Source organism: Prionailurus viverrinus, chromosome B1 (assembly GCF_022837055.1).
Source record: "Prionailurus viverrinus isolate Anna chromosome B1, UM_Priviv_1.0, whole genome shotgun sequence".
NCBI classification, from domain to species: domain Eukaryota; kingdom Metazoa; phylum Chordata; class Mammalia; order Carnivora; family Felidae; genus Prionailurus; species Prionailurus viverrinus.
Genome location: NC_062564.1, coordinates 103,498,406 through 103,642,584, shown reverse-complemented (window position 1 = coordinate 103,642,584; position 144,179 = coordinate 103,498,406). Strand labels below are relative to the sequence as shown.

The 144,179-nt window shown below is 37.5% G+C and overlaps 1 protein-coding gene across 3 annotated transcripts; it reads right to left on the bottom strand.

The window, feature by feature from the left end:
* Window positions 1–33,758: 33,758 nt before the first annotated feature.
* Window positions 33,759–126,413, bottom strand: TNIP3 (TNFAIP3 interacting protein 3). Of its 3 annotated transcripts, XM_047857124.1 has the most exons (13): window positions 126,357–126,391; window positions 89,228–89,348; window positions 70,618–70,704; window positions 66,806–66,886; window positions 64,814–64,879; window positions 63,241–63,372; window positions 59,917–60,045; window positions 55,118–55,237; window positions 52,117–52,242; window positions 47,809–47,859; window positions 46,796–46,936; window positions 43,596–43,656; window positions 33,759–33,941 (listed from the first exon to the last, which is right to left on the bottom strand). In XM_047857124.1, the coding sequence occupies exons 1-13, from the start codon at window positions 126,386–126,388 to the stop codon at window positions 33,910–33,912; spliced, it is 1,179 nt and encodes a 392-aa protein (XP_047713080.1). In that variant the 5' UTR covers window positions 126,389–126,391; the 3' UTR covers window positions 33,759–33,909. The 3 variants fall into 3 exon arrangements, with proteins under 3 accessions (XP_047713080.1, XP_047713079.1, XP_047713081.1); XM_047857123.1 differs by lacking the exon at window positions 126,357–126,391 and having other exon boundaries at window positions 46,796–46,894; XM_047857125.1 differs by lacking the exons at window positions 63,241–63,372; window positions 64,814–64,879 and having other exon boundaries at window positions 126,357–126,413.
* Between the last annotated feature and the right edge of the window lie 17,766 nt (window positions 126,414–144,179).

Sequence of the window (144,179 nt, the reverse complement as noted above, 5' to 3'; positions counted from 1 at the left end):
CTGAGAAAATGCCATAAGGGTTTAAGGGAAGAAACAATATCCCTTTAGATGAGCTGGACCTGGCTTCAAAAGAGAGCTAGGAGGGGCACCTGGGTGGCTGAGTCGGTTAAGCTTCTGACTTCTGCTCAGGTCATGATCTCATGGTTCATGAGTTTGAGCCTTGCATCGGGCTCTGTGCTGACAGCTCATAGCCTGGAGCCTGCTTCAGATTCTGTGTCTCCCTCTCTCTCTGCCCCTCCCGTGCTCACTCTCTCTCTCTCAATAATAAATAAATATTAAAAAAAATTAAAAGAAAGAGAGAGCTAGGATGTGAAATAAACATTGAATAACTACTGAGAAATTGAAATATGGAGTAGACCTGGAGTCATGAATAGGAGGAAAGTGACACATTGCAGATGAAATGTGTGGATGCTTTTATGGCTGGCCAGTGCCTGAAACATAAAGTATGCTAATAAAAATAAAATTTTGCCTGTTGGCCCCCACGGTCAGGCCTCTAAGCTGTGGGAGTAAGAGCTGAGATGCTGGTGAACAAAGACCCAAATAGTACAAAAATCAATCAATAAATAATAAAAAAGATGTTGAATGAATGCATGTAAGGTGACAAAGAAGGAAGAAAACATGAAAGCCCCTCTCCCCCAATTTTTTATCATTTTGTCTTAGATGAACTCTGAGTTACATTAGGATCTTATTGTGGTAATTATTTAGTGCTTGATTATGATAAAAACAAAACAAAACAAACCTTAACACGATGAAGGCACATGAGCGTGCCAAAGTCATGCTTTGTTATGTTGGCCAGCTCTCTTCAAGCTCAAGGAGAATGGCAGAATCCAGAACTCCTGTTGCCAAAGTTCCACTTCCCTCAGGCTAGAGTAGTATTCCAGCTCTGCTCTCTAGATATATGGGAACTTTGAAAAGACTTTGGGGATTCCACAATGAAGAGTTAAATTGCCTGGAAAACTCATCCATTGGTTGTATCTGTTTTTTGTTTGCATATTTGTTTTGTTTTGTTTTGCTTACCGTGGTTCCCGATAAGATTTTATTCTTTTTTTTTTTTGAGACAGAGAGACAGACAGACAAAATGAGGGTGGGGGAGGGGCAGAGAGAGAGGCAGACAAAGAATCTGAAGCAGGATCCAGGTTCTGAGCTGTCAGCACAGAGCCCTTTGCGGGGCTTGAACTCACGAACCGTGAGATCATGACATGAGCTGAAGTCAGATGCTCAATCGACTGAGCCACCCAGGAACCCCAAGGTCTTATTCTTAGTAGTAGTGGTATTTCTTTACAAACCTAGCTAGACAAAATATGTCTGTCATTGAAATATATTCTCAATGTTGCAAGACTTAGAAATTCTGAGCCAGGTGGAGGGCATTCACACAAGGTGCAAATGATGGGAAATGAGGGTGGTAAACCACAACACAATGTAATGAAAAGCGTCCTGGGTAGGAAGGTATGGCAGTGGTTTCCACTATGATCCCACTAACGAGATGGGAGATTTGCTTCTATGTGGTAGGGTGACCTGAACAATGAAATCTGACCTCTTGGGACTCCTTTTTCCTCATCTGTACAATGAAAACTCGAGAAAGTTGACCCTCTTTTGTCCAGCTATTGGCAATTAGGTACTGAACACTTTCTAGGATTAAAGCACACTGCTACTAATTTATTTCTTTTATGCAGTTAGCTATTTTAGGCACTTAAAAATGTTACATTTGATGTGAAGCTATAAACTGAGTTGAAGAACTCACTTTAATTTGTGAATGAGTAGAATTGTACACAACAAAGTAAAGTGATTTCTCTAGTAATTCAGTATAACTTATGATAAATTGCTTCTTCAATATAAATGTTACAATGTGTAAACACATACACAGTCTGGGTTTAAATTTATTGCACATACAGACTGTCCCCCAGCCAGTTCATTTATTCTGATCCTCTTAAAGGTGTGTTGACTACCGTAGGCTGACCCAAATGTTATGATGTGGCAACCTGTGCAGACTTGCCCATCTGTGTATTTGTGAAAATATAGTTTGATAGAATTGCCCTACTATTCCATGATATGGCTTATGTGTATGACCATGTAATTGACTTCTTAGATGAAATCACTTCTATTGTCTTCTAGTCACATTGCAAAACAAAACAAAACAAAAAACCATGAACCAACCACAGATGGCCTTTTTCTCCAGTGTGGTAGGTTTTATTACTTTTAAAAATTCACCATATATTACATATATATATATATATATATATATGTACACACACACACACACACAAACACACACATATGTATATAATCTCTGCAATACATATTGTTCACTGCTATGTGCCAGGCACTGAATTTGGTACTGTGGTTATGGCTGTGCAAAAAATAGACACAGTCCCTGTATACCAATTCCTGGGCCTACTGGTGTTTGTAAATAGGCAAGAACAATTCAGTATAATCTATAAAGTGTAAGATGCCATTGGAGATATGTGGGGGGATAATCGGATCTGTATTTGTCAAGTTTACTCAACCTTCAGTGTGGAAAATGCATTGCCAGAAACCAAGACTAGAGGTGGAGTATCTGGAAGTGGAGTTAGAAGACATGGTAGAAATATAGGTGAGAAATTATGGTGGTCCTACCCAAGATAATGGGAAAGAGATTAGAAAAAAAGGGGGCATATTCAAAAGCTTTGTAGTTGGTAGAATTGAATTTTGGAATTAAAGAGAAGAACAATCCAGGGAAAATACTCTGGTTTCTGGCTTGGGAAGCTTGATGACTGCTACTGCCTTTCAGTGTGATGAGGAACTAAAAAATAAGCAACAGGAGGGTGAAAATGAGTTTGTCTTGGAACATGTTGCACTTTGGGTTCTGGTGGGCCATTCAAGCAGAAAAGTCTAGTAAGCTTTATGTGGGTATAAAGCACAGAAGAAAAGTCTAGGATGGAGATCAGACAAAGATATACAAGTCCCCAATCTAGTAACATCTGCAGTTGTAGATAAGACGACCATTCAGGGAAAGTGTGTAGGCTTAGAACAGAAGGCCAATACCAGAACACTGATTGAAGTCCACGTTTTAACAGACAGGTTAAGACACAAGAGGAAATCCAGAAACATAAAAATGTCACAGAATTTCAAGGTAAGATGGCACTTGAAAGAGGAAAAAATGGCCAAGTGTCAGTTGGTATAGAGAGGCCAAATAAGGAAAGGTTTAAGAAGTACCCACTGGATTCAGCAACCAGAAAGTCATTGGTGTCTTCTGTGGGAACAGTTTCACTTGAGTGATGAGGATAGAAGCCAGATCCCATAGGCTTCAGAACTATGTGAAGGCTGTAGACATAGTGACAACATGTGTAGAAAACCCTCTCGAGAAGTTCAATTGCTAAAGAAAGAAAAGAGATAGAGTGCTAAAGTGTGTATCAGATTGAAAAGAAGGCCTTAGGAGAGACTTAAGCATCATTATATGCCCATTTGAAGAAGCCAATAAGGAAGGAGAAGAAAACAGCCAGTGGCAGGGGATCCCTAAGTTGATCGAGGGTATGAGATATTGGTAGAAGCATTAGCCTTTACCAGGAAGCGACAATCCCTCCAAGTAACAGGAGGAAGGAGTGATGAAGGTTCAGATGGTTGGGTAACAGGAGTTAGTGTGATAAGAGCTTTCAAGACACAAAGATGAATATGCCAGGATTCTAGTCTTCTCTTGGTTTGGAGGAGGGAGATAAAATATATGCATATAAATCTGTTATTAAGTAGAAAGTGAGACATGACACAAATGACTTAGAAATAAAAGGCAATGCATGTCAGCCTAGAGAATGAAAAGGTTGTTTCTGAATTGGGATGGAGTGGAATCTCATAGAGGAGGTAAAATCTAAGACGTCTTGAAGTACGCAAGAAATTCAGAAGTGTAGACAATTATATAGCAAGAGAACAGTTTAAGCAAAGGGAAAATATCAATAAAATGAAGGTGGTGTTTAGAGAACAGTGAGTATATAATATTTGAGTGAAATATAAGATACATGGAATAGGTGATAAGTCTCAAAATGTAAGTGGGAGTTATGTTGAAGAACCCCCTCACGTCAGACCAAAGAGTTTGGAGTTGGACTTGTTTTCAGTGACAGGTGGGAAGCTGTAGAAGAATTTTTTTTAATGTTTAGAAAGTTAAATATTTGGGAATCATATTAGACAGGTATGACAGCATATTAAAAACAAAGACATGGAAAACATGGAATACAAAAATAGGTATATTAGGAATTTGATAAATATTGATTGATGAGTGAAGGGGTAATTGGATGGATAAAAAAATAAAGAGACACACAATTATTTTAACACTGGAATCAAGGGCTTGTGCTGTTTTGCATTTACTACTAGAATCATGTGAGGGGGCTGACTTCTGTTCTACATCTACCATATACACCAACACCAACAGTGTGCGGTCATTTCTGTAACCAACTGTAACAACTGGCCCACAATCCCCTTGTAGGCTAATTTAGTTGTCTACCCTTAGGAAAATAAGCTTCTAGATGTTTCAGAGTAAAGTTTACAAAGTATGAACTGCTTTTGTATTTGTACATATAATATAGTAAGTCAAAAACTAATATTTCAAACTTCATTTTGACAAATGATTTAAATGAAGAGTATAAAAATACTATGTTAGTTTTTGAAGACCTTAATATATTTGCTAAATTTTACTGTTAGGTAAATTATGCAAGGAAGAATATTTACTCTTAAAATTTTTTAAATATTTTTCAGTGGTGAAGGTTTTGAAAAACACTTTAAGAAAGCATTATAACTATTTCAACTTAATTAAAAAAAATTTCTCTCAGCTTCTATAAAGAAAAAAAAAACACAGTATTTTTAATGACATCATGGTGACTCAGATTGCTTTATGAAATATCTACTCTTTGATATTTCCTATTATAAAGAGTTTGCCAAGGGGCTGATTGATTTCTCTTTATCAATGATCAAAACTATTACACTTGTGGGATGACATGTAGAGGAAGCTTGTCATTAAGTTGGAGGTTTGAGGGCGCCTGGGTAGCTCAGTCGGTTAAGTGTCCGACTCTTGGTTTCGGCTCAGGTCATGATCTTGCGGTTTTGTGAGTTCCAGCCCTGCATCAATCTCTGCATTGACAGTGTGGAACCTGCATAGTATTCTCTCTCTTTCTCTCTCTCTGCTCCTCCCCTATTGATGCTTTCTGTGTATAAAATAAACTTAAAAAAAAAAAAGTTGGAGTTTTGAAGCCTTGAAGTAAAATGCTTTTATACTGCATCATAACTTGGTTTCCTCAGAATTGTACTTCTTAAAAGTAAGTTAGTAATTAATTCTAAAGCTATGTTTAATTATAAAACATAAGATATTAAGTATATGCTTGAAAAATATTAGTCATAAGTATTATAGTATGAAAACAAAAAAAATGCTTTAGAAGCTGCCTTAAGTTTACTAAACTAAGGGCAAACCATGACAAATTTCAGTTAATAAAGAGAATTTTTATATTCATGTCAGCCACTGCAAACAGGAGCAGAATGTGATTTGCAACTCCACTGTGCCATTTGCATTAGCCAGTAGTCAAATAAGCCCTTTAAATACAGTTGTGTTGGGGCACCTGGGTGGCTCAGTGGGTTAAGGATCTGACTTCGGCTCAGGTCAGGATCTCATGGTTTGTGGGTTTGAGCCCCACATTGGGCTCTGTGCTGACAGCCTGGAGCCTGCTTCAGATTCTGTGTCTCCCTCTCTCTTTACCCCCCCACCCCCACCCCAGCTCACATTCTGTCTCTCTCTCTCAAAAGAAAATAAACATTAAAAACATTTTTTAAATAAAAAAACAAAAATAAATAAATACAGTTGAGTTCACTGGATAAGAATATGTGAGTGGACAACAATACTGTGTTTTTGAGGATTTAACAGATATACCTAATAGACACTCATATTTAGTCTCTATGTGTGTATTTCCACACTTGAGAGTTTTTTATTTTTTATTTTATTTTGTTTTTGTTTTTGCTAAGCCTTTCAGCTTTAAGATTTTTATTTAAGCTCTATGAATTATTTTTGACTCATTAAACAAGTTCCTAGGATTCTTATTTTAAAGCAGATTTTATAGGTAAGATATTTTCCTTTGTTTTCATTAAGCCTGTGAAGTATACAGGAAAAAAAAAATTAAAATAAAACTCAGCATGGAGGCATCTTAGCTAAAAAAGTCAGAGATGCAAAAGTTTTCAGAAGGTAAGCTGTCAAATGGCATTCGTTTTTAAGTGTTAATGTCATTTTTATAAAAAAGTTAGTTAAAAAAAAATAAAAGTAAAGAAAAGGTATTATCTGTCAGTTTTTATGGTGTAACTTCCAGTGGGAAAGTTTTAGAAATGAGCTCTTTCCAAGGCATCACTCTCATTCTTTTGAGACAATAGTTCCATCTAGTGGACATTTTACTTAGAAACAAACCTTTGATTTCAATTTTTTCTTTTTCTTTTAACTAAGTCAACATTAGAAGAAACTAACTGGAATAATAGCAGAGATAATTTGTTGAACAAGAAACTAAATGATTAAGTTGGAAAACAAACAAAAATACCTACTTTTACATAAAACCCTTTCCTAAAAAAAATTGGCTAATTTAATCAATGTAGAGAACCAATCTAGATAGTGCTGGGTGACTGAGGTGAGAAATAATTACAACTTGATTAAAAAAAAAAAAAGTTTGGTACAAGTGTTAACAAAAATACAAAGCAATAGAGATCTTTTATTTATTTATTCATTCAGCAATAGCATTTTATTGGATGCCCACTTCAACTACATGCTCGTCGCTTTCTAGCAAGTGGGATACTGACAAACAGTTGCTTTAGTCATATGGCAGGGGAGGGGCCACCTACTAATATCCCTGGCAGTCCAAAGTGAACCACTGGGCATATCAAAACGTGACCTCTCATTAATGGCTTAATTTGCAACACAATAGCAAAATAGCCAACCTATTTAGATGGTTCATTCAAATATTAATCATCTGGACATATTCCAAAATATTACCATGGTTGGATTTTTAAAATTGATTTGGCAAAGTGTTACTTCTAATTACATTATCTTTAAAAGCAGATTGAAGGCCTACAAAGTAAATGTCTGAACACTCGGAATAAAAAGTAAACCTGAAGTCATAGCTCTTGTTATGGTTATCCTCATGAACTTAAATGATTCTTTCTATGAATGGCTCTCTGTTAAGCAGATCTATCACTAATTTCATTTCAAAAGACCCAAATGGTTGATTGAATCTTTATTTACTTTTAATTTGGTTTAAAATTAAAATGATTAAAGTTTGAATAAATCTTTCAAAATACACAGATAGTGTTTTGGGTGCAAGGGTGTTTGGATCTTAAGGCAGGGCATTTCTGGCTTTCTTTTATCCCTTTTATAACTTGACTATGACTGGCTCAACCCAGAGCAGACAAACTGACTACCAGGGGTAGTCTTAGGTTAAGTAGCATTTCTGTACCTCTTTTGCATACATTGGGACCAATTCTAGAGCCTCCCCATGCTGATCTTCCATTTAGATATATCCGATATCCCTCCTGGGATTCTCATATATTTGTATGGTGACAAAAATGCCACTTTGCAATTGCAAGACAGTGGCTCAGTGATAACGGGCCTTAGAAGTCTTCTATCTAGATGCCAGAAGTTAACTATCCTCACCCTTTCACCAGGACAGGAGGAGTCTTACCAACTGTCTTTGATGCCATTTAAGTACTGGAAAGTACATTACCATGTCAAAGTAATTCAGACAGATGTGGATAGGATAGTCTTGAATCTCTAAAAATGTCTTCTCTAGTGATCTTTCTCTGTAGTAGAAGTTATAGCCTAGACCTGAAGGTAAACTTGCTGAATAGAGCTTTTAATAAAGTGTCAAACAGGTTAGAAACTTAAGCAGTGTTATTGTGATCTATGCAAGAGATTAAAATCAAACTCTTATGAGCCACAAGAGGAAACAGTGAGAACAAAGCCCAGACCTGTGACAAGGGGGGGTGAAGAAGGCAGCGTGGTTGAATTAAAAGTGTAGGGGCTGGAGTATGTGGCCATTTGAAGATAATACTAATGGCTGTCAGTCACTAGCATCTTACTTGGCACCAAAGATTTGACTAGGTGCTTTCGGATGTTGTCTTATTCGTTCTCACAAAATTTTGTGCAACGGATATTATTACATTGATCCATTTAACAGAAAAAAAATTTGAGGGCTATAGAAATTAAATTACTTGCACAAATTCACACAGAAAATAGGAGGCAAAAATGACATTTGCTGTCTGACTCCAAATCCTTAGTTTGTTCTGCTCTACCAGTGAAACTATTATTTTCAACCTCAAATGAATATATATATATATATATATATATATATATATATATATAACTAATGGAACTTTATGGAAAGTAGTTGAAACCACTGCAGTGTTCTATACAGAAAAAGCTTTACTACTCACAACAGCATTATTCAATAGCCAAAAGATGGAAACAATCCAAGTGTCCATCAATAGGTGAATGGATATACAAATGTGGTACGTACATACAATGGAATCTGATTCAGCCTTTAAAAGGAATGAGGCTTTTGTTGTTGTTGTTGTTAAGGTGTGAAGTTCTGGCCCATGCTACAACAGGGATGAACCTTGGAAACATGTGAAATAAGCCAGACACAATAGGATAAATACTTTGTGATTCTACTTACGTGAGAATAGGCAAATTCACAAATACTGAAAGTAGAATAGAGGTCAGCAGAGGCTGGGAGATGGGGAGAGATAGGAAGCTATTGTTAATGAGTACAGCATGGGATGATAAACAAAATTCTGGAAATGGATAGTGATGATGATTATGTAACATTGTGAATGTACTTAATGATACTGAACTGAACACTGAAAAATGGTTAAAACGGTACATTTTATGTTGTATGTATTTTACCACAATTAAAAACAAAAAGAAAAAAGAACGCTTTGTTGAGGATGAAAGAGATTTGAGGAATGTTGAAAGATAAAATCAGGAGCAGTGGAGGGGAGTAAACTGCACTTGTATATCCAGAAAAGTCAGAGGATAGAACTTGGAAGTTTCTGGTACAGAGTCAGGATCCACAAATTCAGCCAAGTCTGAGTACAGATAATCAAAGGGAAAAGGATAGACAAACAGGTATCAACCTACCTAAGAAAGTGCATTGATTGGCCTGTTAAGATGCAAATTAATAGCTGAACCTGCTCCCAACTCAGTCCAGGAAGAGGAGACACGTTACTTTGTTTTGCATACATTATGGCCTCAGTTATGTCTCCCCTCCCATTCACATGGGGGGCCCTGACCTCCAGTACCTCAGAATATGACTGTATTTGGAGATCTTTTTTTAAAATTTAAAAAGAATGTTTACTTATTTGTTTTGAGAGAGAGAGAGAGAGAGTGCATGAGGGGGTGGGGAGGAGCAGAGAGAGAGGGAGGGAAAGAGAGAAAGAGAGAGAATCCCAAGCAGGCTCTGTACTTTCAGCACAGAGCCTGACACAGGGCTCAAACTCAATCTGTGAGATCATGACCTGAGCCGAAATCAAGAGTCAGATGCTTTACTAACTAAACCACCCAGGCACCCCTGGAGATAAGATCTTTAAAGACGTGGTTAATTTAAAATGAGGCCCTTATAATGGGCCCTAATCCTATCTGGTATCATTATAAGAAGAGAAAATTTGGAACAAAAGAGACACCAGGGATGCTCACATGCCACAGGAAAGACCATGTGAGGCCACAGGGAGAAGGTGGATTTCTGCAAGTCAAGAAGAAACCAAACCTACTGACACATTGATCTTGGACTTCCAGCCTCCAGAACTATGAGAAAATAGAATTTCTAATGTTTAAGTCAACCAGTCTGTGGTGTTTTGCTGTGATAGCCCCAGCATATTAAAACACTAAAGCAAGTATAAAACCTGTTTCTTGAGGTATTCTTGGTCTATGGTAGAGTAGTTTCATTGATGTAGGAGCTAATCCTTCATAATGCTATGCTGAAGAGAGACTCAGAAGGGAAAGGAAAGGTATAACTCTAATAAAAATGGCCTTTGGGTAACTTAAAAAGCAGTTGTCTAGACAGGAAGGTGCTGGGATCATTTTCTACAGTTGACACACATTCCCTCCCCTGGAGTTTGACCCATATAAGGTGAACTTCCCGGCATCCTTAGACTCTTGCGGCTGACTGGATCAGCATCTCAAGGGTCCAGGCATGTTCATTCCCTTACCCCGTTCCTATGTAGACCTAGAAGTGGAAGCAAATGCCACCCTTGACAAATCACAAGTGGCTTGAATATTTTAATAAACAAATATTTAAACAAATTTGTTTAATAAACAAATAGTTATTATTTAAGTAGGAGTAAGCAAAACAACTGAATGAGAGGAAATGGCACATTACTTCAGGCACAATAAGAAAATATCTTTTTGAACATGAATTTTTGAACTGATTAGAATTTTATACAAAGAAAACTGCTAGCCCAGGACCCTTTGGGGAGGGACCAATTCCTGTCTGGTGACTACCTTATTCTTTGCCTGGTTACTTGCTTGCGTCTTCCTTTGCTTCCTTCCATGAGAACTGAGTTCCTACTGTGGACTAAACACTGTGCTGAGGAGTACAGAAATGAAGTCTGGAAGCACAGTTCCTACCCTCAAGGAATGCCAGTTGAAGTCATGGGAAGAGCCAAGTAAGCCAGTGATTTCTTGCAGGGCATTGCATCCCATCACACAGTGATACAGAGTCTTGTGAGAACACAGAGGGGGCACAGCCAGATAAGATGCAGGCTGGGGGAGGCTATTCTTAAGGCAGGGATGGGGGATGCTTGAGCTTAATTTTCATGGAGAAATTCATTTAGTCATCCAACCCACAAACATTTACCAAATACCTATCATATACCAGGCATCTTCTAGTGTTTCCGAACTTGGGAGAGCATCAGAATCATCTGGAAGGGTTGTGTAAACACAGATCGCTGCTTGCTGAGGCAGAAGGTCTGCAGCCAGGTTTGAGAATTTGAATTTCTAACCCATTTCTAGGTGATAGTGCCACTGGTCCAAATATTAGACTTTGGGAACCACTGCTTTAGACAGAGCAGTAAGTAATGGGGTAAAAGACAAGCAGCACCATGGGTAGGGTTGTGCAGTTTCAAGCAAGAAACAAAGCTTCAGGATGGGCTTTGGTGGCAATGAGCCTTGAAAGCCCCTAATGCACTTGTTAAGTCCTGAAAGCTACCTCAACCTGAGGAAAGAAACACTTGTTCATTTAGTCCATTCAGCAGGGGCCCTTTGCAAAATATCTATCCTGTGTGTGAGTTTTAATCGTTGGTCCGCTAAAGGGACCACTTCTTTTGTAACTGGCACAAAGGCTTGGGGTATGCCAAGGCTGGAAACGATGTGCAAAGCAGGGCATGGGAAATGGAATTAGAGATCCGAGATCCTTCAGAATGTTGAGAGCACATAAACGATGGTGAAGCTAGGGCTCCACACTGGCCAATCTGACTTCCATCTGTTGTCTATTACACTTAGCAACCTGGATCCCCTTCTACACACAGATGTGTTAAAATGTTTCACACACACACGGGAACTGCCTCATCTCATCCTGCTTGGATCCATCCTGTCACTGTGGACAGTTCTTCAGCTTACCTATTTACAGGCCACGTGATGCTGCTAGATATTAAATAGATGTCCGAAAAAGGCAAAGGTATGGGATGCAAAGGACCAATTGAAGGACACTAATAAAATAATGGCTTAGGTGGAAGATAGTCAATAAACAACGAAGACCACACAGGACCAAAATGCCTGAAGAGGACCGCAAGGACATGTGGGCTCAAGGTCTGAACTTGGGAATTTGTGTGAAAAGATTAAGGGGAATGACTGGCATGTCAAATCAATAAACAACAACAGAACAGGTGATTAGAGTGGCTGTATTTAGAGTTGACCTGAGAGGATTAAAGAAACTTTGCTTGAGAAGAAATCCTATTAGGAGAAGACTAGAGTCCTTGGGCAAAAACCATTCTGAATAAGAGATTTAGCTTCAGTAACGAAGAGAGAAAAAATCCTGCACATGGAGATTTGTACGTTTAAAATATTTAAAAGAGGCACACAGCCTGCGGGTCATTTTGTGGGAACCATACTTGCTGTTCATCTCTCTGGTGTTTCCACTGCCTACAATTGTTCACCCCCATATTTTCAACAGGACTTGCAATGTCAAAGAATATGATTGTTAAAATGGATTTGGGTGAGAACAAGAAAATATTGAAATTTCAACATTTCTGTAGTGAAGGCAAAAGGCTCGAAAAAGATCATTTAACGTCTTCTCTGCATTCCTTTATTAAGACTTCCAGCAACACAAGACTGTTTGTGTTAATGTGCAGGTAAAATCTGCTGTCTGCTAAGTATATCACACATGAGAGCTCAGCCTGCATCAGCTCCCTGGGGGATTGTTCAAACAGATCAGTAGACTCCCACTCCTGGAATTTCTGATTCAACTTCTGGGGTGTGACCTGAGAATTTGTGTTTCTAACAAACAAGCTCCCAGCAGATGCTGATGCAGCTGGCTCGGGGACGACACTTTGAGAACCATTGTTTGTAAACATTAATAATGTCATTTCTTACAATGAGAAAATCAGTGTTTAAGTGGCAAAAGTCACAGCTTGTGGACAGTTTGTGAAGCATTGAGGTAAAGCCACTGAGTTCAGACAACGCTTGAGCAAATGTGAGCACCTCTTACCCTGCAGGGAAGAGATCTTGCCAATTTTGCCCAGCCTGCTTACCAAAGATTTCATGCATAAGACGACAGGTGCAATATGGAAGCGTTTCATAAATTGTACCTCAGTGGAAGAGAGTTGATTACAATCTTAGGCAAGGCTGATTGGGTCATGCCAAGTAAATGGAAGACGTGAAAAATATAAGCATTTTTTGTGAATTTTCCATTAAATGGTAAAAAAAAGATTCCTTACAGGTAAATTTGAGAGCATATATTTGCTCCAATCACCAATCAGAGCAAACTTTGTACTACATATATCTTTGAACATGCAACTCTTTGAAGAACGCTGTCCGTTGGAAACAAGCACAAAGAGACTAGCACAGAATAGACTTCCTGGTGATGTCCACAAGCAGGTCTGGGAACCCATACAGATCTTAAATCAAAAGAGCCACCACTGAGATTCAGCAAGCTAGGCCTCACTCGTGCATTACTTAAGCATTCCTAGATTAAGTGGCTTATTTGGCCCCAAAGAAATCACTGAAATAATTGGAAACTGAAATAGCTGTTACACACTGTCCTTCTTTCTCTGACTGCTGAACGCATCTCCTCAGTATCAGGTTTAACCCGATGAAATGATAAGTAGATCAGAACTACTATGGAATAAGCTCAAACCGGTGAAGGGGTTTCCAATAATCATCTGTGAGTGAGTGACCAACCTTTCCTTAGTATATATCAGTTAGATAAACTGGTCTATTAATAGGTCACTTTCAATCTACAAGCTCATTTGGGAAAGCAGTTGGTAATGGAGGCCTCATTCAAATGGGAGAAGCGTAACATAACACTTACTCTGAAAAATAGCACTGTTGGTTCTGAAAAAGAAAATGTGTAGGCACTGAATAAGTATCATAGGAAACATGACACAGTCTTATTAGGAATGCCGTTGGAAGTAGCTGTGGTGGAGGGTGGGGCTCAGTCCCTTTAAGAGGAAGGTTGGGACTATTGAGTTCCAGCGGCTCCTCTCATTAAAAGGGACTTAAGTGAGGACTCCTGACTGCGAAGGGGAGGACAGCCAGGCTGGGTGAAGGAGGAGGCTTCTGCTAACAAGCCTGGTATGGGGCCTTACACAGAAAAACCACACAATTGACTTCCTTTGTTGTTTCTACATGGACTGATGTATGGGAGAGAAGGCCCTGATGGGTTAGTTAGGGATATCCCTTTTGAGGAGCCCTAGAAAAGGGGCCAGATGGTAAAATAAAGCCTAGCCAAGATCAATGTGACACAGCCTCCCCAGCACCCTTTAGTTGTGGCTCTGTCGTTCTGGAAAAAAACGTGTTTGTTCCCCTTCGAGCCACATACTCTGTGTGTGTGGTGTGAGTGTCTTGAATGTGCCCATATAAATGCAAAATGCTAAGACCAATGTAGAGTGCTATTTAACTGTACACACAAAGGCACCTCGATTAGCCCTCTTCCCATGACGTAAGTATTTTCAAGGTTGCCATTCCTCACTCTGCATATGGGCTAGAGCCAGGTAGCCACAAATCTCAGATGGACTGATCAGGAAAGACTCACTCCGAGCCCACTTCAGTCAAGCAGCTTGTGTTCTGTTAAGCACTTACGGTGTGCTCAGCACCCGTATGTTGTCAGCTCGTGTGAGTATTTGGGCTTCTCCACCTTGGAGGATGATCTGGTCCTTACAGTTTAGTCCCTTCTGCTTTGCTTTCAGAAGATGTGCTCATCCTAAGTGAGTCCAAGGAAAAGAACAGACTCAAAGCTGGATAGTCATTATTGCAGTATTATTTTCATCAGGAAAGTCTGAAGATGTCATGCATAAATTTGTTTGTCTCTTTTAGACCGAATAATGTTTTGGAAGGTGTGTGAAATCAATGGGTATAACCTGAAGAAAAAGCGGCCAGATGAGGGTCCTGGAGGCTGGAAATAACACGATGATGGTGATTGTCATTTTTATGGCTTCATTTTCATTGCTTTGAAGGGATTCCCTAAAGAAGTTTGCTTATTTTATCAAAGCAAGACAGCTGACTTTGTTTCAGAGTATCTATTGCCGACACTAACACTAGCTCTCCAATTTGCCAAATAAGAATTCTTGCCATATGTTTGGCATCTTTAAAGTAGCTTTTCTCCTTATCTTCAATCAGTGCCAGAAGTTCAGGGATCTGATACAATTTGCTACAAGGCTCTAGCTGTGGTGGTCTTGATCTTGCTGGATAGTATTGTGTCGGGCCATTCAACATGTTTCCCCTCTGCTTTCACTTCAACTATATTTCAATTAAAAAAAACTTGTTGATGTTGCTTTTTTAAATTGTTAAAAAAAAATCCTTAACTTTTGGGGGTCAGTCAGAAATTTTAATTATGATTCCATTTTGTGAAGAATCACATGCAATCATGGTAGTTATGACATTGTTTATTGCCAGGTAGACTGCTTCTCAAGACTTAGGCATAATTATTAATTTTGTTCATGACAAACCTAACATGAGCATCCACAAAGGAAAACCACCATTATTACCACTACCAACAGCAAAATACTAGCTAGGGGATGGGGAGGTTACCACATAATAAGCTAAAAATAAACAAGGTATTCCAATAAGAAGATTCTGGAATGACTGAAAACAAAATATTGGGGGGGGGGGGCAAACTTGTTCTACGAGACCTTCTGTGACCAAAAGCCCTGCACAGGCATGTGTATGACTTTGTTTTCATACTTGAAAATCTCACTTTAAGCGTGGAGATCTTAACTATTTGTTAAAGCATTTCTAAGGACATCTGAAAAGACTTTTGGAATGAGCTTTAGAAATGGAGCTCACAAAATTCAATATGTCAGGATTGTGTTGTCTTGCCAGCTAGTCCTCAAAATATTTTTTTCAACATGGTTTTGGTCAACTGTCCAATAAGGGTTGGACTAGCCAGTGCCTGAGCTATCACCCTAAGAGTACACTCTGCCCCCAACCTTTGTTCATCACTATCTGATTGACCTTTTCCACTGGCAGGACTTTTGCTGAGGGAAAGTCAATCCCAGGTGGAGGCCTGCTTCAAAACTCTGTTTTCTGTGGAGTTCACTAGGTGTCTCAGTAACATTCCACAGATCGGGTGCCTCATAAACAAGAGAAATTTATTTTTCACAGTTTGGAGCCTGAAATCCAAGATCAGGCTGCCAGCATGGTTGTATTCTGGCAAGACCCTTATTCTGGATTATGGAACTTCTGCCTGCTTCTCTCTGTGTCCTCAAATGGTGGAAGGGCGAGCTAGCTCTCCAGAGCCTCTGTTGTGAGGGCACTAATCCCATTTATGAGGACTGTTCTCTCATCACCTAATTACCTCCCAAAGGCCCTAATACCATCACCTTGGGTATTAGGTTTTCAACATAGGAATTTGGTGGTGGGCAAGGGGCACAAACATTCAGACCATAGCACCAGGGTATTTTTAAGATGGAAAGGGACACTGTTATGGGTTGAATTGTATCTCTTCAAATTTTGTATATAAAAATCCTAGCCCTAGCACCTCACAATATAATTTTATTCAAAAATAGGGTCATTACAGATATGCTTAGTTAAAGTTGGAATGAACACATACTGGAGTTGGATGAGCCACTGATCTAATGTGACTAATGTCCTTAAAAAAAGAGGAATTTGTGGGGCACCTGGGTGGCTCAGTGGGTTAAGTGTCCAAGTCTTGATTTGGGCTCAGGTCATGATCTCACAATTCGTGTGCTGACAGTGTGGAGCCTGCTTGGGATTTCCTCTCTCTCTCTCTCTCTCTCTCTCTCTCTCAAAATAAATAAACTTAAAAAACAAAAAATAGAAATTTGAGCACAGACATGCCCACAGGCAGCATCATGTGCAGATGAAGATAGAGACGGAGTGATGTTTCTAAAAGCCAAAGAATACCAAGAAAATGGCCAATTAACCACCATAAACTAGGGAAGAGGCACAGAACAGATCCTTGCTCATATCCCTCAGAACTAACAACCCTGCTGGCACCTTGATTTCAGATTCCTGGCCTTCAGAACTGTGAGACAATACATTTCTGTTGTTAAAGCCACCCATTCTGTGGTACTTTCTTATGGCACCCCTGGCAACGTAACACAGATGCCATTGTCTTCATTCCTGCTGATGCTATGCACTTCGGATGATCAGCCACTTGTCAGGATTTCTCTGCAGACGGTAGTGGTGCCATATAGCATATTGGGAAAGATCTTTCGTAGCAGTGGGCCGAGTTCTTCCTATTCGTCTTGCTCAGGTCTAAGCCTGCTGAGAGTTTCTGAGATAGTTTTACCTCAGAACTCACCTCAGATGTCACCTCAGATGTCACCTCTGAAGGCCTTTTTGCCTTCTGGTTTCTCTACACCTGAACAAAATTCTGTGAGGAACTCTAGGCTGAAGTTGTTCACCGAGTCGGGGGGTGGGGGTAAAGAAGGGGATATTCTTTTTGTTCCTCTGAGCTCTGACCGCCAATGATGCCAAAAGGCCTATCTTGGAGGATCCTGGAAGCAGCAGCAGAAGTACACGCAGAGAGCTGTGGGAACCCATTGCTTTAAATAGTTTTGCTTCAGACATTTGGAATTAGTCTTTTTTCTTACCCCAAGGTTTGTCACCAGATTAGTTAATCTAAGTACATTTTCAGTTTCCAATGAAAGAACAGTTAAATGGAATTTGATTTGATATGGAAATATATTTACCACTTAAATGTTAGATACATAGTACACTGGAACATATTAAAATTAATATTACAGGTGTTAATAATACTGTTCAACCCCACCATATTTATGCCATGGTGATAATGTAGTTTCTGAGGCTTTGCTGAAACATGACTACTGCTAATTACTACTGCCTTTTGAATGACTACTATGTGTCAGGTGATTTATATGGATTATTAATCTTCCAAAAACTCTGTCAGAGGTGGAAGCCTTGCAATTAAGATATACAAATTCTATGGTTTAAAAAAAAAAAAGTCAAGTAAATTGTTTAAGATTGTTGAAGTAGTCAGTGGAAGAGCTGGGATCAAATGTAAGTCTGTCTGACTCCAAATCCCATGTGTTTTCCACCACGACACTTTGCTGTTATTATTTCTTTACTTCTTTAAGAAGAGAGAATGATTTTCATATATTTGGAAACAATCAGATATTTTCGTTAAAAAAAAAGTTCAAGGTTGAATACAGTATAATCTATCATAATAGAAAGTTTGGTATCCCAAACTCCAGGAAAATAATGGATGCTTTCCAAAAATGCATTCATTATCCTTCATTGATTTCATTAAATTTCACAAAGCCTTTTTTACAGCATTTATCCAGACAACTTAACTTCTAGATTCCTTATGGAAAATGCCCTTATTTTAAATAAAGCTACTTTATGCATCTTCACATTTATGATGCTTTTTTAAAAATGTACTAATTAACTTATGGACATTGAACTAAAGAATTGTCACATTCTAGTAAATTCTATTAAGTGGTGGCACCTATTGACGGTCTATGATATTGCAGTCTAACATCATTAGACACAAATTCTTAAGATTTTAGAAGAGAAAGAAACTATTTTGTCAAGTTTTAAAACTACAGAATGTATATTCCTTGAGAAATATGGTATATCTGGAGTAGAAGTAGAGTGTGGTCACAGAATATGTATGGCACATCTTTCTGACATCTCATTTTTATTCAATATTTATATATGAAAACAAATTATATCATGACTTAGATGGCAACATTGGCCTGAATGTTCTATCTATGATGGAAATCTTTCACAAAGTGTCTATATTGCAAAGGTATTCATTGTTGCTTTACCATTAGAGGTTCTTCAGTGGGAAACTTTTAGAAACATTGGGTCAAGTTCATTTTACTTGTGTGAAAGGTGAGAAAATGATGTTCAGTGCTGGGTGTAGGCTCAGACACAAGTGCGAGGAAGACAGAGTTCCAAAATCTTATTCAACATTCTTTCCTATTGAATTCACCACAGGATCCTCATTTATATAGTATAAACCCAATTAAAAGTAGAAGAAGTGTTAAATTTAGAGAATCACAAACGTGTGGTCAAAAAAATTTGGGAAAATGTGAGAAGTTCCATAACTTTGGAGTTACTGAAAATTGGTAGCAACGCTAGAATAAAATATCCCATCTGAGAAATCTTTACAAGTTCTCAAATGACTGTGAAGGATATTAACAAGCACGTTTTTGAACCTGACAGTTTCTTTTTGCTGGAAATTTTAAAATTCAGTTCTCCTTGGAGGAGTTTTTGGTTGGGAATATGCCTTTAATTTTATCATGCCAAACAACAAATAAATCACCAGCATTAGTTTCATAACACAGTCATCACTCTGAAACACATCTATTCCATATGATGAAAATATTCAGGGGCACCTGGGTGGCCCAGTCGATTAAGCGCCCGACTTTGGCTCAGGTCATGATCTTGCGGTTCATGAGTTTGAGCCCCGGGTCCAGCTCTGTGCTGACAGCTCAGAGCCTGGAGCCTGAATCAGATTCTGTGTTTCCTTCTTTCTCTGCCCCTCCCTCATTCACGCTTTCTCTGTCTCTCTCTCAAAAAATAAATAAACATTAAAAAGTTAAAAAAGAGAATACTCAAATTTAGGCCAAATTTTAAGTTCAAAGAATAGCTTTGAAATAAGATTGTGGGTGAGTCTATTATTTGATTTGTAGCTAGTTAGATCTCCAGGGTTTTTTTCTCATATATGCCTTTTGTATTTTACTTTTTTTTTTTTTTCAAAAAGCAAAGGGACTTAGGTAATAGACCACTTCAAAAATTCCAAGTGATTGCTCAAAATGAAATCAGACCGAGGTTGGCAAAGATAAGAACTAAAAACTTACAAGGATGCATTATTATTGCAAATAGCCAAGCTGTCTCAAAAAAATTGCAAGTTAGCTTGCTACCATATTGCTGAAGAGGCATGCCTTTAGCTTTTACTCAAAGTGGCTAGGTTAACATGGAAACTTTATTGTTGCACTTCACTAGTGTTTCAGATGTAGAGAGACTCCAGGGTTTGTTAATTCAGCAATTTAAGAATGCCATTAAATAAATACTCAGAGTCTTTCCTTTTGTTCTACCAACCTTGGTATCTCTGATAGGCCTCTAATGTTTGCAAAATGATTCTATCTGCAAACCATACATCCTCACAGATCAATGTCCAGGGGCAAAACAAGCACAAGAGCTCTCTCTCTCTCTCTCAGGTCCCTTTTTAAGAGCATAGAATCTTTCCCTACAAGGTACTCCAGCAGATTTCCATTCTTGTCTTAGTACTTAGAATTGGGTCAGGTACCTCCTTCTGACTCAATTTCAAAATGGCAAGGGAAATAGAACTACTGTATTATGTTTGGTTGAAGGTAATCAAGATTTGCCCTCTGGGGCTGAGACTGGACAGGACTAATCTTCCCTGAGACTGAATACCTGTGCCAAATATGGGTTTTACAATAAGTAAAAGGGCTCAGTAAAAAAAGCAAGTGTCTGCCACACAGCACAGCATAGAGCAACAGAAGTCAATCTCCCCCAATGGGGAGAAACTTTTAGCATGGCAGGTACCATGCTAAAATAGAATGTATAAATGAAAGATACACTTAGAGGAACAAAAGAAAAGGGAAAAAAAAATCAATGTTTTCCTCTATCTCTTCTGCTATTTGGGAATTTAATCTCTGACTTTATTTTTTTTTAATGTATTTATTTTTGAGAAAGAGAGAGAGAGACAGAGAGAGAGAAAGGGAACAAGCGGGTGAGGGGCAGAGAGAGAGGAGACAGAGAATCCCAAGCAGAGCCTGATGCGGGGCTCAAAACCCACAAGCCACGACCTGAGCCAAAGTTCAAAGATCCTGAGATCACGACCTGAGCCAAAGTCAAGAGTCGGATGCTTAATCGACTGAGCCACCCAGGTGCCCCTTAATCTCTGACTTCAGGTTGTCAAAAGCAAAAGCAGCCTAAGATCTTATGTCCACTTTCACAGCTAGTGCATACAAAAGTATCAGAAGGATTATGGCTTGCCCTGGAGAATGCTGGGAGAGCAATCGTGTTTGGCTCAGCTGCCTCTTTCCCCTGCACAACTCCATGTGTTCTTTGTGTTTACACATACACAAATTCATGAAGGCTACATTTAGCGTTACTGTGTGCCTGATCCTAGGATTGAGGTACCCTGTGGGAGAAACGGCACAGGTAGATGAGAAGAAAGCCATTTTTTCTCAGGAAGAATCATGAGCTCTTTAGGTTCTATGAATTCAATTTAAAAGTACTGTCAAATGAAGTAGACTATGAAGGTAACACAGTGGAAACTAATGTAGATAATTTTGTTCATATTGCATATTCTTATTATGCTCTACATTACCCTTGAAAACTAGATGATAGGATTTTTTTTTCTCAGACAAGATTAAAAGGGCCAAAGGGATATATTTTAATAAATCACCAAGCCAGAATTACATGATAGTATCACTAGAAGAGTTCTTAATCTTCTCTTTGGAAACTTGAAAAGCATTAAAGAAAAGGAAACCTCAAGAAAATTTTCTACTAGAAACTGGTTATAAACATTTCTTAGCATAAAATAAATAATGTACTTGGATAGCCTATCTAATAGTGAGTAATGTCCTAAAACCATGTTCAGCTAAGCCATATTTATACTAAAGAGAGCTCAGGCTTCCTTCAGATAATGTGATTCTGATAATTATGCGATTCTATGAATTACTGAATGTGTGTTGTTCTCTTTGTTATTGAGTATATCAGAATTATATATATTTGTTAATTCAGCAAATATGCACTGAGTTCCTAATATGTTCCAGGCACTGTTCTGGGTACTTGAGATACGTTTGTGAACAAAATCAACAAAAGATCCAAACCCCGATGAGTTAACATTCTAGCAGGGATGATAAACATAATAACTTAATAAATGTACTATGATAGAAGGCGGTTAAGTGCAATGGGGGAGAGAAAAGACATGATAGAAAATGTAAATTTGTGATAACTCATACACTAAATTGGTTAAATATTTTATCTCTGTGTTTTCCATGAAGGGCTTCTAATGTAAAATAACTCCAAAATAATATTTTTGTAATGTTTTTGCTTTTTCTTGGTTCTAATATCTTGCTTATCTCAGAACATTCAAAACATTAAAGAGAAAGAAAATAAAACCATCCATAATCCTACTGCTTATAGATAACTACTAATATTTTAGAAAAATTCCTTGCTTTCCTATGCCTGTACTCTTTCCTTTTCCCTTCCTCCCTCCCTTCTTTCCTCCTATCTATCCATCTAGATAGAATTAAAAATAAATATACAGATGAATAAATTTTTTTCAATGTTTATTTATTTTTGAGAGACAGAGTGTGAGTAGGGGAGGGGCAGAGAGAGAGGGAGACACAGAACTCAAAGCAGGCTCCAGGCTCTGAGCTGTCAGCACAGAGCCTGACGCGGGGCTCGAACCCACAAACCGTGATATCATGACCTGGGCCGAAGTCAGACGCCCAACCAACTGAGTCACCCAGGCACCCCGGATATGTGTGTGTGTGTGTGTGTGTGTGTGTGTGTGTGTTATATAAAGGCTGTAGCATAGGTCTTCTATCCCTTACCTGAATTTTTGGAGCCAAAGTATGCTTGGGAATTGAGAATTGATTGGCTATAAAAATATAATGAGATATAAACTGTGTACTACATAATAGCCCTAGTGTGGTCTGGGGAAGGACCCTGCAATCAAATACGTTAATACTGAAATTTTGATTTTTACAATAAATAAGATGAATAAAGAGTATAAATAGGTCATATAAATTCAGGTTATATTTTGCTATTAAATGCCTTACAAAATAGTTTTTGCTATTTGGAAATTCTTAGATTTCAGAATTGAAGATGAATTGTGAACCTAAGTAGGTTTTTTTAAGTGGTGATTTTTCTTTACTTACATAGTTAAGTTAAATTAACATTCTACTATGTTAAATTTTTGTAGATGACTTTAATAATGACAAAATGGCTCGTGATGTGTTTCTTAACTTATTTAACAATTCTCATATAGATCTTTGATCATATCACTAACTCTTTAGATTCTTAGAAGAGGACTTTACTGGATCAAAGAGTAAGAGCATTATTAAAACACATGGTACATGGCATCAACTGCTTTCCAGAAGGTAAACTAATTTACATTCTCACTAGTAGTATATGAAGGTTCTAGGCTTATTTTAGATGGAATAGAATATAAGTGCTTAATCAATATTTGTTAAATAAATGTGCTTTTAAAAATTTATTTTTTATTTATTAAAAAATTTTTTTTATGTTTTTATTTATTTTTGAGACAGAGAGAGACAGAGCATGAGCAGTGGAGGGGCAGAGAGAGAAGGAGACACAGAATCTGAAGCAGGCTCCAGGCTCTGAGGTGTCAGCACAGAGCCCGACGCGGGGCTTGAACTCAGGAGCCGTGAGATCACGAAGTCGCTGAGCCGAGGTTGGACGCCCAATCGACTGAGCCACCCAGGCGCCCCTAAAAATTTATTAAAACTATTTATACATTAGGATGTTAGCCAACTGTCCATCATATGAGATGTACATATATATTTCTGGTTTATGTTTACACATTTATGTTGTTTATAAGATATTCACCTATATGTTACATGTAAATACCACATATGGTATTTATGGTGTTTGCCTACACGTTTTCCTAGTTTATAGTTACATATTTATGCTAGCATTTTATAAATCAAATATATTGGTTTCAGTTGTTGTTTCTTCCATTATGCTAAATATTGCTTATAGGGTTTTATGTATATATATATACATTTTTTTACTGTTTAATCCTTCTAGAATGTGTTCTTTAGCTACAATGTATGTTTAAAATATTTTTATTTAGACATTCACATGGGTGATGTGTTTTCTGAGCTCCTGTATATGGGAGCTCGTGGTACAAGATTTTGTCAAGTACATCGGGTCACAGTATTTTCTTTTCGCTATTTTATGAGGATCATCTCTGACTTTTGAGGGCTGGTGTCAGCCATGTAGAAGGCAAGGGAATATAGTCCTGACCCTCTGAAGGAAGGACCACATGGTTTAGCATTGCTGGTGTTGGGTCAATATGAGGAGGTCCTCAATCAAATACCATCTTCAAAAAACCAAAGACAGTAATTGTGAGTAGATGAAAAAGTGAAGGGGGGAAAAAAGCAGCTTTTTTCTTAAGAAAGTTTGTGGAGAATAAAAGAAGAAAACCAAGTGATTTTGGTAAATGCCAGTATAGCAGAGCAAAGACAGCCACTTTCTGTTGTGGGCTCTCAGAGGTGACCTGATGTTAGCAAAGAACAGAGAAACTTCTTAGGCTGTGAACTGTGTGCTCAGGTTCAAAAACTCCAGAAAAGAACATGATGACTTTTGTTTCATAAAGAGCCATACAGATGGCATTTCACAGAAAAGTTTCCTGGTGGCTGGCCTGGTTGATGGTCACAATGTAGCTTGTAGTGGATGCTAGTTTACCAGAGAACCTCAGTGCTTCAAAGACATTGGCACTTAAGTTGACTTCAGGCTGTAACGTTCCCAGGGTTTGCAATTAAGTGAAGCTGTTTTGTTTTGCTCATAGATGCATCAGATGATGGGTGTTCTTTGATGTTACCTTTCCTCCACCTCATCAATCAACCCTTCGTCTCTTTGTCTGCCAACTCCTTACCCCTTACTTTACAAGCCTAGTAAAATCAGAAGGTTGTAAAGGGGGCAGATTAGATGAAAATGGGAGAAGAATTTCCTTTAAGCTTACTACACTCTGAGTTCTGCTTCTGATTCTAGCAATCTTGTGTCCACGAACATGCAAATGCCCCACCAGCATGACTGTTTCTAACTTTTATGAGCTGCATACAACATCCTTAGCAATCAGTTTGGATATCTCTTATAAAGATTCTTAAAGGGGCGCTTGGGTGGCTCAGTCGGTTGAGCATCCGACTCTTGGCTCAGGTCATGATCTCACAGTTCATGAGATTGAGCCCTGCGTGGGGCTCTGTGCTGACAGCATAAAGTCTACTTGGGATTCTTTCTCTCCCTCTCTCTGTTCATCCCCCTCACAAAATAAATAAATAAACTTTTTCAAAATAAGTTCCTTCTCTCAAAATAAATAAATAAACTTTTTTCAAAAATCTGAAATGAAATGCACCAGGTGGCATGTTTATTGGTACAAAAGAACTTTTGGAAAGTTATCAAAAGAAAGAAAAATATTTTTATCAGAAGCTTAGTTCTTCTTTCATTATTACATTTCTGTTAGAATATTTTAATTGTCTATTTTGTGTTACACTTAAGAAATATATGCATTATTTAATATATATAAATTGTATATAAGTTGTTTTGACAGATTCATTATAAAGGAAAAATATTTGGATGTTATGCTTTTTACCACTGATTTCCTCTTACTTAAACAAATAGCTTCAGGTGTATCTTTGGAGTACTTATGCTTCTAATTTTTGAAATAACCTAATTAAGAACTTGGATACATATTCTGTTGAAACTAATCAACGATCTAATTGTCTTTTGGAATTGGAGGTGTCTTGCAGACATTACTATCACGAATGTGCCCGAAGCTGCTTTACCCTGGAATATTGTCAGATCTCCAAAATTCCTCTATGTAAGGTGGCATATGTAAGTTTGGCTTCATTGAGGGTGGCTACAAACTAGAAAATTATATAAAAAGCTGTAGTTCTGCTAGATTGGTAACTCTATATCCACATCTGTGATTTAGTTTCTCCTTCCATGAGATGATTTGTTTTTCTAAGGGATATAAACACGAAAACCTAAAATCTGAGTTTTACTTGAATTTCTTCTGAACTGCAAGATAGAATAAAAAATTATAAAAAAGGATTTTGTGCAATGGCCAAAATGTAAAATGTTGTTAGGTTTCAAAAATAATACATTTCTTAATCAAGTAATCTTTGGCTTCAACTTTGACCTATATATTAGAACAGTAATAAAACCTTCAGATTTTCATAACTAGAACATAAACTCTCAGGGAGGCAGGCTCCTTGCATTGTATCATTGCTACACTCTAACTAACCCTAGATATGATAAAACTTATATGTATTTTTAAAAGTACAAATATATATTACTAAGATATAAGGTATTTATAACTGCCTTATAATAAGTTATTAGGAATTACAGAGTAATTTATATAAAATTTAATATAATTTCAGTGTATTATTTATATACATTCAGTGTGTTATTTACATTGATACCTGAAAGGTGAGTGAAAAAGTAAATGAAAAATAAAAGTATCATGCAAAGAAAAAATGGCAAGTGCTACTCCATTAATGTTTTCCTGTATGTCGTGTTGTCCAGGATTGGTTGGTATCCCTCCATTGTTCCTTTGTAAACCAATTGATTTTTTTAGCTTGAAAACTTGTATCAGAATTATTTTTAAATTCATGATTATTATATTATCTTTGCAATACAGTTTTTTTTTTCAGAATGTGTCCAGATATTCTGCTTCATTTTTTCTGGATCAGGATGAGCCCTTTTGATTTGCATGCTTTGATCTATTTTCAGTCACGTTCAGCTTGAACAAAATTCAAAATTGTTACTCCTTGTTGGAATACATATTCCCTTGTCTCTGTCTCCTTCTATTTGGCATATCACACCCATTCACCCATATATAATATCATAACCCTTCCTGTGTGTGGTCTTATCTTTTAATAAACATAAAATATCTAAATTTAGTAAAGAATTTAGAATTTTATGCCTCTTTCTTGCAGAGATCAATCTTGACTGGCATCTGATTTTTGTGTGAATTCTATGTATGTTCTCCTTACCAACACAACTTAAAATCTTTACATGTTGGGAGAAATTCACAGTGTAAGTTTTGCAATTTGCAATTTCACGTGAAGAGATAATGAGAGGTGTCCTACAGTAAAGGCTGAGTTGGATGAAACACATCTTACACTCATGGGGATGGAATCCTTTCCTGTACAGCTCCTATTTCCCTTCCAACAAGCACATTTTAGGAATGTTATTCGAGAGAGATCTCTTTAACCATCACAATAAGCAGAAGGAAGTTAATGTATACTGAATACCACCCAGGGCCAAACATTATATATTTGATATGAATTAATTTTTATAAAAATCATCTGAGATTGTTTTCTTACTGTCCTTTTTCAGTTACAGAAACTGAGGTTCACTGACTTACACACACTTGTTCGTGTTCACACCTGGTACAACCAGGAGTAGAATCTGTACCTGACTCCAAACCCATGCTCTTTCTACAAAATTTTGCTATACCCATTCATTATACTTTTTTTTGCTAAAAGTGGATCTCCTGAAGGATTTAGAATAAAATCTCTTAAACTACTTTGGCTACTTCTATCAGCAAAAAACAAAAAAACAAATGAAAAAAAAATCACAAAAACTTATCTTTACCTGATTATTTTTTTCATCTTACTGGAAATCAACTTAACACACGCTGTCTCCTCAGTTGGTAGAGGAGTGAAGGAGATAGATCCTAAATTATTTGGTGATGAAGCAAGAAAGAATGTCCAAAGGAAAATTAAAAGTTTGCCAAATAGTATTAGTAATAATTTTCTTTAGGGAAACATGATAAAACTGGAAAAAAAATTAAATTAATTTATGCCAGAACATTGGCTCTCCACCTCATTGAATCTAAAAAAAATCCATTTTAACTTATAAATTTTCTTAATAATCTACATTCTGGGATTGACTTTTAATGTCTTATGAGAAAGGTGGATTTCTGTCATACTGCTAGAGCCGTATCGAACTAATAATACTATAAAAATAAATCAAAGGCTAGTTGTCCTTTTGGAGAAAATTATTCTAGATTTTGCCAATTATTAAAATAATACATTTTTGTAAGAAAATTTAAAAAATTTGCTAGAGCACTTGAATATTATAATATTTTGCTTAATATAAATTGCTAAATTCTGACTATCTTTCTTCTGTGCTTTCTATAAAAGGATGATACTTCCAAAGATGTTGAAAGGCCGAAATATATGTTGAAAATTAAAAGGAGCTTCACTCTCCCTGGCTTCAGTCCGTCCTCCCTACAAGTGCTAGAATAATTTTCCTTAGACAATAGAAAGAATAGAAAGTGCCTCTATTTCTTTTACATCACCCATCACTGCACACACATTTTTATGCAAACAAAACATCTTTTTAGTGAGTGGCATTGACAAATAATAACATTCAAAATAGATATTTGATCAAGATGAGAGTTAGGATATGTGTAGAATTGAATGTACTAACTCAGATGATTTTGAAGCCATCAGCAATTTTACCTTAACTTCTCATTGAGGAATTACCCTGTATCTCAATTAACATTCTGTTACAGAACAATCCGAAGTTTATAATGTTAGAGTTTAACTTTGCTGGGGGAAAACAAAACAAAACATCATCCCACTGAGATGTTAAAGCAGAATTCATTTGGTATAGTTCCCACACAAAGGAATTCTATTTCCTATAATTTATTTATTAATACCTATGAAAATGTAAATTAACAGTTATATGCAAGTTAGTACTTCATAAAAAGAAATAGGAAAGTTAGACACGGGCTTTGGTGGTTTTACTTCATTGGAACTTCTCCCAAGTTTGCCTCATTAAAATATCTTCTTGAAGGGCTTTTCGGATTTAGGAGAAAATTCAAATGAAGAGGTATATTTTATTTTTCATTGTGGTATTTCCACTTTAAAAGATATTAAAATGTATTGCACCATGATCCAAGATAATATTTTGTAAGACTGGCAAGCATGACATTTAAATTAACCCATCTGATTATATTATTACAAGGTTGACTTTCCATTTTTAAAGGTATAAAAAATGTGTGTGCATAACGTATATTTATTTCTCACAATATACTTGACGGTTACTTTCTGACCTTTAACTCTCACACTTGCAATTAATTAAGATTCTTTTCTTTCAAACTCAAGAAACTCTGACTTAACAAATTGATTGGAGAGACACTGGGTTACTCACATCAAAGTGAGTAGAAAGTGATCTACAATGTGTTGTAAAACATGACCAATTCTAAGGTGCCAGGTAATGACCACAGCCGCCCCAGGACTATGCTGGCTTAAAGTTCAAATTCCAGCAATGGAGTGTCCACATAGCCTGGTGTGGATCACATGGTTGCTTCTTACCTAGGAGAGGGCAGGGCACTTTATGTCAAACCGGTTCCGGTGGGGGAAAGATAACTCTCCTAAAGGATACTGAGGTGCTATTCCAACAAACAAACAAACAAACAAAGATGGAGTGGGCATTTGGAAACCAAGAAACAAACAAGTCTCCCAAGTTCATTTTTATTTTACTTCAGCATTGCGAGATCTGCCTGCAAAGTAGTCTCTGAATAGAGGGGGTCTCGTTCTTATTCTTGCCCTCTGTGTGTGTGTCTGTGGTTGACTAATGTGGGTCATCATCCTTTGGCTGTAGACATGAGAGAGGGAAGCCGTGAGGTTCCCCCATGGATGTGCAAATGAAATCACCAGTCCATCTAAGCACACCCCTGCCAGTCAAGAGCAGACTCAGGAAAATCAGTTAATAAGATGGATTCTCCCAGCAAATTAATTCTCAGTAATAAGCACATGAGGAAGCCCTAAGGGTTGGGTTTAGTTTACCAAACAGTATTTCCTGAGTCTCATAAATTGCGCTCTTCCTTCTGATGTTGGAATGGAATAAAGTCAAAGGAGAGTAGAGAGGAATTATTTTAACTTTCCGTGCAGTACACAAATTAGTGAGACTCACATGCTCCCATGAACATTAAAAGTCTCCTCGTATTACTCAGCAGTTACTGGCAAATTATTTGGTTCTAGATCTCAACATTATCACTTCCTGCAGGAGTTTAGGATAGAGTTTGTCAGTATTCTTGGCAATATATTATGCACACAGGGATTTGAGGCAAAATGGAAAAAAAAATTAGCTTTATTATGCAAAATTTCCCATTGAATAAATCTACCCAGACATAAATGGAGAAACTAGAGGCCTAAACTGTTGCTTGCAAGGTAGAGAGGTAGAGGCAGGGTGTGTGTGTGTGTGTGTGTGTGTGTGTGTGTGTGTGTGTATGTGTGTTATATGTGGGTGTGTGCATAGTGCGTGCTGGTAGAAGTTTCCTTTTCTATAGAATCACAAATGCTTGGAGTCCCCCAGAACACCTTTCTTCCTTGGACCAAAGACTGATGAGCATGAAGAGGTAGATAGGTAAAATGGTGATGAAGCAAGAGAAAATATTTCTAAAATTATTAAAAGTAGGGATTATAGAAAATATTTTCCTTTCTTTCAAGCTGTATAATTGGAGATTAAGCAATTTTGAGGCAGGGAAGGAAGACCATAGTGTAGCCGCAACAGCAACGCAAATGATTCTATATCACCTTCGGATCTAATATTATTGGGGTCCCTGGGAAGATGGGTAGAAAAATGGCAAAAAGGAAAAGGGGGCAAAGGGGCTCTCAAATTGAGGAGAATAAAAGCTGCTAAATGACTCTGCCTCTCCCCACCCCTAAATACATATTCAACCAAAAATAGTGCACAGAGGCAAAAGCAGGGTGAGATGTTTTGTGCTGCCTAGACATTTTTGAAAATAAGCCTGTATTCATATAATAATTGTTGTGCTCACTTAGGCAGTATATATAGTAAGATTAGAATGATACAGAGAAGGACAGCCTGGGTGGCTCAGTCAATTGAGCATCTGATTTCAGATCAGGTCATGATTTTGCAGTTCTTGGGTTCCAGCCCTACATAGGGCTCTGTGCTAATAGCTCAGAGCCTGCAGCCTGCTTCAGATTCTGTGTCTCCCTCTCTCTCCCCTTCCCCACTTGCTCTGTCTCTTTCTGTCTCTCAAAAAAAGGAATAAACATTGAAAAAATTAATTAAAAAATACTGTTAAATTGAATTATTGAGTTGGGAGGTCATAGGTCTTTTAGATTTGATTTCACTAGTGACTGAGCTATGTTATGGGGCACATGGATAGCTCAGTTGGTTAAGCGTCTGACTTTTGATTTCAGCTCAGGTCATAATCTCACAGTTTGTGAGACTGAGCCCTGGGTTGGGCTCTGCACTAACAATGTGGAATCTGCCTGGGATTCTCTTTCTCCCTCTTTTGCTGCCCTTCCCTGCTCTCAAAATAAACAAACATTAAAAAATGTATTGATACATGAAAGCAACCATTCAGGCCCATACTTGTACCATGTAATGCACTTTATTTTATTTTAATGTTTATTTATTTTTGACAGAGAGAGACTGGGAGAGACAGAGTGTGATCAGAGGAGGGGTACACAGAGAAAGAGGGAGACACAGAATCTGAAGCAGGCTCCAGACTCTGAGCTGTCAGCACAGAGTCCAGCATGGGGCTCAAACCCATGAACTGTGAGAGCGTGACCTGAGCCGAAGTCAGATACTTACCTTATTGAGCCCCCAGGTGCCCCTCATGTCACTTTAACATTAAGTGTATATTTTTCTTTTCCCATGTAGTTGCCTAAATGAGATACTTCTCGTATTTATTTATTTATTTATTTATTTACTTATTTACTTATTTTTGAGAGAGAGAGTGAGAGCAAGCAGGAGAGGGGCCGAGACAGAGGGAGACAGAATCCCAAGCAGGCTCCACAGTCAGCACATAGCCCGAAAGGGGTTTGAACCCACGAACCATGAGATCATGACCTGAGCCAAAACCAAGAGTTGGATGCTCAACCAACTGAGCCACCCAGGCACCCCAAAATGAGATATTTCTCTTCACTCCAGGGGTAGCTTACTAAATTCTATACAATATACAGTATTTTCCTTATTAAAATACTTTCTCCTAACAAGTATGTTCTTGTAATGCAATTTTGTGAAAACCCGAAAGAACTATAAAAACAAGAACTTGCTGGGGTAACCTAGAAAACAGAATTACAGCGTGCACAGAACTGGGTGGCCCTGGCCCACAATTTTGAATCCTGGCTCGGCCATTTCCTTGCCTTGAGACTTTGCAGAAATGACTGAATCTCTGTGTCCTAGATTAATTATCTGTAACAAGGCAGTAATTATACCTCTCTTGCTGGGTGATGGAGCTCAGTAAATAAACTAAAGAAAATCATGTGGAACTCTGTCCATAATTAATAATATTAGCAAGTTAGTCTGAAATGTCCTTTTTGTTGAAAAGAAAATGAGGTAAAACTCTATGCTAGTAGCAACAGAGGCTGGCCTAACTCCCAGACCTAACCAGACCCCAAGGAAGGTTTTCTTTTGACTTCACATCACAATCAGGACAAAGTGAATGTGATACCTTCAAGATCAAATTCTCCACGATCATCAAAAACTTAAAATGTACCCTAATTGTACATTTCCTAGATAAAAGAGACTGTGTGGTAGGACTTCTTCCCCTCAGCTATTCCTCACACAATTTCCACAAATTGTGTTGTGATAATGAAGCAAATGCCACAGCTGAGGATGACCTTTATTATGGGCTGAGACAGAAGTCCCCAAACAAACGATTTGGGGAGAAGGACCCAGGAGGGACTGGCTGGCTCTCGGGCCATGGCCAAGGCTGTAGACATCTGTCTTCTTGGAAGCGTAGTTGTATTCAGAGCAAGGGGTCCCCTTCTCACATTTGCAGTCACCCACTGGGAATTCAAATTAAATTAGGTCTCACTTAAATTGGAGTTTTTCCCATTACATTAGCATTGGTGCCATCTTGCCAATGTTTGCCAATTTGCTAATTAATAATAGGAAGACTTCAGTAATAGTAATGGGATGGTAAAGTCTTGTTTTATTGCTGTTGGATTGACTTAGAATGAGTCCATCAAAGGGTACTTCTTGTATGTGTGTTCTGTTCTTATTCTGACAGGCACATCTCAGTTGGTAAACTTAATCCACCACTCAAAGTTGTTACTGCAATGACTTTTCCACTAATTCGAGGAAACAGAAATTTAAAAAAAAAATGTGTTTCCATGAAACTGACTTATAAACTCCATTGTTTTCCTGATTCACTTATGCTGAAGTATTGCTCAAGAATGGTTTGTCTCTTTAATAAGGAGCAGCGAAAACAAAAACAAAGCTTCAGAGAATTAACGTAAGAGGATAGTTCTTTCTCAGGAATTGTGGTTTGAGTAGCTGGACTCAGGCTGAAAGTAGTTAACTTTCTAAAGCTCTTTCACTTCTCCATTACACGAAGTTTCAAGTATATTCAGAAACTGAAAAAGAAAAGCATCTGAGCTGGAATTAAGTAGTATAACTTCGGGAAGTCGGAGCTAGATAGTTTCGGCAGTATCTTGGATTGTTTTATGTGACTTCAGGTTCAGCAGATGCTCCTGGTTTTCTTTAGGTACGTCTAGGATCACAGATATCTGTGGATCTCACGCTCCTGTTATACATCTCACAAAGAGGATCTCCGGTTGGTCGTAGCAAAACCCTTTTTAAATGGATGAACGGAATACTTTTAAATCTGCTTAGTCTTTAGCATCTGTCATGCCACTGTACAATTTAATTGCCACACAATTCGGATACATTCATTTTCCATTTTAATAGGTTTGAGAAGTCAGACATGTTTTTCATCAATAATTACTCAAATCCACAGGAAGAAAAAACAGATTTAACTACAAATCCACGTATCTCCGAACTACTACTGGACGTGTATATGAACACAGCCAATACCATCATCATCACAGTAGGGTTTTCTTTCATAATCTAGTCCACCTAGAAATGAAGTAGGCTCACAATTTCCCATCATCTTAAAGGAATGATCTGTTTAAAGAACAGTTTCAAGTTTATATGTTATTCAGATTGAACCATTCATTGAGTTTCAGGAAGTATATACACCTCTTCAGTCCTATTGACAAGTTCACTGAGGCCAACAAGGATGAACACAGTATCTAATCAAACAGGGTAAAGAACCAAGCCCCTATACAACTAATGGGAGCAATGTTACAAATTTACCCCTGCAGATGCTTTTCCCCCAGGGAATACATATTTCAATCAACATATAACACCACTGCACCAAAAGCGGAGTCGCTGAAATTGGGAAATCACCTCTGTAAAATCTGACAGCAATATGCTGAAGAGAATTTCAAAGAATGGCGCATAATCTGTCTGCTCAGTCTCATGCCGAGGAAACTGGAAGTTGTGTTTGGTTGTGTCACACTGGCTTCTCAGACTTGATCAGGATCTTAGCCGTCACAAGTCTTTTCCTCAATCCATGCCACAGGGAGACACTGCCGGGCACAAATAATGGAGTAGATGGTACGCAGTTGTGCAGACGCAAGCCACGGGAAAAAGAGAAATGAGGGCCCTCGGCCAAGCTCTCCCTCCGCCCGTACGCTCTGCACGTGTGTGTGCTTCTACTGATTGACTTTCTTTTCTGAGGAGAAGCCTATGAAAAACAGCAGGAAAATGTTTCAGATTAAAAACTGAAAATTCATTTCTTTTCTTCTGGCTTAAGGCTAACATAAACATTGAGGCTGGCAGGAAAAAAAAAAAAAAGAGAGAGAGAGATTTTATTCATGAGTTCCCATCAGTTTACACTGAGAAATCAAGGGGTGGGAAATGGAGGGCTATTATTTTAAGCACTGACATATGCTTACCACTTTGTGAAATCAGCTGTGGCCCCGTTCTACTCATGCCTGAAGAGGAATAGTCGGTACTACTTCGTATCCTTGCTGGCATTTTGGTGGCTCAGGCATTTGCTTGTGAAAGTAAGTCATATATGATACTATGGGGTTCAGTACGTAGCCCACAGAATGACAGCTGTCACCTAAACTACTTTAAGTGTGGTAAAGGGTATGTTATTGTCAAAGCAATAGAAAAGATCACAGTTCTTAAGATGTGTTAATGGCCCATGAAGACCAATATGAAAAACACGGCATATTTTAGTAGGACTACAGGAAAGCACTATAGGGAAGACAAAATCAAAGATCTCCTCATGGCAACAGAAAAAATATATGTAACTTTTAAAATATAAAAAAAAATAAATAAAATACATACAATTATATAAATTTCAAGAAATAAGGTGTTTTCCTATTCATGATAACAATTTTGAATATATTGAATGTTTTATTTTTGCTGGCCTGCATTTGGTATTTCAAATAAACAAACGTTTAAATGGACTCACTAACAGTTTCCTTTCCAGGTTTAAAAAATATTCTTCTAAGCATGGTGGCCATTACATTAAAAAGGTATCCAATATGTTAAGAACATAAATTTGGACCCAGAAGCATAGTCCACAGGTCTAAAACAATCTAAAGTTTAGATTTAATACATTAATGATATCTTAAAACATTAAGAAAAATTAATTCTTCTGTAGTTTTTACAGCACTCTTGTGAAATAGGTACAGAGGCAAGGGTCATTATCTCCATGTTTTAGATGGAGAGAGGTTGTGACCCACGAGATAATCCATGGCAGAGTGGAAATCTGAACAAAAGCAAAAACAGGTCTTCAGGTCCTTGAAGAGAAGGCAGAGTGTCCCCATATAGTGAATGTGGAAGAGACTTCTGTCATCAGACTTGGCTCCGCAGTTCTGATGGCAGGGCAAGAGAAATGCCACAAGGGAATCATGGGTTCTCACAGTGCTAGACACAGTCTGCTTTGCCTTATTGGTTGGTAAAGAATTCTACTCACTAATGTGTGGCTTATTATCTATTAATGGTATGTGTTACACTCCATGCTTTTATGTTCACAAGAGTGCATGTTAAATAGCATGATGCTGAAGTGATCTGAATAGAACCCAGAGATCTTGGTGGCAGAGGCCATGTCTGACTCTACATCAAGGATTAGCTGAATCTGAAGTCCCCTGAGAGGAGAGGGTGCACCAGTGCAGCAGAAAGGTTAAAAGGATTGAGGGGACTTTGCTTTCTCTTTCTCTCTTTCTCTCTCTTTTGAAGACACAAAACTTAATTTAGTAGAAATTTTGTAGCTCTTACATTCTCAGTGCGAACTGAGCTGTAACCCACTGCCCCATGCAGAAGTGGGCCAGTCTTGGGAGCAGGGAGGAAGGGAGATGGTGGGTAGTGGTCAGAGCTCAGGCCCTAGGAGCCCTGTTCTTCCTCACTGCTGAGGGTTAGGGATGCCACCCTCTTCCCCTGTCCCCCTCTGGGATCCAGGAAGGAGAGCAGATGGAATCTTGGGCCTGGGACCTTTCCCCGACACTCCCCTGTCCCCTCAGGTTGGAGGGGAGCTAAGGAATCTGGGGAGAGAAGGGGACACAGAAGGCAAAGATATCAATCAAGAAAGAGGAGGATCATGCCCACTCACCTCTTAGAATGTGGGTGCTTACGCATCAACAGTAAGGAAACCTAGGGAAGTAAACATTCTTCCCAGTTGAGACGCAATATGAAATATAAACCTCGCTTCCCTACAGAATTTTATCTTCCATTTAGGAGGTATATTGCAATACCTAGTGGAATTGTGACTAGTCTAGCCTTATTGTGTGCATTTTTCTCATCTAGGTTCTATCTACCTACCTATATCTATATATAATGTTAACTAGAATGTTTAGTCTTTGCTTATAAATCAGTGTCTGCATAGGAATATATTTACCACCTGCATTTTCATATGTTCCTGTACATATAAATATACATTTACACTTTATTTAATATTCCCTTAGCAAAATCACTTAGTTTACCAATAAGCTGAACTTTATAGCATTATAAGGTGAGGACACCTTATAATTTCTCCTGCAATTCTTCTCTGAAACTCCAGAAATGAAATAGGCATAAAACTATCTGTCTCTAATTGATTAATACTCTTTATTAACTCCTGGTAAGATAATTATGAAAGTAATATATTTAAAATTTTTTTCACATTTATTCGTTTTTGAGAGAGAGAGAGAGAGAGAGAGAGAGCGAGCGAGCATGGGTGGGGGAGGGGCAGAGAGAGAGGGAGACACAGAATCTGAAGCAGGCTCCAGGCTCTGAGCTGTCAGCACAGAGCCTGATGTGGGGCTCGAACTCACCAGCCATGAGATCACGACCTGAGCTGAAGTCAGACACTTAACTGACTGAGCCACCCAGGTACCCCAAGTAAGTAATGTATTTTATAAAAGAAAAATATTCTTAATATTTTACCCATCTGTAGTGAAAACCACCCAATGTAGCCTCTTTCTTCTGTTTCTTACATCTCTTAAGTAGCTTTTACTGTTTACACTGGTTCCTGTATCTCCTCATATCACCAGGTACTAAAAAAAGTCCAACTAATCCAGCCGTCTTACCAATGTAAAATTACCAGTAATGGTTAGATACAAAGACAGTTATAAAAAGACACAAAATGAGAAAGATTCTGGCTTTCAGCACAGGGCCTTAGAATTTATTTAAATAGGGGTGCCTGGGTAGCTCAGTCGGTTAAGCTTAGGTCTTGATCTCAGGTTCATGAGTTCAAGTGCTGTGCTGGGCTCCCTGATGATAGCACGAAGCCTGCTTGGGATTGTCTCTCTCTCCCTCTTTCTCTGACTCTACTCTGCTTGCCTGTGCATGCGTGTCTGCTCTATTTCTCAATAAATAAATAAATATTTAAAAAATGAATTTATTTAAATAAAATATATGAAAACGACAACACTACTATATTTTAATGTATAGCCAGGAGTTGTCCATATTGCTCAGTGGTTACAATGTGGGCTTTGGAGCTAGACTGCTCGGGCTTGTCTATGTTGTAGGCAATAACCAGCTATGTGGATTGGGACAAGTGACATTACGTCTCTGGTCCTCAGTTTCCACAATTATAAAACAGGAGCAACAGTGGTACTCATTTCATAGGGTTGCTATAAGGTTTTGAGCAATCCTGTGCCAGACACAGGATTAGTGATATGGGTTGAATTGTGTCCCCCCAAAAGATATGTGTAAGTCTTAACCCCTGGTACCTGTGAATGTGACCCTTTTTGGAAACTGGATTTTTCATACAGAATCAGGTTAATATGAGATTATACTGGATTAGCCTAATCCAACAGGACTGGAGTCCTTACAAGAAGATGAAAATTTGGAAACAGACAGGTAAGAGGGAAGACAGCCATGTGAAGAGCAAGGCAGAAATTGGTGTTTTGCTACCACGAGCCAAGTACATTCTGGGGCTACTAGAAGCAGGAAAAGGCAAGAAAAGAGCCTGCCCTAGAGGATCTGGAGGGGGCATGACCCCAACACTGGGATTTCAGACTTCTAGCCTCCAGAGTGTGAGAGTATAAATTTCTGCCATTTTTAAGCCACCTAGTTTTTGCTCCTTGGTTATGGTAGCCCTAGGAAACGAATTCAGTAAGTGTTCAGTTAATGAGTTATTATTAGACGTTAGTAAAGGCCAATTATAATAGTTGGACTTTGATCTTCTGTATTGTAAAGAAATAATTATGTTTTCTCACAACACAATCTCACATGCCTACATTTCATGTCTTTCCAAATATGTAAGAATTGAGCTCTAGCTCATTAGACAAAGTTCAACTCTGCACCATATTTAAAATTTGGAAGGTACAGAAGTGACTGGCAGGCAAAATAGTTAGAAAACATAGCCTTTTTGACATTTCACAAGGAAGAAACAAAACATGTTTTCAAAGTTATACTAACTCAACTATGTCATAATTGTTCTAGAAACATGGAAGTCATTTTGCATCCCATTCTGATAACAAATGAAATGAAATTAAAATGTTCTCTGTAAAATCACATTTTTAAAAAATTTTTTTTAACATTTATTTATTTTTGAGAGACAGAGAGAGACAGAGCATGAGCAGGGGAGGGGCAGAGAGAGAAGGAGACACAGAATATGAAGCAGGCTCCAGGCTCCAAGCTGTCGGCACAGAGCCTGATCAGGAGCTTGAACTCACAAACTGCGAGATCATGACCTGAGCCGAAGTCGGACGCTTAACCGACTGAGCCACCCAGGCACCCCCGTAAAATCATGTTTCTAAACAGAAACTGTAACCCCTTAACATCTGTGTACTTCAATATATTAAAATGCTATATTAAAATCTAGTGCTATGAAGAGAGAAAGCCATGCAAGTCTTAAATGTCTTGAAAACCTTTATTTAAATCTTTAGTTTTTGAAAAAAGAATTTTCTTTTTGTGTGTGTGCATTCTTTTTTTTTTTTTTTTTTTTAGAGAGAGAGAGTGTGCATGTGCAAGTTGGAGAGAGGGGCAGAAGGAGGGAGAGAGAATCTTAAGCAGGCTCCACACTCAGCACAGAGCCTGATGCAGGGCTCAATCCCATGACCCTGGAATCATGACCTGAAATCAAGAGTCGGGTGTTCAACTGACTGAGCCACCCAGGCACCCCAGAAGACTTAATTTTCAATGCGTCCCCAAAGCATTCTATTTTTTTTTTTTTAATTTTTTTTTTCAACGTTTATTTATTTTTGGGACAGAGAGAGACAGAGCATGAACGGGGGAGGGGCAGAGAGAGAGGGAGACACAGAATCAGAAACAGGCTCCAGGCTCTGAGCCATCAGCCCAGAGCCTGACTCGGGGCTCGAACTCACGGACCGCGAGATCGTGACCTGGCTGAAGTCGGACGCTCAACCGACTGCGCCACCCAGGCGCCCCCCCAAAGCATTCTAAAATAACCAGAGACAGTAACTGAGAGAAAAGATGGAAATTAGTTTACTCAAAGACTGTTCAATAGACTAATCCTTGGCCAGGGAGTCCTTCATTAGTCTACACTTATAGAGGGCCCTGCTGTGGTCCTCCTCTAGCCATCTCTCTCCCCCGCCTGAGTCTGCTTTCTTCTAGAACAAGCTGTTGGTACCCACATGCAGATCCCCAAATTTCCTGCCCAACCGACCCTATTTCTGCTTCTAGGCCTCATGTGGTCCTCTTTCCCAAGCCTGAAGTCAAGGGGTGATGTTGTAGCATAATGAGGGGTATATGGATGAAGCTGGGATGTGCAAACGGGCTGTACTCAAATTCACACTCAAGACCCCTCCCACTGGAAAGGTGGGAAGAGAAGGGAATGCGCCATGGCTCAGGTGTTCCTGTGCCACTGTTTCCTGGAACAGAACTGGTTGGAATATGAGCATTTTAAATTTCATTTTGCCATTCCAGGTATATTTATCAGTAGGAGGATAGACTATAATAGCTTCTATGCTTGATTCATGACACTTAAATATTTAACATGAAGTATGCAGCTCTCCATGTATTCTTGCCTCAGGCCCTGGGAATGTTAAAGGAGGATCTAGTGGTGTCAGAGCAATTTAATCACTCATTACCCACTGTACCTTTGAAAAATCACAAGGCTACTGCTCTACAAACACTTCATGCATAGACATCAGAGCCGCTATTTCAGGTTAGATGATCTTAAGAGGAATAATTATAAGGATCAAAATATAATGTGCTATATATATTGCGGTAAAAAAGTAAATTTGTCAGGAGTCACAGTAAATTAATAAAAAACTGAGAACTAGGGCAATGTACAAAGCACACATACAAATTAGTATTAATTTAAATACCATATTTCTGAAAGGATCATTTTCATTTAAATACAAGTAAGTTACTTACATAGTTATTATATGAATAGAATTTATATGAGTTTTAAAAATACTTTCTGGGGTGCCTGGGTGGCTCAGTCGGGTTGAGTGTCCGACTTCGGCTCAGGTCATGATCTCACAGTTTGTGAGTTCGAGGCCCGCATCAGGCTCTGTGCTGACAGCTCGGAGCCTGGAGCCTGCAGCCTGCTTCTGATTCTGTGTTTCCCTCTCTCTCTGCCCCTCCCCCACTCATGCTCTGTCTCTCTCCCTCTCAAAAATAAATAAACATTAAGAAGTACTTTCTGTTTATAATTTATCAGAAACAGAACCTGATTTTCCACTCATTTCTCCTTCCATTGTTTGATTGTTGGTATTTATAGCCCAAAGAATAGGGTATATTGGCTAGCAGTATATTCCTGAATAGTGAAAGATAAACATATTAGCCATATAGTAAGACAATGAGTACTATTATTTAAAAAATCTGTATAATAAAAAGATTTCTAAACTCATATTTAATAATACCACAAAGCTACTTTTAAGGATTTTGAGCAACTGGGAGCACCTGGGTGGCTCAGCTGGTTGAGTGTCTGACTCTTGATTTCAGCTCAGCCCACAATCTCATGGTTCGTGGAATCAAGCCCCTCATTGGGCTCTGCGCCGAAAACTTGGGATTCTCTTTCTCCCTCTCTTTCTTCTGCCCCTCCCCAACTTGTGTGCACATGCTCTCCCTTTATCTCTCTCTCTCTCTCAAAATAAATACATAAACATTTGAAAAACAGAATCCTAGGGGCACCCTGGTGTCTTAATTGGTTAAGCATACAACTCTTGGTTTTGGCTCAGGTCATGATCTCACGGTTTGTGAGTCTGAGTCCTTGCATCAGGCTCTGCAATGACAGTGCAGATCCTGCTTGGGATTTTCTCTCTCTCTCTCTCTCTCTCTCTGCCCCTCCCCTCCTTGTGCTCTCTCTCTCTCTCAAAATAAATAAATAATATTTTAAAAAAAAAGGAATTCTGAGAAATTGGGTTGGACTTACAAATCAAAAGGAGCTTTCCAATTAAATGAAAGAAAAAATAAGAAGAATCGCCACTGAAATTAAATAATGGCACATGAGATGTTTTTGTTCTTGTTTTTGTTTTTTGACAAGAGTGATTCCAGAGCTTTTGGCAATTTTTATGACCTGGCTTGAACTTTAAAATAGCATCAGCTTTGGAAGCTAGAAGAGGAGCAACAGAAATCAAAAACAGGTAGATTTCTGAGTAGGGAATTTCTTTCTATGGCCTGGCCCATGATCAGCCCTCTTCTCTGCTACAGAGAAGCCACAGTTAGCTGCAGAACTGTGTTGGTATGGAGAAAGAAAGGTTTCAAATGGCAACACATCCCATCAGTTTCTACCAGGGCTGCCCAAGCATGAACTCATTGATAGCATTTATTATGTATTTAACCTTGCATTGTACTGTGTCTTTTATCTATGATATGCAAAATATCAAATGAGTAGCACAAATAACGTATGTTACAAGTTCATAGGAAGAAAAGACTATTCATGGTTAGATTCTGGTCATATAATTATCCAAGTTAAAGCCCCCATTCTCACTTTATATCAATCATTTTAGAAAATTTTAATATAGTGAGAGGGGGGTTTTCAAGAGAACGATAGGATGTGATTCAAAGATAGGTTTTAAAGTTCTATACATTTGGAATCTCATCTCAGGGCTAATTTTTACCAACTGCGTGATTTAGGCATGCTACTTAAATTCTCTAAGCCTCAGTTTCCTAATCTGTAAAATGGCATAATAACAAAACCTATTTTATGGCATATTGTGAAGATTTAAACAACATTTTAAAAATACTCAGGTTGCTACATAACAGAGGATTTTTTTTTCTTACTATAGTTTTAAATCTATAGACTGTCACACAACATATTACACACCACAAATTTCATTATGTTTCTTCCCAAGTAGACAAAAATCTGTGGGTCTTGCACACTGACTATAATATTCTATTTTTGCATAATTTTATTTAGTTTCTGAAGGTCATGACAATTCATTTCTATTTTACATAATTATTAGGTTCTATTATATTAGTCCAAGAAGAATCTAGTAGTGATATATAAATGGCTTTATGATGTTACTGAATTCTCTATGCATAATTGTATTTTCTAGTGATTAAACTCCACCTCAGAGAGAAGATATCTTTAATATTCATTCTGGACCAATATAATATGAAGTGGAAAATTATAATTGGGTGGCAGTTCAGCTATTATACAACAACGGATTTCAAAAACACAGACATTATACAACAATCATTATGGTTAATAGTATGCCATTCTAATAAAAGCTCTCTGTTATGGCTGGAACCCAAGAACTTCATTAAAGCCAAGGGCTATATTCACAGTAAAAAGAAAAGAAAAACAAAGGCCCACAGTTTTCTGATAAATAACTAGACATTTTATTATACAGCTCTCACTTTTTACCTTTTTTTTTTTTTTTCTATAAGCCTTCTGTAAGCTATGGCATTTGCCATTCCTAGTGCTGCTGGGTACAGATGTCCAGGTTGTATAAAGCACAACTCTTTGTTGTAGGGGGCTACATTTGCATAGACTACCATGAAGAACTCTTTGGACTGTGAAGTATACAACCCGGAAGACTACATGTTATCCCTAGCTTTCTATTTCCACTCCATAATGGGCTCCTTATACTAAAAACCAGAATTCTATGATCTCAGATCTGAACTAAATGAGATCAAGTTTCAAGTATGACCTGAAATTGGAATATGGCTCATCTTCAGCTTTTGTGGATAGATTAAAATCTCTGGAAATTAACAACATAGAGTCACAAGTGTGTGTCACAGGAGATTTTTAAGCATGTAGCAGGCATGGCTGACTTTTGACGATATGTGATGAAAACAGAGGTAAGATTATGGTTATAGCACAGTTTATACAGCCCATTCCTAGATGGCCTCCTGAGACCATAGAAATAAGTAGTAGAAAGTATGGCAGATTCTGGAAAGAAGAGGAGAATTGTAAACCAAAGAAAAGTAAGATAAAAGAGTAGTTAGTTGTGAGTACTTTCTAGGTGCCTTTTTAGGTTTTTTCCAGTGTACTTAGAGGTGGGTGTTGTGGGCTACCTTGGCCTAAACTTGGAGTCTGACATTTAGTCACTAGGGAACACAGTTCTGAGTCTTTGTTTCCTCTGTCTGTCTGCCAGTGACATTTAAAACATCTGTCTAGCAAACTCAACCTGGAAGAGTGGATGTGCATCTGCCCTTTGTAGTGGAATCACAGAGCTTTGTTGTTGTTGTTACAGTATAGCTCTACTTGAAGTTTTCATTTCTAACCCCAGATGGGATACTGACTCTGAGACTGGAATGGGAACAGAAGCCAGGACTGAGATTCATGCATTTCTGCATTTGAACATTTTCTTTTTCTGAAGGAGTCCAATTTAACCCCAGGTGCATCAAATTAGAGTTGTGTATGCAACACAACTTTAGAGAAGGCCCTCCCTGAGTACGAATGAATGTATGTTGAGTAAACATCCCGAAAAGACCCCATTAAAATGTAAACATGAAAGAATGCTCAATACAGCTGTGGTCTTACCATTTGCCTTGTGCTGCACATCTGGCGGAAACTGGTCAGGAGCATACCACTGATAGTCTGGCTGTGTGGAACAATACAACATTATAGCAATATGGACTTCAAACAAAACATAGAGGCGCATTAAAAATATAATTATACTGTGTGGCTTTTATTATGCAGGCAACACAAAAGTAATTTTTGTCCAAACCTGTTGCCAATCACGATCATCTCTCTTACCTCCGTCATCACTATTACCATCTCCCAACCCCCCTCTAAATCCACACTGTGCACTGTGCTGGCCAGAATTTCTCGTACTTTGGGGTTGTGTCATGGTGTTTTTTGTTTTTTTGTTTTTTGTTGTTTTTTTTTTTTTTGAAGCAGATGTGTTTTGGATATCTGCAGAAGTATAAACACTTCTGTAAAACTTACTACAGCCCATAAACAAAACAAAGCAGTTTATCATCAATAAATACAATGTTTAAATCCCTCACACAGGAGGCAAAAGAAAGACTGAGAAAACAATTACAAGCTCAACGTTTTCTGGTACAAGGAAGAAAGCTAAGCCGTTAACTGCGGACATGGCTTGTAGAGGCTCAGGATGGTGAAGCAGGGCAGATCTTTCTCTTTGTAGTGTTCCTCCGTGGAAACTCTTCTCTAAATCACTCAGGTGGTTTAGACTAGAGAGGCAGTGAGAGAAAAGGGCAGACTTGGATTTGCCCTGTGGGATTTTCTTCTAGGTTTCACCAGTTAAGAACATCTAGATATTGAGTATCAAGGGACATGTCAAACAAACTGCATTGAATAAATCATGAGCTATAGACCTGCATTTCAAGATTCAGTTCTAAGATGAGAGTCTGTGTTGAACCACTTGGAACACAGCAATCTCAGGTTCACCTGCCCCTGAGGATGGTCTGTCTTCCTGCTGCCAATGTTCACCCCTGCCCCCTTCCTCCCCCAAGACACGGAGAATACAGACCTTTTGTTCTATTATTCAATTACCTCCAGAAAATAACTCCGGGAAATTTTCTCTAACAATGAGCCAACAGGGAGCATTTACAGGGCTGCCAGACCACTGAAAGTAGCCTTAAAGTTCAATTATCTGACAAGACACTAAGAAATGCTGCATTTAGTACAGTCTGACCCCACTTTACCCCCACTCAGACACCTAGACTCTTGGCTCCTTTTGGTCCACGAAAAAGCTAAAAGAGGAAATGAGATCACCTCTGTTTTTTATCTCCTCGTTTATTTTTAGATGTCTCAAATAACACGTAGGATAAGTGACGTGAGCCTCAGTTTTATATTCCAGGAGAGTTGCCAAAAGAAGGCAAATATACTGTAATTTTACAAACACTATCGCTTGTGTTTTAATTCAGGCTTAGAAATAAGCATAGAACACTAAATATTCTTTTTAAATGAACTCTGGGAGTTAAATTCTATTGTTATAGCAAGATTGTGTTTAACTGAATACTGTTTAACTGAATACAAGCCATTATATACATGACTCAGAATCTTTTTTCAAATACAGACCTTTATTTGGTAATAATTTTACAAGGTCTGGACTACTCCTCTTATAACTGATCAGGAAAGTTTGATGAGCTTTTAGACTAGGTGACTTTCTGCCTTCTTTCCATAAATGAATATTTGAAGACAATAGTCATTTTTACTTCTAGATGAGCTTGCCTGACTCATTGGCTTTATAAGTTAACCTTTCACAAGAATAATTCTACAATTTCCCAACCTGTAGGAGATAACTCCAAAGTACATTTCTGTCTCTTTCTGTTTCCCCCAATATTAATTTACTTCTACATTCTGAAAGCAAATTTAGGGAATTATACCTATGTTTGGGAATTCCAAGGAATGTTTCTGGTGAAGATTGAAAAGTAAGCAAGCAGGTAAAGAAAAAAGGAAATGGGGGTGGGTCACAGAAGTGACATGGGGCAACAACACAAAATGAAGCAAATTCTCAGCAGTGTGCTGTGTCACACTGGGGTCAACTAAAGGATGCTCATTAAATTCTGACATCCTTCTGCCACCCGAAGAGTCATTACCTCCTCCCTTGGGAAAAGGGCTTTGAGTTACACTCAAATACAAAACTATGGCAATCAAAAGAATCATGCTCTCCATACATGTTCTGCTAGGAAAATCCCAGGTAAAGGGATTCTCAAGATTCTTTGCATAATTAAAAACACAGCTAATAAAAACTAAGGAGGAGGGGAGTTGTCTGAACATTTCCAAAATGCAAAAAAATGTATAATGTTTTTTCCGGTATAAAGATTCTGTCTATGTAGCCAAAACACAAATTAGAGACGCATCCAGACCATGGGGGAGGGTGGGTGGAATACCGCTATGGAGAAAGGAAAGAAGGGTGCTTTGGTTCTGACTTATTCGGGTTGACTGTCCAAATCAATTCCACTCACAAATAATTGCTCCACTATTCGTTTCATTTTGCCTGGGTAGACACAGTCACAGAGAGCAACTTAAGTGGGTCACTTTTTCTTGGATGCTTTAGGAATATCCTTTTAATTGGAAAATGTCAAAAACTCTGTGGCACAAATGTAGCAATGTCCACAGTAGTTCAACATAAATTTATAGCTGAAAAAGGCATCTCTCAGACTTGCTATATTCACTTTGCTTTTCTTTATAGACAAAAATGTCCTCTTGGAAGAGTCAGGCATTTCATTTAAAAGGACCCGTATAAAAAGTTATATGTTCTTTCAAAGAATTACAGCTTAACTTGATACATTTCAGTTAATTCATTCATATCTATGTGTGGTCTGTGGGTCCAGTGTCCCCAAAAGATGATTATAGTGTAATTGACCACTGTAACTGTAACATAGAGGCTGGGATTAAAAGAGGCTCTTTCTGTGGAGAATATTACATGCTCAGATTACAGAGACAGACATGATTTCTTTTTTTTTTTTTAATGTTTATTTATTTTTGAGAGAGACAGGGCATGAGCGGGGGAGGGCAGAGAGAGAGAGAGGGAGACACAGAATCTGAAACAGGCTCCAGGCTCTGAGCTGTCAGCACAGAGCCTGACGTGGGGCTCGAACTCACAAACCGTGAGATCATGACCTGAGCTGAAGTCGGACTCTCAACCGACTGAGCCACCCAGGCGCCCCGAGACAGACATAATTTTTACCAAAAAAAAAAAAAAAAAAATACCAGCACTTATTAGATAATATAAGCACTTATATGTTGAAATGCAAGCTGTTACTTACTGGGTGCTTATGTAGATCTTGTGCAGTCCCAGGGTCTGCCAGTGTGCATGGATCCCACAGATGGAAATTCAAGCCACAGTTACAGATTGGGAAATACATCTGAGGAGGATAATATTGTCCGTTCACTGGAAGTGGGTAGAACTGGGGAGCCACATTGACACTTCACTGATACTTGCTTCATACAACCACAGGTTTGGCTTAAATCTTAAGGTTTAGTCTAACTCTTGCATAATCCTAACTCGACATAGTAGATGTATCAATGTAGACTCTGGACTGATATAGATAAGGCTCGTGGGTCAAATTTCACTTAGGGTGAAACTCTAATTAGCTTTTCATTTTGAAGAAGTTGGAAACACTTGAAAAGAATAGAGTTAACATGATGTTTTTGAGTTATCTTCAGAGAGGATCCTTGCTTAAGAAGAATCAGCCAGTAAGCCATAAAACAAGTGTTCTTAAATTGTAGCCAGAGATTCCTACAGCATAACTAAAGTCCAGAGAGGAAATCAAGAATTAAGAGAAGAAATATTCATTCCTGAAGGCTACTAGAGAACCAATGGGACAGAATGTTTCAGTGCCCAAGAAGATATAGTATTTTCTCAAAAAAAGGCACAAATAATTGATTTAATTTTTGAAATGTAAATTGTGTAAGCAATTGCAAAAAATACCAAGGAAATATATTTCTCAGGTGTTCGTGGGTCTGTGACGAGATCTCCATTTGTATGAACACACACTAAGGCTTGTGCTACTGCTAACATGTTCCGAAAAGCATGTGTTTTTCATGCACATTAGGGTTGAGAAACTTTGGATGTGCCTAAGCATTATGTGTCCACTGACATTTTAGTTGATAAGGAAAAGCAGGGGTGTTCTGGGCCATCTTTAGCAGAGCTTGAATATGTCTTTAATTGGAACCACGAAGAACTGCTGTGCTTGGAAATACATGCGGGGGTGGAACATAAGGTTGCCATTTCAACTATGACAAGAAGATTGTGGAATTCAGGTCAGGAGCAACATACCTGTTTTAACTGCTTTTCGAGTTTTTCTTTCTCCATCTGACAAGCTTTTATCTATGGACAAAACAAAGACATCTGTTTGTGAAAGAGTTCACATGGTTTGTTCTAAAGTTACTCTTTACCATCTTTTTTAACGTTTACTTATTTACTTTGAATTTTTTTTTTTTCAACGTTTATTTATTTTTGGGACAGAGAGAGACAGAGCATGAACGGGGGAGGGGCAGAGAGAGAGGGAGACACAGAATCGGAAACAGGCTCCAGGCTCCGAGCCATCAGCCCAGAGCCTGACGCGGGGCTCGAACTCACGGACCGCGAGATCGTGACCTGGCTGAAGTCGGACGCTTAACCGACTGCGCCACCCAGGCGCCCCAACTTATTTACTTTGAAAGAGAGAGAGAAAGAGCGCATGCAAGAGAGAGGCAGAGAGAGAGAGAGAGAGAGAGAGAGAGAGAGAGGCGGGGGAGGGGGGGCGCGTAGAGAAAATTCCAAGCATGCTCCACACTCAGCATGAAACCCGACGCAGGGCTTGATGCACCGTGAGATCATGACCTGAGATGAAATCAAGAGTCAGACACTTAACAGACTGAGCCACCAAGGTGACCCCTAAAGTTACTCTTGCCTGACCCAGCCGTCAATGACCTGCTCAGACGCCCAAGGGGTGAAGCACTGATAGCAGCAATGCCAACGGTGAAAACAGTCAAGTTTTGGATTTTCTAGAAGTGTACTGGTTCTATCTTGAAATTCCCAAATGAAGTTTTGGAAAGTTGAATACAGTTTTAAACTCTTCTCCCTATTTGTTGAAAGTATTGTAAGTCTAAGTTTTAGGCTGATATACTGGGATATAGATATAAATATCTAGAGACATAGGAATAGATACAGATACAGAAACAGCTTCCACTGCCAATTGAATGTACTGGAACTGGTCAGCTGTACACTCAAAAGCTTCCATCATAAATGTTAGAAGTTGTACACGTACTTAATCCATGCCAGGCACTGATCTAAGTGCTTTCCATATAGTAACTCACCATATCCTCCCAGTGCCTCTGTGTGATACTTAAATGTTATTATCACTACTTTGCAGATGAGGACGCTGAGACATGAGATGTTGAGTAACTTGTTCAGAGTCACACTACTGTACTTTCTGGCTTCTCACTGTTTAAGATCCAACCTCTTCAGTCAGAGTCACCCACTCTGGATTCCTTCAACCTCTGACACAACGACAGAAAGCTGTTTTTTCTTGGACTCATTAGTCATGCTATCGTCATCCCTCCACAGCATGGTCCACAACCCTGTGAGGCATATATCCCCACTGAATGATACCATTCCAAGTCTCACCTATCAGAATTATTCTCTACTTCCTTTGTCCTCCCATTTAACATTATACATTTTCCGTGTGACTTTTTATAGTCCAATGTGTATTGTGCACAGTCGACTTTCATTATCTGCGGTAGTTATGTTCTAATAAAGTCACCATGAACACTAAAGTGGCTAACTGAACCAGGGTTTGTAGAGAAATGCAGGGTTAGGTTCCTATGAGCCTCTGGTCATACCATTTTTGTTAACCGATCAATATATAATTTTGTTTTATGCATGATTCTGTTAAAGACATCTCACATATAATGTTGATGCATTAACATTGAACTCTTGGCCTACAGCACTATGTTAATCCCTAACCAAAGCTTATCTAGCATGTGTCTTTTTTCTGTAAGGCACAGCGCAGCCTTCCTGTGCCAAGGAACACTAGGGTAGTACTTCAGCACTATGTTCGAGGGCCATGTTAAGCAATGAAAGAACCAACAAAAAGAACAAGAATGAGAAAATGTGACACAACATAAACCATAAAAAGGATATTTTTTATAGTCTGAGAGCCAAATCGAGGAGGCAAGGACTTATTGGACCTCAACTGGGAACAAGCATATAAGGTGACTCAAGTTTTTCACTGCATGTTCACAAATGACTTTAGGTGGCACTAGTATTGATTTTGGTGTGAGTAGGCAAATTCACAAACATGGAGTCCACAAATGATAAGGATAGACTATATATGTCCCCCTCATTGTACTGTGAGTCTTTAATAGTAGCAAGGATCATTTTTTTATTTCCTCATAGTATATAACAAAGTGCCTTGCAGAAAGAAAGTGAGCATCAAAATTAAATTACAAGGAACTAAAGGTGGCATGTTAATTGTACAACTAAACTCTATTTAAAAACGTCCCCTTCCACTAGACAAAAATCATTTGTGAAATACCTGTGATCCATGACCGAAGCTAGATGTTTTTGTATAGATTGTTTTCATTTAACCCAGAAAACAACGTTGTGATGTCTATGAGGTAGGAACCATTATCCATATTTTACAGGTGAGTATAATGAAAATTAGTAACTCACTTTTAGAGACAGAGCTTTTAGAGTTATAAGAAATATTTTAGAGGTCATCTGGTTCAACTTTGTCATTTTACAGATGAAGGAAGAAAAAGGAAGCACAGAAAAGTTGGAGAACTTGCTCAATGTCATTCCTGATTGTCAAAGCGGGAACAAACACAAAGCTTTTACCCCTAAATTTCTCCTACTCCTAAGTATCTCTAAGTATCTTGCCCTTCACCACACTTTTATTTTATCAGTCATTGACTTAAAATATCCTTAGTGATAGAATGAATAACCTCTGGTATATAAGCAACTAGGGCCAGAATGATTTGACCTAAAAATTCCTTTTTGGTCAAATGGCCCATTTGGACCACAGATAATATGCTATTCAAATAACATCATGCCGATTCTATTATATAATGGCATTTAATCTGCTGTTAATACATTTAACATAGATTGTTAAGCCATCTACCTGTTCCCTTTGTGAACTCTACCATCCTTTTACCAGAGTGAGTGAGACTTTTGAAAAATAAATGTTTGGACTATCATTATTTAAAGAAAAATGTTGGTAGTTTTAAGATATCATTAAGATTATCCCTTAGTTCATTAACACAGTTATCCCATACTGTATGTAGACAATGCATTATTTTGTTAATATCAACAGAAAGTTAGTTTGCAGATGACACAGAAATGAAAATTACTTGTGGATTACAGTCTATAGTATAATTAGATGGTTACGTGTTCCTGGATGCACTAGACATTCTACAATGACAAGGACATTGCCAATTTCAGACATAAACTTATCATCAGTCTGAACTTAATACAGTAGAATGAATCAAGTTAAAATATGGCTGGAGGTAAGATAACTTGTGCAGTGACAACTTAGAACAAATTAAGGGAGCTCTGCATATAAAGGATACAAATTCAGAGTGATTTCCTCACCGAGAGTAATCAGAACTGAACTATTTTCACTATTTTCATTTTATTATATTTTTACCACGATTTTATTCCTTTCCATTTCTTGGAAAATAGTTCTGCCAAATGATTTTTGCATGTAAAATTAGGAATTTCAAGTGAATCCTTGAAAAACATCGGAAAAGAAATTAAATTTAATTCACAGTATACTTTCTATCAGGAAGAAGGGGATGACAAATAGTTAAAAATTTCTTTGGAGACTAAGAATCTTGCAGTTCCAGAGCTGTCACACCATGTCCCGCAACAATTTCCTATTTACTTAAAGTATTGGATGATTTTGCAAATCAAAAATTCTGTGGTTCATTTTCTTTTCTTAAGCCAAAATTGTGTTAGCTACATCTTCCTCATTAACGTCAATATTTACCCATCGTGGCAACTTGCTGAGTCTACTCTAAATATTTCCTACTGCATTTAATTGTAATGTGCTTATATTTAATATATTTTATTTCAATAAACTGGCAAATGCTATGTGGCTTCCTTGAGAGTGTGCCAGTCACATTTAGCTGGGGAACCCAGTGAACAAAATTCTCAGTATTTTATCTATATAAATGACATTCAGAGATATGTATGTTTTTGGAAGACAGGAACATTCCACCATAGACCTTCAAAGAAAATGACAAGAGTTTAGAAACAACTTCAATGTGCTGACGCATTTTGGATTTGAATTTTGAGTACTAGGTAGTTCAACTCCCATTCCACCAAGATAAATATGAGAAAAAGATCAGAAGAACTGGATTTTATATACGACTTTGGAATCCAAATTCTTAGGTTACTCCTTAATACACTTAAGTTAAAAGAAATCTCCAGTCATTTTCATCTCTTTATGAGATTGTTTAAGAATGATTTCATCCCAGGTGCTTACCTCTCAGAGAAAATCAATGTCAATTAACAGAAGCCCAAAGTCTTGAAAATTTTTAATGAAAAAATTAAAAACAATACGCATGAGCTGGTAAAGATTATTTTTGTTTTGACTGATACCTGAGAATTCAGCCTATTCAACTCGGATTGAGAAGTTTGAATAATTTTCTGTAGAGTCTCTTTCTCTTGATTAAGTCTTTCTCGGTCTGATCGTTCCTTTTTGAAGTCTTCTTCATATATTTGCACCTAGGAAATATTGATTTACTGTTACTGTGAGCATCCTTTTATCCTAAGTCATTGTAGATGGATTTCAGAAGAGGTACTATCTGGGTTTGTCCAATCTGAATAATCCCTATCCTCTTCATGAATATTTTTTCATGGTGAGACTCTATTCTAATGAATATGGCCAAAATTTCATCTCTTGCTTTGTTTAGAATGGCAGTTCTCAACTTTTTCCTCCTTGAGTATGTGTCAGGAATTCAGAACTAAGGTAACAGCACGGATATTTTGGAAAAACAATTCCTCTCACCCATTATCCTCACCCATTGTCCTCACCCATTATTCTGATGCACATTTCCTTATTGTGATGAGCCCTGCCCCTCAGGGTTAACTGTCACTATCCTGGAGCAAGTCACCCATCCCTAACACAAGGCTTTGATGTACCAAGGGTGCTTGAAGTTCTAAAAGACAGTTTACTGACAATAGCTGTTAAGTGAAGCCAGTAAATATTGGCATGCTAGGTTCCAAATATAACAATAAGTTGAACACAAGATAGAAATGAAAGGCTCATGGATGTGGAAAAACAAAATGATTGTTAAAAGGTATTCACAATTTGCCCCAGTAATTTTGGGGGTATATCATTAAAAACAAACAAACAAACAAACAAACAAACAAACAAACATAGTAATATTTTAGTGGAGTACCTCTCATGAAATACTCCAAATATTCCAGAAAAGCAATCAAACCAAAAGAAAAACAGATTTAATCATTATTGTTTTTAATTGGAATAGTGTCGACTGATGGCTTGGCGGCTAGTATATGGAACTATGAAAATAAATGAAGCTTAGGGAATGAGTTCCTTTAAGACAAGGATTTAAAGTACAACTTACATGGGAACTTAGTAGCTAGATTTCTATTAGTACTAATGCACACTGCACCTTCACCCCCAATAATGCAGCACATTTTAACTAGAGGCTGATTAAAGTCAATAATAATAGAACAGAATATAATAGGCAAGAGAGGATGAAATCAAACATTGTATATATATATCTAGATGAAGATATACACATTTAATTTTGAAGGTTTTATTCACCAGAAGCATTGCAAGGGAACTACACCCAGCTAAGCTGACATTTTGTTTTGGTTTTGGTTTTAGTTAAGGGCTGAGGCTCAATTCCAGACAGAGTCAAACCAATGCTCTGTAAACAATTACCAGAGGCATTTGAAATGGGAAAAGCTCATCTGATCAAAACTGAACACTCTTTATCAAATACAATATGATAGCGTTGTCATCACGCAGTCAGGTGGCCAAGATTCCAACTCAGTTTCTTTGTGAATTTAACTCCTTTAGTGTATCATGTGACATTCAGTGAAACAGTGATTGTGGCTGAGCATTTAGAAATATGCACAGTTAAAATGTGTATGCATAAAGTTAGCAAAAGAGCCACAGAAAAACTAAGAAGATGGATTCTGGACCTCTTGAGGATAGTGAAAAAAAGGATACCTGCCACTGTCTGCATCCAACATGAGCTAAACCCTTGCTGTAAACTCCATGCATGTGTAAGAGTGACTCACTTGCATGTGGGATACATTATATGAGAGCATCCAAGATGATTCAAGTGTCCGAACATAAGAAGTAGTTTTTTTTTTTTTTTTTTTTTCAGAGGAATCCTGGCTAGTGCCAATGGTACTTTAGGAGTTGAGAATTTGGCAGAGTTTTAATACTCTTACTCTCTTCATAGGCTTATTTTAAACTATGTATTTGAAGCTAAATGTAATGAGGCAGATTATTCAAATGGGGTTGACAGAAGAAAAAATTCAACTTTAACATCAGCTTCTCTGAATTTTTTACATTTACAGATAGGTTACTTCCTATGAAGTAATAACAATACACAGCAACAACAATAATACAATTGCTTAATTCTTTGGTGTATTGCATCAAAAGTCCTTGTAAATGGCCTTGCTCAGAGCAAAACAGTCAACAAATCAGTTCCAGGGACATACTTCCCAGCCCTTTGTTCCATAACATCCTCTCCCCCATTGCTAATATATTACTGACAATGCATGCTTCAGAAATTAGAATTCCTGCATGTATCCTATATTTACTGACATCGCCATGAACTGTCCCAGCTCTTTACCTTCATTAGTTTATTTAACCTTCTACAGGAAAAGAGATGTGTTATGCACGGGTGGCCCCTCGGCTAAGCTAGCTCCAGCTGGCTGAACTAAATTTAGACCCAGATAGGTTAGGCAGTGCCCACAGCCCTATGTTGCCGATATATATAGAAGCTTAGAGAAAGCCTCCTTTACTCTTCTGTCCACTTGGTGACATGGAATGAGGTTGGGTGAGTGGGGAAGAGGAAGGAGAAGTGCATCAGCAAATTGCTAGGTGGTGCCATCCATATGTGGCGGTAGATGAGCAGATCTGGCTCTTCAGAGATTATGATCACTGCACAGTATTTCCCTTTAAAACTGCCCTCATTGTTCAAAGGCCTGGAAACCAGCAGCTACGGAGTAACAGCGTGGCTGCTACCATTTGCTGAAAAGGTCCAGGGTTTGGGTTAATAGTGTTTTCAAAATAAATCACGTCTACATGAAGTTCTCTGGACCAGTGCTAATTAAATCTCACCAAAAAGGTTAATTAGTAAGTCCTTCTTTTAACCGTATGATCTTGGACAAGCCATTCAACCCATTTGAAATTTAATTCCCTCTTTCATAAAGTGGAAGTTGGGCTAGCCGATGTATATTCTCTTATCAAGCTTTAAAATTACATAATTCTAATGAAAATAAATGCAATAATTTTGGACACATTTTGAATAGGAAGACTTCCAAAACCATCCAGAGGAGCATGAACAATGGGCCTTGTGTTCTCCACATGATCATGTCACTTTCCACTTCTCACCTGCTGTTTGAGAACTTCCATTTCTGTTCTCATCTCCTTATGTCTGCACTCCAGTTCAGATTTTCCCAAACAATCCTCCGGAAATGAAGAACACTCGATTTTCAAGGCATCTTGAAGAGCCTAGGTTATAAGATAAGCACACCGTTGAACTGAGAGTTACCACATCTTATGAATTCTATGATTATTAGAATTATATCAAATGCCCCCCCCCACAAGAAAGAACTCCATTTTGATGCCCCTTTTATGACTGAATTACTTTTCTTCCTTCTCATTTTCTAGCATATGATTTTTTTTTCAGAATCTGTATTTTCTCCATGATGATGCTTATGTTATTCAACTGTCATTGTTATTAAGGAGGGCTTCCGATACTGATGTCAGGGATGTCCTGCTCCACCAAGCCAACTATGAAAAGAAAACATATCAATAGCCCTTTTTCAGATTTCCTGCTTCAATCAAAAGCAGACTCTATCAATAATGTTCAAACATTAGAGTATCAGAATCAGCTGGAGAGGTAGCAAATCCTTGGGCACCTTCCCCAGAGATCCTGAAATAGTTGATCTAAGGAGATGGTCTAAGAATCTGCAATCCTCAAAAGCTGACGCTGCTGGTTCCAGATGACATTTTGAGTGATACTGTGTTCTACAGCCCTGCTCCCAATGGGAGAGAAGAAAACCCACAGAAATGTGAACATGTGCAGATCACTATTCCTTAGATCTATTGTACTGTCCTCCTCAGTATACCATGCCCTGGCTTAGCCACAGTCATATTTATTCTCCAATAAAACATGCATGAACTCACTATAGGGTGCAGAGAAGCTCTACTTTCTTGACATTCAGTACAACTTATTGGCTTTACTGTAGGGTGAGGAGATGAAGGAAACAAGAGTCTCTTAGACAACCATCATTATTCACTAGACCATAATACCTTACATATCCTATACTTTGTCAGATCATATAGAATACATTCTCTCTATCCTGAAGACCTTGGTTCATGATCCAGTTCAATAAAACGGCCGCCAAAATTATGACACAACACACCTCATCCTGGTGTGGTCTCAGAGCCCACATACGATATGACTACTTGCTCATTATCAAATGATCCCTTTATACAAACAGAAAAGTTTTGCTTTCAGAACTCCAAGACTTCACTTCCTCTGAATTTCTTTAGTAGCTTCAATGACGTTCGTTCGGTGGTACTATTTGTAACTTACTTTCCTGCATTACTGTACAATATGATCATAAAAGTAGGAAAAACAAAACAAAGTTATGGTCTTAAATATTGTAGGCAGGCTAGGAATTTCCTAATAGAATGTGTTTATAGTCTATGGATACTGTCTAGCCTAATGTAAATATCATTTTTTATGAAGTTGCAAGAGAAACAAGAACTTTTTTCTTTCTCCAAGAAGAATTTAAAGAAACAATAAAAGTTGTTTCATAATTTATGTTTTGTTAGAACTTGTTGTTAAGCTACATGGTTTTAAGAAGTAGTATATTAGTTACAATTTTTAAAAGTGGAGAAAGTCTAGGATGGGGTGAGCCAAATGAGTTAAAGACAATCAACTATGCCGATTTCATATTCTACACCTATGAACAGACTATTTTTGTGGGTGTTGTTATATTTGAATTTCCTGGTCTACCTTTCATGCTATTCAGGCTTCTAGAAAATTTTCAAATGAGTCATAACTGAAAGGTGAGTTTAATAGACATTTATTCCATCTTGGGGTTTTTTAACTTCCTTGAACAAATACCTGTAACCTATTCCAGAATAGTAATTTACTATCAGCACAGGCATACTAAACAGATCTACCCATCTCACAATGGTGAGATGTTGGACAAATCAATTTTGCCCATGGGTGGCATTGGCTGACAAGCCTCAGGTAATTTCTCTCACTTTGGTTAAACATCTGGCTTCTCTTTAAGAACTCAATGAAAACAATGCCCTTGGGTATTTCCTTCAAAGCAAATAAGCCGAATTGAGTACACAGAGTTGTGTGAACTTCTGAAAACCATATGTTAATTACTAAGCTGATATGCTACAAATTTCTGCTGTGGTGAATGGGTCAGCAGGGGGTCTGCTAGTGCAAGCAGGGTGGGCCCTGAATTCCAGCTGTGATGGAGGGTGTGCAAAATCAACTACCCAAATGAACGTTTTAAGTAACTTTTATTTATTCCTGTGCTAAGAGAAGAAACAATCCACAGTGTATGTATGAATAGTAATTGCTTACGTTTCCTTAGATACTAATACATTCACTAAATGAGAAAAAAACCTTTCATAGCTCATCACTTTCTATCTATGCTTTTTAAATGATATTTTAAGGTATAGATGTAGTGGAAGTACATCTGGCTTGAAGTATCCTTTTATTACCTTTTTTTCACTACTCATAAGTAATGTGTTATGCCTGCTAAAGCATGAATCTTGGGGGGCGCCTGGGTGGCTCAGTCGGTTAAGCGTCCGACTTCAGCTCAGGTCATGATCTCACAGCTCGTGAGTTCAAGCCCCGCGTCGGGCTCTGTGCTGACAGCTCAGAGCCTGGAGCCTGTTTCAGATTCTGTGTCTCCCTCTCTCTCTCTGACCCTCCCCAGTTCATGCTCTGTCTCTCTGTGTCTCAAAAGTAAATAAACGTTAAAAAAAAAAAAAATTAAAAAAAAAAAAGCATGAATCTTGGGGCCAGAATTGGCTACTGAACATATTATGTACCAGCTAAATTATTTAATTAATTTATCCATTCAATAAATATTTAAGAACATACTGTGAGCAATGCCCTTTTGTTGGCATCCAGAACACAGGAATGAAAAAATTAGAAAAACTTAGGCTACATTATGTTGTATTTGTGAGTCCATTCCTCCAAATAAATGCATATTAAAATTATGTTTCCTACCTGCATTCTTACAAAGATGAATATATTTCATATTAATATGAAAATGTTTTTTTGACTTAAAGGTCCATTTTTTTTTCAGATTTTGAGAGAAATTAAACATATTAATAGGCCACTAAAAGTATTATGAGCCCTCAATACTGTGCCTACTATGCCAAATAGAGAAGTCGATTGTGCAGTCCTACCCTCATGGAGCTTACAATCAAGATTGGGAGACAGGAAACAAATAGGGTAATTAATATGAGACATTAAATATATATTAGATAGCAATAAATTCCAACGAAACATTAAAATAGGAATATCAGAGACAGAATATGTAATTTTAATTAGGGTAGCCAGAAAAATCCTCTTTGAGAAGGTGACATTTGCATAAAGGCCTGAATTTTACTCAAATTAATTTCTCTCATTTTCTCAATTTTACTATAATCACAAGAGTTAAAAATTTTTTACTAACTTTGAAAATATTAGACTATAAATACAGAGACACAAAAATTAAGGGTACACATAGGAGCAAAAAACAGAGTTCATGGCTGTTCTAATTTCTATAGGGGGTATATTCTTGTATCAACATTTACAGAAATGAATTAGAGAGCAGAAGAAAACTTATCAAATAACATATCACAGATGGGAAAGATTTCAAGCATAATCCCAACATTAGTTCCTCTAATTCATCTGTGGAGGATTTCCAACAGAGGATAAAAGGGAAAATTTATTTGCTCTAAATTTGTATCTCTGAACACTGTTTCCTCTCATAGAGGATAGAGAAGTGCATTGTTTATGATGTTAGTCTCTACTTTCCCATTTTCTCCTGACCAGTAACTTGCCCCACAAACAGATCAAATGCAGGGTCACATTTGTAAAGCATTCTGTCAACCATACAGGCACATACTCAACCCTTTGGGGATCTTTAAATGATCCTCTGAACACTAAAAAGATACACAGTCCAGACTAAAATATACACAGTCCGAAAAGCACAGGCACTGACCACTTTTTCAAGGCCAATCACCCACTCTTGTTTTGGAAGGCAATTTCTATTACTTAGGTCAAGAGATATCTAACTTGAGAGATCAATATCTTGACTCAAACATGTACTACCAGTGCTCCTATGGTCCACATCTGATGTGGCCCTTTGAAAAACCAACAGCAAAGGATTTAATTGCTAACTTGAATAAGTGAGCAATCCCTTCCCCAGGGAAATTAAGCTATCTGTCCATAAAACTCTCTCTCTCTCTCTCTCTCTCTCTCTCTCTCTCTCTCTCTCTCACACACACACACACACACACACACACACACACAAATGCACAAATTCTCTAGAGTCATCCTTTGGCAGCACTCCACAGGTAGCCCCTTCGAATAGTTAAGTTGAAGCCAAGGCACTTAACCACTTGTGTTTTTCTAACACACCTACCTCCATTCCTCCCCCTCATCCCCCAGACCCCACACCCTAATTAAAAATGAGTTTTAGACTTCTTCTCTGGAAGGCCACCATATCAGCCTTGGGGCTGGCCTTTAGCATGATTCCATATAGTCTGCATCATACCCAGCTCCATAGTGATGATTTTAAAGAGCAGCCTGTTTCCTCAGGAAACTTTTGTGGTTGACCAAGAGATATGCTATTGTTCCCAAACACCCACTTGCTTTACGTGGTTCTTTGAACTAAAAAAAAAAAGTTCTTACTGTCTTCTGAAGTTACTCCTCATTTCTCTTTTTCATGATGATTTTTTGCAGGGACATGTATTCCTTAAAGCCTTGGCTGAAAGATGCAGCTACGAGTGACTTATAAAATTACAGAGAAGCTCCTGTGCAGGCTCCCAAGACCAGGAGCTGTACTGCTGCACAGATTGTGTTGTGACTCTCAGTTAGGAATGTGCTCTTTCTACAGGGACCTTTCCTTCCAGCTGCCCAGATTGACCTGGACTGGTACCTTATTGAGGCGCTTTATTTCACATTCATACTGTTCCTTCTTCTTGCTCGCAAGAGTGTTTTTTTCCTTCAAAAGCTTATTTTCTTTCTTCAATTCATGTAATTCTTCACTTAGGCTCTCCTTTTCCTTCTGAAATAAACAGCAAGAAAACAAAACCGAAATCAATAAAATTCAGATGAGATAATGTTGTAGGAATACTTCTGAAATACAATAAAAACAGAACCTGCTAGATTTTCACTTAACGTTCCTTTAAATTTTTTTTTAATATTTATTTACTTTTGAGCGAGAGAGAGAGAGAGAGAGAGAGAGAGAGAGAGAGACAGAGCATAAGAAGGGGACGGACAGAGAGAGAGGGAGACACAGAATCTGAAGCAGGCTCCAGGCTCTGAGCTGTCAGCACAGAGCTCAAGGAGGGGCTTGAACTCATGAACCGAACTGTGAGAGCATAACCTGAGCAGAAGTTGGATGTTTAACCAATTGAGCCACCCAGGCGCCCCTTGACATTCCATTTAAGCAATATTCTTTGGTTGGAGGACAGGGTTCAGATAGAAAAAAATATTTCTTTGCTCCTTAGTGCTACTAAGTAAGTTTCATGACCCCAGAAAAAGCTCAAAATCCTCAGTCCTCACTTTCAAGGGTCAAATGGGTTCAGAGAATAAGCAAGTTCCCATGTACTGTTACAGAGTGATGGGTAAGCGATTTAGTAAAAGTAAGTAAAGTTCTACAAAGAAAAAAAAAGTATGATTGCAATAAAAAATATGAAATATCTGAAAGACCAATCCTGCCTGCATCATTCTGAACTGGAGGGAGAAGAGGATAAAACTTCAGGCAAATAAGACCCTTCACTACAGATAATTACTCAGAGCACTGTATTGTTGTGTTCATTGCTTTGAAAAGGGAGAGATCAACAAGTCCAAGTGCCATCACTCCTCCATGTTTCCGATTACCTTCAAGAAGTCCTTTGTTTTACATAACTGAAGCAAGGTTAGTTGACAATATCTATCTTCTAATTCTTAATTTTATATTTTAGATAGTAAATTTTTTGTGGAGTGAATTGCATTTTTTTTAAGTTTTATTTATTTTTAAAGAAGGAGGGGTGCCTGGGTAGCTCGGTCGGTTAAGCATCCGACTTCGGCTCAGGTCATGATCTCACGGTCCGTGAGTTCGAGCCCCGCGTCGGGCTCTGTGCTGACAGCTCAGAGCCTGGAGCCTGTTTCAGATTCTGTGTCTCCCTCTCTCTCTGCTCCTCCCCTGTTCATGCTCTGTCTCTCTCTGTCTCAAAAATAAATAAACGTTAAAAAAAAAAATTTAAAAAAAAAGGAGAGCAAGCTCACGTGAGCATGGTGGGGAGGGGCAGAGAGAGGGAGAGAGAGTGAGAATCCCGAGCAAAAACCACGCTGTCAACGCAGAACCCAATGTGGGGTCAATCCCACTAAACTTGAGATCATCACCTGAGCTGAAATCAAGAGTCAGACACTTAATGACTGAATCACCTAGGCACTCCTGGAATGAACTGAATTCTTAATGGCACTGAAACTTTAACCTAATAAACAAACATCCCGGAATTTAAGTAAATCAAGATGAGAAAATAGCTAACACACATGTTATAATATGTTGTTTTAGTAATTAATATTTCCCAAAACAATAATTAGATTTAAGATATCTATGTGGGGTGCCTGAGTGGTTTAGTCTGTTAAGCATCCAACTTCAGCTCAGGTCATGATCTCACCATTTCGGAGTTCAAGCCCCCTGTCGGGTTCTGTGTTGACAGTTCAGAGCCTGGAGCCTGCTTCAGATTCTGTCTCCCTCTCTCTCTCTGCCCTTCCCCACGTTCACCATCTCTCTCTCTCTCTCAAAAATAAATAAATGTTAAAAAGTTTTTTAAAAAAAGATATCTACGTGAGGTGATTTTTTTTTTAAATGAAAACATTCCTATTTGCTTTCACTTAAATAGAGTGGGCTTATATACACTTAGAAAATGAGCCAATCATTTTCTAATTTGACATAATCTAAAAGTGACTTCAAATTATAAATGGTTCCAACTTCATGAGGGAACAATTATCATGATTCCTGGTCAGAAAAAGGAAGGGACTGCAACAAGGTCAGAAGGGAGTTGCTAAACCTTGTTTGTTTTCCTCTGACTCACTGGGACAGGGAGAACCTTATCGAGGTAAGAAAATCTACACCAACGGCTGTCTGCATTGATTTCAGCTATTGCCTTAAGATTGGTGCACGTGTTAAAATACAGCCAATGCTTCATGATATCTGTCACAAGGCTACACCTGAGACTATTTACACTTATTTTTTCTTAACATACATAAAAAAAATGTGCATCCATTAGGGCTTAAGATTTTCCTCCCATTTTCTATAATATCCATTAAGCCCCATAACTAAGAGTGAAACCGAGAGTATTTTAGAAGACTGTCACCTTAATGGCCACCATCTTGCTCTCAGTGGGGATTAATGGAGATTTCAAATTTGGAGGCTGGGTTCAAATCCCATTTTCCCAGGTACTAGGTTGGCAAGCTTGGCAAGTCCTGGAACCTCTTCACATCTCAGCTTTAAAATGGCAAAAATAGGGGGCATCTGGGTGGCTCAGAGGGTTTAGGGTGGGGCTCCTGATCTCAGCTCAGGTCATGATCTCCCGATTCCTGGGATTGAGACCCATTATCAGGCTTTGCATTGACAGTGCGGAGCCTGCTTGGGATTCTCTTTCTCTCTCCCTGTCTCTCTCTCCCTCCCCCCACCCCCCACTCTGCCCCCACTCACACTGTCTCGGTCTCTCTCAAAATATATAAATAAGCTAAAAAAAAAAAATTGCAGAAATACCATTTCCCTCACAGATGGGCTGAGAATGTTAAGTGAAATCGTGAAGGTGAGGCAGTTTTTTAAACGTTTTATTTTTTATGATTACAAACGCAATACCTATTTGTAAAACTATGTAAGCTCAAAAGCAGCTGTACAAACACAAGGTAGTGTCCCATTATTATTAACACTTGAAATAAAAACTGTATCTGAGTAAAAGCAAAAGGGTAAATTTAATCTCCTAGGCTGAAATGCTCTAGAAAGATGGCACCAAACCTATGGATCAGCACTCTCTGCGGGTAGAGCCTGGCACGCAAAGGCCTGCTTATTTGGACAACAAAGGAGGACGCAAGCTGGGCATCTCCTTCCTTCAGTTCGCAGAGAATCGGCCCGGGGACTTGCGTAACCCATCCGCTCCTACGCACACCACTCTCCGCCCACCACTCTCCGCCCACCACTCTCCGCCGAGCGTGCTCAGGCCCCGGGGCCAGGAAGGTCTTCTCCCTGAGCCCCGCCCACCTCCTCGAGCTGCAGCCGCTGGCGGGTTTGGTCGTGCAGCCGGTCGCTCTCTCTCTGACTTTGAAGCCGCTCCTTCTCCTGCGAGCTGAGGAACCTTTCTGCGGCGTCCAGTTTCATTTTCAGCTCTGCGACCTGAGGAAGTCGTATACACAGTGTGGCAGACACCACTTCTGAAATTCACACCCCCTCCCACCCCCGGATTTATTCCCCCACCCCGTGCACGCAGGGACGGACACGCCCCCACTCCTGGGCGGCCCCTAAGAGAGGTTCTATTTCCCACCAGCCTTAGCAAAGGTCAGGACCTGTGCACTTAAGGAAGAGCTTCCCCTACCGGTAAAAGTAAACACCGAAACAGCCTTAAGCCCCTTCCCTCCTTTCTCCAAACCACACCACTTCCGAGAGAATAAAGATTTAGATCTTAGACGGGGACGCTTCTGAGCCTGTCATTCTATTCCTAACTCTCAAAATGTGCCTTGCCTGACCTGAAAAGGGCAGCATGGGGTTAGGGGGTGAGTGAATTTGCCTGGGCCAGAGAAAAACAGACATGGCTTTTAACTCCTCAGTTATCTGCAATGCTTGACGCCCTGCGAAATGCCAAGCTAGTTCTCAGAGCGATGACGGTCCAGTAAGAGAGGCCTTAGAAAAGGGTGTTTTAGCAAAGATGGGAATTATGCCCACTGTTAACCAAGGGTCTTCACACACCTGCAGGCCGTTCTTCCTGAGCAGCTTACACATTTTCTCTGGGACCATGTTCTTTAAAATTTGGAGACCCCAAAGCTGCCCCAGACTGAATATAACAGGCCTGCTGTAGTGGGAGCATTATCCTGCACTTACTAAATTTAATGCTTCAGTGTATCAAAATGGGGAAGAAGAGAGCAATACTGCTCTGTTACTCACTTGTGGTCAGGTTTCTTAATTCTGAATTATTTAGGGGAATTTACTTTCTCCTTTTCTCTATTTTTGAACGTGGAATAATTTAAATTACAAATTGACTTTGACCTATTAAAAGATATTCTCTCCAAAAAGTTCTTTCTCATCAAAGCAAAAGATTCTTGACAGAGAATATGCTGTAGGGGGAAGAGGGAATGCCCCACTTCCCCTCACACTGTCACTGTTACCATTGTTCATTTCTTTATCTGTGGAAATAGCTTATGCCAACTAATTAAAGAATTGGAGAAATGGCCTTGTATAAAACAGTATGAACTTTAAGCCATATCCTACCTCACATATAACTTTGTGTATTTGTGGCTGCTAGTAACAAATCCAAAACAGGTTATTCCATGAGCTATGATGAATGTGCATAAGAACTCTAGAGACATCGCCAGAGGCTAAAGGCTATTTTTAGTACCTTTTTTTTTTGTCATGCTCAAGATAATTCACTGATATCTTTCACTAATCTTCAGTACCAAGAGACCAATAATGCACTCAGCACCTTCTCCCTACCCCCCCCCCATCATTTTTTCAACAGTTGGCTAGCCACATGTCTCCTTAAGCTGAAACCAGTGAGAATCTTCACAGACTTGGTCCCCCAGCTTACTGATCTAAAGCAAATACTAAACAGAGAGGTGTTTACCTTTCGTTCATATAACTCTTTCATACTTCTAAATTGCTGATCCCATTGCTGGTTAACTTCCAGGAGCTGAAATTATTAAAATTTGGTGAATCAATATGGATTTCTGCCCATTTGGAAATTTGGCCAAAATGAAATCACTTTTGGGGGGCTAGTAAGATTTGCAAGTACGGTTGAACACAGTATTCCTTCCACCAAGTTCTTGTAGGGCTGGGACGATTGAATTGAGCACACTCCCTCTTTTCATAACTGGCTAACATATGAAAAACCATTTAGCCTTACGTATATCTTGACTAGTCAGCTGAACTGTTATTAGAACTTTCAACTTTGCTTGTTATTTGAAATTTTCATCTTTGTTTAATACAATCAAAATCCAGTAAAACTTTGGGAGTATTGATGGTTTTCTGTAAGATTTATTAATATATGAGGGTCTTTTTTCAAACCTTTCCATATTTTTCTGTGTGCTTACACTGATTATTATAATTAAATATTTCTTCTACCTTTTCTTTTTTTAAAAAAAATTTGTTTTTCAACGTTTATTTATTTTTGGGACAGAGAGAGACAGAGCATGAATGGGCGAGGGGCAGAGAGAGAGGGAGACACAGAATCGGAAACAGGCTCCAGGCTCTGAGCCATCAGCCCAGAGCCCAACGCGGGGCTCGAACTCACGGACCGTGAGATCGTGACCTGGCTGAAGTTGGACGCTCAACCGACTGCGCCACCCAGGCGCCCCTCTTCTACCTTTTCTAAAGCAGAATTTATATTAATAAATTCCAAATCCCGATAACTTACCATCATGTGCTTGCAATATTGTGCTTTTTAAAATCAACACATGACTTGTAATGTATATGTAATGAATGGATAATATCACCGTTTTGAAATTATAGATTTTCAAGGAATAATAGTTTTGTCATAAGAATATTTAGAAATAATTTAGGCTGCAATTTAGAAGCTTTAAAATTATGTGCTAATCAAAAGGAAGAAAAAAACCTATGTCCTGTGTTTTAGTTTTCTTGTAAGGGAAGCCTGTAACTTCCTACATCAAGAGAAATTCCAACACTTTCAATATGGGACAGATTGAGAAGATAGTTACAGCCACTAAAAGGAAGCAACATATTCTCCTAATTATAAAACAAAATATCTAATCCAGACACCCAGTCCCTAGGTAAATCTTATGCTGGAAATAGCTATGGGTATTTAGTATAGACTATATATTATATTATTATATAAAGATATCTGTTGGCATTTTAAGGATTAACATTTCTATGCCATGGTAACATTACCCTGCTATAGTTCAATAATTTTCCAGAAGGATACAATATTTTATGTAATATCAAAGAGGAGTAGAAGACACCATACAGAAGAACATGAAGGATAAAACATATACAATGGTTTAGGAAACTAATTTAAAATTGACAACATACACAGTGTTAAAATTGTTACACTTTTCCCTTCTTCATCTTCAAGAAGAATAAAGAGGTTCTAACATTCATTAAACTCAGAAAAACAGAACTCATAATAATATCCATCACATTCCTAATGGCATTTTATAAACAACAAAAAAAAATTTTTTTCAATAATGCTCCTTAACCCCTATGTGGCTGGATACCCAGTTCATGAAATCATAGCACCTAAGTCAATTACACCTAAAGCCTTTGACAGTTTGAGTTTCAAGGTATGTCAAGTTGCAAGGCATAAGGCACAGGTGATAAGCTCACATAGTCCATGTGGAGGAAACATCTAAGTTTTGAGAAAAATTAAGATAATTATTAGATTTATGACTGTCATTTTTCACTCATTTACACAAACACTGAAAGACTGGGTAAGAGAAATGTAGGTGAATAAGAAAAAAGTACTTCCTCTCAAAATAATGCAGTCCAAAATCCTAGAGATAAATATTGTGACCCAATAACAAAAATAAAAGACTCTAGACTCTATTTTATTCTCAGCATTAACTCATGATACATGTTGCTTCAGCTAATATTTGTAAATTACCTCTTTTCTCTGTTTTTCCAAGCACCTTATCTTTTGTTCAAGAGAACTTGTCAAGTTCTTTCTGCTTGATGATTGATCATGCTTAAAACAAACAAACAAAAACAAAAACAAAAAAAAAGAGAAATTGTGAAACAAAATCTTCTATAAAATAAGCAGGAGAAATGTTGTCCTTCACAAACTCTATGCATTTGGCTAACTCTCCTATGGTGATTTATAAAAATATCTTATTCTAGGGGTAACAATCCTCACACCATTATTCCTTCATAGAGACCTGTTGACGAAGAAGCATTATATTTGAAATTCCTTTATATGAATTAATTAACAAAATAATTCTCTAATAAATTATAAATGTATACATTAGTCAAACAAGAAATTAGGATTTTATGAGTTTGGATTTCAATCCTTTTCCCAAAAAATGGAAATTCAGAGTATAATGCTTATGGAAATCAGGTAAGTTTCATGGATACATTTTGGGTATTTACATAGTAATAAACATTTCTAAAATGTCATTTCTGTAGACACGTCCATATCTGAAGAGTGGCCCTGACAAAAGTCAGAGGAATGACAGAATCATCAAGAAAAACAGACAAAGACATAAAACTAAAAGGCAGCAAATCCATTCTAAGACTGTAATGAACTAGCTACCTCAGTGTCCTTCATACAATTATGTTATACAGAGATTGACATAGATTATCTGGTATTGTGCAATTTTAACCAGCCCTTTGAATAAAGCCAGTAGGTTATAAGTTTAAATAATAAATCATTGGCACAACGAAAAAGTTAACCATCTTTCTTTTCAGTTTTTTTTCCCCCTCAGTGTTGGGGGTATTTATTTAAAGAAAGCACAAATGCTCTGGAAACTGTGGGCCATCTGTCTAAATGGACCACCAACAAAGCTCACTTAAGTGCTGTTTTCTCTATAGTAACTCAATAGTCTTATTACCATCTCATCTCTGAGTCATATAAACAGTACAACAAATCTGGTGATGAGGGTAGTCCTAAATCTGCTACTTAGTTTCAAGCTCAATAGTTATGGAAATTAATTAAAGATATTCATGAACAATTAAATATTTTCAAAACATGTTGGCTTTTGCCAAAAGCACTTACAGGGAGTGTTCTTTTACAATCATCATGGGGTTTCAAGGACTCTTTTCATTAGAAATGATTTATAAAACTATTTTTCTATCTTTTCTCTGCTTACCTATGTCTCACTCAATATTTTAGGGCTGGATCATATGTTACATCTTTATAGAAGCTGCCCTTAGTTTTCTTAGCTTCTTCCTAGACCCATGTACAGTTAAGACCTTATTTTATTTTATTTTATTGTTAATTTTTATTAATGTTTACTTATTTTTGAGATAGAGAGACAGAGCATAAGCAGGGGAGGGGCAGAAAGGGAGGGAGACAGAATCTGAAGCAGGCTCCAAGCTCTGAGCTGTTGGCACGGAGCCTGATGTGGGGTTTAAACTCAGGAGCTGTGAGATCATGACCTGAGCTGAAGTCGGACACTCAACTGATTGAGCCACCCAGGTGCCCCTAAGACCTCATTTTAAAAGATATTCTTCCATGTGTCTATAAATTCAGAATTATTCTATTTGCTTCTGACCTCAAGAAGCTGGTTTGTCTGAGTTCCAGAAGTAACATCAAAATCCAGGTGACAGATATGTTGGGTCTTAAAATTGGGCTTTCCCTTTTTTAGGAAGTCTAGACTCATTCTGGATCAGAACAGATTGAATATTAGGTACCTTTGATCTGGAAAATGCTGTGAGCCAACTGTATGTTGTGTAACCTGAGCTCAGCAAAGCAGAGATACAGTGAGACCAGATTCCAGATCAGTGGTTCTTACTATAAGAACGCATAGAAGTCACTATGGAAGCGTGCAAAATGTAGGCCACCACAAACACTGAAAAAGAATTTCTGAAAAGGGAATCGTAGCGTCTCCATTTTTTTTTTTTAATAGACTTTATTTTTTTAGAGCAGTTTTAGGTTCACAAGAAAATCTAGCGGAAGGTGACAGAGTTTTCCCATATGCTTTCTACCCCCACACCTACACCTTTATCAACATCTCCCACCAGAGTGTTACATTTGTTACAATTGATGAATAGTTACTGACACATCACCCAAATCCATAGTTTACTTTAGGGTTCATTCTTAGTGTTGTACATTCTATGAGTTTGAACAAATGTTTAATGACATTATAGTATCATATAGGATAGTTTCACTGCCCTAAAAATCCTCTGTGCTCAGCATATTTATCCCTTCTCTACTTTAAATAAATTTCAGAGGTTTTAGTGATTCACACTAAAGTTCAAGGTTCTCCTATTTCAGACCTTTCTTGGGAACACAGATTTGGGGTCCTTAAAAAGTTCCCTTGCTATTTGTGATAGAGACAAAAAAAATCTGTGTCTAGCAAACATTTGTATGATTTAGCCTTCGGGGAATCCAGATTAAGATTAAGTTAATTATATACTGTGCATTTTTTTTTTTTTTTTTTGCCATATATAACTTTCTCTGGAAAGAAATAGTAAAACTTTTGGACTTTGATTTTTTATTTGTAAATAAGAGTTACTGAAAAGCTAGATACTAAATCTGCAAGTGAGAGAGAGAAAGCACAGTAATAAGAATTGTTTAAAAGCCATAAATGTATCACCAGGAGTTTCTCTGGAGATTAATCAACGTTTATTTTACTATGGTTCATATGTCTCAGGTATGTATTAAAATGGAACAAAGTCAATCAAACACAAAATTTGGGGAAATTTTTCATTTGTATTTGCTTTGCTTTCCAGTTGCTAATGAAGGTATCTGATGTTTCAATAAACACAAAGATTTTTAGTCATTAGTTCTACTAAGGGCCCCACTTACAGAACAATTATTCCTTATATGGTGCAATGTGTGTTTAAAGTGTCTGGGCATTTCTTTCTCATTTACCATAACACCTGGACCAACTTCTAAGATATTCAAATCCTGACACGCTAAATTAAGTATCTAAAGAACAAAAGAGTTCCCTTAATTTGCTATTATATCTTGGCTTATCTCTAAATACAACTTTAAGAAAGAACATTCATTCATTCATTCATTCATTCAGTCATTCAGTTGGGTAAGTGTTGCAGTAACCAGTAACCAAACAAAAACTATGGTATTCATTGTAGACCCGTAAATATTTTACTAGGGATACTTTATTGCTATATTGTATTCTATTTCCAACTGTACAAATATTCTTTTTGAAATTTATATTGAACCAAATTTCTTTAAATCAAGAGCAAAATATGGAGCCCACAGAACCGGGGAGCTGTAGGGCCTTTGCACAGGATTTAATCTCACTTTGTAAAAGAAGAAATGGAGCTCAGAGGGATCAAAGAAAATGCAACAGTCACCCAGATACTTTTTCCTCCTTAAATAACATTGATTAAAGACAAAGCAAAGGGGTGCCTGGATGGCTCAGTCCGTTGAGCATCCGACTTCAGCTTAGGTCATGATCCCCCTGTTAGTGATCTTGAGCCCCAGGTCGGGCTCTGTGCCGACAGCTCTGAGCCTGGAGCCTGCTTCAGATTTTACTTCTCCCTCTCTCTCTCTCTCTCTCTCTCTCTCTCTCTCTACCACTCCCAGGCTTGTGTTCTCTCTCTCTCTCTCTCTCTCTCTCTCAAAAATAAATAAATAAACATTAAAAAAAGTTTAAAAAAAATACAGAGCAGCTATTATCTAAAGAAAGCAAAGTAGCCATTTCTACTCTTATCCATCATTGCATAATTAACCATTAAAAATGCAATTGATGCTATATATGGTCAATTCATCCCCTAAAGATGTATTCTTACCTCTCCGTGCTCCGAAGAACTTTCTGCAGCACTCATTCTAGTTGTGCCCTGTAGGCAATATGCCATGGAAGCTGTTTTTCCTGGAGTCTTGGAAGACAGAAGGAAAAAGAGAAAGAAAATGTCTCTTGTGGTATCTTTTAAAGTGAAACCAAATATACAAAATTTTTAAAAGACCGCACTGTTAACTCATGGTGGAAAATAACAGCAATTGTTTTTCATTAAAAGTGAACAGAAGTGACTCTGTATATGAATTACACAGAATAAGGTTATAAGCACAGCATCTGTGATTTTAACTTTTCTTCTCTTCCAAATAGGGATTTCCCAGGATGTCTCAAGTAGGCAGGCTGTGACTAAGGGAGAGGCCGATTAGCCTCACTATGGTATGTAAATTGTCATTCTTCCTTTACTGGCAGTTTCTCCCACTGGAGGAGGAAGTTACCACAGAAAGCCCGGGCAAACCAAGTCTTTCCTCAGTAGCCAGACTGCCATAACTTCATTGTATTTCCCAGAGAGTTAGGTAACTATTGACTTTTTGACAACTCGATTACTTGCTTCCCTGAAGGCAAGATTTTCTGGCAATGCCTTCTAACTGTGAGCTTAGCTGTGTGGAACTTAATGAGTCATACGTAATTCTGTACGTGCTACTAATTCCTATGGAACTAAAAGAGAAAATTCATTAGAGCAAAAATGGGCATTGTTTGGAAAGCTAATGTTTTATACTGGCAGAAAGTTTAAACTTGGTTCTCAAGTTTAAGACTGTCTTGATGGTAATTTGTTAAGTCCAGATTTCTCCATGATCCATTTGCGGTTCAATCTTTTGTTTTTTTGGCACTAATATTTTAGTGTTCATGAGTTGACTCATACGGTATTGAGGGAATGAAATACTGGGTAATGCAGATAAAAGCGTGCAAAGATGATGCTTGGAGCTACACAAATGAGTCATGGTAGAACAGAAGACCTCATTCCAGACTTGGAGGAGAGGGACCACAGAAGAGCCAGGAATACAGAAAGAAAAGAATGTGTTGCTGAAGGAAGAAAACAAAGAATTTACAGTCAATTACTTAATTTACATTTTTGTTTACACCTTCCTATGAGATAGCCACTTGTATGCAGGATAAATCCTACAATTCCTGAAATTCAAATTCTTTAAAAGAGAATGATGAGTATCTAAGATGTGGCTGTTGTCTTTTTTTTTTTCCTACTTCATATCTAGCTCCACTTTCTAACCCTGCCTGTGATCCAGCCATCCTGAACCCCCTTCATTTCCTGAAACAAGCCATGTACCTACCACCTGCTGCTTTCTCTGGCTGGAACATTCCCCTGTCTGGACCCCCTCCAACCAGTTGACCTGGGAAATCTGCCTAATGCTTCTCTTATCCCATAACCTTATTTGATCTCCTTTTACCAACCAAGCAGAACCTTTACTTAGCATTTACATAGTGTATTTACACGTTTGTTAAGTTCACCTCCGTATCTACAGTACTGTGACACACAGCACATATTCAACACATTCTGCTGAGTGAATAAATTGATGAATATCTACATGCCACATTTACAGACTTTTTGCTGTGTGTGTGTATGTATACATGGTTTTGTTTTTTGCTAGTTTCTTGGTCTGGTTTGGGGGTACACTTGTGAAATGGAGTGATATTTCCTTTAGGCAATATCCAAAAATGCAGGTGGGAATCAAATTGTTCTGATTTCTAAAAGTAAGAGTTATGACTCACATATGATCTGATTTTAGGGGACATAAGCAGAGATTTCCTGGAGACTGACACTTCATTAACACTAAAACCTGCTCATCCAAAAAGAAAAAGAAAACTCTAACATGAAAATAGTTTCTTCCAGGGGTGCCTGGGTGGCTCAGTTGGTTAGGCGGCTGACTTTGGGTCAGGTCATGATTTCTCAGTCTGTGGGTTCGAGCCCCACGTTGGGCTCTGTGCTGACAGCTCGAAGCCTGGAGCCTGCTTCAGATTCTGTGTCTCCCTCTCTCTCTTTGCCCCTCCCTGCTCCCACTCGGTCTCTCTCTCTCCCTCAAAAATAAATGAATATTAAAAAAAATAAAATATTTTCTTCCAAACGCTATCCCCCACAACATAGTTATATAGAGATAGAGATAGAGACAGAGATAGAGATAGAGCTACAGAGATAGAGATAGAGATATATAGATGTAGTTCAAGGTTCCTTTCAGCCTTATCTGTGTATTTGGTAGTAATAACCCAGTGGATATGGTAACATTGACCTAGAAAAGTAGTTGGAAAGATCATTTCTTTTTTTTTTATTTTTTTTTTTATTTTTTTTTTTTCAACGTTTATTTATTTTTGGGACAGAGAGAGACAGAGCATGAACGGGGGAGGGGCAGAGAGAGAGGGAGACACAGAATCGGAAACAGGCTCCAGGATCTGAGCCATCAGCCCAGAGCCTGACGTGGGGCTCAAACCCACGGACCGCGAGATCGTGACCTGGCTGAAGTCGGACGCTTAACCGACTGCGCCACCCAGGCGCCCCTGGAAAGATCATTTCTTGACAGAAAGTACAGTGCTTGGCCTTGGTGTCTTTTGGGTCTCCTCTGTTCAGTATCCTGATGCATACTCAACTGTTTCAGCACAGCGTGGTGTGATGGCTTCCATTGAATGGAAATCCTATACCATTACATTTTTCATTACAATTCCTTTGTGTCTTCTGCTATGCAGTTTAACAGCAAACAGATTTTCTATTAGCTTCAGAGAGACATGTGGTAATTTATGAATTAACAATAACTCTTCTGGAGAGCTCCATGTTTGGATTGAGAAAATAGGAGCTTGCACTAGGCCAGTCTTAGAAATAAACTGGACGTTTTCTGTTACATATACCCTTCTTACCTCACCTCCGGCCCGCTTACATGTACTATGTACTTAAGAGGATGATTCTTAGGGGTATCTGGGTGGCTCAGTTGGTTGAGCATCCAACTCTTGATTTTGGCTCAGGTCATGATCCCATGGTCAGAGGATCAAGCCTTGTGTTGGGCTCCACCCTGAGTGTAGGGTCTGCTTGAGATTCGCTCTCTCTCTCTTTCTCTCCCACTCCCCCATTCATGCTCTCTCTTTCTAAAAAAAACAAAAAAAGAGTCTGGCTTTCAGTCAAGCTTTGTTTTGTGAGAAGTCTTACTAGCTGCAATAACTCTCAGAGAAAAAGACGTGTTTCCAAGGGGATTCTGAAGAGCCTTCATTTTTCAAGTCACTAAAATATTACACAGAGAAAAATAATTAACAAAGAGAGATATGGTGAAGAAAAAGGACCAAAGAACTACCAGCCACTAGTTAGTTTGTAACTCTCATCTGAGTTGATGATAATTCTCTCAGAACTAGTGTAAGACAGATCATCACAGTTCTACAAATGCTAGGAGGCATTCTTTATCAGGTAAAATAAACATACCCCCCCCCCTTTTTTTATTATCCTTTTAGAATGAGGGTTGAAAACCTCTTTTGCTTCCTGAATCTATTTGCATGAATTTTTAAGTGAGTGTGTTATCCAGGCAGGACTGAGAGCCTTGTCTGGTGACAAAAAGGTCTGACTCTTGACTCAGGTCATCTAGATTCATATGTTGGCTCTCCCATTCACTACCCGTGACATTGGGCATGATGCTTAAGGCCTCTAAGGTGCAACTTCCACATTTGTAAAATGAGAATAGTAATAGTGTCCTTCTCCTAGGGGCCTAATAGTGTCGTCTTGCTACTTGCGAGAACACATATAAAAACTTAGATACTACTGCTAATAATATGATCTTAAAGATAAGGGGACATTGATCAAATTATTTGTGCAACAAATAATATGAAAAAAGGAAAGAACCATCGATCATTTATGTTTCACATGGCACTGAATGGATGCCAAAAGAAAATAAGCAAAGGTCCCTGCTTCCAATTAAATTAATATGTATACACATAATATGTATTTGCTTGCCTGCAAGAATTCAGAGAGAGAGCTCACTCCCAGCTTTAATCCTTATGGAAGGAGCTGTACTTTCTGCTGGGCCTTGAAGGGTGGATTGGATTTTGATAGATGGTAAAAGCTGAGGTATATTGCTATAATGTGAACAACATAAACGGAATGGAAGTGGACAAACCTAAGTATGAAGAATTGTAACAAGCCCACTGTAACTAGAGTAGAGCTCATCTAAAGTTGATTAGGATCAAATTGTGAAAGACTTTAAATTTCACATTAAGAAATTTTGAGATTATTGCATAGGCCGGGGGGAGCCACTGAAGATCCCTGAGAAAAGGAATTTTACATGATCTAAGGTAGAGTTTTCATAAAAATAGACCTCGATATATGCATTATGTAACAAATGAGTGAGATTGAGAACTGCAATACCACTTCATAGATATTATCAAAAACAATATTTGAAATATTTAACAGCGTGTGGTAATCCAGATATTTAACAATCAGTTCATCTAGGGCACTCAGAATGAATCAGTAAAATTCCTATATTAATTGTCTTCTTGTCATCTCTATCTGGATTTACCTCTTTCTCTGCTTGCGTAAAACCTATTTCCTGATCTTCCCCATAAAACTTGTCTTCCCCATTACAGTCAATGGTGACTTTCATGCTCTATATTACAAATCTTGGAGTTTATATATTTGATTCCTCTTTCTCACCCAACCTGCATCCAATTTATCTGAACATTTTGCAGGCACTTCAAAAGTATACCAGAAAGGAGAGCAACACATTGGCACAAGACCCAATTTAATGAGAGAGTGGCAAGGTGAAATAAACATGCATTTTAATAACTTTTTCAAAATGAGAACTTTAGGGTTTGTGTCCTGATTTTATTCACATGAAAATTTTTAGAGAGCATCCAATAGGGGCTGAAATCTGACTTCGTGTCACATCCTACCTCTATGTTTACTAGTTATGTGACCTTGGGAAGATGCTTAGCATCTTTAGACTGATCAAGCCACCTGCATCCCTTACATGGATTATTGCAATAACCTAATAGCCTCTGTGCTTCCACTCTTGCTCCCTTCCTCCATCTATTATCAATATAGTAGCTATTGTGAGTCTTTAAGAACATGTCATTTCATGTCACTTCTCTGCACAAAACCTTTCAGTGACTTCTCATCTCACTCAGAGATGAAAGCAGAACTCTGTAGAGTGTCCCACAAGACCAAATACACTGTAGCCTGTGCTTCTCTGGCCTCTTAGTATTCTTCCTTTTGCTCACTCTGCTCTGTGTCCTGTACACACTGCTGCCCCATGAGCCTGTTATGCACACTCCTTGTTCTCTCTGCTTAGAACTTCTTTTTCCTAAGTATCCACATGGCTCATCCCTTCACCTTCAATAGGTGATTGCTTAAATGTCACCTGTTTCTTGAGTTCTTACCTGACCTCCCAATATAAAATTGCTCTCCAACCCAGCATTTTCTATCTACCTTTCCTTCTGTATTTTTCCATAGTACTATATATAAGATACTATATATTTTTCTTCTTTGTTGCTCTCCACCATTAGAATGTAAACTTCATTGACAATAATTTTTGTCTCTTGTGTTCATTCCATATTTCTCAAATCTGAAATAATGCCAATTATTTTAGTACCTACTCACATGCACATAATGTTCAGACACACATAATGGCCCCTCCCTACCCAAAAACTAAATCAAGAATATTCCTGAATCAGCTATCTTCTTAAGAGACTATGAAAGATATAAAGATCAGAATTTCAGCTTCTTAGCCTCAAAACTAGTAAATCACCTCTCTTTCAGACCCCAAGCCTGGACTTGGACTAAGAGAGTTGGGTGAGAGAGGAGTCCCAAATCCTATAACTTCATGGGGGCTAAATGCTTATGTGTCTCCAGCTTGTAACTCTGAAGCAATTTTTTCATGCAATTTACAAGTGTTGCTTGAAGTCTGTTTCCACTATATACTTTTAGTTTTTAGTGTATCTCAGATACATCTTAGGGCAAATTGACTTTTGCCAACTAGTCTGTAGTCTTTACAAAATTGCAGACTTTATGCAACTTCCATGTCTGAAGATTTCTCAGCACTGCACAAAGTATTAAAGGATCTGAGCCAGTTTGACCATCAGTCCCCCTCTGAAGTCTCCCTTGGCTCTCCAAAGTAGTGTTAGTTACTTCCTCCTTTGTGATCCCAGGGTGCTCTGTGAAGTATCACTTCCAGTATTTACAGTAAAACAGTCATGAATTTTATGTACCTTTCTTTTCTGTGAGGCTGTAAGCTTCTTGAAGGTAGTAGACTCAATTTTTATCACTTGAACATTGGGAACTAACATGGTACCTTCAGAGTTCAGAGTAGTGATACTGTTCATTTTTATTGAATGAATCAGTTTATGCATGAATTTTCAGTAGGAAATCATAACACACCTCTGCTTCTCGTAATACAGTTCAGAGGATAACGACCACAGTGATATACAAAGTTATACACTTTGCCTCAAAATCAAAAAAGATCAAGTAGGAATATCAATGTATTTTTTTTAATTTTTTTTCAACGTTTTTTATTTATTTTTGGGACAGAGAGAGACAGAGCATGAACGGGGGAGGGGCAGAGAGAGAGGGAGACACAGAATCGGAAACAGGCTCCAGGCTCCGAGCCATCAGCCCAGAGCCTGACGCAGGGCTCGAACTCACGGACTGCGAGATCGTGACCTGACTGAAGTCGGACGCTTAACCGACTGCGCCACCCAGGCGCCCCTCAATGTATTTTTTTTTAAACTGTTCTATTTCATTCACTTTTTATTCACTTTATTCTCTTTATGTATAAATATTTTACCCTTTCCTATTTTGGTTATATGATCTATCTATCTATCTATCATTTATCTATATCTTTCTACCTATCCATATCTATGTATCTATATCTATATCTATATCTATATCTATATCTATGTCTATATCTGTATCATCTATATCTATCTCCATAAAAATCCCCCTTTAATTTTCTCTTACTCTTGATTATTATTTAATAAATAATCAATATAAATAATTGTACAAGCTATGGGGGAAATTTGTTTTTTTTTAATGTTTATTTATTTATTTATTTTGAGAGAGAAAGAGTGTAAGTGGGGGAGGGGCAGAGAGAGAGGGGAAGAGAGAATCCCAAGCAGGCTCCAAGCTCAGCATGGAGCCAGACCTGGGGCTTGATCGCACTACCATGAGATCACAACCTGAGCCAATATCAAGAATCAGATACTAAGTGACTGAACCAGCTAGGTGTCCTACTATGCGGGAATTCTTAAAAGGCATAAATGTGATCTTCAGTAATATTTCCTAAATGTGCACAGTGCTTTTTACATCTTAGGAGACAAGTTAATATCTTGAAGTATTAACTGATGATCCCTCCAAATGAACACTGCTCTTTGTTTTATGTAACCACTCCTTTGTTTACTTGGTTAATGGTATCTTTTGTCTCCAGCACTGATTAAATTTGCTGTAAATGCAAAGGGAGAAACAGCCCTGTTCAACCTGTCATTTTCAAAATAGACTCTCCAAACTCTGGAGACCAAAACCAACTTTGAAAACCAAAGCTTTGAATTGCAAAAGCTAGTATTTTTTTCCTGAAAATTATGTTAAAAAAATTAAAAGACTAATTCCTTTCGTGCAGTTTATTTTGGAATACCTCAGAAAATAATGTGGATTTTATTTGATTGATCCAAAATCAAATGTGGATTGATTGATGGAAAGAGGGGTGAGTAAGTGGATAGATGTGTGGTAAATAAGTAGAGAAAAACATTGGTGGCAACACATAGGTGTATGTCATAAAATCCTTTCAAGTGGCTATCCTTTCAAGTGGTTTCATGGCCTGAGGGAAATGAGGAAGATCAGAGTAAAAGAGTATCTGGATGGTTTTGAGGGTTCATGAAGAAATGGAGCCCCATTCCCCTACTTCTAGGGACTCATCCATCATGTATCCAATTGCCCAAATTGAACAGCAAAGAGCAGAGACAGCTTTAGCCTCACCCTTGGGTGAAGCCTGGGCAAAGGGCAAGTCTTGAAGAGAATTTCTCCATCCCATCATGGTACCTTGCTGAGATTTTGTGACATGTCTAGGTAGAGAGATCCTAAGACAGGTCAACCCTAATGTGCTGTGGAAGCAGAACCAGAAATTTGCTACCTTCTTGAGAAAAATGTAAAGGTGGTCAATTGAGGAAGATGGAATATTTACCATACGGCCCTGAGGATAGGAGATGAATTGAATTGTATGGAAGCTTGAGTGACTGCAGTGAGGATATAGGTCAATGAAAAGACCATAAAGAGTACTTTAGATTAATCCCAATGGCATCGTGAGATGGCGGATTATTGAAGCCTAAATGTTTTCACCCTAAAGTTGTCAAAAAAATACAGGACTTCCAGATAAATTTGGATTCCAGATATAGTTTTTGTTTATGTATAACTATGCCCCATCCAATATTTTGTTGTTTGTATGAAATTCAAAGTTAACTGGGTATCCTGTACTTTTATTTCTACATCTGACAATGCTACTCCACTTGGATTATGTCACAAAATCTGCTTCACAGACCCTAGGTTCCATTATGGGGAGAAGGAGGGAGAGGAGAGAAGTTTTGCAATATAAAATTGCCTGAGAAAACAATAAAATGACTGACATTTCCTGTAGCCAACCAGATTAAATTATCTTCTATGAGATAGGATGGGGGTCCTAGACCAAAGGTAAATTCAGTTTAGAAAAAAAAAAAAATGTATATATATATATATATATATATATATATATATATATTATATACATATATATGTATGTATATGTACATGTATATGTATATATATATTATATATATATATATTATATAATTTCACACACATGAGCTCTGTGGTTTGGAACATTTTATTTGCTTTAATTTGAACTTCATAACAGCCCTATAAGCTTGTCAGGAAAGGTATCTTTGATGGTAACAAAGATTAAGTTGAAATTTAGAGATGGTAACTGACTTGAATTTAATCTTTTCTCTTCTCTTCTCCCTTACCACTCCATATTAATGCAGATTGCTTTATTTTTATCCTACTTAGCTCATGCATTGACCTCAGTTTCATTCATGTATATATTCTTATAACAAATATTTATTGATCATGAACTATGGATTTGGGACTATGATAAGTACTAAGATATAAAGATGCACAAAACAGACATGTCTTTCACATATTTTCTGTTTTTTGACTATAAATCTGAAGATCAGAGGGACCACTGCATTGATGATGACATTGTTTCTGTGTCATTTCATAATTACCAAGTAATTAGCTTGGACATTTTATGTAGAAGAGACTACTTTCTTCTTGAGACAATACATTCCAACATCATATACATAGATTTAGGTACAATTCTTAAATAAAAATATAACTAAGTATAATTAAGAAAAAGCACGTGTATATAAAGATGATGCTGGAATCAGAGGAGCCTGTGGTGATAACTCAGTGGAAACACAGGTGATGCAAAGAGTGTGTATTAGGAAGGTTTTTGTCTAAAAATGAGCCTGACTCAAAAGAAAATATGCTAGTCTGAAAAATTGCAAATATTTTGTAATTGCTCTTTAGTGATGAAAAAAAGTATTTTAAAAAGTAAAGCTTCCTCACTGAAAGGGAAAAAAAAAAAAAGAATTGATCTCAGTTTTTGCTACTTACCCCAGAATCCTGTAGGAAAAGACATCTATAAACTTTATGGGTCGAGCCTTATTTTCCCCACAAGTACAATATAAAGTAAAAAAAGTCTTAATACATTTCATCTAGAAGGTAGCCATTATAATGATATGAGCATTCTTCAGTGAGAGCTGACAGTGCCCACTTGGCTAGTACTTTTCCCACACTTGTGAAAAGAAGTTGTGATCAACCAAACTATAAGTGGGAAGTCTTGCCTGAGAAACAAGGCTTTTGAGACATTGGATTCCAAAATCCAGCCAGGCAGGGTTTAGAAGTCCTTATGAGTGATCTACAAACTGTCACAAAACTAAACAGATCACGAACATAAAGAACACATTTGCTTAACAACTCTTACGAACATATGACTCACAATACCTCCGAAGCCAAATATTTCACTTCTTTAATACTATCACAAGTTTTCAAATTTCTTAACCCAGAGGCTTATGTTATTCTTCTTGCATAATAAAGAAGACATAGCTAAAGTTTTTTTTTTTTCAAATTTGCTTGTTGAAATCATACAAGTGTGGGAGAAGACAAGCAAAGGCAGAGTAATAATTCTAAAAGGAAGGATAACACCTTTGACCTGTTCAGTAGAAACCCTGAGATTCTGAATTCTCTTTCTTCTCTTTGCAGACTCCTGGATACCTTATATTCTTTTAATCAGTTGGAATTATAAAATCAATTATAATTTCCACCCAGTTGTCACTCTTCACTCCAAGTCTTGGTGGCTTCCTCCAGCAGCCACCCCGCCTCCACCCCAACTCTTACCCCATGTTGTCATGCTGTTCTTCCAGACCCAAGTGATCAAAACTGGAGCTGCCAGAATTATTATTTTCACTGAGGCAGAAAGAATACTCTTCCACCTATTGCTTCCATCTTTCAAAGGACAACCTGCATCTTCCAGTTTTCTGTAACTCCCTTTCTTGTGGAACTTGGGGCAAATCCTCCCAGCAATGGAATGAGCAACATTTGAGTAAGGAAAAGAGTGTCCTTCTCAAAAGTGTTTCAGTTTATTGCTTCACTTCTCTTACCCCAAACAGATGCCTCTCAAATGTTAGGGAGAGCTTTTGCCTTCCTTCTTTTGTAAGAGTTAATTCTTGCATCTTAGAGTGCAGTTTTAGCTTACAGACCTGTGTCTCTATTTTCTGTTGTGCCAGGTGGTATACTTTACTATAAAATAGAGTTCAAGATGGGCATACACAGCAAGATCTCTGTATCTGGACATGCACCTGATAATCATACATTGTGGAAGGCTTTAAAAATCTTTGTTATTAATGGAAGAAAGAATAAGTCTTAGACTAGCCATGGAATCAATTTAACTCTGGAAATATTTTTGGGAAACATAACTTGGCTTCTTTACCCACTAACCTGTTTAGTTTTGAAGTTTGATTATACTTTGAGAATTAGAAGACTCAAAACTAATAGCTGCACTTACAAATGGAGAAAGATACATGGCTCATGTAAGTGACTTCACCCAGGTTGCCAACACTGAGCTTCAAGCACAAGGTGTGGCAGCTGAGCTAAGATAGGCCTTCTTGGTGCCTGGGAACATGCAGGCAGAGCTTAGCTAGCCAACTGTGCAGGCATTTCCTAATGAAGAGTTAACAAATACTCATGTAACAACACATATTTTTCTGTTAGGAAGAAAAAAAAGGGTTAAAACATTCCAAAGCCATCACTACTGAAATTAGACAATGGGATTCAAAGAAGCTACTCATTATATGAGAAAAATGGAAAAAAAATGGAAGGGGTTCAAGGTCACCCTACTACCATAAACATAATGGTGATGGTGATGGCAATAATGCTATGCTTGTTTAGTTTAGCTCTTTATACTTATGAAATGCTTTTACTTTTTCACTCACTTTGTATTCTTATCACAATCCAATTTACAAATGAGAAAATGAGATTTAGATCATCAAAATTGTATTTTGATAAAGAATACTAGCTTAGCTTTCAAAAGAAGGGAAATAAGGAAGAGGAAATTAGCTTTTTTTTTTTTTTTTTTAACAATGTGGTTACAGAAAACGTGTGTCAGCTTACTGTATTTTGCAGGAAGTTTTTCCTTTATTGTCTTTCCAAGTGTCATAAGTTTATATTACTCTCTGAATCATCAAAAGACTTTTCCCAGGGCTTTTTACATTGGGAAGAATGGATCTAGAATTTGTCCTCAGTTACTGGGAAATCCTCCCTCAACTTGTGCAAAGTTACTAAAAGCCAATTTGGGGTACTGCCTCTCAGTTAAAACAAAATAGAATCCAGAGACAAAACAAGGTTCTTAAGCAAATTCAATTCTAGTGAATCTTATTAAAATTTGGACAGTTTTCTTTCTCACTCCCAAGTTGCATCCTTGTTTCTAAGAATTACTGGAAATAGGGGTGCCTGGGTGGTTCAGTCAGTTAAGCATCTGACTCTTGATTGTAGCTCAGTCATGATCTCACGTTTCATGAGATACAGCCCCGTGTCAGGCTCCATGCTGATAGTGCAAAGCCTGCTTGGGGGTCTGTCTCTCCCTCTCTGTCTGCCCCTTCCCTCTCTCTCACTCTCTCAAAATAAATAAACTTAAAAAAAAAAAAGAATTACTGGAAATATATTTGTCCAAAAAATACACTTTAATTCTTCTCTCATTTTCTTTTGTATTTAAAGACCTACAATTATAGGGTCCCAAATTAATATTCATATATTAATTTTCTCATAGCATTAGGACCGTGTCTTGGCTTAGTGTAACTCGTACTCAACATGCATTTTGTAATTTGAATATTTTTCTTACTTAGGCAATTATTTTTCTTTTGTTTACCAGACTTTTGATGCCCTTTGTTTGCCAACCGTCTACTTCAACTGTCCCAGCATGCTCTCATACTGATGGAGTTTCTCATGGTCATCAATGTTTCTCTGTTTCCTCAAAGTACAGTCCTCTTTCCTCAAAGTACAGTCAGTCTGTTCATTTTCTCTTCTAGTAATCCTCCCTCTTATTCTTGGCAAAGGTAGTTGGGCAAAAAGGGAACTTGACATATGTCTCAGGTTCTTTCATTAAAACATGTCTCCTTCATTCAGCAACACTTTTCCCATCTCATAAACTTATAAAGAAATTCATTTTCTGCTCCTGGAAAGGAAGTATACTGTACTATTATTCTTATTGTTATTTCATCCAGTGGAAAACAAGAGACACCCCCAACTGTCACTCTGTCATTGGCTCACTCTTGTCTTACACCAAAAAGAAATTTTCTTATGCTTTTTCCAGTTCTATCAATACCTCAGTGAGAATGTAAAAGTTTTCATTTTGTTTTGAATGTAGAAGTCCCCCTGTAGAGTGCTTTTGGGTAAATAGTAACTCAGCCAAGATTCCAGCTGGAAATTAAACTATGTTTACTCAAGGAGTCAAATATTGGAAGATACTTTCAGACGACAATTGAGAAAGATATGCCTGAAATCTATTGGGATGAAAAAGGACTCCCAGGGGTTGTTTTTGGCAAACTTTACTCATAGACAGAGTAAAAGCACAAGTTTGTTTGTTTGCTTGCTTTTGTCTTTGTGGAACACTTTATTAGGGGAGGGTCACACATTCTGACTCTGTCTTAGGCCAGAGGATCACAAAAAGGTGCCAGAAGCACTGGGACCCTGATGGAAGCCTCAGATGGAAGCTGTAAGAACCATATCCAAAGGGCTGCTCCTCAGTGCCTCAGTTTCCCCTTCATGATATGGGAGGGTTATGCTCCCTTCTGGGTTTGAAACACTGTTTCATAAGATAAAAGTAGGTCAAAAGCTACAAAGAGTTTCTCCACTCCCAGGACCTGCTCTGAAGCTCCTACCTCATACTATGGAGCCAGAAAAAGGGAATTTTCCCAAGAAACCGTGTTGCTCACTGGTCCCTGCTGCAGGGGTAGGGGGAGTGCAGCTGTCTCTGAATACCTGGATGCTGGGGCAAGGACAAACGGAGATTCTTGTCTGGACAACATCTTGGTTTTCCAGGAGGGAAAACTGACCTTCCTGAGCCTTCAGGGCAGAGGCAGGGAACCTCAGCCTTGTTCATTCGTCACAGTGGCTTGATCCAAGGATATGCTTCAAGTCCAGAGAGGAGGGGTTGCTCTGACAACAACATCACTCCTGATAATAGCTTGAGGTATGGCCCAGTTGCCAAATTATTTATGTGAGGGAGAGGGAATTAAGAGCAGGAAGTTCAATTCAGGATATACAGAACTGAGTTTAGGTCCAGAGTCTAGTTTCCATTAGACCGTAAGGAAAATGATTTAGCCTCATTATTCTCATCTATAGATGGGTAAGGATTGTATATAAATGCTTTTCAAAGTGCTGGCCCAAAGTAATCACTCAGTAGATGGTAGCTAAAACACCCAAAATAGAAAACCATACACATATCTCTGTGAAACACTGGATCTGTAAGGGAGCATTGGGAGCCTGTGTAGCTAAAATTGGGAAAGAAAAAGCCTTCCCACTGAGGTGGAGACAGGAATAGTGTTTAGCTGTATTTGGCACCCTGGAGGCCATATTTCATGCTGGGCATACTTAGTACAGTGAGTGGTGCCATAGCAGTCCCAAGGGTGGTACAGCTGACATCTAGAAGTAGCAGTGATAGGTAAGCACCTGACAACCATTGACAATAATTTAGGAGACCAGAATGGGCAAGAACAAATGGTACTTTCCACACAAAGGATAAGACTCTGGATCTATGAGTATACCTTTGAGATTCCCCCACAAACTTTGAGAATTACTTGTGGATGGACTCTAGAGGCTGAGTGAAAAGCTAGCTTTATCAAGGTTCATGAAATCAAATGTCTTGTTTCATACTGATACCTCCTAGAAAAACCTACTTCATGTGACATTTTATACCTCATCCTCAAGAAGTCTGACTGGTGGGGATGATATATCTATACATAAAGGATTAAACACCCAACATGACAAAGTCTATGAATGACCTATTAGGAAGGTAAATTGTTTAGGACAGAGCAGGAGGGGCTCGAGCCACTCTGTGGGACTAGAGAGAGAGGTTAACGGTACAATGAAAAGTTTGAATTGGCATAACAGACAGTTCATCAAGTAGGTGGGGAGGCAAGGGTTTCCATAAAGAATAAACAGCACATGAAAAGGCATAGCATATGAAGCTGCATGGTCTCCTAAGGGATTATGGGGTGGCTAGAGCATAAGTTGCATTTTGGAGAGTGGCAGAATATGTAGAAGACAGCATGACACTGTAAGAAAAATATGCACAGGCTTGGCTTCCTATCTTGAGACTAGAACTTTGCAGCTTCATGAATTTAGGTAACATTTTAAAATTTCTACGAACCTTAGTTTTTTTTTTTTTATCTGGAAAATGAGGATAGAGATAGCCATATTTAAGTGTTGTTATAGTTATCAAACATAATATAAAACACCTCCATATCTGTTATGGTCATTGACCCACAAATATTAGATTCTATTCCTACTGTTTTATTCTAAATGTAGTCCAGGACTAGACCCTGGAGGATTTTATATATTAAGTCAAGGCATTTGGACTTTATGATGCAAGTAAGGAAGTCTATTTTTAAGTTCTAAGCACTTGAACAGTAGCAACATCTATTATTGGTCAATATGAATTAGTGTGGAGCAACGCTTAAGAAGGACAACCAGTTAGGCATATTCTGGGGATAGTCTAGCAAGAAATAATGAATATCTGAACCATGATATGGTAGTAAGAATGAAGGAAAAGAAACAAAGTCCAAAGATTTTATGAAGGTAGAAGAGGCAAGAACTTGAGGGTCCAGGGTGAAGGCTGGCCATTATTCTAGGAATGCCTCCTGGAGTTGGGCAGCATGGTAGACCTGGAGGAATACAGGATTATACTCAAATTTGGATTACTGGGTGAATAATGATCCATTAACTAATGTAGGAAATGTAAGGGGGAAGGAACAAGGAGTTTTAGCGGAAAGGATATTGAATTCACTTTGGAAAATACTGAGTGAAATAGATGTGCATGGAGAAAAGAACTCCATGTTTAGGAAGTTATGTGTGTGTGGAGTCATCAGCACATATTTTGTAGTTTAATGACCCAAGGACTACATACAGATCCCTGGGTAACACTGATATAACATAAGCAGGTTATGGAAGTGAAAAAGTGAAGGTGAATGAGAAGGAAAGATCAGAGGAAATAAAAGTGTGTGTATAAGGGAGGGGAGATGATGAGAGATTGATTTTATAGTTGTTGATGGAGTAAGACATTTTTAAAAGATTCAATTAGTAAATAGCATCAAATGCATATGAGAAGACAAGGGAAAAATCAGATGCAAAATGACCATTGGATTTATCAAGATAGAGCTTATTGGTGGTGTGACAAGGGGCAGAACAGCCCTGGACACCCTGATCAATAAGCTTGGCTATACTGCCCAAGAATGAGATAGAACATTCCCCATAAAATAATATGGGATCTCACATATGTTTAAAAGTGGAGAAGGTAGAAGAGGCAAGAACGTATTTTAAGCTGGTGAGAGGTGATGGAGATATGGAAGATATAGGAACTCAAATACCATGCAGTGACCGGACTTATCATAAAGTGGTGGCCGTGAAGCTTAACTCCATCCTCACTGCTATTCAGCAACTCATTGCAGTTTTATGCCTCTTTTCTGTCTCCCACTGCCTACTTCTTACCATCCCCAATTTCCATATACACTGGATCTCACCTCTCATTTTCTCGCTTTCGCTAAATGTTTTTTATCTCACACTTCACAAGGAAAAGGAAACAAAAACGAAAACAAAAACATCAGCTAAGAATCTTCAATCCTTTGCCTGGATGTGTGGTATGTAGGAAAACGAGCACATTTCATCAGGGAAGTGATGAGAGAAGCTGTATCTTAAAGAGAAGTACAAGTTTTAGTTAACTCTCCAAAATAGAGGAAACTAGTTACCAAGAGGATGGCAATGAGGATGTAGAAGAGGCCTTTACCATATAAGGAGGAATCCAGAAGACAAAATGAACAGAGTTGAGAGGGAAGTCAGTCATGAGCAAATAAATCTTGGGGCTGATAATCAGAGCATATGAGGATTAGGGTACTGGAGGGGATTCAAAGTCTCACCATAAAATCTTATTTTCAGGAGTAGACAAGAAGGCCACTTGAGAAAAGCATACATTTTTATGAAGAAAGAAAGTCCTAAGTGGGAGTTAGATGTGTATGTGTGAGGGTTGGGAGGATGGGGTAAGATGAGAAGAAAGAAGTGGAGAACTAAGCCTTCCTTGGCTCCTAACCATCAGCAGATACTCATTTCTAACTTTAAAAATAGATACTACTGGTGTGCCTGGGTGGCTCAGTTAAGCATCCGACTTTGGTTCAGGTCATGATCTCGTGGTCTGTGAGTTCAAGCCCCGTGTCGGGCTCTGTGCTGATGTCTCAGAGCCTGGAGCCTGCTTTGGATTCTGTGTCTCCCTCTCTCTCTGCCCCTTCCCCACTCATGCTCTTTCTCTCTCTCTCTGTGTCAAAAATAAATAAACATTAAAAGAAAAATTAAAAAAAAATAGATACTACCTTTTCAGGAAGAAGTGGATTTCTAAACAGGAGTACATAGATACCGAACAAACACACAATACATGTATAAATGCATATTTACACATATGCATTTATTAAATGCATGCAAAAGAGTTATGGGAGTGACCATAACATATTTTTAAAGTGAAAAAAGGTAAGTTCAACAAACCTCTGTGTGCCTCTGTGTGCGTATGTGTGTCTGTGTGTGTGTGTGCCAAAAAGAGAGACACAGAGAGACCCCAAATGCTAAGAGATGCTCTCTGGGAGTGGTGGGCCAAAAGGAGATTTCAGAGACAGATATAAGTGTAGTGAGGCCAGAAGTTTATACCATATACAATTCTAGGGCCTCCTTTAAAAGAAAAAGATACAAATGTATGAATGTAAATTAAGTACCTAAGTAAATATTTGGCTATGGGGATCCAAGCTTCACTAGGTCCACCAGAAATCTGTTTCCACATGATTTTTATTGTTTTCTCTCTCTATGCTTAGGATAAATTTTTCACAATGAACATGAGTTACTTTAGAAATAAGGACTAAAGAAATTATGTAAGTCGTTTTTGTTTATTTTTTTAATATTTATTTCTTTTCTTTTTTCTTATGTTTATTTTTGAGAGAGAGAGATAGAGTGTGAGCAGGGGAGGGGCAGAGAGAGAGGGAAGGATACACAGATCTGAAACAGGCTCCAGGCTCTGAGCTGTCAGCACAGAGCCTGACGCCGGGCACAAACCCACGAACCATGATATCATGACCTGAGCAAAAGTCGTATGCTTAACCGACTGAGCCACGCAGGGACCCTTGTTTTTTGTGTGTTTTTTTTTTTTTTTTTGTCTTTTTTTTTGTCAGCCATGCTTTCAAACTTATTTCTATTGGATTTTTTTAAAAGGTCATTAGAGATGGTTTCTAATCAGAACGGCTATGGGTTCGTATTGTCATTTATGATGCATTTCTAGGAAGTTATCCACAAAGTTCCTAGCTTGAGCTTAACCTGGAATTTTATTTGCTTCCATGAAGCACTGTAAACAAATATCCTGAAACAAGAGGAAACTCAAAGTCGGACTACTCCTTTTATCCAGAAAGCCTGTTTTTTCTTTAAAAAATGGACAACGGATTATGCTGATTTTAGTAACCCAAGGTAAGAGAGTTTACACAAATTGGGTTACTTCCTCTCCCCAAAAGAGATGTTGCTGTATTAAACATTATTTTTCATAGCATAAGTTTGTTCCTGCTTCCCTGTTGTCACAGTTGCCTGCCTGGTATCAAGCTTTAAATGGGAAAGTGTTTGTGCTGAAGGGTTTCCTTAGTAACAGGAAGTGACTGTGTAAGAGGGTTTTAGAGTGGGTTGGCTTTATAACCTCTCAGTCATCAAGGAAGCACATTACTGTAAATGATCTGGGGACTGTCCCAAACTCTTCTGAGTGAACACACTGTTGAAGGGTGTTTTGAGAAAAAGTAGAAAAAAGGTGGTTTCTTACCTTTAGAGAACATGAATTTCTGTGACCTGGTGTGGCTCCTGGGGTGGCCCCTTTAAGATCAGGAGAATCATTCCTCTCGATCAGATCTCTGATTTTATTGTCCAACTCCATGCTTTCACATCTGCTTGGGGACATGGGAAAGTCACATTTTACAAAGTTAACTACAAATTATTCAGGGGTGCAATGAGTTTGTCAATGGCACGAAGGTCTCATCTGTGTACAGTACCTCTCTAGAATCTCCAGGTCTCTAATCTCATTTTTATTCATCAGTCCATGCCATTGGAACACTTTAAGGATTATTGGAGTTTAATTTTAATTTACTTGCACATTTATACAAAGTGATAGAGTAAGATGCAGACAAGCTTAGGCATTTTCACAGCCTGATATCAATGACCAGAATTGAGTGCTCACGGTGAACCCGGTGACCTACACTTTCTTATTCGGTGGCACAACAATCCACTGAGGTCACCCATACCTTCATTTTGTAGAGAAGCAAACTTGGGTTTAGGAAATTAACTAATTTGCTAATTTATGCAAAGTCAAACATGGGCAGGGCCAAAAGCAAACTCAAATCTATAGGATTCTATAGCCTGTGTATATGTTTTGGTTTTTTTCCTCCAGTTTTATTGAGAAATAAATGACACACATCACTGTATAAGTTTAAGGCATACAGCATGATGGTTTGATTTACATATATTGTGAAATGATTACCACAGTAGGTTCAGCTAACGTTCATCTTCTCATACAGATACAATAAAAAGAAAAGAAAGAAACACTTCTCCTTGTGATGAGAACTCTTAGGATCTACACTCTTCACAACTTTCCCGTATATTCTACAGTGGTGTTAGCTCTAGTCATCACATGGTACATCACATCTTTAGTACTTATTTATCTCATAACTGCAGGTTTGTACCTTTTAATCTCCTTCCTCCAATTTGCTCCCCCCACACCCCCTCTGGTAACCACAAACCTGATCTCTTTTTCTAAGAGTTCTGTGGGGGTTTTCTCATTTCGTTTTGTTTTGCTTTGTTGTTACATTCCACATATAAGTGAGATCATATAGTACCTACAGTATTTGTCTTTCTCTGTCTGACTTATTTCACTTAGCATAATGCTTTTATGCTAAGGTCCATCCACGTTGTCACAAGTAGTTGAATTTCCTTGTCTTTGTGTGGCTGAAAATATTCCAGTGTGTGTGTGTGTGTGTGTGTGTGTGTGTGTGTACACACTTCTTCATATATTCATTACTGACAGGTAGTTTCCCTGTCTTAGTTATTGTTTTTTTTTTTTTTTAAATTTTTTTTTCAACATTTATTTATTTTTGGGACAGAGAGAGACAGAGCATGAACGGGCGAGGGGCAGAGAGAGAGGGAGACACAGAATCGGAAACAGGCTCCAGGCTCTGAGCCATCAGCCCAGAGCCCGACGCGGGGCTCGAACTCACGGACCCGTGAGATCGTAACCTGGCTGAAGTCGGACGCTTAACCGACTGCGCCACCCAGGCGCCCCTCCCTGTCTTAGTTATTGTAAACTATTCCCTATCTTAACCATTTTGCTGTATGTTTGCAATTAATCTGAGAACAAATTTATAAGCAATTATTTGCTACCAAATGGAAATATTATATTAGAGTCAAAGAATATTTGCCTTAAGGAGAATCTCATCCAATTGTATCATTTATCTGAAAACCAGAATGAATTGCTTACATTCTCATGACCATTAATTAACAGTGCCAAGATTTAAACCAGATTTTCTGACTTAAGTCCATTTTCTTTCCTATTATGCCATCTTGCCATGATGGAGAAATTTTCTCACTAAAACCACAATTCACAAGAAAAATGCATACATTATGTGATTTTTCTTCACATACATTTTTTTTGCCTGCCTTATCATTTCTCAGCCCCTAAAAATAACACCTAGGATTGGGGTAGGAGATCTTTTAGGAGGACTTTTCAAAGTTGTCTGCACATAAAATGAATGTGTAGGTGGATGACCTAATTGTATACCTATGTGGCTGAAGTTACTTGATTTGTCTGCCCAACCCACTACTTTCTTTGAGAGTAACTCCCAGGAGGTTGTTGCCAGGCTTGTTGACACTTCTTGACCTCACGTCTTTGGTTATAATTGATTGGACCAAAAGAAAACAACTGAACCCAGCCAAAGAGATTTTCTTCTGTGTGTGGAGGGAGCTAAGAATGAAGCATATGAGTAGGAAAATGCAGGGCTGTGAGATGGAGAGAGTCCTGACAATTTTCTAGTTCTGAAAAAGCCCTTTCTAAGGCATGACTGCCTTCCCACCCTTGTATTCTGGGAACCACTCCATGTCCTTATAATGAATTGTCTCCATTTGTTAAAACTATCTAGTTTTGCTTGATTTCTGTTATTTGTGGTGAAATCCCTAAATAATATACCTTGACCTTCATATTTATACTCTTTCTTTCAGGCTGTGAAATGTCTGTACCTCAAGCCCTCCATATGATGTCACTGTATTTTATAAGTCACTGGGTCTACAGTAAAATCCTTCACAGCCCACATCATTGCATATTCATGGCATTGGGGCTTCAAAGTTTCCCACAACCCTCTGAGAAGTGTCACAAAATTCCTTTGCCTCAAATCCTGCAGATTATCTAGATTCCCAAATAGCACTGGAATTGGACTAGACTGAATAAGTTCCTGAGGTAGCTTTCAGACCTATTCTAAACCAGACTTGCCCACCATAAGCTCACAATACTTTCTGGTACTATATTCCTCTGTGGCAAACTTGTTAATGAGCCATTTCAAACCCCAGACAGGATCACCACTTTGATATGACCATTATGACCTACCCCCAAGTCCCATGATGTTCTGGCTCCCTTGCTATGTTTCTGAGCTCATCTTCTATTCTTCCTCCTGCTTTTTCCTTCCAGGAACACTTGCCCCATCACAGTGTACAGAACATGCTATGCAAGACTTCCACTTTAGGGCCTTGATATTTGTTATTCCCTCCACATGACTTGCTCCCCCATTCAGGTCCTGTCTCAAGTGTCACTTCATCAAGAAAGCCTCTGCTGAGTAAAGCATCTGAGATAGTTTTTCACACCCATCACTACTCCCCCTTAATTCTGTTTTATGTTCTTCTTAGAATTTTCTATTTTCTATTATTTTGATTTCCTATCTGTTTACTGTTCTTCTCTCTGACACTCATCTAGGCCCTATACATGTCCCCTAAAAGAAGGGTCTTCATTTTTATTTACTGCTGTTTCCTTGGCGCATAGTATGAACTCAGTAAGTACTTGTTATTAAATCAGTGTGATTCTATGATGAAATTTAACTCAAAATACCTGTCATTAACTCAAATCCAATCATTAGGTTCAATGCTTATTTAAAATGTATGCAAATAACTTCAAACTCATAAGACGGATAAAGTTGAGACATAAATCATTCAGCAAGGAAACACTAACAGCAGCTTTAGAATGCACACCCTAAGTCAGTTATTACTGTCTTCATGGCTGCCTTGTTCATTTATACTTCATTTATGTGAATTCTTCAATGTTCAACAATAATTCATTGAGTGTTCACTATTGCAGGGTTCATGTTTTGCAGAAATAATTATATGCGGTGATGATTCTCCAATTGTCATAATTTTAATAGGGAACATGCTTAGAGGCTTACAGCCACCCTTTCCTTTTTCACTAGGACAAGTGAGTAAAGGTTTTGCTTCGAAAGAGGACCCTGTTCCCTCTTTTGAGGGTGGGGTTCAGCATATGTTCCTTGGAACAATGGCCAAAGAAGGATAGTCTTATAGGGGTGATGGGCCCTGGACTTGGTACAGTGTGAGCCTCAGTGGGTAACTTTGACCACTACAGGAAGAGGAGAAGTGACAGCAAAGAGGAAGAGAATCGTGTGTTGGTGACCAGAAGTGAGGAGCTTCTGGTAAGATCTATGGAGATGGTGGGTCTCAGTATTGACTGCTGTGGCAGGGACAGGGTTTGGGCACTCAGGAATCCAGCTGGGAGCTGAAAGAACACAGGACGGGTGGGACTCCAGACAATGTACCTCAGTTAGGATTTGAGTTTATTTCTCATTGCCATGGTTATAGCCACTGCTGTCGCTGTAATGAGTGTGCCTCAGAACTTACATCGAAGCCTCTGAAAGAAGCATTATGATGTAGTAGAAAGTAGAAAATAAGCTTTTAGAGTTGAACCTAGTGGTGGGACCTAGGGTAAGTCCCTTAACATCTATGAACCTTATTGGTGTGGTTTATAAAAAGAGAAATAATGTTACATTGGGAGACCATCAATAGGCTTAGTCATAACATATGTGCAAGGGCTAGCACAGTGCCAGACATGTGGTAGGCGCTCAATAATTGAGAGCATGGTTAGTATTCTGAGGGCCTGGCCCAGTTACCAAGCATTCTAACAAATGAGTTTGGAAAGTAGGAACCATACATTGTGTATATTGATGAAGAGAAAAATAATTTAAAAAACACAGAAAAATTTCAATTTGGTTCAAAAGATAATCAAAAAGTTTAGTCACACCTTGGATAAAAAAAAGGTAACCATATTCCCTATTTGGGTTTTATGACATTCGTAGCAAATCTTTTTACAGTATTCTTTTAATATAAGAATTTGCTGGATAAAAATATTTTTTGTTGTTTTTAACTAGTGAAATGTATTATATATAGTTCATGAATTTCAATTGGCCTTAGATTTATTCTACAAAAGAAAACATATTCAACGTTCTGACAAGTGAGAGGCAGAATGAATTATAGCTGATAAACTCTGCTTTTCCCTTTAGATCACTAAATGCATGAAACATAGTTATAATCTTAATATAACATTTTGACTTAAGATTTAGAGTAGAAAAAGAAAAACATTCTACCAAACTTTTACATACAAATAGAACAAATCCTACATGACCCTGCATTACTGGGTATGTATATCCTCAACTTTGGATCTGTTTCCTGATTCTACCCAGCAGATTAAACAAGGGTTATGGTTCCCATGAGCTGTGCTCTGGATTCTGCTCCTTAATCATTCAGATGAGTAACTTGAGCCTTAAGAAAGGAGTACATTCCATTTTAGGTTTATTTATTTATTTTTGAAAGAGAGAGAGATTGAGAGAGAGAGAGAGAGAGAGAGAGAGAGAGAGAGAGCATGAGCATGAGAGCAGAGGAGGGACAGAAAAAGAGATGGAGACAGACAATCCCAAGCAGGCTCCAGGCTGTCAGCACAGAGCCCGACATGGGGCTTGATCTCATGAACCATGGGATCATGATCTGACCCAAAATCAAGAGTTGGATGCTTACCTGACTGAGCCACCCATATGCCCAAAAGAAGTCTCTTTCTTAAAGTCATTTCACTTATAAAGGGCAGGACAAGGGTGCACTCTGAGGCCCATGACATTTCACTCTACGATTGGGTTGTTCACGATTTTAGGAATTGTCAATACAGCAGGACCGTAAGAGGGCTATGTTATCCCCAAATGATTGGGTTTAGGTTTTCCATTTGTTGGCTGTTGTCTGCTTCAGCTTCAAAGAAAACCTACTAGTGTCTACAACTGAAATGTAGCTGATTTATAAGGTCAGATGTTAGGACAGGCTTGGGAGTCAAGCTATGAGGATCAGTGTCTCACCTGCCACATATCTTTTATGCAGCTCCTTATTATGCAGCTTATATATGCAGCTTAGGAAAGTAAGCTGTGAGTTCTTGACCAAGGTGCATGAATGGGATGAATCATCCCAGATAAAATGAAATATGAAATAATGTATGTGTTATATGCTCATTGTCTCTTTCTGAAGGAAGGGCTTATGGTTTTTATCAAGTTCTTGACTTCCCCTAAAAAGCTGAAAATCACTGATCCAACAAGTTATTGTCTTGAGTGACCACTTTAAAATCAAATTTCACTGTGGCTTTCTCTAAGAGGACACTTCATTTATTTGTTTATTTATTTATTTACCATGAAGGAGCCACAGAAATTCATAAATGACTCTTTGACTCAAACACTATTACTAAAATGTTTATTTGAGGAGGCCTCCCTACTCAGTTGCAAGTGGACAGAGAATTACATAGACTATTGTTAAACTAACAGTTCTCTGAGGGGAGTGTGACAGAATTCAATGAAGTCTAGTAAATCCCTGTTAGACCTTGGCTTATTCATTGTTTATTTAGAATTAAGTGAATGTAAACCTCCTGCATTATTACCCCTCATTCTTACCTTTCACTTACAAAAATAAACCAACATAGAAAGCAAACAGAAAAGGTATGTTTTTTAGAAATAGTATTAATATGAATTAGATTTTACCAGTAGGATAGTAGGTTAATCCAATATGACAATGAAGCTTTAAAAAAAAAAAGAAGCTTTTTAAAATGATGTAAATTGTGTAAATTATGTCTAAATTATCTAAATTATGTGAATTGTGTGAGCAGATTTCCCCTAGACTACCATCAGAAAATTATGATTCACTAGTGGCCCAACCAGAGAAAATAGGGAAAGAGATGAATGGATTTCAGGTGTATTTGGAGACTTTGGACATCAATTACATATTCAAGAGTCTCCAGTACAGAAGCCTTCAAAAAATTATTGTTAAAGAAAGGATATAGCATGTCTTTGAATGCCATGGTTTAATAGGCTCATCCAAGGATTATTTAATGATTTAAATTTTACTATTTGATTAGAACCTAGACATTGTCATTTGTAAAATCCTTGCTGGTAGAAAAGATAATATCAAAGGTTATGGTTTCCTGCCTTGTAGGGCATTAACTGTATCTAATCTAACCATCTTATTCTAACATTCCTTTATTAAGTTGCCTGTACCTACCCAGCTCCTCGAATACTCTTTGAATGTGCCTTTTTATCTTTTTGGATATTATTAATTAATTAGTTGAATTAAACCACAAACAGAGGTGCCTGGGTGGCTCAGTCGGTTAAGTGTCCAACTTTGGCTCAGGTCATGATCTCGGGGTTTGTGGGTTCGAGCCCTGCGTCAGGCCCTGTACTGAGGGCTTAGAGCCTGGGACCTGCTTCAAATTCTGTATCTCCCTCTCCCTCTGCCCCTTCCTCACATATGCTTTGTCTCTCAAAACTAAATAAACATTAAAAATATTTAAAAAAAATACAAACAGGTTCATTTTATACTGTATCATGGTCATGTTTTTAACATTTTGTGCATTGATGTTAACATCACTGGATATCTATACTTTAAAACCTCAAATTTATAGTTTCTGATACTGAGTCATGGTGAGCATGCAACCCAAATCCACCAGACTTGGTTTTTATGGTTACATGCTATGGTTGCATCATTGCTATTGGCAAGTAGTGTAAATTCCTGAAGAACAAACAAATAACTACAATCTTAGAAATAACCTGAAATTCATTTAATTCAAGTCCTGCATTTAAGACAGAAAAAGGAAGCTCAGGGGAGTCAAATGACAGCAAAGCCAGGGCAAGAATGAAGGACACTAATGTTCTTCCTTCCTCCACACACTCGCCCACCTCTTATGTCCACATTTCCTCCCGGCCTGCTGCCAAGGTCACATTTTATGCTTTGATCTTACACCGTAAGCCAAGAATTTTTAGGAAAGATTCCGGAGAACAAAGCATATTTGCAAATATAAGACAAGGAAAAAATCGATAGTGGGTTCTTCTATAACGGAAATGCTTCCAGATGTCCAAAGCCCAGGAAGTGTAATCTTTGGTGATTCGGAATGAAAAGTGTTGTCTAAAAGACTATAGTGAAGGAGTAATTTTTAGGTTTTACTTTTTGTTATTATGATTAGTACTCTGAGCATATTCTTGGCCAATTTGGAGAGAAATAAATTACTCAATAAAGATTACTTTGTGAGGGTGCCTGGATGGCTCAGTCGGTTAAGTGTCTGACTTGGGCTCAGGTCATGATCTTGTGGTTCATGAGTTCAAGCTCCATGTCCGGCTCTGCGCTGACAGTTCAGAGCCTGGAACCTGCTTCAGATTCTGTCTCCTCTCTCTGCCCCTCCCTTGCTCATGCTCTGTCTCTCTCTCTTTCTTAAAAAATGAATAAACATTAAAAAAAAAAGATTACTTTGTGTATATGTGTTTTCGATGAATAAAGTCATGGTGTCTTAATTACTTTAGTAATTAGGAACTTTAACACTTGTGGCTTAAGAAGGTAGTAGAAGAGAAAGGTTTACTTGGAGAATTTAAAAAAAATTTGTTTTAACATTTATTTATTATTGAGAGACAGAGAGACACAGAGCATGAGCAGAGGAGGGGCCGAGAGATGGAGAGACACAGAACCTGAAGCAGGCTCCAGGCACTGAGTAGTCAGCACAGAGCCCGACACGGGGCTCGAACCCACAACCCGCAAGATCATGACCTGAATGGAAGTTGGATGCTCAACCGGCTGAGCCACCCAGACGCCCCTCGGAGAATTTTTGAAGTTGCATTGGCCTCAGGCAAAAATGGATATTTCTAAAGTTTTACCTAAGCTATGTACTTTAATAATTTAAATAGTGTCTAAAAATGGTCTTTGCATGTCTAATACTCAAGCCCAGAAGATAGGGGTATTTCTTATAAACATGGCCTCTGTTGTAGCACTCAATTTGCATTCTTGTCTGTATCCCTATTCATTTCCTCTCAGCTTCTGTAACGTGCTAGGTTGCTGAACTGATGTGCCACGTGCCCAAGTAAGTCAAACCTCTTGTGGTTGCAGCCAGGACAAACATGCGGGCAGAGAAGCCAGGTTGGAGCAGAGATGTAGTGAACTGCAGGTGCTGTTCAGGCCATGAAAGGGCACCAGTGAGCAAAGTTACATCGAAACCACATCCTCCCACAGTTATCCTACTGAGTTGGCCTCTTTGTTGGAACTGTTCCGCACAGGTGAAACACTCTCATTCACAAGGGCAGAGTGACAGATTGAGAGTAGCATATAGTTTCCGTGAGTAAACACAGTTTTGTCAGAAGATACTCTAATAAGTGCATACATTGGCCTTTTTGCCTGGCTTAATGTTAGCCATCCTACGATTTTCACCTTAAATATGGGAGGGAAACTGAATCCTAGATTGCATGAGACAGTCCGACTATGTACTTCCATAGCAACCTCTATTTCTCCCGTTACAAAGCTTATTACACTTTATAGTGATTGTGTGTTTACTTGCATGTATTCTCCACTAGATTATTCACTTTTGGAAGCAGGACAGGTTTAGCTTGCTTATCCTTGCAGTTCAGATCCTTGCTGGGATTATTAAATATTGGATAAGAGGACAAAGAGTCAAGAACAACTAGATCTGAAGTCAATAAAGATAAAAGGTAGTACTGAAGAAGGAGAAGCTTATATTAAAAAGTCATGTGTAGGCTTTTCCTCTGTCTTTTTTAGATACATTTTCCCCCATGGTAGTTACGTTATTTCTTCCCTCCTCATTTCAATACATCTGCCTCTGAGCAAAGGAGCCAACAAAGACTTAAAGGGTATGAGTATTGTGACAGGGACACATCTTTCTGCTACAAAGTATAGTTTCGGGGATCAGTAAGCAGGCGTCAGGAGGTATTTCTGATTTGGGAAATCCTTTCCAATTCCCTGGAATCAAACTCACAGATCAATACTTGAGAAGAAATATAAATAGGAGTAAAACCTTGTCCAAAGGCAAATATTAAACATGATTCTCTCCTAACAGTACTTCTGAGATTTTATTAAGAGGAAAGTGACACCATACTAGATCTCATGAACAGGCTGAGCCCGGAAGAGCACAGAATGTTAAGATGTGAGTTTCTCTACTTCCGGAAGCAGGGATGGTAGGAGAGGAAAAGGAGAAACATGAAGAGGTCATGCAAACATCATTACTCTGCTTACCATTTATTACAAAGTTAAAAATAACACAAAATGCACCCCTGACAGGGATACAGGAAGAGCATAGCTTGATAGCTTTATGGATCAATAGGGGGGTAGATTCTTTGGTATTTTTGTTATTTTGTTTTAATATGGGATACTATCATCAAGGTTGGTTTTTATTTATTTAAAATTCCATTCTCTTAAAGAAGCAGACTATAAAAAGCGAATACTTTTAACGATTGAAGCAATAGAAAACACAGTTCCTAACCAGCATTATGAACAAGTTAAGCTTTCATTTTTAAGTCAAGAAAACCTTGGCACTTACTCTAACATTTGCATCATCTAGTCAATGCTTTTGAACCATTGTTCTATAGTGTAAATATATTCGTATTGGCTTATTGATGAACACCTGGAAGAGAACAAAATTAAACTAGCTATACATGCACAGAAAAGTTACATATTTTATCATTAATTTTGAAGGGTGGCTGACTATCCACTTCAAAATATGCCACTTCAGCATCAGGATTATTTTGAGGTTAAAGTCACTTGAAAAACAGTAGATGTAAGAAAAGCATTCTGCTCTCCCCTTTTCTTCCTGAAAACAGGATAAGACACCCCCCCCCCCCGCTTTGAAAGATGTCCTCCCTGTACCAGGAGGAAAGGAACACTCTTATTATCAAGGACAGGAAGACTGAAAGAATTCTGCATAAACAGACCTTGTTAAATAATTCTTATCTTTCTTTAACCTTACTTTAACATATTTTATGTTTCCACAAAAGCTTCTCTTTGTTCATCCTAGTAGAAGAGCATTTAGGTTTTGCCATTTCTTTGGATCTTCATTTCCATACAAGGTCTCCCATATCACATGAATATGTGTATGTTTTTCTCTCTTAAGCTGTCTTTTGTTACAAGGCCCAGCCAAGACCTAAAATGGGCAGAGGAAAGAATTTTCCTTCCCTGCAATGTTCTTAGAAATAAGAATTTCAACAGAAACATTAAATGATATATTTTACAGTTGAGTCTATGTCAAAAAAGCAAAGAAGGTAAGTTAGGTCTGGTATACTCATCTGAAGTAACTACATTCTTTTTTTTTTTTTTTTAGTATTTATTTTATTTTTGAGAGAGAGAGAAAGAAAGATAGACAGCAAGGGGGGGGGGGGCAGAAAGAGAGAGAGAGGGAGAGAGAGAGAGAGAGAGAATCCCAAACAGGATCTGCACTGTCAGCACAGAGCTCAACTCGGGGCTTGATCTCACAAATCCTAACATCATGACCAGAGTCGAAATCAAGAGTCGGAAACTTAGTGGACTGAGCCACTCAGGAGCCTATGTAACCACATTCTTATGTTGACTATAGTTTTCCTTTAATTTCATAAAATGTATCTGCCAAGTGTCTATACAATACCAAGGTGTGACTAGGAAGACTAGAAGATTAAGTTTTGAATCATGTCTAATTATATTTTCTCTTGGATAATTGACCATGTATTTAGGTAACAGTTACCATCAACAAGAAAACAATATCATTTTAAAACTTTTCTCTTAAATCAGTATTGTTAAAGTTGAATTTCACTGGGACAAATATTTGAAAGGTCTTTTTTTTTTTAACACAACAGCTACTGGTAAAAGGATTTTATTCAAATTCCTCTAAATTATAGCAAAGACGGGGAGAAAGAGATGCTTTTAATAACTATATCTGAGACATTAAGTAATTTAGAGACTATATACTTTTTTTATTAAAAAAATTTTTTTTACATTTATTTATTTTTGAGAGACAGAGTGAGACAAAGTGAGAGCGGGGGAGGAGCAGAGAGAGAGGGAGACACAGGATCAGAAGCAGGCTCCAGGCTCTGAGCTGTCAGCACAGAGCCTGACGCGGGGCTCGAACCCACAGACCATGAGATCATGACCTGAACCGAAGTCGGACGCTCAACCCACTGAGCCACCCAGGCGCCCTAGAGACTATATACTTGAGAGCAGTATAAAAATTTTATAGCAGAAATTGTTTACCTTTCTACTTAATTATTGATTAAATAATACTTATTTAAACTATATCAGCTTAAATGTGATATTTTTCACATCTGTTTTGAAGTTTCATTTTAAGACCTGGTTGCCATTCTTGGTTTTAATTTATGACTAGTCTCTGGGTCTGCAGCAGCATATAGTGAACCAATGAAGACTGGGGAGTGAGGCAGCTCTCCCATCAGAATCTACACCAGTTTGGCTATGGATATTGAGGAAATAGTGGAATCAGTTATGAAGAAATTCTTTCTGTGATAAATTTTTGGAAGATTTCATAACAGCTTTACCAAAGTTACAAACTGACATGATTGATAATTTAATGTCTTCTCCTATCTCCTGATGGCATGTTTTCAATTCTTTTGTGTAGTTGATTAGGTACAAGCCTACTTTTCATCAGATCCCTTACATTCGTTTTGTTACAGGCAGTCCCTCCTGTGCTGAATCAACTCAGGTTCACTTATTGTGTGTGGAGTAATGCTATGCATGTAATAAGAACTGTGTCTGAAACGTACAGAAATTTAAGTAGGTTCATCCGCTGTTGGAAATACTGCATTGATTGAATGAAGCCTCTAGAGGGCACTCTGCATTCAGTTCAGGTGAAAACCAGTTTCTGATGTTGCTCACATCTTCATTTTGAATTTTGAGGGAGAGAGAGAGAGAGAGAGAGATGTGTGGTGTACACATGTGTAATAACTGATGCCCATTTCTGTTTATTTTCTTTTTTAAAACTTAGAATAATTGTATTTCTTTATAGGAATTTTTTTTTAAGTTGCAGTCACTGTTTAACATTTATGCCCTAGACTTGTACCAAATAGATTTCCTCCTATAGTTGTAAATCGGTTTATTAAAAATGTCAATAGTCCATATTTCCTTTTTTTGTAACATTCATATGAATCTAAAATGGATGAACCTAGAATTTCTTTTTGTGCCAGAAATTAAGAAGTATTCAGAAGGCTGGTTAAAAAATGGGACAATTTTAGCATCAAAATAAATAATAAGAAGAATACATTATAACTCATTAATTACAATAGGAACTCATTAATTAATTTATACTTATAAGGATTTTAAAGCAAACCTAAATAGGACCAGGAGAAGTCTTTTCTTTACACTGGAGTGCCTACTAATAAATGTAGAAGAAATTATGGATTAGAAAATCAATATTTGGCAGACCTCATAGTAATAATTCAAATAAGAAATATCAATGGATGCTAAAACTAGTGGCTAAAATTTTGATGAGGAATGGAATATTTACATAATTCATAGGATCTCCCTCCTGTCAATACTTAGTGAATACTGAAGGAAATACTAAAGAATAACTTTACATTGGAGAATCTTGGCAGGCACCACCTTAGTCAAATGATCAAGGTTAAAATCACCTGTAATGAAAAAAATCCAAACTCTGACCGTCTGATAAGATGCATTAAGAAAAAAATAGCTTCACATCTGTGGTATTTTTGCCCAAAATGCATAATCTGAATCTAATTATGAGGAAACATTAGACAAAAGCCAATTGAGAGACGCTCCACTGAATATCAGGCCATAATCTAAAGTGTCAGGTCATGAAAGTCAAGGAAAGATTGGGGAACTATCTCAGACTGAAAGAGACCTAAAATCATAAAATATAAATGCAATCTATGATCGTGAGTTGCATCCTTTTTTTTCTAGGAAGGGTATGAACAAAGTATTTGGCAAAAAATTGAATGGGTTTGAGGATTAGAGGGTAGTATTGTACCAATGTTCATTTTCTGAATTTATATCACTTTGACATAGGATTATTTTAAGCTGAAGGCAATTAAGAGTAGAAAAATACAGGAAGAATTCTCTGCCCTTCCCTGATCTCTCTAAAAGCAGAGCATAAACTTCCCTTTGTGAAGGTGGCATAAATTTCACTCCTCTTGTGTACCAGGATAAAAAGAGAAACTTTTATCCACAGAGATGAAGAGCCAGCACCGAAATGAATCTGCATAAATAAACCTTACTAAAATGGCCCTTATCATCCACTGGTTCCCCCATATACTTCCTACTCACTTCCCTATGATTTATCTTACTTTGAAGCTCACACCCTCTTTCCTTTGTTAAGAAGTATGTATACGTTCCTGAATCTGCTTCTTTAAGCTTCACTTCTTTTCTGTGAACTCCTGTGCAAATAAAAATACTAATAAATGTATATTACTTTTCTCCTGTTAAGCAGCCTTTGTCAGTTAAATTAGCAGGCCCCTGATACTGAACTACCCTACAAGAGGGTAGAGGAAAAGTTTCTCCTCCCAGATAGGTGATTATCTTGTGGTTACACAGAAGAATTGTCCCTGGTGGTAGGAAATGCACACTAAATCATCCAGTGATAATTTATTTCAGAATGGCTCAGGAGTAAAAAGCTCTTTGTACATTTAGAAATTTTTGATAATTTTGAAATTATTTTAAAATTAAAAAAAAACACTTAAAATATTAAACCTACAAAATAAAATCTGGTTTGATGCTTTAATTATCTCATGCTCAATGTAGGAATCATTTTATGAAAATGAAATTAGCATTTCGTTATGTAACAGACGCTAAGACACAGGCCAATAAATCTTCTTTGAGATTTGTGAGATTAATGCAGACCAAAACAAAGATGATTAAGTGCTTTGTTTTACTTTTCTGAAAGAATGTGGAGGAAGAGCATTTGTATGAATCAAATTACTTTGATGATCTGTTCTAGCCATTCCAGAAAAACAAATGAGCTATTTTCACCATAATATTTAAAGCCCAAGTAGGAAAAAGCACAAAATAAAAAAACAAAACCCCCACATTTTGAATGTCTTCACCTTTGCTCTGTAATGGCTGGCATTTCACCTTCCTGTGGACTTAGAATAAACACGTCAGCTCTTTTGAATTCTCATATTATAGAAGCCTACTTTTGGAAATGTGGGTTAGTGTTAAAATCCATGCTCATTAGAAAAACAAAAGTCTCATAGAGACTTTTTTCTTTTAATTCAATAAATATTTCTTTAAAACCTCTTTGTGTGAGACCTCTTAACCTTCAAAATTAACCAAGACTGTCCTCATCCTTTTGGATGAGTTGTGAAAAGAAAGAAAGGTGCATAAAAGGGGATTTTTTTTTTCCTTTCATTAATTACCTTTTTTTTTTTTCCACACAAGGGTATGACCTTTGACACACAGGGGTTGAAATCAGTGTTTATCACTGTATTATTTTTAGTTGCAAAAGTTATAAAATAAAATTATATGGACCTTGTCTATTCATTTCTGAGGATAGAGAATGGGTTATTTATTTGTAGGTGAAATGGAAGAAACACTGGCTTCTTTATGTTTTTACAAAATATCAAACCATTGAATTCAGATGGGAATTATCAAGGGTCATGAATTATGTAAGAAACCAGCAAAGAAAAATAATTTTATTATTTGGTATAAAATTTGTTTTTGTTTTTCATATATCTTTACAGGCTTTATATTAAAGCAACCTCTAGTATTTGTATAAATGCAACTATACGAAGACTAGAAAAGGAATGACTAAAATTGGGTAGGTCAGAATACATGGCAGTGGGAGTGAATCTCACATATAACTGGTATTTCAGAGATCCAGTGGAAAAAGAAAAATCTTCAAAGGCCAAGTGGCATTCTGTAATAAAAATAGGGACCAAGAGGTGGATGAGGTGATAGTTTTTATGAGTAATGACAGGATGGATAGCAAACAGTAGCATTCTGCTAGAGACATGACATTCACCCTCACTCAGGGATGTTTGTTGAAATATGACAAACATAAAGTCATCCTGGCCAGGCTAGTCATAGAGATGGCAGCATTTATTGAGCATTTATTGAGCCCAGCATTGCACCCAACATTGTATATGCCTTATCTCATTCGACCCATAGACGTCTCTCCTGAGGTTGGAACTGAATCCCTTGTCTTACAGTTGAAGAAACTGAAGTTCACGGAGGATGAAACAATTTGCCCAAGCTAAGCTCTTAACCAATGCATTCCATTGGTCAGCGATTATGTGTACACTGCCAAAGGTAAAATCTTAGATCACAGTGACACTGGTAGAGGTAGATCTTTTTTAAAAGCAGTGTTTGTTTGTTTGCTTGTTTTCCTTCAACAAATTTAAAAAAAGAAAAAAAAAAAAGACAGTAAGAAAGGAAAGAGCCAAATGTAAGATTTGGTCCTGAAGAACTAAAAAAATTAGGAACTGGTACAGGAAATAATTGTGTGTGGTTGACCACATAATGGAGATCATAGCACAATTAGATTCAGAATTCCAATGAGATTTGGAAAGCCAAGAAATTGGTCAGATTATTTTTAGAAAAATGAAATTATAAATGTCCAGGGAAAAGAGTTTAGTTTTGTAGATGAAAAAAATTTAATTGCTTAAAAATACACATCCATACCAAATATAAGCATGAATATTTGGCACAGTCAAATCTCAACAATGCTGAATAAATAGGAAAAAACAAGTATTTTAGTACTTTGTAATAAATACTTTTATAATAACTATTAATAAGAGTACAACTTTAATGTAGAAAATTTAGAATAAAATGATGGTAGACTTACTCTATTTTATTTATAAAGCCACATGCATTTTTTTTTGCAAATTGGGATTAAGGGTATATAAACTTTTATATTTTACTTTTTCTGATTAATATATCGTCAGAGTATTAAAGGCCTTTCCTTCAGTAAAGAAATCTGTGAGTAGAAAAGGAATTCAATTCAAAGAATTCAAGAATAAACATGAACCATCTTGGCTCAAAGTAAGAGGCTTAATAAACATCAATAAAATACGATGTATTTAAGTACACCAAGACAGGCAAAAACCAGTCAGAAGGCAGTGTGACTATCAGTACAATGTAAAAGCTGATTTATGGAATTGTTGAATCACTATATTGTACACCAGAAACTAACTATACGTGGACTAACTGGAATTAAAGTAAAAACTTATGAAAAAAATAATGAAAACAAGCAGATGGATGTTCGGAGTTAAGAAACTTGATTTTCAACTTTCCTGTTAAAGATTTTGTGTGTTCCTCAACACCTAAGTCCAAGCTCAAGCACACGTAGGATCTATTCTAAGTCTAGCTATAAAGGTACACATAAACAAAAAATTGGGATTCACCCAAAGATTCTGAAGGAATTTGAGGGAAAATTTAGGAATCCTTCTCAAAAAATGTTAGCCGTCAGGAAAGAGAAATGAGGATTGCTAATATTATTTTAATTAATAAGAAGAACCATATAAGAAAAGCAAAGACTTTACCTGTCAGCAATGTAATTTCATGATATAGATCTACTAATATGAAAGTAATTTAAGCTATAGAAAGAAATCTTTCTGTAAGGACAAATCTTGCTTCACTGAATAAACACACATGTGAGAACTTCACTAAGATTGTAGGTAGGCAAAAGCAATTTTAAAAATGGAGTTGCAATAAAAATGTTTTGTCGTGTTTAAAAACAACAGATTCTAGAAAAGAACTAAAGGGTGTAGAAAATAGATATATTTTTGGGTCAGTATAAATATTTGGTTTCTCTCAGGAATCTGGGTTAGGAAAGATTTTGTTTTGTTTTGTTTTGTATGTAAATTACAAGAAAGAAAAGTAAACAATGGCAACAACATTTTTAAAGGCTTTTCAAACCAAAATGCTAAAGCAAAAGCAATAAACTACAGGAAAGTTACACAAGCTTATGGAAATAGACCGAAAAGTAGTACACGACTTTCATTAGAAGGAATTACATTTAGAGAAAAAAACAACCCAAAACATGTTATTTACTTATGAAATCATTCTCACAGCTCTATAGAGATTTAAAAAAAAAAGACTGGACTTTTATCATTCAGCTATTCAGCATATAATTATTGAACACCTACTACGTGCCAGATGTTCTTCTTGATGGCTGGCACATTATATCAATGAACAAAAAAGAAAAAGAAAATCCCTGCTCTTGTGGAGCTCACATCCTTAAAAACAACAATAATTATCCGGCCTCCAAACACACTTATTAGTGAATTTGCTGTCAGGTTCATTAATAAACATGACTCAGAAGATGATCCAGTGAGGGCCAAGTACTGATCAAGAAGATTAATTGCTTTAAAATAATTAAAATTTTAGTACATCTGTTTGGAAAATATGAATAGTTTCAAAGAGAATGTTAACAAAATCACGGAATGCGTTCTGAGAACAACCTGTCTCTTCAAAAGTGACTATGATCTGCATTATGGCCCTAGAGTTTATGTCATAAAACACATAGCTCTGAAGTATTTAAATCTTTTTAAATAAAAAGGAAGAATTAAGGAGGTTCCTCAGAAAGATACTATCTTGAACATGCAAAACTTCTAAAGAGCTCTTTTGAAAAGGGTACAGATCCTATGATGGCTGGAAATACAAAGTTGTAAAAAGCTTAGGGGGTGATTTGGTGAAACTCAAACAAAATAAAAAACCCTGCCTGGGCATGGAGAGGGTCGTAATCGCAGGGACCCAGCAAGGGCAAGAGCTAGGAGAAGTTTAATAAAATGTAACAGTTACTGACAGCAGTTTTTATTTAAAAGTAAAAGAATTCGGGCATGAAGCCTGTAAGAAAAGAATGTTGCTCCTCTTGTAGTTTGGCGATGCCCCTGCCTGGCAGAGGTAAATGGGCTGGTGAAACACAGACCCCACATGTCCTGGACGTGAGTCAGGGGTTAATGAATTAGGGAAGTGGCAACTAGCAACCATTGATTAAAAATTTCAGCCCGTGACAAGTTGCGAGGTGTGAGATTAAACTTATAACTGAACTGATTATTATCTCCCCAATTCTCCCACACTCAGCTGGAACTGATTGTGTGTGCCAAGCTGCAACGCCTAGAGAAGAATGTTCTAGAGAAGAGAAAACAGAGCACGCACGTAAACCCAAATTCACAGTGCTCAGAGGTGAAGCATCCCTTTAATACTCTCAATAAGAAAGGAAGCTAAGGGAGCTTGATCTTTTTGGGGTGACTTCGGAGCAGATAACTTGTCAGGGGAACTGCCAGGGTGCAGTTGTTCTGGGTGCTGCTGTGCTGTGTGACATAGGAGGCAGGGGAGGCTGGAATGTCACCATTCCCCACTTGCCATGCCAATAGCTCTGGGGAGGTCTGCATACACCCAGAAGAAGGGGGCCCCTGTTTCTCAATCACACGACGCACTCTATGGGCTAGTGGTGCCCTGGCAACTGTGTCCCCTCTCAAAAACTACAGTCAGAGGCAGAGCCCCTCCCTGGCACCACTGGGGTGGAAATTTGGCAGCTCTTCTGTTTGTGTGTCGAGGCACTGAGACCACTTTGAATCAGTTCCTTTACTGCCCCCACAGGGATACAGACATGCTAAAGGAACTTCCTCTGGCCGATTCTCACCCAAACAGGGGACACCATCCCCACCTGAGAGTACTAAGCAATGGCAGCGAGTTCCTAGGACCCCTGCAGAAGAATTTTTACAAAGAAGACATTTTACAAAAATGACAAATTCCCTTTGCATACTCTTTAAGAATAGGACTCTTAACAGTCCAAGATTTCTCAAAAACGATGTAGTAGGGCCCTCAGCAGTCTTTATTTAGACCCAATTTCTCAAAACCGTACCTAGTTAGAACTTGTCAGGCTGAGGGGATTTTCCACGCTTCTAAGCAACGTTTTTCATCTTTACACAGAGTTTTGGCCGTTGGCAGCTGCAGGGCCACTGGCAGTCTCTGGATGCATAAAGAGATCCCTGAGCGCACAAGCCCTGACCAGCAGGCTTCCAGTTCCTGTAGTGCTTTTGGTAACCACCAACGAACTGCTGATCAGAAAACATCCTTTTCCTATGACAGAACAATCTAATTCAAAAAGAACTCTGGCTGGCACTTACTGCATGATTGATTTATTGACCAGGGAATTACTGCGGGCAAACAGGCACGCTGGCTATCCTTTCTTAAGCAGATTTTTGGTGTGTTTGTTTGGTTTGGTTTATTCCGTCAGAGAGCTTTTTGTTTCTTTTTATCCATCAGATTTCTGGAACTCCAGCCTAGCCTGGTTGGCCATTCCAAGTCCTCTGCTCAGACTCTATTAAGAGAAAAACCAGAACTGTACTGGAAAATAATGTATCTGAGGTAGAATTAACCGGGAGGAGATTATCACAAAGTGAAACTGTTCTTTGGATCTGCTAGGTGAGAGTGAAAGTAAAGGTCACTTTTTGGTAAGAGACTCTGAATATTAGTAAAAATGGAACTGTGTGTTGGGGAAGAGAGTGGGAGTTGAAGGTCAAGGGGGAAATTTGGTGGCTGCAGTAACTATAGTTAATTTATGAATGGACTCTAAGCTACGTCAGTGGATGCTTCTGATGAGCCTGAATGACTAGAGGGCAAGTAGAGGAAGTTTTGGGGTGTGAGGAAAGTCCAGAAAAGGTGCTAATCAAATGTTCCACAAAAGGGAACAACTGGGTAGCCATGTTGATGCTTTATTTAGTGCTTGGAAAGGACCACAGGAGGACTCACGATAGAAACCATGCAAGACGGCATGTGGTCACTGGCCTGCTTCTGACAGAGCAGCAGGCTCCAGAATACAACATCTGGTTATTAGGTATTCTATTGGTATTGTGTCTCATATGTTTAAAATTAATTTCTAAGCATTATTTTGCATGCTTCAAGAAACAAAACACAAAAGCAAAAGAACCCAAAACAAACAAACAAAAAATAAGCTTTCTAAGAGGAAAACGTAACTAATGGTTCTTCACTATGATTTTTGCTGTAGGCAAATTTAGAGCTGGAATACTTGTAAGTTTTCTAGACAAGCCTATCACTGTTTCAGACAACACGAACAACTTTCTCCCTGTTGGTCTTCCAAGCCTATGTGGTCATGGAAAGAGCCCTGGACCTGGAATTGGAAGATCTGGATTCTAGATGTGTCTTTGCCACTACCTACCTGTGATTTGGGCAAGTACTTAGCTCATTTTTTGCCTAAAAATTAATGCAGTTATTCATTCAGTCAATGGTCATAAACCAAGAAACCGCTAAGTGCATGTGGCTCTCATTTTCCTCATATGTAAGTTAAAGGAACAACCTTAGGTCAACCCAATATTGAAATCATATAATTGATTTAAAAATGTCACTTTTTTTCTTTTTGAGAATGGAGATGAAAATCTAGCTTCTCTGGGGATGCCTGGATGGCTCAGTTTGTTGAGCATCCAACTTCAGCTCAGGTCATGATCTCATGGTTTGTGAGATCAAGCCCCACATGGGGCTCACTGCTGTCAGCATAGAGCCTGGAGCCTGCTTCAGATCCTCTGTCCTCCTCTCTCTCTCTCTGCCCCTCCCCTGCTGTGCTTTCTGTCTCCAAAATAAATTTTAAAAATCTTAAAAAAAAATCTAGGTCCTCTGGTATGATACATAAACACTGCATATTTATCAAAATATTAGGCTATGTATTTAAAAAAATTTTTTTAATGTTTTTATTTTTTTTTGAGACAGAGACAGACAGAGCATGAGCAGGGGAGGGGCAGAGAGAGGGGGAGACACAGAATCCGAAGCAGGCTCCAGGCTCTGAGCTGTCAGCACAGAGCCTGATGTGGGGCTTGAACTCACGGACTGTGAGATCATGACCTGAGCCGAAGTCAGATGCTCAACCGACTGAGCCACCCAGGCACCCCAAGGTTATGTAATTTTAATTAATAAACTTTAAAAAAAAAATTTACACTATAAAAGTACATCTATTTTAATAAGTATCCATTAGAGAAGATAAAAAGAAAACAATAATATTTGTATTCTTCCTTGAGTTCTACCTTACTGTGATAATTAGTATTAACATAAGTATTCCATATTTTTCCCTATGCTCATAACAAATATACGTATATATATATATATATATAGACAATATTTCCTTTCTTTCTTTCTGTTTTAAAATAAAAATATATAAAAATAAATAAGTAAAAATATAGTCATATTATACATTACTCTGCTAATTATTTGGTTATTCTGTATTACTCTGAACATTTTTTTCAGGTTCATACATATAGCTCTAACCAGTTATTTTTAATGGCCAGATATTATTTGAAAATTATGAATGGACCAAATTAATCTAATCATTTCCCTATAATGGAATATCAAGCTGTTTCTAATTATTTTTTCCTTTTTAATCTCACTACAATCAATATGTAATAGAAATATTTATCTAAATATATTCTTACACAATGATACTTTATTTATATAGAATAGATTTACCAAAGCCAGATTGTTGGGTTAAAGGGTTTGAATGTTCAAACTTTTAATAATGCTTCCAGGTTACTTTCCAAATTGGTTATAACAATTTTCTTTTCTATCATCTATGTGTAGGACTTATTTTGCTACGAGTTAGCTCTAGATGTATTAATATCTTTGCCAAAATGGGTATTCCATTGTTGTTTTAATTTGTGTTTTCCTAATTACCAATGATGTTGATCATATTTCAATATGGTTATTATTTATTTGCTTGTTATATTCTATAATTGCTAGTCCTGGTTCTTCACTGAACTTCCCTATGGGCTCCTTTTTTTTTCCCATCTGCAGTAGTTCTTTGTCTAGCATTTTCACAGGTATAGGGGTCATAGAAAAAATAAAAAGCAAGTTAAATGGGATCGGGACTGTGGGTGTTGGTTTGGGGAGGTAGGAGTTGTAATTTTATATAGGTGATCAAAGGCAGGGCTCATTGAGAAGGTGACATTTGAGCAAGACTTACAGTGAGTATAGGAGTGACCCATGTAGCGTACTGGGGAAGCAGTATTTCCGGTCAAGGTAGCCACTAGCCAAGACTCTAAGGCTTGAGCTTGTTTGGTATGTCCAACAAACAGCAAGGAAGAAGGTATGACTGGAGTAGAGGGAGCTAGAAGGGGGGCTGTAGCTGATAATACTAGAAGTAAAAGGGAGTCAACCCAAGGAGGGCTTATGGGTATTAAAAAAGATCTTGGTGTGTGTGTGTGTGTATGTGTGTGTGGTGAGCATAACAATGTATAGAGTTGTTGAATCACTATGTTGTATACCTGAATGTCACATTGTGTATCAACTATACTTTAATTAAAGAAAAAAATCTTGGCTTTTATTCTGAGGAGATGAGGGTTTTGAGCAGAGAAGTGGTATGATGTGACATATTTTGGAAAGATCACTCTGATTGCTGTGTAAAGGGAAGTAAAGGAAAAAGGTATAAACCTATTTGGAAAATAATTGCAATAATCCAGGCAGGGATACTAATGGTTTGGATTGAGTGGTAGTGGAGATGTGGAGAGAAAAGGATTGGATTTGGGGTGTAATTTAACCAGAAAGAGGAGGAAAGGAGGTGGGGGTGAGAGAGAAAGAGAGAGAGAGAGAGAGAGAGAGAGAGAGAGAGAGAGAGAGAGAGACAGGGAGGTAGAAAGAGAGAGAGAGAGAGAGAGAAGAGAGTTAGATAGTTAAAGGATGCCTCTAAAGTTCTTTTAGACTAAGCACCTGAAAAAAAAAATGGAGTTGTCCTTTATTGAGACAGAGAAGAATGAGGGAGGAGGAAATTTGAGATACTTAGAGAAATAGAGGTTTTTTTTTTTCTTGAACCTCTTATTTTGGATGTCTTTAAGAAATCCCCATGAAGACATACTTTTAGTTATGTTGATATATGATATGTATCATATATTCAAATGATATGAATATAAGACTTGATCAAATTTAATCCTCACCTTAAAATAATAAAGAAGCCACAGTTATTTCCTAATTTGCAGTTAAGTTAAATATAATGATGATGAACTTCTTCCTTAAAGATAATCTACAAATTAGTCGTTATTGTCAGAGGCATTTTATCACAGACACATTAGTGTTTTGATTTTTTAAATACAAATGTATTTAAAGGTGTTGAAATGTTAGACTTGGATCTATTCTGGGTTTTTCTTGTACTAAGCCCCTGAGGGTACAGAACTATCTAATTTTGTATTTATGGGGTTGCCTCTTGACATTTTGACTCACAATAGGAATAAACTTAAGTATTAACTCCAAAGGGCAAAGAGCTAAGAACAAAATGAGGTGGTCAGGTAAAGGAAAATCTTCTCATTGGAAAAGAACAGTCATAGAGGGTCACATTAGTGAGAATATCTTGTGTATGTGGTCTAGGTTTGTGTTTTTTGTTTTTTGTTTCTTATGTTTTGTTTTGGTGTTTGTTTTTTTCCCCTGTTTTTTAGCATTGTTAACTACTGGCAATTGAAAAGATGACCCTGAATGTTCAGAGATTTGTTCAAAAGTACAATGAAAACAAGCACAGGATGAGTAAAAAACAATGGTCAATGATCTATTTTAACCTAAAACATAAAGAAGACATTAAATTCTGACAATTACAGAAGGAACTTCTAAATCACAGCGAAAAATTAACAAGTCTCAGAAAAATCAGAGAAAATTTAATTAAGGTTAAGCCTATTCAAGCCTGGTAGAAACCAGGACAGACCAATACATGATTTATAATAGTTAAATGTCATTGACTTACTCTGTTATTGACTAATTCTATGTAGGTGCTATGTTTCTTTAGATCTTACTCTCCACATTACTTCATAATGATTTTTAAGTGTTTTATTTAACTGCTTCAGCACTGAGTTAAGATGTTAGTGAACGAAAACAAGGATAACAAACATGCAGATTTGAGGCATAGTTGACCAGACAGAGGAGCAGAGCAATTTACACAAGAAGGCCAAAAACTGGGTGCGGCATAATAAAAGTATACGTGGTCTTTGGCCTTTGTTCTTAGCAGACCTCCTCAAACCCTTGAAGTTTCCTGAGTGATGAGAGTGTCTTGTTATTCACAGGGAGCTCCTTTTGATCACACCTACATTTATCCTAGTGAGGTGACCCAAGGAGGGACTCCTAGAGATCTTTGGGCTGGCTTACTGAGAGGGCAAGGAAGCTCAGTCCGGGCTTCCCCCCACCCCCGTACCTTCCTTATGCATCTCTTCCTTTTGGCCTTTCCTGAGCTGTATGCTTTATAATAAACTGGTAAATGTAAAAATGTTTTCTTGTGTTCCGTGAGCCATTCTAATGAGTTATTGAACCTGAAGAGAGGTCTGTGGAACCTTCAAATGTATAGCTGGTCAGTCAGAAGTATAGGTGGCTGTTGGGGTTTGTGACTGGAGTTCAAAGTGGGGTCAGTCTTGCAGGACTCAACCCTTAAACTGTGGCAGCTGTGCTAACTCCAGGGAGTTAGTGTCAGAATTGAATTGAATAAATTGAATTGAACACCCAGCTGGTGTTGGGAGAATTTGGTGTGCAAAAAATCACTCATTTGCTGTCAGAAAGAAAGATGTCCACAAAGGGTATAAGTGCTGTTTATATTAACCTAAATATCATCATATATAGAAGGAATAGTGAGCCCAGAGGAAATAACAAGCCTCCATATTAGCCTTATACATTCAGATCAGTAAAATTATGGCAAATCTCACACATATTTATTTGTACTTCTGAAGTTCCATAAAATAACTGTAGAAGAATCAAGATCCTCTATTCTTTGATCCCAAATGAGGTGAGATAAATATCAGTTACATCATTTTGTTATATGATTTTTTATTTACTCACTCAACAAATATTTATTAAAGTTTACTATAGGTCAAGAATTGTCTTAGATGTTCCTTATATTTGTTATTGTAAGAAACAAATCCGTGACACATTTTTGGGTATTACGTATAATTTACACCTAATCTCACATGACTGCTTCTAAGCGACAATTACTGAAAGTTGAAAATACTTTTAAGGCAACTGTTTTCTATGCCATAACCTAATTTGGTTGCTAATTGGTTGTTTTAAATAGATCTGCATGTTGATTGAATGCTTACTATGTGTCAGAAGCTCTAAACGTATTATCTTATTTAATACTCACAACTATGATTACCCCCGTTGGGAAGATGAGACAATGAAGATTTTAGAGAGATTAAGTAACTTAAATAAAAAGTGTGATTTGAACTCAGGCAGTCTGACTCAAGAAACCACACTCTTAACCACAATACTGATTTTAAGTGGTGTCATTGAAATATTAGATGCCCTTTTCTTGTCAATAAATAAGACCTTCTGCTACCAGCTTTGCTCAGAAGGGTAGGTGTGCTGCCCTGAGCCATTGGTGAGAAGGGGTTTCACCATCCTCTAATAAATTATGCCATATAATACTTTTTAAAAAGATCACCACTATATAGAGATGAGGTAACTCCTTGTACACTCTAGAGCATTTCCAATAGTCTTCAATCGAACTAAGGTTGATAATAACAGCATTTGTGCTTCTCTAAGGAATACTTACCAATACATTGCCTGGACTTCTAGATGCCTATTAGATATTAGCAGCTGCCTCATCCAAATTCCTCCGCACATTCTCCCAAATCCTTACAGATCAACAAGGAGAGCAAATAAAATCAGTAACAGGAAACTGCAGCATAAATAAGTATCTTAGGCTGCTCAGACTTCCATGACAAAATACTACAGATTGGGTTGCTTCAACAAGAGAAATGTATTTCTCAAAGTTCTGGAAGCTGGAAGCCCAAGATCTCTTAACAGTGGCAGCCCTGGGAAGGCACCACTGAACAGAAGGCATGAGATTTGGAAGAAAGAAGTGTCCTGTGGAATTTGGTGGTGAAAGGATATAAGCAAACCAGCGGTGGAACTGAACCCTAGGGAAATAAAAATCAGAATATACATCAACCTCAAATACATCAACTACCAAAGAAAAAGCAGTTATCTTTATCAACAGAAGAGGGTTCTCTTAGACTAAGAAACCTAGTAAGACACACTCACCATATCTACACAGAAACACCTGCTATACCCAGTCCAGAAAAATGATTACAGAATGACAGGCAACATCCATTAAAAACTGAAAGAAGAAAAAAGAAAATGACAATCAAAAGGTTTTAGCTGATGAAAATATTCTCCAAAACGACAAACACAGGGCACCTGGATGGCTTAGTCAGTTAAGTGACTGACTTTTGATTGTGGCTCAGGTCCATGATCCCATGATTTGTGGGTTGGAGCCCCACATTGGGCTCTGTGCTGACAGTGTGGAGCCTGCTTCAGAGTCTCTCTCCCTCTCTCTGCCCCTTCCCTGCTCTGCCCTCTCCTTCTCAACAATAAGTAAACATTACAAAGTGTTTTTTAATTAAAAATAAAACAATAAACACAAAACAGAGGGAAAGTGCAATAAAACACCTCTCCTCCAACATTTCTAAATAAGTATTGTTAGATATAAAAGAGGACTTTAAATCATAAATTCAGAAAACTCAGGACAGAAGTGGACAAAAAAAATTTTTTTTTAATTTAAAATGATATATGACCAAATTCAGGAAAGAAATTGAAGACGATGATGAAAATCATCTCATAGATGAAGCCCAAATTACAAAGTATCCAAGGGAGAATAGATCTGATGGCAAGTCTAATAAGATGTTTTGAGTAGAGGACACAAAAATAAAATGAAAGGCTCAGAAAGAAAGTACTAAATATAGAACAGCAAAAAAGATCCTATATACAATGGATTTTCCTCAATTAAGAAAAATAAAATAATGGAGTAGAACTATTGTTAAAACTGTAATCAAAGGAAAAGTAAAACCTTAAAGTTGTTGTTGAAAGTGCCCATCATATACCTTGGAAATTACAAGTCAGAGTCTAGCAAAACTGTTTACTTTTAAAGAATCAGAAAAAAATATGTTCATCTAGGAAAAAAAAATACCAAGAAACTTACAAAGTTTCTTGACTGAAACATACAAAAACAAGACAAAAATGACACAGATTTTTTTTTTAACTTAGGAAAGTATGAGTAAAGAATTTTGCATCCAGTGAAGCTGTTTTATATGTATCACAACTAAAGGAAATTTTGGCAAAAGGACTGTTGATGAGTATTAAAATAGTAGACCTAAGAATACATCCAGAACTAAAACAAAGGCGAGGACGAATATGAAAAAGTGTTATGTAAATTGTATGTGCTCTTACAAAGTGAAAGTAACTTAGAAAAAGAAAAAAAATTGGAGAAGGGAAAAAGTAGATATTAGAATAAGTTCATTGATTGCTGCATAAGTTATAGATAGAAGTCAACAAATGTCATTTAAATCTAACAAATAGTAGAAGATTAATTAAGGAAAAAAAGATCAAGGGAATTTTAAGAGTTATTAGCACAGAGTTAGTCAACTACTAAAACAAAAATACAAGCTTTCCTAAGTGCAAAAATAAGTACCAAACCTAAGCAAATAAGACAGATTAAGAGAAACAAAGTAAATCTGATATTAATGTTAACATCAAATAGTAACACAGAATCGAGAACAGATACACTGGTCTTATCAACAAATGGAAATGGGATTAACTCGGCTACTTAATAAACAGGATTTTCAATGTGGTTTACAAAGCAAAACAAATCTATGCTGAAGAAAAGACACTCCAAAACCAAGGGATTCAGAGAGGCTAAAAGTAAAGACTGGGCTAAGGCTGAGCAGACAAATGAAAGCACCAAGAATGTTGGGGTTGTGATCAGTAAGGTAAAATTCAGAGGCAAAGCATTAAATGAGACAAGTTAACACTCTGAAATTAATTGGAAGTAAATACACTTGATAATTCACCTATCTCTGGCCATTAATTTGAAAATGTCAGATAACATTAAACACCAAGTCTCACTTATGATATAATTCTTACAATTGATCTTGACATACTTTGTTTCAGTAATGAGCAGATAAACATTATATCAATAAGGTATATAGCACATATGAATTTAACTCTTCTTTTCTTGAAACCCTGTTAGAATCCCAAGAAATGAATTCTTGAAACTATCATTAGCCCACAAGGACAAAGAGAACTGGAAAAGGAGACACGAGTAGCTGAGATTTTCTTAATCACTTCCTAGAAGAAGACAAGAAGTTTCAATTGAATTATGGGGGCACAGGAAGTTAAAACCAGTCTCTTTAAAGAAAGATGCCAGCAAGAAGTGAGGACAATTTTCTCCAAAGAATTTCTGAGAGGCTAAGCACTTGAAAGGGCTGAAGAAAAAATGGGAAACAAGGGAAGTGATTCAGTGTCTGATTTTGGAGCACTTGAATCCCTCAGGTCTCTTCCCACAGGAACCCGTGCAGCCTGGCAACCATCTTTAACACTATATGCGTAGCCAGAGACTGATTCTTCTGGGAAGATAAAACCAAAAGCCTCTGGGCTCAGGGACAGAGGCTCAGTGGAGGACAGAGAGGGGTGAGGGTGAGGGGTTGCATGAAAATCTACATAGAAAACTGTAGTAGAAGATCTCTTCCCACGTTTTTGCTCACAATACCTATAACCAGCCATATGTCTCAAGACTACACATTTGGAAAAGTCCTCGCTAGAAAAACTGAACAGCCAGAAAAGACCCAATGATCAGAAGTTCTGAGGTGGTACAGAAAATTCTAGGAAGTAAAGGTGCACTATAGGCCAAAGAGTAACAGTCCAGATTGGAGAGCTGAACAAGGAGTTCAAGAAGGGAGGGTGTTAGAAAAAACAGCATCTGAAGGGATTGACTGTAGAGAAAATATCAGAGGTAGGGTGTCTCATTTACTGAGGAGGACTTCTCGACAGTCAACCAACTAAAGCAGCAGAGCAACTTTTAACTCAAGTGAGGGAGAACATTCTTAGGAGAGAACTTTTGACCAGACTGAAGTAGTACTTGGTTCAACACTAAATAATATGTGGAGTAATACTAATAATGCAGAAAAATTATTCTCTGTATCCCTGCAGGGAAGGTAAACTGGTGTTATTTTGCTTGAGAGCATTGTGAGTACATATAAAAAGTCTTGAGGTTTTCCAAACTTTTATTCAACACTCCCCTTTTAGGAATTTATCCAAAGAAAACAAAAGTGTGCACAAAAGTTTAAATACAAGTGGGCTCGTTGTAGCATCGTTTGTAATAGACAAAGATTGAATTCAACTCAAACATGCAACCAGTTAAATAAACGCTGAAATAGTTATGTAACTGGATACTACTGAGAAATATTTACCTGGGAAAATATTTATAATATAACATTAAAAAAAAAAAATAAAGGAGGGGGGGCGCCTGGGTGGCTCAGTTGGTTAAGCATCCAACTGCGGCTCAGGTCATGATCTCGCAGTTTGTGGGTTCGAGCCCCACATCGGGCTCTTTGCTGACGGCTCAGAGCCTGGAGCCTGCTTCAGATTCTGTGTCTCCCCCTCTCTCTGCTCCTCCCATGCTAATGCTCTGTCTTTCTCTGCCTCTCAATAATAAATAAATATTTAAAAAAAAGTTTCAAAGACAATCTTTTGCTATGGTCTTATTTAAAAAAAATTTTTTTTAATGTTTATTTATTTTTTTGAGGGGGAGTGGGGCAGAGAGAGAGGGAGACACAGAATCTAGAGCAGGCTCCAGGCCCTGAGCTGTCAGCACAGAACCTGACACAGGCCGGAACTCAAGAACTCCGAGATCATGACCTGAGCCAAAGTTGAATGCTTAACTGACTGAGCCACTCAGTTTCCCCAACAATGGACTTATTTTTAAAGGAAAAAAAAAAAAATGGAAAGGTAGAGAGATATCTGAAATATTCAGTAGTTATTTGGGAGAGTGGGTTTAAACCTGAGTTTTCTTTTCTTTCTTTTTTGTCTGTATTTTAAACATGTAAAGCCTTTTGCATAAATAAAGCAACTCTTAGAGTGGCCACACATGGAAAGAACTGACTTATAGCTCATGTTTTAATATTATAATTAGAAAATAAAAACTACTTTCAAATAGCAAGAAAAAGACAAGGAGGATAAGAAGATGGCATGGTGGCAGGTTATTTTGTAACGACCAGAAAATGGTTCCCCTTGGCATAAAAATAGAGCCACCTTACAGGCTAAATTAATCCCCAGGTGTCCCCTTACTCAACAAACATTTTTAGGGCACTTACCATGCACGCTACTCACTGTGATCAGCTCTTTTCCTATTAGAAGCAACTAACTATTCAGCAGATAAGACTTGGAAGCAGTCGGAAATAAATAAGAATCATATACTTTTCCGTGTAGATTGTAACCTACTCTAAATTTAGACATGAATGTGTAAAGATGTTCTGAGCTGTATAAAATAGTAAACAAGTGTAAGTACAATTATGAATAAAAGCACCCCAACAATGTCACATTCAAGTATTAATAATGACAGCATAGGGTGTGAAACTTAAGTTTTGCTGCTAATATTTATATTTCTTTTCTTGCTTGTGTTCTAAAATAAAGTGTGGTAAGGTATAGAGCAAAATGAAAACTTTTTTTTTTTTAATTTTTTTTTTCAACGTTTATTTATTTTTGGAACAGAGAGAGACAGAGCATGAACAGGGGAGGGGCAGAGAGAGAGGGAGACACAGAATCGGAAACAGGCTCCAGGCTCTGAGCCATCAGCCCAGAGTCCGACGCGGGGCTCGAACTCAGGGACCGCGAGATCGTGACCTGGCTGAAGTCGGACGCTTAACCGACTGCGCCACCCAGGCGCCCCCAAAATGAAAACATTTTTTAAAAGGCAAGTAAGCCAAATGGTTTCAATCTTAAAATAAGTTTTATTTTGATTTTTAATGTGCTGGTATCTTCCACAATGATTGAAAACACCACTCGGGTAATATAAAGAGAATGAGGGATCTTACATGGTTAAAACAATGGAAGCAGTTGTGCTCGGGAAGCAGATGTCCCTGGCTTAAGAATATTTTCTACACATGAAACGGAAAAATAAATCTCTAGTCCAGTTGCCTTGGAAAGTGAGGTGATGTGTGATATAAGTAATTACAATCCTAACAGAGCAGTATATTCAGAATACAAAGTGGTAGGTAGAGTATTATATCAAAATACAAATTAGCAAATGATATAAATGTCTAAGAGTGGGGAGTAAAAATTTATAGCAAACAAATTCTGAACATAACATATCTACTCTCTAAAGTAAACCCATGTTTGAACAGACGTAGCTAGTTTTCGAAGCAGAAGCCTACCAGAGATGAAAAGAACCCAGTTTACTGAGGATATTAAATTTAAATTTTCAATTTATATTAAGGAATAAAAGAGAAAGATCTAAGCCGAAACCAAGCTGAACTTTCTAAACTCGAGTCCCTTCATTTTTTTTCTTCATTATTGTATCACGTAGTGTATTCACACAACTTCCTGTCTGAACAGCACGAAAGGAATTGTGAATTTGTTATTTCCAACGGCGCTGAAAATCAGAATTTTGCTAATGCGGTGCCTTCCATCCTGTTAGTGGGCTTTGAACTGTGTCAAGTTTGAGCCATGAAAACTGACTATACTGGCTTAGAAGATCTGTGTATTTAATTACCACGTTGGAGGAGATGCCTTTAGCTTAAATTCTGAAGCCTTCAGCACAAAACGGCAACTCTGAGAGCTGCCAAACAGAAAGAGTTGCCAAATGGAAAAACTTATACATAACTCATTCAGCTGGCTGTGTGTTGTCTGTGACCTGCCCAGGATCTGGTATAGACCTCTAAGCGAGCTCTGTCTCTCCACGGTTAATATCAAAGACATTTCTATTAAGATAAAAGCTGGCAGATCCAGTTTCCAGATACACAGATTTCATGCTGAGAGGCAGAACTAGTCCTTCCCAGAGAACTGATAAGTAGATTCTTTGGAGGATTCTAATTTGGTATTCCTTCCAACAACATCTCCCCAGCACTTCCTAGCACATAGTAGGGATTTTACAAATGATTGTTGCATGGAATCAAACAAAGAATTTATGGAGGTATGAGGTATTAAAAACAGGCAGAACAGAAGATATGCTACAGACATCTTCTTAGGCATTCTATATAAGCTAGGCCTCAGAAAATGAAGTCTATGTTTATCCCATGGGTGTTGTTTACATGAAGAGCCTCTTCCAAAACGTGCTTTATAGAGTCTCGCTGAAAACACAAGTTTTCCAAAAGTCCCTTGCTTAAATCTCTGTGAATTTATCCATCCAATAAACATTAATTTTACTTAATGTGTTACACATAAACACATAGTTGAGATAGCACTTTTTTTTCTCAGAAAGAGAAAAGACTTAGACTATTGTCCAGAAACCCAGTATGACTTTGTTTTTTTATTAGTTTGAATATCTATAATTCATGAAAAACTGACAAATTTGTTTTGAGAACTTTAATACTGAAACTGCTTAAAGCATGACTAAGAATTAGTAAAATTTATGAGAAAAAATGATGATGTGTGATGTTCTGTGAGTCATTAAAAATACTTACTCAGCACTTCAAGATCAATTTCTCTTCTACCCCATGAAACAATATGAATGGACAGAGAATAATCTCTGTTTGTCTGAGAAAGTAGATGGTCCCATTGACTTGTCTGTAATGTGGACAGCAACTGTATAAATGGCCCTTTATTCTACCTTTCCAAAATAATTTAAGGTCAGGTAAGAAGGCATTTAAAAACAAAGAGGCCAAAGGAATTGTAAAAATGCTGATGATATCATAAAAGAGATCACTTTAGCTTTTGCTCACCACATACATAGTCTTGCTCCAACAAAAACATCTGCCTGTCACCCCATAAAAGTCCCTACACTTCTCTTCCCTTTATGAGCAAAAAATGGAGCTTTAAGGGACACTTAATAGCCAGCAGCTGTTTGACTGCCAAATACTGCATCTGGAGGGGAGTGTAGTATTCATATGGAAAAAAACCAAACCAAACCAAACCAAAAAACAAAAATCCCAGCAACTATCGCTTCTTTTTCTGTCCCCTTCCCTCCCTCCCTCCCTCCCTCCCTCCTTCCTTCCTTCCTTCCTTCCTTCCTTCCTTCCTTTGAGAAGGATGGGGGGAAGGGCAGAGAAAGAAGGAGAGAGAGAATCCTAAGCAGGCTCCACACCCAGCAAGGGAGCCCGACACAGGGCTTAAGCTCACAACTGTGAGATCACGACTTAAGCTGAAATCAAGAGTCAGAGCTCAACCAACTGAGCCAGCCAGGCATCCCTATTGGTTAATTTTCTTAAAGTACACCAGTGCTTTGAATAAAGAAATTTGAGCACTTTGAATATGTGGAAAGACACAGGAGCTCCTTAAGTGCATCTGAAACCAGTACATTGTTCCCAGAAAGCAACGAATAACTGAGATTGTATTCAATCATGTTTAGTACATAGGTTGAATGAGTGCTAACATGAATAAGTTTAAGACCAGGTAAAAGACACTTCATGACAATTTACCATTCACTTTATTTTTCTGAGATTACCTCTATTTGAGGCTATAATGAATCACAGTAGTTTTCCTTGCTAGGCTATAATTTTCTGAACACATAATTCATTTAAAAATATAATTCATAAAATAAAATGTGAAGACAAGGAAACATCTACTTTAGAAAAATTAAGATGAGGGCCCCTGGGTAGCTCAGTCGGTTAAGCATCCAACTTCAGCTCAGGTCATGATTTTGTGGTTTGTGGATTCAAGCCCCATGTCAGGCTCTGAGCTGACAGCACAGAGCCTGGAGCCTGCTTCGAGTTCTGTGTTTCTCTCTTTCTTTCCCTCCTCCGCTCAGACTGCCTTCCTCTGTCTCTCAAAAATAAATAAAAGTTAAAAAAAAATTAAAAAAAGAAAGAACAATTAAGAGGAGGAGCTAGCAGGGGGTGCCTAGGCGTCCGACTTCGGCTCAGGTCATGATCTCCCAGTTCGTGAGTTCAAGCCCTGCTGCAGCCTCTGTGCTGACAGCTCAGAGCCTGAAGCCTGCTTCGGATTCTGTGTCTCCCTCTCTCTCTGTCCCTCCCCGACTTGTGCTCTATCTTTGTCTCTCTCTCAAAAGCAAATAAAAACATTAAAAAAATTAAAAAACAATAAAGGTGAGGAGTTGGCAGTATAAAAGTACTTTAAAACAAAGACCAATCCAGGATCATAATATGTTGAGTGGGATTGCTTTTAAAACAATATGCTTTGAGATCCTGTTAAAGGGTAATGTAAAAACTATAAAATATTGTATTTACTCTGATAATCCCCCACTGGGATCAGAGTTGTTTCCTCCACTCTTTACTTTCGCTTTGAAAAAGAAGCTTGGTATGACGTCCATAATATCAATTTGTAGTACTTCAAAAGATGGAAAGTTATATCCCTGCAGAACTTATAATGGTTCAATTAGAAAGGAGTCCATGCAGAAAAGCAAGAAGAAAAGATGACTCAGCACTCACTATTCTGTTGTTGCCCTGTTGCCTCTCATCTCCTTTTTTACCTTTCTTTTTCAACTTGCCTGAGACAAAAACAGACTACAATGTCCGCCTCATCCAGTCACCCTTCTTCTGGACCCTGAGTCATAGCCACCTTAAAATGTTAACTTGAAAACCATCTCTTGAGCATTTAAAATTACTTACTCTCTCTCTTTCTCTCAGAAATACAATTTTTTTTCTTACCGTAGAAAAAAAATATGTTAACTTCTAAATTCTGTGTAATTTTCATCATCGGTAAATAGAGAGAATCTCAGCATTAATGTGCACTGCAGGAGGAAGCAACAGAATAAGACTGAAGAGGGAACTGAGTTCATACGATTCTCTGCTTGAAGAAAAGGTTAGTCCCTACCTCTTTATAGAGTGGATATACCGAAGACAAAGCTAAAGATATACATATCTTCAAAACACAGAAACAATGGATCTGTCTTCTTTCCTTCCTCTACTTCCTCCTTCCCTCCTTCCTTCTGTCCTCTCTTCGCTTTTCTTCGTTCTCTTAAACTGTAAAAGTTGGCAAATATGGGCCTTTCTACCAATGGAGAATGGGTATCATCTTTCCTAGAAATCATTCAGCATCATAGATTGTATTCTATGCTTCTATAATATCTGTAGTATCTTAGAGGTTGTCAATATAATCAGTTAATCCCCAGAGTACTCCTGTGATATAAATTTATATTTTACTTGCATGTTGTAAAACTGTATGAAATGGATCAATGCTTGTTTGTAGACCTACTGTTAAAGCAGGTTATGCTGTTGTATGGCACGTTCTTTGTCTTGAAGTGGATAAAATGTTACAAGGACACAAGACTTACACGCCCAGCACCGTTGTAGAATAATAAAGAGTAATACAAAATAAAATGCTAAATTTATACAATTATAGGATAAAATGCTTGTTATAGATACTGATTGAGAGGGTTAAGAGAAATCACCATTTCTATATTTGTTCAAGTTCCTACTCTTCCCCCTTGCCAGTTTCAAACACTGTAGGCAGATTCGCCTGTTGTCAGTCCCCTGTTCAAAATTTGTAGTGGCTGCCCTTGTGTGTGGTCATGATTCTCATATTGGAAGTACATATGAACCCCTCTTTATGAATAGGTTTTCACAGATCCGGAACCCTGGACATATGCCTCAGACCGAGGGGCTTATGAGAACCCCAGTTTGAGAAACACTGACTTATTTCTTCAAATAAACTTTTACCTGAAAGAAGTTTTGTCTTTCTAGACAGAGAAACCTCAGCCTACAGAATAAGTTCTTGGCTATTTGGTGTCTCACTCAGGATGTGTTTTGTATTACATGCCAGATGTGGAAGCCGCAATTAACTGCTCCCTTGGTCCCTTCAAAAGTCCTCAACTTTCCTATGAGGACATTTATGCCTTCAACCTGGAACACCATTTCTTTCTCTTTCTCATCTTTTCTCCCATCTTATTTTTGCCAGAAGTTAGGCCAAACAACTCCTTCTTCACGCTTCTCTTTACGTCTGCAAAGAGGATTCTCACCTTCCTCTGATTGTTTAGAGCAACATATCTGTGCCTCACTTATGAGGCAAACACTGAATATATATTATCCTGAGGTATGTGCCTGGCTTTTTACCTGCAAACAGCAAACAGCTAGAGGATAGAGTCTGTACCTGATTCATCTTTTGCATGTAGCTAGCAAATATCTTGCACACAAAAGGTGCCAAATAAAAAGTCGAAGAAATAACTATACAGGTCAATGAATAGGATGAGGCTTGAGACAAGCCATAAGGGGTTGATTGAATGTGGAAAGTGACTGACAACGGGATTTTTTGCTAAAGGATTTAGTAAATTTCTCACCCTATCCATGAGCTAAGGATTTTATAACTGAGGAGTGAAGATACAGCTACCTCTTCACCTTATGAATAAAATAGAGTTGTTTTCAAGGAGAACATTTCTGCTATTCAAGAGAAATTGTCTTAAGGTCCAAACTTGCCTAGGGAAATTTACCAAATACTTAAAAAAAAAAAAAAAAAGAAGAAGAAGAAGAAGAAGAAGAAGCAAAACCTCCATAAACTACCATAATTCTTGCCCATGAGATAGCAATGGAAGAAAATGTGTTCAAAACGTCCACACTGTTCTCCATCCTCTTTTTCTTATCTACTCTATATGGTTTGATCCAGATAGGTTCTCGTCTACTACTAATAGACTCATCATCTCTGACAGCGGAAGTGCTCCAGTTAGAACATTACTAGTAGAGGCACACACCCTCTAAATAAAATGTCATGGTTACCTTTCAGAATCCTCTTGCTGATTGGTGAACATTACCAGTCTCTCTTCGTGTTTCTCGTTTTTGTTTATGCGTTGTCCACACGGAATCTAAAAGGAAAAAAAATATGAAGGACATGAGGCTTGGATATGTCTCAAGGGAAGATAACCATGTCAGTGACTGGAGGAGAAAAGCCACCCGCTAAATGCATTTTTCATCAAAAATGTTTTTATTCTCATGCCTTGTTTTCAGCACTGCCAATTATGAGAAAACAGACCACAAAATTGCCTTCTGCCTGGTTTCAAGCAAAGGTAAAACGCTGGGTATAAACATTAAAGACTCAGTCTTTCAGTTAAAGAAGAGTCTTGTGACAGGGAGAGATTGTCCAGGAGCAGGTAAAAGAAGGCTGGACATTTCAACATAGGTGCCATAAACTGTTAACATTGTTAGACTGACATGTTTGTAGTTCAATTAGCCACAGCCCAGGAATGAGTTTTCCAGGAGTGCCTCATGACCCATGGACACCAAGAACTTTCTTCTCCCAACACCATTCATTCCAGCTTTTTCTCCAAGGAGAGCTGATGGTTATTTCTGATTTTCAGATAACAAGGGAACTGGTAATGTGGCCATTAAAAGAGAAGAAGGAGGTAAAAAGAAAACTGTATGTAAGACACAAAATCCCCCCCCCCTTTTTTTTTTCTTATTAATTGCAACTTAAGCACCAAACTCCAGTCTAACATTACATAGACGTCATAGTACCTCATGGGGCTTATAGTAGATTCTTGAGAGTGAACCATTTGAAGACTGTGTATGCTTTAAAAGCCAATCCCTGCAGGCACTTGACACATTTTAAATGCATCTGGAAACCACTAATTGCTGTGATCCCATTAGAAAATTCAGGCGGTTCAGGTCTGTGGGAAACACGAAGCCAGCTTGTCTGAGTTTTATGAGTGTCTATTTAATTATAACAATAACCAAAAAAAAAAAAAAGTTTGTTTGTTAAAACGATCTTAGAAGGATTTGTTTTAGCTATTGGCAAGCTGTCTGTTCATAGTGTGGGAGGGTGGCTTTTTTATTTTGTTTTGTTTTCAGCTTGTGACAGCTGTTTAAAAGTCATCTGTTACCACCATGGTAGCCAGTTGCTAGATGAAAGCAAATGCCTTTCAGGACTGTTGTAGGAATTGGACCACCAACTAGTCCAGCTATCTCTTAACTATGCAATATTGCAAGAGTGCCCAGTTGTTTTATATGGCACTCTGGAAATATTACACAATTCTGCAAATGCATCGAACAGGCAGACAGAGGAGGTGCTACTTGACAAAGAGTGACTTGCAGAAAGTGCCTGTACTGTAATTTCTGGAATTTTTTGTTAATTAAATTAATTAATTAAAATAAATTTGCAAAAAAAAAGTTGTTTAAAGTGTCTTCAATGCTTTCGTTATTTTTAAAATTACTTTTTAAAAAGTACTAATGTCACAGAAGACTGGAAATGATACAGGAAGTCTTGGAGTATCAGAGAGTCCTAGAATTTGAGACCTTAGAGAATACTCTGAGAATTATGATGCCATCACTTTACAAACCTGAAGAGGACAAATGATTTGGTTAATTAATGGCTAATCTAGGATTAGATGTCAAGCCGTTTGAACTCATAGTCTATGATTTTCTACTGTGGTTATAAATGAACATTATACAGATTAAATTTCAAGTTTGAAATAAAGAGAGATCTCATTTTAATACTAAAATATTTTGAAAGTAACATACAAAAATTTCACATTATGAATAAAACCCAATAAAAATATATTTCTCAGGCAAGGATATTGTATTAACTGAACTAACTCTGGAGGTAAACAACCCCCAAAACAGCATATGGAGGGGTAAATTTCCAGATTTAGATTTTTTTTTTAGTTTAAGATTCACAGATAATACCTCTGAGGCAGTGCAAACACACAAGACTGGTAATATCGCAAAGGTATTAGTTTAACGAACATTGTATTTCCTTTCTAAAGAGACTTTTCATCTGCTGAGATTTTACACTTGTAATTATTCTGTTTAGGAAGTCAAAACATCAAGTAGTGATAATCAAGAAAGCTAATAGCCCAACCATATTATAACTTCCAATAGTTTATCTGTTTCCACAGACAGAGATACTTTTCCAATGGAACAGACAGAGAAGACAATCAGAAAAAGATAGCAATTAAAGGACTTCTCTTTCAAGTGGAAGCAAATAAAATCAAGCCAACCCCAAGGACACGGTGCCTTTCTTAACTCCAGCACCTCATTTGTTTTAATCATAGAGAAAATGAACCATTTCTGAAGTCTCATAAGACTTAGCAAATATTTGTGTGCCTCTGAACTTCATCTCCACTAATTACAAGTCAGGGTGACATGAAACTGTAAGATAAGGAGTTCTACTGAAGTTCTCTCTTCTATGGTTTTTCACTGAGCAGAAGCACAAAACTGATCTAAAAGGGAGGGAATGGATTTCCTGAATTTTTATTGGCCAGTGTGGAGACATGGAAAGGGGCCAGAGCAAAGCCATTACAACAAACCAGAAGACACGGCAGTCAGAAGTGCCAAGTCCAGCAGCACACTGCAGTTACCTTTGATTGTTGTTCATTGATTTCTTATAAAATGTGTAATTTAGGGGCACCTGGGTGGCTCAGCTTGTTAAGCGTCTGACTTGGGCTCATGTCATGTTCTCATATTTCCTGAGTTAGAGTCTTACATTGTGATCTCTGCTCTCAGCATGAAGCCTGCTTTGGATCCTTTGTCCCCCTCTTTATCTGTCCTTCCTTCACTCACACTCTCTCTCTCTCAAAAATAAATAAACACTAAAAAGAATTTTTACAAATTAAAAAAAAATAAATAAAATGTGTAATTCAAATATTTTTTACTATTTGTGTATGTATTTCCTATTTTCATATATTTTTTACTATTTGCTAAACATTTTAAGTATTTGAAACACATTCTAAATGGGACAACCAAGTTAGACATAGAACATGGTGGACTCTCATTACACCAAATTGTATCTGAAAACCAAACAGTAGAAAGATAAAGGAAAGATAGGGTACCTCAACCCTCTTAACCTTAAGATTTAGGGTTTAAATCTTAACCAAAAGATTTACAGTTAAAGACCATAGAAAATAACTGGCTGACAGCATCCTCTAAGCTAATGGCAAATACATTTCTTTGTTTCCCTCATTTGTTTACTTTCCTCTGCCTCTTCCTTTCCCCCTCTCTTACTCCTCTTTATAAGGAGTTTTTTTTTTTTCACCTGCTCAAAAAGCATCTGTTGCTCTCTGTTTAACATAACCAAAAGGTGTCCTGGATTTTTGGATGGATTTCAGCAAATCAGTGAAGATCATAAGTTGTTTGATTGTTTAAGCAGAAGTTTACACAATCCACAGTTCCAAAATAACCCAACTTTAGAGGATAAACTTACTTTTGGAAGTAAACCAAGTTTTATGAGATTTTCACCATTTGTGGTGACAGCTTTTAATACACTTTTAATACACTTTAATACACTAAAGTCGAATTCAAGGACTAGAATATGACTAATACCAGTAATAGTCAACTCTGCAAAAATAGGTTTCACAGACCTTGAAAATGTCACCTTAAAAACTGCCAAAGAATTCTTCTACCATTGTAGAAGTTTTTGTACTGGTCAAGCCTCTGCTATAGCATTGGAATGTATGAAAATACATGTGTAATCAAAGGCATGAAAGCTTTACTTAAGACAGAAAAAAATTTAAGCTGACAAGGAATTTTTATCTATATAATGTGCTCTTTCCTCTGGGGTATAGAATTTAGAACTCATAATTCTTAACTAGAAACTGTTTCATTCCAGTATCCACCTATACTAAATTCAAAATCAAGTGTTAACCAGAGTCAATACGTTTAGGATGAAGTGTTTTAGGCAAGTACTAAACCATCATGAAAATTACTATTCTTATACCTACATATATGATAAATAATAAATATTTTATATGAAAATATGCTTCCATACATACTTATACTTACATATAAAAGAAATAATATTGATTTTTTTTTAGAAATGAAATTTTGGTGTCTAATACATAAAAAAGCTTTCTTATCAATCACATAAGAGATCTACAGGTAGTCAGTTGACCAAAAAACTAGTTAAAGCTGGGACTCATGAAGATTAATGTATTGACACCATATTAATTTAGTGTAACTTAAAATACCCAGGTGCACTTCAATTGCCAACCTCTCATTTCCAAGTAGGAGTCTACTGATGGTATTCCACATTGACTTTCTGGCCCACAACAAATCTGTGAATTCTAGTTTTAGTTTCTTTACAAGGGAATTAGATTTTCAAGATGTTTACAAAGCTATGTGAAAACAATGCTTTTAGATTTTTATGATATATGTCTAAACTTTTATGTTTCTCTCACCCACATCCAATTTAAATTTGGCAACTCACCTTTACTGGATGTTTCAGTTAGCTTGCTTAGGAACAGCGTTTATGTATCTTTTTTTGTACTCTTGTGTCATTGGCTTATATAAATTTTACATATAGTATGTAGTTGGAAGAAAGTAAGACTGTCATAAATACTTAGGGGAGCAAAGAAGGCTGGCTCTTGGTATAACATACCACTCAACTTTCGAAGCAGAAATAAGTGAATAGCTTTCAGCAGCCTTGAGTTCCAGGCTGTAGGTTTTACACAGAGAATGGACAGTGTGGTTAAGCCATGCTGAGCTGGTTAAGCGGAGGTAAGAAAAAGAGCAATACTTTCAGTCAGGAGTGGGAAAATCGTGCAGAGTCAGGAAGCTAACATAAATTGGTGACACTTGGTGGTAGGACCTGTGAAGAATAAGTAAATGAATGTCCTATCTAAAGGCTTTAAAATTCATTTTTTTAAATAAAAAGTAAAATAAACAAAACACAATTCTCTTTAAAAATGTTCCATTTTCTTTCATCAATTATTGAGTGTTTTTTCATTACCTTTTGTAACTTCTAAAGTATGAGCTTATTGGATGCCAATATGCAGATAGTAATGTGTAACACTTTCAAGTTCCTTGTTATTATTAGTAAGAAAGAAATATGGGGCGGGGGGAAGCACCAAATGAGATTTTTTTTTTTTTACTTTTTTTTTTTCTCGTCCCAATTCCTAAATTACCTAGATGTGAAATCTTAAGCATAATAATTTTCTCTAGGTCTCAGTTATCTTCTGTAGAATCAAGGCCTGATTGGGTGAGATCTAATATTCCTTGAATTCTAAAATTCTATGACCATGACTATCACTGCCAAATATCTACTGTCAGCATGGGATGGTGACCAGGATCACTACTAGATTAATGCTAAAGGGAGGAGTGCCATTGCCTCTGTGTTTGGCTCTCCTTAAAGTAGAATTAAGTGACTTATACAAAGCTCAAGAATAAATTTTGGAGCTAAAGGGCCAAAGGAAGTTTTCCTTATGTTTAATGTTTTATTATATTGGCTGATAAGAAATAACTTCAAGAATTTTATAGGTTTTTTTTTCCAATGCTGCAAACCACTGGTAAAAGCATTCCTTCTTACCTGGACCACTAGAGTATCATTTTAACTGGTCTGCCTCTTCCCTTAGCTCCCCTCTATCTGGTCTCCACATTGTAGGCATAGTTTTCGGTTTTGTTTTCTTTTCTTTTGTTTGTTTGTTTTTCAACATATGCATCTGACCTTATCATCTCCCCTTTCTCCACCCCCACAATAAACACACCATCATGGTTTTCCATTACACTGACAAAGTCCTTGTCATAGCTAAAGGGTTCTGCATGTCTTAAATGGGTTACATACTGGATATAGAAAGTGATGGTTCCTTGTTGTGTGGGAACAGTTCTGGTCTTGCAAAATGCTTAACATCACTGACCCCCCGTCATTATGATAACCGTTCTCTTCCCCCCCAGCATCACCTTCCAGCATCTTCTCTATCTCCCATAAGATAATTTTGTCAGTTTCTTGAAGGTGCCAAGCTCCCATCTGCTATAATCTTTGAAGCAATTGTTCCTTCTTAGATTGTTCTTCTCCTTAAAGTCAATCTTTCTTGACTTCCCATATTATACAAATTCCTTTAACATATACACTTACAACTCTATGCACCTTCCTTTCACAGCATTTATCATAATTGTAATTTCCCTAGTTTGGTGTGTGAGCAATTATTTGCTTAAGGCCATTCTTCTCCACTAGACTGTAAATTTTGTGATTTTACACCTTTCTTGTTCAAAACTGAATCTGTAGTACCTAGTCCAGTGCCTGTAATATGCTAAATGTTCCACCAACATTCAGTGAATGAATTGAAGAATATTAATTATGTCAGCAGTTAGTTGTACATGGAAGTTTAACATTTTTCATACAGAATCTTGAATATGGTTTCCTAATAATACCTTAGCTTTGTCTAAGTTACTCGTTATACCAGTTTCTATGTTCAAGAAGCTTTAGCCCCACAGCTCCCTATCAAAGTAATTGTATCTCCAAATTTTTAAAAAATTAAAAAAAGAAAATGGAATCCACTTAACCGGGAAACAGGAACTATGAAACATATCAGGTGATTATAAAACCAACCTAAATTTATAAGCACAAACCTAATGTTCTATTAAAATATTTCAGAAAATTTCTATCCCAAATTAGACAAATGCTCAAGGTTTTTAAGAATATGATAATGTCATAAAAATTTAAGCATATGTTGTAGATTTTCCTTCATTTATATCCTCTAACAGGCAAGATTCCTATATCTAACAGATACTTAAGACTGATTGCAGCGTAGAAGAAATTGGAAGAGAGGAAAATTACACACCACTCTCATTTACAGTAATGGCTCAAGGGAAATTAAGAATAAGAAAGATTTTTGGCTACACATCGTTTGGCTAAACCAAAAGAAAGAAATACCCAAAAGAACTGCTGTTTTTTTTTTTTTTTTTCCATTTCATGTTTCTGAGAAAGGTGTCAAATCAGGGGACTTTTATCATCTATTTCCTTCTAAGAAGTCTTTTTGTTTTATAGCATTAAAGTAAAATTCTTTGCCATCACAGATTCTCTATTGCTCAGTCATATCAGGCCACCTGCACTAATTCTATATGAAAAACTTAACATCTGGACACTGAAACTGGAAAAGTTCCTGAACCAGTTGGTTCCAGAATCAGGAGACCAAGATTCTGTCACCAGGGTTGTCACTAAACATGCTTGTTCCTGGATAAGGTGTTTATCACCATTTCTGAAATGAGAAGAGATTGTGACTAGAGTGGCTAAGAGCCCTTCTAGTACTTAGGTGTTCTGGAACTGGTCATCCTAGGATTATATACATTGCAATATCACTCATGAAGCACGTGTCTTAATGATTCACCAAAATATAACCAATACCCAATTATTACCCTATAGAGAGATTTTTTTATCCATATAATAGTTCCTCATTCTGCAGCAAGATAAGTATATGCTTACTCTGGGTCTTTTTCCTGCTTAGTTTTAGGAACTATTCTTGGACTGTAGATTTCTACTGAAGAACTTCACTGAGGTCCCCTAAGTGATAAATTCACCTTTTTAAACACGTGTATTGTAAAGAGGATCGGATTAAAAGTCAAAAGATGTGTGTTCCAATCTATCTCTTACAGCTAATAAGACTTGTGACTTGCAGCAAATTATTTAAACTCTCTGAGCCCTAATATCCTCATTTGTGAAGGATAATACTTCCTGTCTTCAAAGGGAAGAACATAAATATTAAACAAGTGATTGGATTTGAAAGTCTTTCCAATTCACCTGCACTACAAGGACATCTGCCTAGAGTCACCTGTTCAGTACTATTAGAGTGCCTATTTAGTACTAGAGTAACTATCAGAGTGACTATTCAGTAAGTCCCAAATAAATATGGTGGAATGTAATTCTTGTTTAATATCTACAACTCACTGGAAAGCCTATAGAGAAAGTAATTTTTATGGAACATGAATGTTATTACATATGTTATTGTTTGTGAAAATTGATGCTTTTGCCGATAACCATAAAATGGGAGACTACGGATGTGTTATTTGTTTTATGGGAATTGGCTTCAGGTGAATGTGTTCTGACCTGCACCAAATTTTTAGCAATATAAGCCATATCAGAGACTATACTTGCAAAATATTATTAATATTGTTGTTATTGTTGTTATTATTAAAAGCAAGCAATTGTGAGATAAAGAAAATTAAGAGTGCGCTTATAGTGGAGATCACAGAGCAATGTATAGAAATGTTGAATCATTATATTGTATGTTTGAATCTAGTATAAGACATTAATTATACTTCAATTAAAAAAAATAAAATATAGGGGCACCTGGGTGGCTTGGTCTATTAAGCGTTCAACTCTTGATTTTGGCTCAGATCACGATCTCACGGTTTCATGAGTTTGAGCCCCTCCTCGGGCTCCATGTACTGACCTCACTGAGCCTGCTTGGGATTCTCCCTCTCTCCCTCTCTCTCTGCCCCTCCTCCCCTCTCTCTCTCAAAAGAATAAATAAACACTGAATGGTAAGCTTTGGAGGCCTGTTTGAGTTATAAACTATATATGTATATGATTTCAATAAAAATAAATTCAAAAATATATTTAAAATCAAGCAATTGCCATAACTCTAAATACCCCTGACTACATAAAAGATCACCTTGGAATTTTACCAGGTGATTATCTCCAGTTTAGTAAATGTTATGTAAAGAACTATGCTATCTCAGTATGACTAAAATAGAAATAAATGAAAGACTTTAAGTATAATAAAAATTAATTAATGATGACTGAGCTCAGCCCTGGAATTATGATAAATGCTTTCTGTTAGTAATGAAACGTTGAGATGAGGCTTGACTCCTGAACCCTGGATTCTAGCCACAGAATCCAAGCTTTGGTTTTTACATGTGACACTTAAGATCCTCTCAGACGAATTACCTTAGTCTTAATGTTAATGTTTACAGTTATATTTTTTGATATTTTCTTCTTGTTTTTAAACAAGCAACAGAACAATCTCTAATTAGAAATTCCTCTTATTTTTTGACACATATCTAAGTAGGATAATATCTGTCTACATTAACACTTTAAAGTTGAAAATCTTTCTACTCATTTTTTTTCAATTATAACTCAAACTTGATTCTTTTGATGCTATCCCAACATTTTATGTTCGTCTCTTCAAGGAAAATTCAAAAGGAAAGCACATTTTCCTTTGGGTTGGGCTGGATAATTTTTTTTGTTTAATTTAGTATCCTTGGCTGTTTTTCCTTTTGTAATTCAAAAAATGTCAGTTATCTTCCCAGAAGACTTTTGAACACCTTCTCCTGGTAAAGAGTTTGTGAAAAATGATAATGTATTCTCTAAAGTTGAAAGAGAAAAAGTGAATATGGCCATCTATTAGAGAATATGCTGATGTAACTTGTAAGTGTACAATCTGTTTCAGAGTCACCAGAACATAACTTATTCTCTTTATCAATATTTATTCACACCAAAAGGAAACATTTCACCATATTTGTAAAGTAAGATGTAATTTAAGACTGTTAAAGGGATAATTTACCTTTAAATGTATTTTATGAATTATGCTGCTTAATATATTTCCTCTTGCAGAATTTATACAAAAGCATAGACTAATTAACTTTGATTACTTACCATAATAATCTATTAACTGTGTACTAACTGCCCCACTGTGACTATTTCTCTGCCATCCAAGGTTTTTTACATTCTTAGATCAATCAAAGGATCCATTTGTTGAAACTGCTTTGCGGCCGCTAGAATAATTTTCACCCATATGTTGTTTTAATTTTAAAACAGTGGGGATATTTAATCTTGGCAGTGTTTTCAAATAAAATTAATTTTTTACTCATGCTCTGTGCAATTTAAGTAGAAATACATTTTTAATTTTTGCCTCTTTCTTAAAGACTTGAGGACATATGTGTGTAAATTATGTTTCTTTTATTCTAAGTCCTTCATCCTTCATGAAAACAATATTTGAAAGGTTCAAACTGTCACAACTCCAACCAGATGGGAGAAAAACTGTGACTAACAGGTTTTCCTCTGAAGGATCCTCATTATCTAATCTTAATGAGGATGCAAAGTTTAGAAAATGATAGTTAAAGCGCTAAAAAAATAAAGCATTGAAGAGCACTTTTTAAATTGAAGTTTTATCCTCAGCAGGAAGTATCCAGCTGACCAAAAACTTAGTAAGCATCTTGGCTCTCCTCCCCACCCTGACCCCCACTGGCTGGATAAAGAGGCCTAACCTCTCCCCACCCAGGAGTCCCGATGGTCAAGAGCCAGGGACCTCAACTGACTAGGCATGTAGAATGCCTGACTGTCCTATGTTATTCCATAGGTCCCTTTGGCACCTATGTGCTTCAGATTCTTTTAGCAGGAGGAATTGAATTTAACATTCAATTTCCCATGGCATTTATTATGTCTTCCTCCTTCACGTGTCATTTACCTCATTAAAATTGGGAAATGGTCCAGGGGCCACAAATTTCACTGGAAAAGTTGTCTTGGAAGCCAATAATACAGTAATGGAAATGTAGACTTAGTGGAGAGACAATAGAAACAAGCCGAGAGGGAGACAGAGACAGAAGTGAAAAGGAAAGGAGAAAATGAGAAGATACGTTTCCTCTTCTTTTCTGGACTTTAAAAATATATTACAGTTCCTATTTTTAAAGAAATTTCCTCAAAAAATTGAGGAGAGCATATCTGAAAATAGTGAGCTAACACTGACCTGTTCTACAAACACTTGCTTGTCACGCATAATGTTAAGGTCCTATGTAAGCCTTACGCTAACAAGGACAGGTTTGTGGATGCTGTCATTTAAAAGAAGGCTTTTGGAGTTTTCGCAACAGAGCATGACCTAAGAAGAGATTCCTAAGAATGATGTCCCTCTGCATTTCACAGCAAGAAATTTTGTGGCCAAGGCAGAAATCTAGTGTTGCTAGATTAGTGAAACATTGTCCCTAGATTCTCAGGCATTTAGTCTCCCTTTGTCCACCTCTGGCGTTTAACAGGAACTTTCCTTGGATGTCAGTTTGCTTGCTTACACCTAAATTATGCCCAAGGAAGTTTATGTTTCAATTTCCTTTGGAAAATTTGACTATTTGAATAAAGCAGTCCAGTGACTTTATATTTAGAAATATACTTTTTAAGATCTTTTTTATGTTTCCCATCAACATGATTAGGTGACACCGTGAAGAACAGGATGAAAGACACCTGCTACAGTGGTACACGCTGTGGGAATCCTCGCACTGATTATTGCTTAGTCAGGATTAATACCCATAATACACCAAAGGGGCAAAGCATAGTAAAATTATTCACATGAGTACTTAAATTTTGTTGCTACTTACAAAATTGTTAGAAAGAATAAAGTAACTCGGATGACATCCATACAGTTAAGTGTGTCATTTCAAAGCTTGTTTATCTGTTGTGGACAAAGGGGCTAACTGGTAAGAGCTGCATAATTTTAAAGGAGAACATCACACATTACTACATTTTATAAGTTCCATTTCCCACCTGGAATACATGAAGCCATATCTTAACTGCTAATATTACCAAGCTTATAATCACTCACACAAGGCATTTTAATATGAAAGCTTTAGGCATTTAAAAAAGAAATTAACTTACAGCAAACTCTGATAAGCAAGCGAAATGAAAGTAAAGGCACACAGCATTATGTTACTCACCATGTTCAATACTGAAAGTCCCGCTCAGTCCTAGGTAAACGTACTACAAGGTCTAATAGAGACGTGAAGAGGCTGTCTTTCTGACTCTTTGAATCAAACAGTAACTAAGTGGTTTAAGTAGAAACATATATTTTGAAAGGTTAATCCACCCATACAGAGGGAAACCCCTTTTTTAAGAGTCACTCTGCTGCCAAGAGGCTATTAATATTCACCTCTCAGATACAAATACAGCCACCAGATAAAAGATTCACAACCTATGTGAAAATACCACAGAGGATTCCCTCTTAGTCTCTATGTTGTAATGGAAACACAAGAAAACAATGTACCTCTTCAAGCAACTGGGGGGACTACAGGAAATCAACCTGCCCACTTAATGGAAAAATTATATCAGCTTAATAGGATCACAACACATAAACATAAATGTAGAATTAGTATAATTTACTGTAAGGACCACATAGGTCACACACTCATTTCTAGGAATGTTCCTCTGTTTCATCTTCCTATTTCTTTCCCTCAGAGAGCTAGCACCCAGGTTAACATTTAAATACTCATCCTTCAAAGTAATTTAGAAATAAGCCCACTACCTTTAAAAAAAAAGTTGCTGAATGTTTTCCTACTTAGAAGGGAAATTGTATTTATAGTCTATATAGTCTATATTGCTTCACTGGCACAATAGAATAGGAATTGTGTATATATTTCTCATCATATGAGAAAATAGCCTATATAACTATCAGCAGTGGCAAATCTCTCCAAACAATAAAGACATTTCTATCAGTTCAGGAATGAAATCATTGCTGATGAGGTCCCCAATAGTAATCACCAGTGGTTATTACACCATTTGTTTATGTTGAAGTATTCATTCTTCAGGTAGTCACAGTGAGGTTAAGTAAACAGACAGGGTGTATCAGAGTTTGCCTGTTTGACTGGCTCCAGGTCTCATCACAAGGCACTGCACCTCAGGAAAACAGATTTGACAATGTAGGTTAACGAGGACCCCACTTCTATAATTCCACTTCTACAAAAATACTTTGCAAAATCAATGAATCACAAAGGAAACTTCAACATTATACTTTTTACGACAGAATGTTATAAATATCAATACTGGGTGGTGAAGTCATGAATGTTCATTGTATTTTTCTTTAGTTCCTTCTGCACTTTCAAAAATTTTTCAAAAGAAAAAATAGTCCATAATGCAAGGTAGCTTGCATGTACACTCAACCTAAAAAAAATTTTTGAACTTAAAACTAGGAAGTAAACAATCTGTCCTTAATATGAGTTATTAAACATTTGGTATAAAAATACCATTGTTGCAATGTCTCCTAAAGTCTTTTGAACCTGTTTTTTAAAAAATATTATTAAATAACACAAAATGACATTTACCTTGTCAGTTTCTTTCCATGTGAGAAAAATAATTACTTAATGTTTCACAAGAATATGTCATTTTAGTGTGATACCCAAAGAGCAAGGAGACATTTATCAGCAAACAGCAATAGGGTGATTAGGTCATTCTTACAGACTGGAATCTTTAGAATCTAATTAATATCTTCCTTTTCTGAAATTTCCTTTAAAATAACAGTTCTATACAAATGCACAATGTAATTTCTGTTATTATAACTCTAAAGTGTTCTCAAAGTGTGTCCAATCTTGTTTCAAACCATGCACCTTTTCATCTGACAACCACATAAATTAAAGGGTGTGAAGAAAGCATAGAAATGTGTTTCAGAGCCTACTGAAGGTTTTGCAGGAAGGTTATTCTACTGAAAATTATGGGATGCACAGTGGGGATGATGATGCTAGTCAATGGAAAATGAAATAAGACACCATTTTCATTTATCTCATGAAATCCTGGAGAAGAGAGAGTCCATAAAACACAAAGACAGATCTTGTTATCTCCACCTCTCACCACTGGAACTGTAAAACTGAAGCTGGACGGTATAGAACACCACCATGAAATAAAGGCATTATTAGTCATAAAGCACTGCATTGCGTCTAGCGTGCCTCTAAGCCACTTAACATCAACTGGAAGAAAAATTTGCTATCTGCGAACCAAATAATTTTTACTGTTCACAAAAGAGTGTTTTGCTTAGTGATTTACCTTTAGGGAAAAACAAGGAAATGAATTGAAAAACATTTTAATAAAACTTGAAGACTGGTGTCTAAAGTGATTGATCCAAAATTAATTTCACATGGCTTAAGGGTACAGGTGTCTGGGGGAAAAGGGGAAAGAAGGAAAACATGAGACTGGTGAAGTAAGACAAGACCATTGAGAGTTGAGTTTGGAAAAAGAAAGTCACACTCAGTGATTCTTCCTTTATCTGGAAGTAATATCAAGATTACTTGGAATCTTGAATCTAGATTACTTTCTAAGGAAAGGAGGTTTTGAGGGTTTAGGCTTGGGAAAGGCAAATCCAACCTGCCTCTAAGGATGAGCTGACTGTATCACCCAGTAAGAAGGCTCCCCGGACCTCAGCTGTACCTCCTGGGTCAACCGCAGTTGTCCCTGGGAAGACCAGCCAAGTGCTTCTAAGTGCTTGGTTTCTGGCACCATTCCAAGCCAGCCGCTCTTCCTCTCTGCCACCAACTCAGCTTCCCAACATCCTAGATTCCAGATCATGGGTAAGAATGGAGTTTGAATGAAGACAATAATGTGGATACCACAGGTGAGGAATGTAAATTCCTCAAATACTTTCAAAGGTTTCACCACCTTAAGGTTTTCTAAGAAATATGGTAAAGTCAACCTGGCAATGTTTGTCCCATTATAGTTTCTTTGGGAGTTGTTCAAACTAGATTCTGCCTGTTTGGTGAGAATTTCTGTGGATTAGGGACATTTGATGGCCCTCTAGAGCCCTTCAACAGGGAGGCCGTGGTCCCTTGCCAAACTTTGGTCCTTATTGTTTCCATGAGAGCGTCAAAGCAGAGAGTGTATTTTTATTATAACTTAAGAACATCACCTGTAATATTACTTAAAGGACAGAGATGGTTGTGCCAGGAGCCTCAGCTGGGTGGATATCAAACTAGAAGGCTAATATGGCTTGTGCTCTACTGTCTCCTATCCTACTTTATTGGTAATAAAACTTAGTGCTTAATTTGAGCTTTCTACTTCATAAAAAAGATGGTAATTTTTTCTCTTGGATTCAAATTCTCATAAGAACCATGAGTATAACTGACTTTGCTATTTGATGAAATCTCATCTGGATGAAAATTGACATAGAGAACAGACAATTTGTCGCCATTTTGCAAAACTGAATACCCATTCATAAAACTCTAGGAACAGTTATACTTATGATATAATGATTAAATTTTACTTTTTTCTCCACCTTTTTTTACCCAATAGAACTATTTTTTTAAATGTTTATTTATTTATTTTGAGAGAGAGAGAGTGCAAACAGGAGTGGGGCAGAGAGAGAGAGAGAGAGAGAGAAACCCAAGCAAGCTCTGTGATGGCAGCACAGTGCGGAGCTTGAACCCAGAAACTGTGAGATCATGACCTGAGCTGAAATCAAGAGTTGGACACTTCAACAACTAAGCCACCCAGACACCCCCAGTAAAACTATTGTTTTAAGGAATTGAGTAACTCTATACATTTTTGCTGAGTTCTCCCTCATTACCATGTGTGGGTGCATGTGTGTGTGTGTGTGTGGGTGTATGTGCATGAATGCTTTTTTTAAAACTCTAGTTATGGATAACGAAGGGCTAAACAACATATGATTTAAACCATTAAATGATCATCATTCTGCTTTTTCCTAAGGAGCAGAACCAAGTTTATTCTGAAGAATTCTGCCAAAAAGTGGATATATCAAGCAGACGGTTGGGAGGGAAGAGAGGCATAAATCTCCTTTCTAAAGAGGATGAAAGGCTGGATGAGAATCACGGATGTAGATAAATCAGAAATGCAGCTGCTTGGGACCAAAGTCCAGTTATCACTGTATACCAGGCCCAAAGATGTGGTGATCTTTACAAGACAACCCCAGGTGTTGACAAGTAGAGCCACCCCAGGAGAACGCTGACACTCAACCCCTTTGACCTGTACCCTCACCACAACTGTATTCCTTCCTGTTTTCAATACACATGAATATATGTTTTCATCCAAATCCAGGAACCATACCTGTTTTCAATATTAAATTTGCTTTTGATCATTTCTATCTTAAGGAATTACCACCCAAAGAGCATTAACTTAGAAGTCAGGCATTCTGGACTAAATTCTATAAGATCAACATTGAATAATTGACACATTCCCCATCTGTGGGAAAACTGAGCTTGGGTATTGGAAACCCTATACATCTTATTTCAAGGGACATTTTTCATATAGAAGTTTCTTGTTTTCAACTGAAAATCTAAAATGAAGAAATAACTTTTGATCTTAAGCTGTGATTTCCACCTCCTGTGACCCTTCTTTACAGCCAATTGTATTCATGTGATCTTCAGATCTTAACTCTACATCTACGGCATGGTGGAGTTTGTGCATTTGGGAATAGACAGGAACTTTAAAACTGTAAAAACAGTTACTAAAATGATTTGCTTTATGGTTATTTTAAGGAAAAGTCATTTACTGTGCTGAACTTTGGGAGGGATCCTCATTGTTTTATCCCAAAGGACTCAGGAGATTACATAACAAATGTAAAACTTTACCTCCAGCACACTGAAACTCACAAAAGAATTTTAAAGCTTATATTGGAGGTCCTTTTATACATCAATGAAAAAAATGCTGAGATCTGTCCATTGAAATTTAATTACAAATTTTTTTTAATGTTTATTTTTGAGAGAGAGAGAGAAACAGAGCATGAGAGGCAGAGGGGCAGAGAGAGAGGGGAGACACAATCCAAAGTAGGCTCCAAGCTCTGAGTTGTCAGCACAGAGCCCAGTGTGGGACTCAAACCCACTAACTGTGAAATCATGACCTGAGCTGAAATCGGAGGCTTAAATGACTGAGCCACATAGGCGCCCCCATAGAAATTTAACTTAAACCAATTCATTATTCTCCAGTGGCATTCATTCTAACAACCTTACTACAAATCAGATTCATTTAACCCCTGGAGGCTTCTATTCCTTTACCTAAAAATGAGATTTAGATACACGATGCCTAAAATCCCATCCCAGTTCGAAGATTCTATAATTTGGTATCACCCCAAATAGAAAATAGCACATTACCATTTTGATTGCTTTTATGGTTTTTAAGGTCCCCTGCATAGTTGAGAAGAAGATATCAAAAACACAACCTCCATATTGTCTATTGTGTGTCTATTTTGAGTCAATTCTACTCATGGAACCATATGAACTCATTCAGCTCTTAAACCAAAACATCGAAGACCTGAAAGAGTTGGACTCTCAGCACAACTAAACACTTATATATTTAAATGCCTAATTTACTGCCAAGAAGTAAGTAGGCCTTAGGAAAAAAACTAATGTCATCATGTTCTTCACTGTTCTGTAAAAATGTTTGACAGTAAGGGGAAGTACTTCACTCTTAAGAAAATTTCCTCTATATTACAAAATATTAGGATTTCAGAAAGTCCACCATATCCAAGGACTAAAAGAAATAATTAATTTCCTTTAACTGTTTAAATTATAAATGTCAAACATGAGAATTATGCAAAGTTTAAAAGTATGAAATTATACCACATGGAAAGAGAAAACATGGAGAAATAATTTCTGATAGTAGGCTGTGATTTCCTAAGATAACACCATTTTCAGGTAATGTGCTGCATATTCCTCCTTTTTCTTTTTTTTCTATACACATAATAATTGGTATCATTATTAGGTATAATATTTTGTTCCTGGTTGAAACTAACAAGTAGTGCTATTGGCAATAATATTTCTGATTTGATGAAGCTAAGAACACTTCTTATAGTTCAGTAAATTATAGTCTCCATTATCTACTAAAATGGAGGGAAAAATAAAAAATAATGTCATAAATTCAAGAGGTTTTCATGGTCGTTCTCTCTGGTTTTTAAAATTGTGAATAAAAAAAATCCATGTAATATAAAGAACAAACATATATGGACAGAGCCCATTGTTGAAATTAAGCCAAATTCATGATAAAAATTAGTTTGGATAAAATTTAATAACTTACATCATCATTGTTGTGTTGCATGATAATTAACTATAAACGGAAGCAATTCACATATATGAATTTTATGATGATGACTGGGAATAATGACCAGAAATAATTTCTGATCATCTATTATATATCAGATG

What these genes read in the sequence shown, in the direction of transcription:
- TNIP3 (XM_047857124.1), bottom strand. Translation starts at nt 126,388, where the DNA reads ATGTTCACCAATCAGCAAGAGGATTCTGAAAG. An exon ending in GTTCTTCGGAGCACGGAGAG is followed by an intron (nt 66,887 to 70,617) that starts GTAAGAATACAT and finishes GTTTGTTTTAAG; the next exon opens with CATGATCAATCATCAAGCAG. An exon ending in AGCGGCTGCAGCTCGAGGAG is followed by an intron (nt 60,046 to 63,240) that starts GTGGGCGGGGCT and finishes TGTTTATTTCAG; the next exon opens with AAGGAAAAGGAGAGCCTAAG.